This window comes from Xyrauchen texanus, chromosome 10, assembly GCF_025860055.1.
Source record: "Xyrauchen texanus isolate HMW12.3.18 chromosome 10, RBS_HiC_50CHRs, whole genome shotgun sequence".
Lineage (NCBI taxonomy): Eukaryota > Metazoa > Chordata > Actinopteri > Cypriniformes > Catostomidae > Xyrauchen > Xyrauchen texanus.
Window position 1 is genome coordinate 18,885,655 of NC_068285.1, and position 127,887 is coordinate 19,013,541.

Here is a 127,887-nt window from a genome sequence, read left to right on the forward strand (position 1 = left end):
TAGGGCCAAATTTAATGGGTTTAATGGCAGGAATGTGAAGCTTATAATTTTATAAAAGCACCTACGTTAATTCTTGTGTTTATACTTGTATATTAGTAGTGTATTATTGTACTAATACCATGTATTTCTTTTTAGCTTTAAAGTAAAGGGGGGGGTGATAAAATTATTTATCACACTTAAATAATTTTGTGGTTATACTTTTGAAATGGTGAGTCTTTTTTACATTTACATATTAACCCCAATCACTTTCATTGTAAGTACCTCACTGTAACCCAGACTTTTATTGTATTTTTTTAAAGAAAAGGAGAGATGTGTAAAAAAAAATTATTTTGGTTATCAGCTTTATGCCACAAATGCTGTCGACTGAGCTTTACTTGTATTGAATCCGGAACAGTCCTTAAAAACCAGCCAACCAGACCATTCTGACCAGGTTCTTTAAAAACAAAAAACAAAAAAAAAAAAAAAATCAGGCCTAATTGTGACTTTCTGGATCTTGACAACCTTAATCCTATGCCAATACACAACAAAATGACTTCACAAATTCTCCGGCAGTGGAGACCATTTAAAAATACAAGGAAATAAGGAAAACTTCTAAATGTACCTTCTGCTTAAAAGTCTAATCTCCTTGCCATGGAAACCCTTCTGAGGTCTTTAAAGCAACGTATGTATACTGCCCCTGGAGTCACCATGGTGCTGTGATTGTCAAGTATTAGGGAGGAACAGAAGAGAGTAAAAACAGACAAGAAAAATACTCACCTCCTAGTTTGCTTAAGCCAGGGGTTCTCAACTGGGGCCCAGGGGGGCATTCAAAGGATTGAATTTAGTGGAAAAGAAATTAGTGGGGTGGGTGGCGGGGATAGGTTACAAATGGCGGGCGTTTATCAGTCATGTTAATCAAGTCTATCATCAAGATCCTGTTTGCATTAAAATATTTATCTAGACTCCATTATACGGGCTGGTATGCATTTGTAGCCTACCATGGTTAATTTGATTTTGTAGTCTAGCAACGCATCTGAAGTATCTGGTTTAGCAGCGTCAAATAGACAGGTGAAGTCACAATCTCCGCTAATGTTCAATATGGCTCTGTAAGTGGATACGGACAGAGCAGCACGAGTGCAAAGCAGATGTGTTTTTTCTTACAGACCAGTCTTGAGCTATTAAATGCGCACCTCTGATCATTTCAGCACTGTGAGAATCAGTAAGAAGCACGGTGTGAGATGCAGAAATCCTTTGAATTCAGCACAGAATTCTACATCACCACCCTTGAATTTACTATGGTAGCACTTACTGTACTTTAGAGAGAAATCAGAATCAGCTTTATTGCCAAGTATGCTTACACATATAAGGAATTTGTCTTGGTGACAGGAGCTTCCAGTGTACAACAATACAAGCAATACAAAAACAGCAGCAAGACATAGATCATAAAAAAAAAGAGAAAAAAAAAGAAGAATAAAAATAAATAATTATACATATACGTACATACACTCACCTTCATACACACACACACGTAGTGCAAATCTATTACAAATCTGTTATATAAAGAACAAAAATACATTATATTATGTACAGTGCAATGTATGTAATGGCAGAAGTGGATATGTTAGATAATATAAATAGACATAAACTGTGTATTGCACATAATTATTGCTCAATGGGGCAGCTTTAACTGTTCATGAGATGGATCACCTGAGGGAAAAAACTGTTCCTGTGCCTGACGGTTCTGGTGCTCAGAGCTCTGAAGCGTCGGCCAGAAGGCAACAGTTCAAAAAGGCAGTGGGCAGGGTGAGTGGGGTCCAGAGTGATTTTACCAGCCTTTTTCCTCATTCTGGAAATGAAGGGTGGGGGCAGGGGACAACCAATAATCCGCTTAGCAGTCTGAACTGTCCTCTGTAGTCTTCTGATGTCTGATTTCGTAGCTGCACCAAACCAGACAGTTATTGAAGTGCAGAGGACAGGCTCAATGACTGCTGAGTAGAACTGTATCAACAGCGCCTGTAGCAAGTTGAACTTCCTCAGCTGGCGAAGGAAGTACAACCTCTGCTGGGCCTTCTTCACAATGGAGTCAATGTGTGTCTCCCACTTCAGGTCCTGTGAGATGGTAGTGCCAGGAACCTGAATGACTCCACTGCTGCCACAGTGCTGTTTAGAATGGTGAGGGGAGACAGTGTTGGGGTGTTCCTCCTAAAGTACACAATCATCTCCACTCTTTTGAGCGTGTTCAGCTCCAGGTTGTTTTGACTGCACCAGACAGCCAGCCGTTCAACCTCCTTTCTGTATGCAGACTCATCGTCATCTCAGATGAGGCCGATGACAGTGGTGTCGTCTGCAAACTTCAGGAGTTTGACAGAGGGATCCTTGGTGGTGCAGTCATTGGTGTACAGGGAGAAGAGTAGTGGGGAGAGCACAAATCCCTGGGGGGCACCAGTGCTGATGGTACAGGTGGTGGTAGTGAATTTTCCCTGCCTCACAAGCTGCTGCCTGTCCGTCAGAAAGCTGGTAATCCACTGACAGGTAGACATGGGAACAGGGAGTTGGTTTAACTTAGCACAGAGAATAGCTGGGATGATTGTGTTTAAAGCCGAGCTGAAGTCCACAAAAAGGATCCTTGTGTATGTCCCCGGTCTGTCCAGATGTTGCAGGACATGATGCAATCCCATGTTGACTGCATCATCCACAGACCTGTTTGCTCGATAAGCAAATTGAAGGGGATCCAGAAAGGGTCCAGTGATGTCCTTCAGGTGGGCCAACACCAGTCTCTCAAATGACTTCATGACCACAGATGTCAGGGCGACAGGTCTGTAGTCATTAAGTCCTGTGATTTTTGGTTTCTTAGGGACAGGGATAATAATTAAGCATTTGAACTTCACACTGCTCCAGTGATCTATTTAAGATCTGTGTGAAGATGGGGGCCAGTTGGTTAGCACAGGAATGAAGGCACGCTGGTGAGACGCTATCTGGGCCTGAAGCCTTCCTTGACTTCCGAAAGACACGGCACACATCGTCTTCACAGATCTTGAGTGCAGGTTGTGTAGCTGGAGGGGAGAGGAGGGGAGTTGCAGGAGGTGTTAATGTGAAGTGAAGGTCCGAGTGCGTGTGGGGTGTGAGATTGGGCCTTTCGAATCTGCAGTAAAACACATTCAGGTCGTCAGCCAGTCGTTGGTCCACCACAGGGTTGGGGGTAGCAGTCCTGTAATTAGTAAGTTGTTTTAGGCCACTCTACACTGATGCAGGGTCGTTAGCTGAAAACTTGTTTTTCAGCTTCTCAGAGTAACTTCTTTTAGCCCCTCTGATTTCCTTATTCAGTGCATTCCTGGCCTGATTATACAAGACTTTATCCCCACCCCTGTAAGCATCCTCTTTGGCATGACGAATCTGTCTGAATTTTCCTGTGAACCATGGTTTATCATTGTTGAATGATAAAAAATGTCCTAGTAGGGATGCACGTGTCCTCACAGAAACTGATGTATGATGTAACAGTATCTGTGAGCTCGTCCAGGTCTGTAGCTGCAGCTTCAAAAATAGATACATAATACATATTATCATATCACTATTTGCTCTATTAAATTTGTCACATGCTACAATAGGGGAGTGAGGGAATATAATACATTTTTGTTACAACTTTTAAATGTTTATATTTTGTGTTTAATGTTTTTACATGTGTTTAGAGTAGGCCTACTGAATGTAATTGCAAAAATGCCATTATTTGTTTTATAGAAATCATGTTACATATAACCACAGAAGTGAAGAAGATCCATGTGCTTGCTATGGTCTTGTTACAAATACCACTATATAATAAATAAATAAATACATGACAATTTTCACAAGGGCAAATACAAAATAGACTATTTTTTTATAGATTAAATAGAAATGCATAAATCCTTAAAAAATAATTGCTCAAATATTTTTGTTTGAGTTTAAGAAAATACAACTGATTTTGTTTGCCTTCAGAAATTCCAAGAGATGACTCATTTGAAACAATAAGAACCTGATGAAGGGAGTTATGCAAAGTTATAACTCGCATACAACATGGAAAGGGCAGCTGCCAATCAATTATATATTTCAAGAAGTGGGGGTTTCAATTATGCTTTATTAGTTTTATCTAAACTGGTACTTTAATAAGTCGTGACAAGACCTATACTTGCTGTAGAAATTGTATAGATACTCAACAAAAATCACAAGGCACTCCACCTTATGTCTAGACTCATGAATAGTCTGTTTATATTATACTGAATCATATTGAAGCCCCGTAAAGTGCCTTAAGAGCTTCTCTTTTCGGTCTCCTATGAGGCTGGCAGATTGTGACACAATTGTCAGAGTCTATGACTTTGTGTGATGTTGAAAAGAACAACATCAATTACCATGAATGAAAACAGCGAGACCTAAAAGCAAGACAAGACAATTACTTTTTCAATTTCTTTGTTAAAAAGCTTGAAAATCAAAGCTGAATCTGTGTTGTGGTTGTGACTTGAGGTGCTACCTCTCATTGCCAATCCTTTATTCTGCTCAGTGGTGCTTTGAAGATTTGGAAGAGGAGGAGGAGGAGGAGGAGAAGAAGTGAGGGAACAGAGATCAAGAATGTCGGATTGGTGTTGTTATTTATTCAAACCGAGCCCATGATTATGAGAAAGGAGACAAAAGCAAGTGTGAAATCATGCAGCTGTGCAAAATCAATACAAGTTCCCTTGACAGTAATAAAAGATGATCTCTGTCATTTGTGCTTCAAAGCACTCCAATTCTTCCTCATACTGCATCCGCACTCTCTCAAATACTCTACGACACACAGCGATGCATGCACTTTGAAGACTGACCACCATGACTCAGTTGCAGGAATGGACAGTTGAATAACAATTATGAAGAGAGCGGAGACTGTTTCATTAAAACAAAAGTTTCATGCTTTTTATGGATTAATAAGACATTGTAAAACTGTTCAGAGACAGAGAGTGATAAAGAGAGAGAGGGAGAGAGATAGAGGTGGAAGAAGACAGAAAAGAGACAATTGATGTTTGAGTGGAGGGAAATTAGTTTGACGTTCTTATCTCAGGACTTGTATTCAGCTTTTCTTTAATGCATTCCTTTAACATAAAGGCTTTTATGTAACGTGTTGAAGAACTCCGATACAGAGAGTAGGAGAAGAAACAAGAACAGTAATTGCACATGAGTCACAGAATTGTGTGAGTAAATGAGTGTGTGCATGTGTTTCTGAGTGTAACTGCTTTTAGCAGCCTCTAGGCTTTGAAAGAAACTTATGGCACTTCATTGGCGCTGATTAACTAATTTTGACACAAGCCACAAATGTACACACACATATGCTATTAGCATATATAAGAATGTTTATGTGTGTGAGTGGCATTAGATTTAGCCCTATGCTTTTTCTGTCGAAATGATACACTGACTACCATGCAAGAGATATAATCCAATTGTAAACTGTCAACACATTTATTTATATACAAATATAAATGTAGTTCCCTCTATTTGGCAATGCCCAATATGTTTGGCTGTTTTTTGTTGTTTTAGGTTTTTGTTGTATGCAATAATGATTAGGCTCGCAATGGATATAAGGATAATGAACTGTATAGAGAGACCAACAGGTGATGGTACATTTACATTTATTCATTTGGCAGACACTTTTATCCAAAAGCGACTTACAAAAGAGGAAAACATAAGCGAATCACCTTAAGGAGACATTTGTACGAAAAGTGCCATACTGCTAAGTTTCACTAGCATCAGAATAGTATTCAAAACAGATTTAAGTGCAACAATTTGAAGACAGAGAGTGAGTCAGCTTCACGTATGGAGTTGGGAAGGTCATTCCACCAACGTGGTAAGATGAAACTGAGAGTTCGGGAAAGTGTATTGATGCTTCTTTGTGTTGGTACAACAAGGTGACGTTCTTGAGCCGACCGCAGGCTTCTGGTGGGAACATAGCTCTGCATAAATGATTTTAGGTATGCTGGAGCAGACCCAGTGACTTTTTTGTATGCCAGCATCAGAGCCTTGAATTTAATGTGTGCATCATCCGGCAGCCAGTGGAGAGAGAGACAAAGAGTGGTGTAACATGTGCTCTCTTTGGTTCATTAAAGACCAGACATGCTGTGGCATTCTGGATCATTTGCAGAGGTCTAGTTGCACATGCAGGAAGGCCTGCAATGAGAGCGTTACAGTAGTCCAGTCTAGTTATGACAAGTGACTGAACAAGCAGTTGGTGGCATGTTCAGAGAGGAAAGGTCTTATTTTCCTGATATTGTAGAGTGTAAATCTACATGATCTTGCAGTCTTTGAGATGTGGTCTGTGAAATTTAGCTTGTTATCGGTGGTAAATGTTATGTCCCCAGTTTTACCTGGTTTCTTGATAGACATTATTGGTTTGTCAGCAGCAAGACATGAGCTTGTTGGTCAGACAGAGACGCAGGAGGTTTTATTGATATTATATATCACCTTTGTGCCTAACCTCTGGCTGGCATTAGTCTGCAGGCAAAACGCTGCAGGAGACAGGTGTCACCACAGCACCAGTATTTCTGTGATTTATTCCCCTCCTTTATTTTCTTTTTCTTGAAAAGATTGGTTCATAAGATATACTCTTACACACACTTATCACTTTAAAGAATGGGGACTTTTTTTTTTTATCAATGGTTGATTAAGCCTATAAAACAATAATCAGACACATTATTTCTTGGAAATATGTTCTGGAATATTGTGGCCATTTACTTTTAGTTGCAGATATAAATAGCAAATTCAATGCACATGCTTCATGCAATTATCTCAACACAATAAGGTAGACAAAACATTTATTTTGTTATTGATAAACTTCGTTGTTATGTTTTTAAAGCTTGTAGTAATATTTTGTGAATAAAGGGAAGGCAAATAGAACTTTGAAGCATTGGCAAACATACTATAAGATTAAACCAATAAAAAAAAACATATCTATCGACCACTAATCTGAATATTGGACATTGGGGTGGGGGTCAATTTCATAATTACAGCTCTGCTAGGGCCATACTAGGCCTACTGTTAATAGTTGGTGTTAGTAGCAGTTCTATAAAACCAATTGATTGCTGCTGATGTAGTGTAAAAAAGCATTAGCATTAGTTTGAAGTAGCATGAGGACAAGATGACAGCAGCAGTGGGGCTAGATGAAATAGCTCACAGCCTCAGATGGATATCTCCAATTTTACTGTGATTAACTGGCTTCTAACAAGAAACAAAATCGTGTTATACTGTAAGTTCCCAGGTTGCTACAATGAGCACTTCTGCAGAAGAAAGAGATGCTGGATTTGCTCAATTTTGCGAGGTTCATAGAATCAAATATATTCTATAATTTTGTTCAGGATATTTAGTAGCAACACTATGCTTTGCCTCTGAGTTCAGAATAAATGGCACATAATTGGTCAACAGTGTCAGAAATTCACTTTTCCATGCAATATTTGTGCATATTTTGAATTTCAAAACCATTTTAAAAAGTGTTGACACAAGACAAACAATATGCACGTTAACATGATTTTAGTGTGATAACATCACTTACCAACCTTTTCTGTGTGTTATAGCCAATTTTACAATTTTGTTGCCATGATGATTTAATGTCAACATACCCTCAAACGACTAAAACATTATGATTTAAACAACCTTTCAGCTTAAATAACACACAAGTTTTAACAGAAGAATTAATGTAAGTGCTTTTATAAAATTTTAAGTTTCACATTTCTGCCTTTAAACCCTCCAAAATGTGTCCCCATTCACCTCCATTGTAAGTGCCTCACTGTAACCCAGATATTTGCTTTTATTAATGAAAAGGAGGGATGATACGAAATTAGTTTTTGTGGTCATCAACATTATGCCACAAATACTGTTGATTGAGCTTAACTTGTGCTAAACCTGGAATATTCCTTTTAAGCGATTTTGTCTGATATGTTCCAACTAAAAGTCATAAGGAGAAATAAAAAACAGAAATGAATGTGATAGCTGTTCATTTTAAAGCTCTATACTTAATATTAGTAGCGTAGCACAGTCTCTGAAGCATTTGCTAAGAAATTCTTGAGTTGACATTTTATTGCAGACTTTATTGGGTTTGGCAAATCTGAACACAAATTGTGACATTGTTGAAATCTTTGTGACGCTCTTCTGAAAGTCTAGAGGTGAATCTCTGCACAGCAGCCAATACACATTATAACTACAATATAAAATGAACTAAAAAGATTTTACAGAATAAAACAGCATGAGTGATGTATGATGATGCTTGGAGAACACACAAAAGCCAGCCATGGTATGATTGGATGCATGCAATGCTATTGACACTGCAGTTATACTGCTGAATAATCCATGCAAAGTTCTGTGACTCACCGTGCTCTCAACACACACACACACACACACACACACACACACACACACACACACACACACATTGGTGCGGCTATCCTTATGCAGACTCTCCATAGACATAATTATTTTTATACTGTACGAACTACAGATTCTATCCCCTAACCCTACCCCTAAACGTAACAATCTCAAATAACTTTCTGCAATTTTACATTTTCAAAAAAAACATAATTTAGTATGTTTTTATTTTTAAAGTGATTTCAATTATGGGGACACAAGAAATGTCCACATAAACCACATTTATAGCATAATACCCTTGTAATTACCAGTTTGTAACCTAAAATAATGTCCTCATAAACTACCAAATTATTTGGGAGCATCGGCACGAGTAACAGCTTTATCTAACTCCCAAAGTTATGGACTTATTATTGCAGCCTACCATCAGAATTAAAACTCCCTAATGTATCTTCCCTCACGTACCAAATACTTTGAAAAGAGGCGCATTACTTATTTTGTGAAAATGGTGGAGTTTCTTGCTTGTTTTTTTTTATGTCAAAATTATGTACAGCGCTTTGAATTAAGACAGATTAATCTAGCACTCACATGCAAGATTCTGAGAAACATAGCGAGTCAAATTAAAATGTGCGAATCCGTGTGGGCCTGGGTAGCTCAGCGAGTATTGACACTGACTACCACCCCTGGAGTGGCGAGTTTGAATCCAGGGCATGCTGAGTGACTCCAGCAAGGTCTCCTAAGCAACCAAAATTGGCCCGGTTGCTAGGGAGTGTAGAGTCACATGGGGTGACCTCCTTGTGGTCGTGATTAGTGGTTCTCGCTCTCAATGGGGCGCATGGTAAATTATGCGTGAATCGCAGAGAGTAGCATGAGCCTCCACGTGCTGTGAGTCTCTGCGGTGCCATGCACAACGAGCCACTTGATAAGATGCGCAGATTGACTGTCTCAGAATTGAAGGCAACTGAGACTTGTCCTCCGCCACCCGGATTGAGGTGAGTAACAGCGCCACCACAAGGGCCTACCAAGTAGTGGGAATTGGGCATTCCAAATTGGGGAGAAAAAGGAGATAAAAAAGTGTGAATCCATAATATGCGTGAAATGTCATGTCAGCATGTCTGCGCCCTCATCTAACTCAACATGATAAGCAAAATCTCAAAAATAAAAAATAGAGGAAAAAAACATGAAATGTCTCTACCAACAACAGACTCTCTGCACAAATGCGTGAGGATGACGTGTACCAAATTTACTGTATTCTGCTTCTAACGCAGGTGCTTTCATCATATTGCACTTCTCATGGCCATAGTTGATAGTGCTCTCTTGCACGCGCACACGAGCAAACACATAGAGCGCGAGGAGAGAGAGCGTGCATCCATGGCATAAGTATCCATCATTGTATTATAATACAATGATTTTTAAGAATGTGCATTGCATAACCTTTGCATATGCTGTGTAGACATGCAGTATATAAGTAGAGGGGGCTTCAAGGTAAAACGTTTCATAACCACTGGTCTGGCTCATATTTTCATAGAAAAACAATTAAAAAAAAACAACATATACAGATGCATAATTTACATTTACATTTATGCATTTGGCAGACGCTTTTATCCAAAGCGACTTACAGTGCACTTGTTACAGGGACAATTCCCCGGAGCAACCTGGAGTTAAGTGCCTTGCTCAAGGACACAATGGTGGTGGCTGTGGGGCTCAAACCAGCGTCCTTCTGATTACCAGATTACCAGTTATGTGCTTAGACCACTACTCCACCACCACTCCTGCGTCTTTCTGGTAGTTTATAAAATATATTATTACATTGTATTACTTTCAGGGGCCTAGATAGCTCTAAAGATGCTGACCACCACCCCTGGAGTTGCGAGTTGGAATCCAGGGCGGGCTGAGTGACTCCAGCCAGGTCTCCAAGCAACCAAATTGGCCCGGCTGACAGGATGGGTAGAGTCACATTGGGTTAACCTCTTTGTGGTCGCTATAATGTGGTTCACTCTCAGTGGGACACGTGGTGAGTTGTGCGTGGATGCCATGGAGAATAGCGTGAAGCCTCTACACCTGCTAGGTCTCTGCGGTAATGCGCTCAACAAGCCACTTCCATGAATGTCCTGAAAGTTTGATTTGAAAAATGTAAATGTTGATGAACTAGCTACTAATCTGTTAATAATTAGTCATACCTTCAGTATATGTTTGTTAATGGCAAATGGAAGTATAAATTGTCATCAATATATTATTAGTTTATTAGTGGCTTAAGGAGATCCGTCAGGACTGATGTAGTTTGGTGCTACCTGTAAGGTTAATTGAAGAAACAATCATTTGAAAAAGATTTATCAGGAAGACGTATTTTGTTAATTGATTCTGTAATCATTTTAATGCATGCATGCTCTGTTTTGATACATTAGTTGTATTAACCTGAACACCGACTGTGCCCCTACATACCGCTCAAGGGGACCCCCTGGTAAGACTGGAATCAATTCAGGCAATGCTTGAAATGGAAGCGCAGTGTAGTTCTAGCGGGAAGACTAGCAGCTGTACATCATTAGCTGGGTAATTCCTAGCCAATTGCATGTAAGCCATTGCTTTATAAGTCCGCTCACAATCTATCACATTGCTGTTTCGGTGTGCTAACACGGCAACCTCCACCACTCCACCACCACCAGTTGAGCCCTGTCCCGCACGGGGGTAGGCTCCTTGCCCCTGCCTCCTAGCTCCGGCAGGACATCACGGTTCTGGGTACAACTCCCTCGGACCGCCGGACGGGGCCTACGCCAAAGAGGGAGACATTACTTTATGTTTTACATTTATCAAATAAATGGCATCTTAAACTTCACTCAAGCCTGCGTGTCTTCCCGATAGAAATAATCTTCTCTGTTTCCCAAATATCTTATTCCTGCTTCTCTGGCAGCTCTAATGCTTTTATCTTACATGGTTTGAACACATTGGAAATGTTTTCCAAGCTCTAGCAAAAACCTGTGCATTTTGACCCAGTTTCATGAATCAATATAGTGCCTTTCATTTCCTGTCCATTTCAATTTGTTTGTGTGTGTTTTTTATTTTATTTTATATAATTTAATTAGGGTTGACGATGGATGGATGGATGGATGGATGGATAATTTAATTAGCTGGACTCCAAAAGAAAATGTCATTGTGTAGGCTATGCATTGGGATTTGAGAGCATCCATTGTACTCCATGAGACACATGAGACTAAGCAGTTGACAATCATAACCCCTCTAATTATTTCTTCTATCTTTGTGCTAATAACAGTTTTAGAATTTATGAAGCAATCTGTTAAATAAAGCAGAGATAAAGAAAATTAGAACAACCCAAGAAGTTGTGTAAAATGTAAAGATTGGTTGATTCTCATCAACACATGATAATGGCTGGTGGAAACTAGTAGCCTAGCCTTCAATGGAGCAAAACCATTTCATCTCAATGACTGACAGATGTATATCAAGATTCTTAGTTTCTCTCGACACGACTGCAGTGTTTAGTGCAACGAATGTCCCTAAAACCTCCCACTCACTTTAAAATGAGGACCAAACAAGAATTGTGCGCGTTCTAAGGCGCTGATGACAGAGGATTTAATCCGTGACGCGGGCTCGCGCGCAACAAAAAGAGTCGCGATTACTGGCGCGTGGGCTCTGCTCTTTATAGCACGAGCCGTACAGGTATAAAAACCAGACGACGCGCGATTTAGCATTCAGGAAAATCGGAAAAGTCGACACCCAGCTGGCAAGAAGTGCAATCATCAAAGTCCTCGTCCAAGGTAGAGTTAGTATTTTGTTTATATTACCCTATCATACAATTTTTATAATTTAAAACCGTTTGACTAGTTCATGCCAGACGAAGTTTGATGTCTTAATACTTCTCAATACTCTTTTAAACAGTTTTTCTCTCTTAATTATTTCTAGACAGTAATATAACATGCAGATATGATTATTAAAATCCTACAAAATAGCTAATAGTACCTATACAATACAATACCGAGAAGTATTTTAGATATGTTATTAGAAATTATTTAGGAATGGCTTGATAGTTAGAAATGCATGTTTGAATTGAGTGGTTTACATAGGATTACGTGTTGGCACAAAAACGAATCTTTTGTTTTCTTTAATGCCAGATGCATTGCAACATTAATATGTGGATCGGTTGGGCAGCGTGCGCCTTCCTCTTGTTCTCCTGCTTGGGAACTCTTACGGAAGGCTACCCAACAAAACCCGACAACCCGGGCGAGGACGCACCTGCGGAAGAGCTGGCCAAGTATTATTCAGCATTAAGACACTACATCAACCTCATAACAAGGCAGAGGTAAATTATTCACCAACTTTTATAAACTTGTCAAAAGAATAATAGCCTATACAAACATTTATATCTCATCTCAAATCAACGTAGCCTACTTTGCACTTTGTTTTTATTTTGCTTTGGTAAAATTGTAGAAGTGTATTGTGTATTTTGGCTAAATCTGTCTGAGAAAGTGAGTTCATAATGACAGCAGTCGCTACTAAAATATCTACCTTAAGGCAACTAGAGCGAATAAAGCAGCATTTATTTCCAAAAGCTCGGTATTATTCCTCTGATAAACCCCGCTGATTCTGGAATTAACTGCACCCCACACAGCACTTTAAACGCGTTTCTTTGTTGTGTTAAAACAGCGGGTTGTGGATTTGTAGTACATTTTTTATTTGACCAAATATTATTATTATTATTATTATTATTATTATTATTACCAATAACTGTGTCGAAAAATACACTTTAAATGTTGTTTGTCAAATCAGCGATTTTCGTAAAATCACGAAAATCAACCGAAGATGTCAAATGTGGATTATTGGCATTGTCTACTTTTCCACCCCAACAACACTTATATATGTTAGCTGTATTCATTAAAATAACAAAAAAAAAAAAAAAAAAAAAAAAAAAAAATGTTTCTGTGTAACAAAGGGGGTCAAATAAAATGGTAACGTCAACAATTTTCGCAAAATCGTGGACGACTTCGCAATACCCCCTCAACAACTGTTACAAATGTAAGACATAACAAAACGATTTATTTTTCTCTAGATAAGAAAGTGGATAATCGGTCGCGAGAATCAGACACTTTCCCCCTCAACAACAGTTACAAAAAGCTTAGACACAACAGGGGATGAAATATATCACAAGTGAGCTGAAACGAGGCGTTCTTTCTGATGGGACAACTGGCAATAAGATAAACAGCTCTGCCTACAACTACCATTGAAATTGGAATCGATGTTTACTCTTTTGTATTGTCTCACAGGTATGGCAAAAGATCCAGTGCTGACACCTTAATTTCAGACCTTCTGCTTGGTGAAACAGAGTCCCACCCCCAGTCCAGGTAAGGTTTAGAAAATGAGTGTACGTAGCTCCATCCTTCCATTATTACACTGAGAAATGTGCACCCTAATTTGCACTTAGCATTGCACTGCTATTACAGCAATATTATAATTATCACTGACTTTGTTCCATTTAGCATTATTCAAGTGAACAATGATAACAATAATAAAAAAAGATTTTAGCTCATTTTAGTTGATGGCCACTGTTCAGCTGTGGAAAGTGCTCATTATGTACTGTAGAAACAATTATGTTCAACAATAAGCATTTATTGCCTGTTCATCCACAGATATGAGGACCATTTGGTGTGGTGATCTCAGCAATTGTGTGTTCATCCAGTTATGTCCACGTGTCATCATCTGTTCAACATTACTACACCAACCAGGTCTCATCAACTTTAAATCCTCTGTATCGTCAAGATCAGCAACTTCTTGTGAAGCTACCACTGCCCCAATAAGGATAGTGAACACATTGCAGAACATTCAAATAACTAACACATCAGATCATTGAACAGGAACTATGTCTGTACGAGTAAACGTCTGTGTGAAATGCTCCAACATATATAGTTCTGTTGAATATGGACTTGTAGAAATGTGTGCTCTCTTTCATCACAGATCAAAAAGGTGATTGTAAAAAGGCTTACTGTGTGTATGCCTATTGTGTCCATTGTAATCCTAAAGATCAAAGGAGAGTCATTACTTACTGTACAGTATAACAGTGATAATCAAATCCACTATATTTGAAAGAGTTGTCTGTGGTCTTCTCTCAATAATGATATGGATATGCCAGTCGTATTAAAGAATATGCTCTGGGCTTTGTCTTTAATGGCTTTTTAATACATATCCAACAGTTCTCTGAAAAAGAAAAATGGACGAGGACAATGAAGTTAACATACTTTGCAGCATGAAGCTATAATTAAGTACAACTCCCCCATCCCCCTGGCATCTACACCCTTGATTAATGCTGTCAAATTGCTTTTTGAAAAATGTTCAGATGTTTCTGCAAACAGGGTCAAATCATCTTAAATACAAATTCCTCCACAAATGAAGAGCAGAACGTCAAAAACTTCCAAAACTTATCAATTTAAACAAAAACATTATAAACCCGAAACTGTCCTTGCCAAAATGAGTGGCACGTTTTGGACATTAGGAAGATGGATAAAGAAACAGATACTGTAAACATAGAATGAAATGAATGATGTTAAGGGCATTTGCACTCATCATGCAGGTGACAAAAATGCGACGTCCAAAGTATTACAAATTTAAGAGCTGATCAACGTCATATGCACATTGTTGCTTTTCATTGCCGTTTTCAAACATGTGAAAGCACGCAAGTTTAAAATCCAATATAAGGTAATCATTTCTATAGAGAAAAGTTGAATCAACCTGTACAGATGTTAAAAGAGGAATCTACAGAAAACCAACAACGTAATATCAGTTAATAGCAGATAATGAAAACTTTTCCAGTTTTTCCAGATTCTTCTCAAGGAGCTCCTGTGGCTTTCCCCAATGGCCCCTTGGTGGCACTGTGTGCTTTTGTAGGTTATGTGTTCTAGTTTCTATGTGATTGTTTGTTTTTGAACTCCTGTTTCCTGTCATATTAATAGTGCACCCCTGCCCTTTGTTTAGTCACTAGTCTTGGCTTTGTTCCTCCACAATTTGTAAAACATTTATTTGACTCATTACTCAGTTATTCAGTGTAAACTGCACAGTATGCAGCAAGCATTGTGCTATTCCATTCCTAGGCTACGTTCAGAATGGAATACTACTGTGTTGCTTACAGCATACTGCAGTGAATACTGCCTAATAGCTTTCGAAAGTAGTATGTAAAACAGTGTGCATTATGCAACAGTAAACTTTTCAAACAGCAGTACCTCTATGCTACATTGTTCTCATTGTTGTCCAGTGGTTAATTTGCCAAATTCAAAATCCTTTTAATTTGATATTGGCTGTGTCTCAATGTGCATACTGTCGTGTTCTTATGTTCTCGTGGACACGTTCTACATCATCATCCACTGCTGAAGTTCAATTCCAATCCTAAAGAAGCAAGAGAACACAGGAAATACCCGGATGTGTCCTTGAAATCGAGGATGCAGCGGATGGTGACTTGTAGGAAAGAACTCCGTACTACGGTGGCAGACGAAGGATATTTATCGTTTATTAAGCGTTTCCCACTGTAAGCTTGCGGAAGTCTGACGTCTTTTGAGAGTCGTTATTCTCAATTAACATTTGTTGTTTTTTTGGGCATAATTGATACAGTAATAAACATGGAGAAAACTAATGTTTACAGACTTTATTATTTTAATGAGTCAGTCTTGGGAAACCTCACTGGTGTGAACAGTAACATGCACAGAGGCTCTGTAAGTACATGGCAGGGCAGGACTGGAAATCTGGCGTACTGGGCATTTTCCCGGTGGGCCGATGCACTTTGGGGCCAATCAGGGGAGGACTGACCATTGGGAGAACCGAGGGGTCCAGTGGGTTGGCCGCGATAAGCTAAAATGAGCCGCTTGTTTATGCAAAACGGACCACAAAAACGGCGCCACGATATGCATAAAAGGACGTGATCGGGTGATCCGATCACATGTGGTCAGGCGAGACACATCGCTGTTGGTCGCACAAATGGATCTCCTGTGAGCACTTGTGATCGTTTTTTGAGGGGAGGGTTTCATGATGGCGTATACCGTATCATCACTACATCATAAATTAATAAACCAGAAAAATGTCATAAAAGACATAGAAGCATGGAAACTGGTGCACCAGGTACAGCTCAAATACTGTAAGTGCACAGGAAGACACTGAAAAAGTTCTGTATAAGACAGATCAGTAGTGGCACATCGCTGCATCCTGGATTGGCGTTTACAGCGTTTCAAATGCGTCTTTGACTCCCTCCAAATGTGGTTTTGCACCTATAGTGCTGATCATTTGTCATCGGATCGTCCAAATCATATTCTAATACCAGCTGAAAACGGGGTCTAAATGACCGCTGCAGACATTAGCGAATGCTACATAACGACTCCCGGCGGATGTTCATCCCATATCCGTTTCCTCGGTAAGACGCACAGGAATAAGATGGAGAGCGAATGTTCACCTTTAAACAAGACTTGTTTAAACGAGATGGCCTTCATAGGACAAATGGAAACAGAATTTATCATGGTTATGACAGCCACTCTTTAAAAAGCAAAAGTGCTTTGAGAAGGGAACAAAGTCCCTTTGGAAGAAGTCCATTTTAGAATGCACTAAAGAAAATATATTTTACATGTGTACTTTTAGTCTATAATACTTTTAATTATATTACTATAATTATGCAAACAGGCATCCCTCTACTGAGGTACTTCAGCTTGGGAATTAACATTACTATTCCCAAGTAACATTAGAAAAACTGTTGCCCTTTTCCAGGTCCTTAAGGAGACATCTTCTCCATTGATGCCTTTACTAGCTCCACAGTTGCAAGCACATACACTAGATGCCTTCAACTTGCACTAGACTGTAGTGACTATGGCACCCTTGCCTTGCCAACAGATAAAAGTAACAAAGGTAGAAATATGAAGAGATCCCCACTATTTATCTCTTGTTCTAGAAACAGTGGTTACCCTACTGAGAGGCAAAAAGATGGCGCTAACCCTACTTACTTTGCCTGTTAAATACAATGCAAATTATATGAGAAAAGACTTGCCTTGCCTCGATTTGCCTGTACAACCCATTGATTATTAGATATTAGTAGGCTATATTTATCCACAACACTCACTTTATTCATCATTAATTGTACTGAATAAGGCGCATACACTTAAAGCATTTACACGCACACACATAGTTCGACTCGACCACGTCATACCATTGTTAAAAGGCATTTATAATCACAGCATAATCTGCCACAAGAGGGAGAGGTGAGTAACCTAGAGCGTCTTCTGATTGGTCCATTTTCATAGACGTCACCAGAAAACCGTGGTTTAGCGTTTGATTGGCATTGTGTGTGTCCGAATAGTTAGCCACGGGACCTACGCCTACTGAAAGCTTTTGGATATCTGACCGGGACGACTCGGATTAACCTAGCAAATACAAGGTGAGTGCAGAGAGCAAATTATTTGCGAAGTGAGAATGAGGGCAAGTTGTGCTTCAGTTAAATGTCACACTATATGTGCGGAGAGAGACACTTTTGTGAGAAATTACTTTGACTTAGTTCGGATGTCCAGCCCTCCAAGCACTCCTCTTTTGGTGTGTTGTGTGTGCACGCGCAATGTGTGTGTGTGTGTGTACTGCATCAGGCTCGGTCTTTTATGAATGATCTCTCTGTGCGTGACATGAGTCTCTCCCCATCTATCCAGTGTCCTGTCATGGTTCAGGTGGAACAGGTTAAGTCTCCGTGCTTTGAATAAATAACAAAAATGGCGAGGCAAAATTTATATACAAAAAATATAGGCCTATATATATTTTGGATATTTTTTGCAGTCAAATTTGCTTCTATTGTGTTGGTTATATGAATCTCTTTCTGTTGGAATGGCACATTGATTAAACGTCCTCGTGAGTTGAGCGTTTGTCGGCCCCTATTGTGTGTTTTAAAGCGGGCTGTCAATTAAAAAAAAATGTCCTAGTGTGCAAATAAGTCACACATTTGCTCATGTGAATGGTTGGACAAATATAGGGTATAAAATATATATTTTAGTTCACAATTAGACCGTGGGCATTGGACATCTGCCTGTGAAAACAACACATTTCCTGGGAAGAGACCGGGGAATCCCTGTACGTAATGACGGGGCAGACTTGGGGTTCCAAAGGGGCGGGGCTTCAATTACCTGGCAATGACAGAAATCTTTAGAGCAAGACATCTCTAGTTTCTACAGTACATGTGAATGTTTGTTAAGTATGAAACAGCTTTGGTAATCTATAACCTTTGCCCTCCCCCTACCCACCTGACAAAAATGGGCATCATTATATAATAAAACAATTTCATTAATTATGAAACTGCAATTAATCGATGTTGTTCATATTTAATAGAAAGACCTAGATTCAAAATGAGAATTAGGAAGAGGAGAATGAATATTATTGTTGCTTTATGCTTTTGTTTAGCTGTAACACATGGCTCAATCAATGTAATCCTCTTATTTGCAGAGCACATCACCATGCAAACTGACCTATATATTTGTGTGTGTGTGTGTGTGTGTGTGTGTGTGTGTGTGGTGGTGGTGCTGGGGGGGTTGTCTGCAGGGTAATGTGCAGTACACATTGTTGAGAGATGAGCTGTGTGTGCAGTCCATCAAGTTCACTAATTATCAAGCATTTCTTCAGACCTCAGCAGCAGTGCATGCTGTGGAAAGGACATTAGGCTTTTGGCAGATCCAGGTTACCAGCCCCCTTTTCTTAGTTCAGCTTTACTAAGAGATTCGTAATGACTATTATACAAACTTTAATGGCTGTCTCTAAGTACATTTTGCTCTTTGTTTTATCAATTGTGGTTTTTGGTGCTCTTGTTTTGGCACTCAGAATATTTTTGTCTTGAGATTTTTGTAAAACATGTGCCTTTAATAATAGTAACTTGTTCATGTAAAGAGAATTTCTAGTAATAGCACGGGTATTTACTGAAGCTACAAGCTAAATTCAACATATATGTTGTGTATCTATGTTTATATATCTTGTAAAATGCCTAATATACAATGTGACATCATCTGTGCTTGAAGAGAAAACTCTTTGTCTTATGATCCTCTGTAATAGTTGCATACTAAATGATTTGCATATTACAGTATTAAAAATGAATAAATAAATGTGTGTGATATACAATAGTGGACATATAACATGTACATGGAGTTTTTTCAATAAACAAATATTTTAGGTTAAAATGTAAATAAATATATTTAAGGAATGTTTAAATCCTTAAGTTCTGTGACTGTCACCATTTTTTCACCATGTTTAATCTAATTTAGCCTTTAGTAGTTAATTTCAAATGGTCCTGTGCTGTGAGAAATTCAATTTTAAAAGTACAAATATTCTGTATAGTCTCTCAATTAATATCAGGTCATAATTATAAAAAACAAAATAGCAAAATGCTGTTTAAAATGGTTTTAAATGGAGGAACCAGGATTACTTTCTTTCCTTCATGGACACACACAAATAAAAAATCTCAGTCTCTGTTCCTTTCACTTTAATTTTATCGAAAAAAAAAAAAAAAAATAAAATAGAATGACAGTCAATGGTGACTGAGACAACCATACTGCCTAATATATTGTGTGTTCCACAAAAAAAAAGAAAGTTTTAAATGTCAATATTATGACGATACATTTTTTTTTATGAACTATGCCTTTAACGCAACAAACCAGCCAACTGCCTCCTGAACTCGAATGACAGCTCCAACAATGACCTCACTGTGTCTGGCAGTGACTGTCTCCGTTCTGACCCAACATGAGAACTGTGTGTAAGTCTGTGTGATCAATGTTAAATGGTCTTTCTCTCTCAATAGTTTTGGCACTCTCCTGGAGCAGTGGATGAGAAGTGTATAGCAGCTCGAGGAGGGAGAGGGAACAACATCAGCCACAAGTGAGTTGTGTGTAAATGTATGTGTGCTTCTTGTGTATGGTGAATGTTTATCTCAGTCACTTACATCGACAGTATTAGTGAATGTGGCATTGTCTTCGCAGCCGGAGTCCCATTGATTGGCAGTCATGATCACAGGTAGAGCTGGTGAAGTGAGCAGGAGAGAGACTGAGTGTACTTATCTGACCTACAGTTATGTTACCATATATAAGACTGCAAGTGATTTAGAGTTGTCTTAGAAGCCAGTGATTTAGAATTTCAATGGCATTAAATATTTGTAGACAGAAAAAAATATAATAATTTATAAGGCTGGTTAATTTCAACCTTGTTTCATCAGTCTGGGTGATCAGGTTATAAGACAGACCAACATGCATTCATTTTTCGGTGCTGGGGGTATGCAGCGATGACTGAATTTACAAATTCTCAGGACTAATACAATCTGGTATTATTTACAAGTGTTTTGCTCTCATTTTTATAGCCATTGGAATCCTGAATCACTGCAACCTGAAATATCTTTACTGCAGTAGTACTTACTGCTGTCGGTAGTTCAATTGGCTTGGCAGTACTTAAACTATTGCATTGTGTACATACACATTTGGAAGAGTTCTTAGAGTTTATTTGTTGGTCCGATATGTCCACATGGTTTCTCTTCATATATTAAAGGCTACTAAAACATAAGCTAAACTGTTAGACATTTCAAATGGTTTTTACAGTAACGTACTGGCAACACTGTTGACAGTACGTTACTGTAATTGATATTTACAGTACCATAAACTTATTTCAGTTTTACAGTAACTAAATGCTACTGTAATTATGTAATACAGTGCTGTTACTGTAAAAAGCTTATTAATCCTTATTAACTTTATTAATTTAATTATTCATTCATTCATAATTAATATTAAAATTACACTAGATTTTTTTAGTTTTTTATAAAGACACAAGTAGTACTGGCATTCAATCCATACAGACACAATTTTTACTAAATATCAAAATCTTTATTTAAAACATACCAAATGTGTATAAACTTTGAGGACCCAAGTGCAGAGTGTGAACAAAAGTTAATTAATGAATCAAACAAAAACCTCAAGCCAAAAAACTTGGGAGAACAGGAAGAATATCCGCAGAAAAACCAGAAGGGCTCAGGCCAGTGGGGATTTCTTTAAGACTGCAAGGGAAGCTCAGCTTCCCTATAATGTCAAAAAAATAATGGTCAAATATGTACTATTGTGTAAACAATTTATTGACTAAAAATGCGTTGGAACACGTTCATCTCGAAGACGAGTTCGTTCAGAATCAGCTACATTACATATAGCAGGTCGGCTGACTCGATTTACTTCTCATACATTCCCGTAGCGTCAGTGCATTTCCCTGTTGAAGCCGAGCGTCCATTGACTTCAATGGGGCTGCTCTGAACAGTTTTTTCAGTGCTCCGAAAATAGACGGTCATTGGATAAATGCTGCGATTATGTCCCGCCCACGGACGCTCAGCGTCTCTGGGGGTGAATGAGGAGTGGGCTGGCCCGGACTCCGGGCTTCCGCGTGATGATTGGAGGATCTGTCGAAAGACTGCATCTCCTTTTGATTGACAGCGAATCTGTACTATAAGAAGTCACTGAAGCGATTTCTCAAGTGTAGTCAAAAGACAAACTGCTGCAACCTATTTCTTTATATTTGTTTGGCGAAATTGCTAGTCAATTTGCATAATACATTTCACACAATTATACACCACATTCCTTGTTTCAGTTTTACCAAGTTTAATATATTAGAAAATGAGCTTCCCCTCTTTGAAAGACCAGCAGCCGCCACTGGCTCAGGCATATGGAGATTGAGACAGGAAGAGGTCGGTAACTGTAGAACAGTCCTTATCTTCACAGCCAGGGAATGAGCAAACACAGAATCAGAGGCAGACTAGGGTCAAAACCAGGAGGGCAGTCCAACACCGTCGGTGCTGTGGAAAAATTAAACCAACAGTGACTGGAGCAAACTGGAATAAATAGAAAGCAAAGCTATTAACGTAAAAAGGAAAGCAGCACAGCAAGACAGGAATGCACAGCACAAAAACTTATAGGCAAGGACAGAGAAACAGAAAGGAAAATATAAAGGACGTACAATCAGAAAAGTGAAGCCACCGAAAGTGTTCCAGCAGCCATCATTTTATGCCTAAACCCAAGAGGGCGTAAATGACTGACAGGTGATATTTATGTATGTAATTATGCATGACATATTAAAAATGATCATACATATATATGCATAGGAATTAACTGTTATTTTTATATTAAATGTTAATTTTACCAACGTTTGTTGAATCATGTAAATTAAGTTACTGTACTGATAAAAACAGTATTATCTAACACATAACAATTACATAACCACAGTGAATAACTGTACAAGGTGAATTAAGTTGTATGCACAGACCTTACGATGTATATAAATTTGTATTCAGAATGAACATTTTTATATTTATAATTCATATGTTGAGGTGTCTTGTACGTCAGCTGATCTGATATTATTTTCTGTAATGAAGGTGAACAGTTTGGCGCGAGCCTCTGCTCACAGCGCGCGCATCAGAGCGTTTCACGCCGTCTTCAGGACAAGAGCTGGTTGACCTCAGTGGTGCAGCTCAGTGATGCTCGGACGCAGAGTTCAACTAAATGACACACAATCGTGCCGTTCATGGCCTTTAGACAGTATATTAGCTTAAATTCCCTTATTTGGGCATTAAAATGTTACTGGAATTTGAATGCCCAATAATCACGGTTAGATCAGATAACCGTTTATATAATAATCGCGACAGGCCTACGGTATTGATTTTTGTTTGTTGATTAGAAATATAGAAACAATATAGTTGACATTTATTGTGAAATATTTCAATATACACAGATATACAAGCAGTTTGTGAGTGCAGAGAGACCGACCCATCTGTGTCATTCAGATTGCATTATGGGAATGTGCGCTGGCTTCTGGGCTGATTTCGTGGGCTTCGTTGCCTGCAATTCTCTGATTAGTGAAGCTTTCTCTGCTGCACCATGGGTAATTTAGATGTTCATTGTGAATTCAGCTATTAAAGGGATAGTTCACCCAAAAATTTTAATATTAACATTATTTACTCACCTTAGTGATATCCCAGGTGTGTATGTCTTTCTTTCTTCAGTTTGAAGAAAATGTGAAAATATCTTAGCTCAGTAGGGGCTTAAAATGCAAGTGGATGAGGATCAGATTTTTGAAGCTCCAAAAATCACAGACAGTCAACCATAAACATAATTGATATGACTCCAGCAGTACTGTATTTTATTTAACTCTAAATCATTGCTTCCGGTAAACTTCATGAGAGAGTGGAAATCACGTGGTCTCTCGTGTGACGTTTTCGCGTTGCCATGATATGGACGTCCTCCTCACGGTTGAGACATCCAGGATAAGCACACAAATGCACCATTTTGAGTAAAGAAACCAATAAAAACAGATCTAAACCAAAACCAACCTAGCTTCTGTACTTACCGGTATATATTTTTTTATATTTTTCTTCAAATTTTTCATAGTGAAGAAAGAAAGTCATACACATCTGGGATATCATGAGACTGAGTAGATTTTTCATTCTTTAAAAACAGTTTTTTAAACAATGGAATAATGAGTTGAAACAATGCAGAATGATGGCTTCAGCGGAAGCAAATACCAGTGATGAACAACCTTGGAACTTATGGTTGGTCTGTCTTTAAAGGTTTATAAGTTAGCGTTCAAAACCTTTAGTCTATGGAAGTCTACCGGAACCAGAATGTTGCGCTCTATAGTGCAGAAGTGTGCAGTTTGGGACACGCCTATACATTGAAGTAACACTAACATTGAGCAAAAAGTTTACTTACCTTTGTTGGGAAATCAAAGCCTTCACTTGGGTTTGATTGGTTATGTTTTTATGGTGTATGTAGGGTATAGTACTAAATAGATTCTAAACTACTAAATAAATTCTCTAATTTTTTAGCTGTACATTCTGTGGTTGCTAAAAAATTATAACAAAGTTGCAAAGATAATGCCTCTATGATAACTTTGCCCATGACGTGTATTCAAACTTGAGGTATTGAGTTTGTCTTAGAGCCTAATACCTTAAAAGACAATGGGCTTTTTCAGCGACTGCAGATTGTACCCGAAAGCCAGTGATGGTTTGTGTGTTTATGGTCCATTAAAACTAATTTGCTAAGACAGTGTCTCCTGATTGACTTGTTTGTTCATATTTTTTGTTCTGAAAGTTAAAGAGAAGTACATAATTGACAAAACTGCTAATGCTAGAAAAAAAGCTTTAGTTTTAAATTCAACATCAGTTTCTAAACTTACTACTGTCCTTCTTCAAAGTTGTGATAAACAGAACATGTTAAAAACATGTACTATCGGGGGGGCCTGGGTAGCTCAGCGAGTATTGACGCTGACTACCACCCCTGGAGTTGCAAGTTGGAATCCAGGGTGTGCTGAGTGACTCCAGCAAGGTCTCCTAAGCAACCAAATTGGCCCGGTTGCTAGGGAGTGTAGAGTCACATGGGGTAAACTCCTTGTGGTCACATTTAGCGGCTCTCGCTCTCAATGGGGTGCATGGTAAATTGTGCATGGATCACAGAGAGTAGCATGAGCCTCCACATGCTGTGAGTCTCTGTGGTGCCATGTACAATGTGCCATGTGATAAGATGCGCAGATTGACTGTCTCAGAAGCGGAGGCAACTGAGACTTGTCCTCTGCTACTCGGTTTGAGGTGAGTAACCGAGCCACCACAAGCCCTACTAAGTAGTGGGAATTGGGCATATCAAAATATGGACCATTACTGGAAATATCTCAGCCCTCTGGCATTATTCATCACCACCTCTTTATTTCCCGCTTCTACAAAGAGTCATTTACACACCTGATGCTTGGAATTTTTAGTCTTTCCTCAACAAACTCATAATGGATTCCCTAATCCACTGTGGTTGTATTGAGATTAAAATCCATCTCAGATTTACAGAAGGCACTGGCATGAGTTGGGGGAGGTACAGAGAGAGAGAGAGAGAGATGTGGGGGCAGGGCGACTGGATTAGGGACATATCGTATCCTTTTACGGCACAGCTGTGCAGGAGAGTGACTACCATCGCTGGATGCCCCTACAAACTGACCTGAGAACAGACGAGATAACTGGATCATTATTAAACATGGCCTTCATATGGACTTGCATCAGACCAGCCCTTTGTTTGTGCTCTGAATGCTTATATATATATATATATATATATATATATATATGCATTCTCTGGATATCTGTCTTTCTTAATCTGGATAGTGCATGATAAACTTTGTTTTGTATAAGATTGTTGTTCTTTCCTTCATTGTTACGGATACAGTCATTAGGGAATTAAAATGAGTGGATTGATACAAACGAAAATCTTTACATTATTGGATGTCAAATATAAAATAAATCATGCAAATAAATGCCCAGTTTCTAGATTTAGCTCAGAAAAGCATTCATTTCCAAATATGTATACACATTCCAGATAGCATAAATATTTATAAGATGCATGTTAAATAGAAATCTGCATTTTGAACATAAATTGAAATGTTTCTGTTGCGCAACTAATAGAACATGACAATAGCATTGTCAAGATCAAGGGTTCGATTCCTAGGGAACGGGCATGCTGATAAAATTCATACATAGGTTATGAAAGCATTTGAATGAAAGCATCAGCAAGATGTATAAATGTGAATGTATTTAGTGCTAGTGGTTGATAATGGTCCCTCAAGAAACCTACCTGACTCATTCCTAGGTTAGACATACATTTTCATTCCTACTCCACTGTCAATCAATAGATCATGAGATTGATTGGAATTCTGAGTCTTGTTGACTCTTATGGTCATGGAATGAGAAATGTAAATCGAAAGGTACAAACATACATACAGTACATTACCTGTACATTTACTGTATGCATTTAGCAGATGCTTTTATCCAAAGCGACTTACAGTACTTTCAAGGTAAACATTTGATCTGTTTGTGTGTTCCCTGGAAATCAAACCCATGATCTTGCCATTGCTAGCACCACGACTACCAGTTGAGCTACAGGAACCCCTTACATACACGATGAATGGATGGATAGACAGACATGCTTTGCACAATTTTCAAATGCACAGTAAACTCAATGTAGATGTAGACAGTATACATACTAGTACACTGTGCAGACCAAGACAAAGAAAGTGAGTTGCAACTGCAGAAAGTTGTGCAATAAGTGTGGGTGATATCTATATCTTAGATATCTTATATCTATATCTCTGGCCCACCAGTCCCCCTGTTACAGAGCTTATACAAGAACACTTATGTAAGATGCAGTGGGGGGCTTAACTGGGTGATGGGCAGTCTCTGATGTAAGGGGCGGAGTCTAAAACAGCAGGAGAGGATTGTGGGATTAGGTGTTTGGAGGGAGGAATGTTACAGTGAAGTGCTAGAAAAGAGGATCTATGTGTATGTATGTATGTATGTATGTGTCCACATCTGTGTTTTGCAGGCATGTGGAAGGCTCTCCTTTCTTCCTTTGAATCTCTCTTCGCCTCTTTTTCTGTCTTTTTTTCGCTTTTGTACTTGCCAGCTTAAACTACCCAAGTAGAGAGTAGTTTCTGTCCACGTATTTCTCTATCTATTAGTCACTGTATTTATTGGCTGAGGGCAAGCCAGTATTTGCGTAGCTTTCATTGAGTTCAGCTGTGCGGAGGTCATAGTTACGACAGGAATGATTTTAACAGTAGACGAAACATTCTCAAATGGAGCTAGTTCTAACTCGGATGCCAGGGGGATTGGAGAAACTGGGGAGGGGGTGCCAGAGGTCCCTGAGGGAGCAGACTCTTCCGGAGGTTAGACATACATTTTCATAAATTTACAGACTTCTTATTCTGTAATTATACTGTGTGTTCAAATTTGCATTTCACACAACATTGAGGAGATTTCATACCTCTTAGTGATGAGGGTGTGAAACAATCTGAACAAATCAAGGGGTTATTTGTGTGCTGCCAAGTAGTGGCACATTTTATTTAGATCCAAACATGTTGAGTTGTAGCTGGTAGGATTGGTTTGAGAGGTGTGTTTTTTTTTATGTCATGTTTGTTCCATTTTGATGGCAAATGTTTAGAAAGTAGTCCTCAAATCATTCAGAGTTTGAATGCAAAGCAGGAGTAGCAACCGAGTCATGGTTTATAAAAAAAGAGAGCAAAGAATCAGAGTAAAAGACTTAATTGGAGAGAAAGAGATAAATTGACTGTGGACAAATTAAATGGAACTTACACTCAAGATTCATTCAACACTCAGATACTAATTTGTTGCTCAATAAACTTAGACTTCTGATGTTTTTAAAACGTTATCCATTATTAAAATGTACATTGTTCATTCATGGTTATTTACCTTCTGGGCTTGAAGAAGCTGTACTATTATAAATCTGAGACATACATTCATGTGATATTTAATTTTTTATTATTATAACTTTATTAATCCCTGCAGGGCAATTAATGTAGGGCTACAGCAGTGCTTCACACAATAACTAAACAAGAATACAGCATACCAGATCACACGTTGAGAATAAATATTAAAGATAAATAAAGACATACATAAAAATACTATAATAATGAAAATAAACTTTGATATCACCCATTACATAGTCCAATAGCCACAGGCATAAAGGAAAATTTACATCGATTTGTAAGGCACCTTACACCACGTAGACACCTCCCAAAGGGCAAAAGCTTGAACTGAGAGTGCAAGGGATGTGTTTCATCTCCCATGATATAAGCCCTTCTTCACCTGTTGCTCATAAAATACAGTTAAACTACATAAAGGTACACCAGTCATTTTTGAGCATAGTTTAACAATGGCTTGAAGGCTGTTTTTGTCTTTTTAAGCAGGATAAAAAACGTTTACATTTATGTCTGTGTAAAGCCAGCATAAAAATCAGAACAGAATTCACAAAAAACTGCCAACCGCACTCCGTTCGCGCGCTGTGTGTGTGTGTGTGTGTGTGTGTTATGCGGGATGGTTTCCTAGTAAGATTTTTCTCTCACCATGTGCATGGAATTTAGTTCATTAAATCAGCTGTGTAATTAAACACAATGTGTAACAACAATATGTGCCAAAGCTGTAATTTAACTGTCAAACACAGTAATGCCTCTAATAAGGTCTTCAACCTATACCAAATAAAAGTGCAGTTTACAGAATGTGATAAATTTGACAGTATGCTTTTATTACAGGGAGTTCAGAGTTAGTTAATTTGCTTTCACTTTTATTTATTCCTAGATTATCTATAACTCTGTTTGTTCATCTATTATGTTCTCTGTTCAGCTAAATAAGGGATGCCCCAGGGTACATTGCACTCTGTGACATATTAGCAATAGAACAGCAGTAAAATGTCCAAGCTTGCTGATGCTATTGCTATTGCTATTGGACTGCTTGAGTGTCTGACCTAAATTAAGTGAGTGGAATTGAACCACTGAACTCAGGTTAAATATTGATCTGTTGTCTCGCCTATTGTTTCCTGATGGAGATTAAATGTGTGCGTGCACACACACACACACACACACACACACACACACACACACACACACACACACACACTCTGCTCTGTTATACTGTCACAGATGGATTACACTACTGCAGGCTATGACTTGTGTAGTCACATGACTCAATGAGCGCTTGGCCTCGCAAAATGGTTGTGTGTGGAGTAGAGATGAGGGAGATTTGTCAATTACTGTGTTAAAGTGTGGTCTTACCATCCCTATGAATAAACAAAATAAAATCTATTTATTATGTTGGCTTGACAAACTCAACATACTGTTATTCTATAGACAAGGTTTAGGGTTTTTCCAAAATCCCTAAACCAAGGCCAAAATTACTAGTTAACAACTCCTCCCAGAGCTTTCAAGCTACATCCACCAAATGCAGCTCAGACCTTAAGATTGTTCTGTATATGCAGACTGTTCTATAACTTTTCCAACTGATCAGAATAGTGTGCAACAGTCTGGTTCTGGAAGTCAAAATGCCATACATTTTTTCCATAGACTAACTGATTTTACAGATAACTTTTAAACCTTTAAAGACCAGCTTACCATGAGCTCATGTTTAATTGCAACATTTCTGGTGAATGCGGACATGGGTAGCTCAGCAAGGAAAGATGCTGAGTGACTCCAGCCAGGCTTCCTCAGTAAATAATTGTCCTGGTTGCTAGGGTGGGTAGAGTCATGTGGGATTACCTTCTTGATTGTCACAATATGGTGGTTCTCACTCTCAATGGGGCAAGTGGTGAATTGTGCATGGACTGCAATGTTAACAGTAATGATATGTTAATAATAATGGCTGTCTCAGAAGCGGAGGCAACTGATATCCGTCCTCCGCCTCCCAGATTGAGGCGAGTAACTGGCCACCACAAGGAAGCATTGGGAATTGGGCATGCCAAATTGGGGAGAAAAGCAGAGAGAAAAATAAGTTCCTGGTGAACAACTACACTTCCCGTGGTCCAGCAGAGAAAGATCCACCAATCAGTGAACTGCTGCCAAACAAGTCTGGTAGCGACCGCCCACTCACATGACTCACTTTGAAAGATGATTCTCCCTTCACTCTCAATCTTCTTATATACTGTATTTGTGTATATCAAAATATTTATCAAAAAACATTAACTGTATTGTGTCTATACTTGTAATCAACAATCTGAAGTCAATAGTTTTATATATGTCCTTAGTTTTATATTAGATTACATAATTCGTAATGCTTCATGGGAATGTAGATTGTGTAGGTAATGCCCCCATGAAAGACAGTAAGTACACAGTCTTGTTGCTTTCTCTTTTTGTCAGATTTTCAAATACTTTGTTGCTTCAAAACTAAGTTTGCAGTGTTGTGATTCACCTCAGAGCTGGTTGGTTTGGTTCATGGCTTTAGCAATATAAATTTGTTATTATTTTTTAAGGATTTAATGAAGTCTATGGAAAAAATTATTGAGAAAAATACTTGGAGAACCTTGCGCTCTAACAGTTTATGAACAGCGGGCAATCAAATCTTAGAATTATTCCATAGACTTACAATGGCGGAGTGTTCAAACGGGTCAAACTTTAAATGGAATCTTTTGACAATTCAAACTCCATCTGTCAAAACATTCAAATTCAAAAACCCCTGAAATAAAACTTTGCATTTTTTGGATAAAAAACAAAACAAAACAGTATTTTCTTTATTTATGAATAGCTTTTTCAACTGAGGAAGTCCCAGAATGTCCCCAAATGAAGGTTTTGTCAGATTTAGCTCACTTGTGGGGACAAATTTGTCCCCAAACTATAGCAAAGTAAACCCACAAATGGACAAACTCAGACAACTTAGATCTACGTGTTTCAATGTATTAGTTTATTTGTTTATTTGTTTATTTTAGGATCCCATTAGCTGAAAGTCTGTGCCATCAGCTAGTCTTCCTGGGTTCCATTCTAAAAAATTACATTACAACAACAACAACAACACATTTAATCATCACAGTAAACAATATATACATTTTATATATGTACATACATACACAAACACACACTCATACCTACATACAATCTAGTTTCGATTCATAAAACTAAATATAAATACCATGTTATTTACAATTACCTTAATCATAACATATAAAAACCTACATCGACACATAACACCTTAGACTTCTTTTAAATGCCAGCTTATTACAAAGCTGACGAACTTCAATGGGAATGTTATTCCAGATGACTATTGCTCTATACAGAACGGTTTTCTTCATAAAATTTGTTTTTGGATAGGGGGTCATTATATGACCATTATTTCCCTTACAATACACTATTTGATTAAACAGAGAAATAGGCATTTTCATTGTCAATGTGTTATATATCATACTGCTTAAAGTAACTGTTATTCTTTGGTTTAAAGTGAGCCATGAAAGAGTAGAATACATCTGATCTCTACTTGTTTTAATTGAACAGGCTAGAACCACTCTTGCTGCTTTATTTTGCGCAACCTGAATTTTTGACAAGTCCTTTTTAGTTGCAGAAGACCACACCTCAGTGCACACACTCAGGACATGAGCTCAGTGGAACAAATGAACACAGAACACAAAAGAATAGATAAACACATATGATGATATATGATACTATCTTCTATACTGCTACCAGGGAGGGAGGAATCATATTTTAGCCATGTGATATTCTGATTTGTTTAATCCTACAGGTGAATCTTTTGCCAGCTTTTACCCTGGTGTATCGCTTGTTGGTTTGCAGGTGTGTTTATGGCATGTCATAACAATCCTCTCTATCTGTACATGTGTAGCAATGCAGCAGGTGTTGGAAAACCTGGGTGAGTTGCCCTCCACCACCGGGGCTAAAGACCTTGACCTCATCTTCCTCAAAGGCATCATGGAGAGCCCTATCGTACGCTCACTGGCCAAGGTAAAACACTCATTTTATTCTATGTTTTACTATAGTTTTATAGGTAAATAGCTAATGAGGTTCAGACTGAATAAAACTATGTGAATGTTGTCATGTTTTAATAACTATTCACAGTTGTGTCATGACAATTGTTTTAAACATTTTCAGAAAGAAGTCACTAAACACACATATCAATTTATTGATTACCCTATTGATGAACTAATTGAGAAATGATCATGAATGTCTTCAGGCTCATGAACGTTTGGAGGATGTGAAGTTGGAGGCAGTACAAGAGAATAATGTTGAGCTTGTGACTGAGATTCTGGGTGACATCAGCGGACTGAGTGTACGAGATGATAGCGCAGCAGAACTCTCTAAAATCCTGCAGGAACCTCACTTTCAGGTACATTCTTGTCTCTTCTCGACTTTCAGACCTTCTCTTTTTGTACATTCTTTTTACTCTTCGTACCTTGCCTTCACTTTTCTTGTCATCTCGTACCTACTTGTCTCATCTCATCTCAAACATTCTTTTTTTTCTCTTCTTTTCTCGTACCTTCTCTTCTCATCTCATCCCTTCTCTACTCAAACCTTGTCTCTTCTTATCATGTATCTTTATGTCTCTTCTCTTTCCTTCTCTTCGCTTTTCTTCTAATCTAGTACCTTCTCATCTCGTATCTTCTCTTCTTGGCTCGCACCTTCATTTCTTGTCTTATCTAGTCTCGTACCTTCTCTCACTTCTTTTGTCTTCTAGTCCCATACCTTCTGTCCTTGTTTAATCTATTCTCATCTTCTCTCGTATCATCTCATCTTATACTATCTCGTCTCTTCTCTTTTTGTTATTCCTGACATCCTCTTCATACCTTATCTTTCCATCTCATCTCCTACTTTTATTTCTAATCTGGCCTTGTAACGTCTTTCACTTATGGCCTTCTCCTTTTGTCTATTTTCTTCTCTTCTTGTCTCATCTTGTCTTCTCATCTCATCTTGTCTCATACATTCTTTCACTTTTTCTTCTCAACTCTTAACTTCTCTTTTCTTTCCTCTCGTCTCATCTGATCTCATACTGTCTCTTCTCTTCTCCTCTTGTCTCGTCTCATCTTGTAACTTCTCTTCTTATACATTTTCATCTTGTACTTTAACTTCTCTTGTCTTCTCGTCTCATACCTTCTCTTCTCATCTCCTCTTCTTGTCTTTTCCCTTCTAATCTCTTTTCTTCTCATCTCATCTTGTGCCTTCTCTTCTCATACCTTGTCCTCTCATATTGTCTTGTACCTTTGTTTGATCTCTTCTCTTACCGTCTCTCATTTCTTGTCCCATGCCTTCTCTTTCTTATCTCATCTTGTCTCCTCTTCTTTTTTTCTTTCCTTCTCATCTCTTCTCATCTTGTAACATCTCTTCTCATACCTTCTCATCTCATCTTTTCTTCTATCTTTGTCTTATCTCGTCTCATACCATCTCTCACTTCTCATCTCTCTTCTCGTCTCATCTTGACTTCTCATCTTGTCTCTTCAACTATCTCTTCTCATTTTGTCTCTTTTCCTCTCTTCTTGATTTGTCTCATCTCATCTTTTTTTCTTAATGTTTCTGTTTCAGTCTCTTCTGGAGGCCCATGACATTGTGGCATCTAAATGCTATGAGACCCCACCCCCTCCTGAAGTAACCAACGATGCGGCAGTGAACAATGCTCTCTTGCAGGCTGATGCAGTCAGGATGATTGGTATCCGCAAGAAAGCAGGAGAACCACTGGTGTGTGTGTGAACTTTTATGACAATACATACATTTGTATTAGGTTTGGCCATGTAACATCAATCACTACTTATAATCTCATTCAATCATAATTTCAGTCAGCATCTAATCCATAAACTCTGATAAACACACAGGATAATGTGTTAATATTATGTATTCTAGGTGCGTCAAAGAGTGTCTGTATTCATGTCATTACTCATGTTATCGGTTTGCCCAGGGTGTGACCTTCCGAATGGACAAGGGGGACCTGGTTATTGCTCGGATTCTTCATGGAGGGCTGATTGACCGGCAGGGGCTGCTACATGTGGGAGATGTCATAAAGGAGGTGAATGGGAAGGATGTTGGCAATAATCCTACTGAGCTTCAGGAGATGCTGAAAGATTGTAGTGGAGGAATAACACTGAAAATACTGCCCAGCTATAGAGATGCTCCAGCACCACCACAGGTACACACATACGTGCACACACACACACACACACACACACACACACATGCACACACACTCCTATGCATGCAAGCAAATATGTGTAAAATTACACTGCAAAAACAAATATATGCATTTGTAGACATTAATTCTGATATTCATGCAGACCATTTAAACCAGATAATTTCACCAGTTTTTTCTCTCTGTCCATCTCCCTTTGTGAAATTGTGCCCAGTGTCAAATGTACACATGCAAATTTTTGCACTTGTGTGCATACCAACACATTTGACTTTCATCCTCAGGGCTCCACAAATTTGTCCATTTGTGAAATCCCATGATGCTTTGTGATAAAAGATCCCTAAGAGCCCTATTAATAACACTCCACATGCTATCTGGGGCAAGACACACACACACGCAATATTCAATCTCATTACATGGCTTCTGATATTTTTTTATCTGACACACGTCTCTCTCTCTCTCTCTTTCTGTGAATGTGTGTAGTTATAATTTATATAATGCTTTTATTAGGGAATTCACATATGAACAAATGATCACATATAAAGAAGTAAATGAAACTAGGTCACACTTTTAAATATCAAAGACTTTGAGAGGTAGGTATAGATATTTGATTCAGAGTGTTTAAAAGAATAGTTAACCCGAACAGGAAAATATATCATGTTGTTCCAAGCCTGTATGACTTTTTTTCTGTTGAAGACAAAAGGAGATGTTTTGCACAAATTTCACGCTGCTCTTTTCCATATATTGAAAGCATATTATGGCTAAAGACAATCTTGTGAAATAAGTAAATGCAACTTGTGGGGTATACTATATTAATAGCTATATAATAGGTTTGAGTGAGGAACAACCAAAATGTGAGTTTTTTATGAATAATAATATTAAGGCCCTCTAAGGATCTCTAATCTCTTTCACACTTCCGTATATTCAAACTTTATGTAATAAGAGGATCTGTTTGTACTGGTTATCTCTATTAAAGGATAAGGTCACCCAAAAATACAAATTCTCTCATTATTTACTCATCCTCATGACATCCCAGGTGTGCATGTCTTTCTTTCTTCATCGGAACATATTTGAAGAAAAATAGAAGAATATCTCCACTCAGTAGGTCCTTAAAATGCAAGTGAATGGAGATTTCTCTTTTGAAGCTCCAAAAATCACAAACAGTCAGAATAAACGTCATCGCTACGAGTGTAAAATGTATGTCTTTTAAAGTAATAAAAGATAAATATTTAAGTACTTTTTAACTATTAAATCATCACTTCCGTTAGGCTACACAAGAGGATGGAGTCCAGGTGGTCTCTCTGTGATGTAATCTGTTGCCATGGATACAGATGTAATCACACGTTCTCCTCTCTGTAGAGACATCCAGGATAAGCACACAAACTCATAATTGTGAGTAAAGAACAGATAAATACAGATCTAAACCAAAATCAACAAAGCAGGGTTCCTCCTACACAGTTGTAAACAGCGCTGCTCTTCCGGCTGTGTTGCACGTGTGTCAGTTCTCGCGTATTTCAAATGCCAATACGATTACGTCACACGTGCATACCACTGCAGAATGGAAGCATGATTTAGAGTAAAAAAGTACTTAAAAAGTTATTTTTTTAAAGTTAGCATTTGTGTTGCTTTAGAAGACTTCATTTTATATTTATATTTAACAGCTGGTGTCGTATGGATGGCGTTTATCTTGACTCTCTGTGATTTTTGGAGCTTCAAAAGAGAAATCTCCATTCACTTGCATTTTAAGGACCGAGCTGAGATGATTATCTATTTTTCTTCAGATGTGTTCTGGTGAAGAAAGAAAGTGACACACCTTGGATATCATGAGGGTGGATATCACAAGCCGTGCCCCTTTCGTTCACAAATCTAAAGGTGCCCTTTTAGTCCAGTCGTCCAGAAAAAGGGGAGACATTTTTATAATTACATTAAAATTGTTAAATATATATATTTTTTAATATCCTCATAATCTCACAATAACAGTAATAATGTGTTATTATCAGACTTCTTGGTAAATCGCAGGTGTATTAAACCAAAATAAGCGGAGGTACCTTTAAGAGCGCGCGATCAGAGGTGGAGACCAATCGCATGTGATCCTCCCTATGCCCTATACAGGTGAAACTCGAAAAATTAGAATATCGTGCAAAAGTTCATTAATTTCAGTAATTCAACTTAAAAGGTGAAACTAATATATTATATAGACTCATTACAAGCAAAGTAAGATATTTCAAGCCTTCATTTGATATAATTTTGATGATTATGGCTTACAGCTTATGAAAACCCCAAATTCAGAATCTCAGAAAATTAGAATATTACATGAAATCAATAAAAAAAGGATTTTAAATACAGAAATGTCGGCCCTCTGAAAAGTATAATCATGCATATGTACTCAGTACTTGGTTTGGGCCCCTTTTGCATTAATTACTGCCTCAATGCGGCGTGGCATGGATGCTATCAGCCTGTGGCACTGCTGAGGTGTTATGGAAGACCAAGATGCTTCAATAGCGGCCTTCAGCTCTTCTGCATTGTTTGGTCTCATGTCTCTCATCTTTCTCTTGGCAATGCCCCATAGATTCTCTATGAGGTTCAGGTCAGGCGAGTTTGCTGGCCAATCAAGCACAGTAATACCATGGTCATTGAACCAGGTTTTGGTACTTTTGGCAGTGTGGGCAGGTGCCAAGTCCTGCTGGAAAATGAAGTCAGCATCTCCATAAAGCTTGTCTGCTGAAGGAAGCATGAAGTGCTCTAAAATGTCCCGGTAGGCGGCTGCGTTGACTCTGGACTTAATAAAGCACAGTGGACCAACACCAGCCGATGACATGGCTCCCCAAACCAACACAGACTGTGGAAACTTCACACTGGACTTCAAGCATCTTGGATTGTGTGCCTCTCCATTCTTCCTCCAGACTCTGGAACCTTGGTTTCCAAATGAGATGCAAAATTTGCTCTCATCAGAAAAGAGGACTTTGGACCACTGAGCAACAGACCAGTTCTTTTTTCTTTAGCCCAGGTAAGGCGTTTGACATTTGAAGCCCATGTCCAGGACCCGTCTGTGTGTGGTGGCTCTTGATGCAGTAGCTCCAGCCTCAGTCCACTCCTTGTGAAGCTCCCCCACACATTTGAATGGCCTTTTCCTGACAATCCTCTCCAGGCTACGGTCATCCCTGCTGCTTGTGCACCTTTTTCTTCCACACTTTTCCCTTCCACTTAACTTTCTATTAATGTGCTTTGATACAGCACTTTGAGAACATCAAACTTCTTTTGCAGTTACCTTTTGAGGCTTTCCCTCCTTGTGGAGGGTGTCAATGATGGTTTTCTGCACAACTGTCAGGTCAGCAGTCTTCCCCATGATTGTGAATTCAACTGAACCAGACTGAGAGACCATTTAAAGGCTCAGGAACCCTTTGCAGGTGTTTAGCTGATTAGAGTGTGACACTTTGAGCCTACAATACTGAACCTTTTCACAATATTCGAATTTTCTGAGATTCTGAATTTGGGGTTTTCATAAGCTGTAAGCCATAATCATCAAAATTATATCAAATAAAGGCTTGAAATATCTTACTTTGCTTGTAATGAGTCTATATAATATATTAGTTTCACCTTTTAAGTTGAATTACTGAAATTAATGAACTTTTGCACGATATTCTAATTTTTTGAGTTTCACCTGTACTCACTCCAAACTGCAAAGCCTTGTAGGGGGTACTCCTGTAGGAAACATGGCATTACCGTTTGAATGTACCCTTCGCTAACAGTCTTATCTTTAAAAGATTTATCTTCTTACTTTTGTTTTGAACGAGCTTTCAAGTGGGGTCCCCTCCCGCAGCAGTGCTCGTCAAGGAAGCAGAAAATGCAATGCAGTTTTGATTTCACCCCGGAGCGTCGAAGTGCCGTTAACTCAGACGAGTAACAGGTCAAATAAAAAGTAAACTCCTTTTATTGTGCTGTAAATTCATCAAAAGAATAAAACTCTACTGTTACCGCATTTCCGATATTGTGCACCTGCAGTTTAGACAGATTTATTAATTATAGGGGTGCGGTCGCGTCGCTTTCAGTGATAGACATTAAATTAGTCTTATATAGAATATTGACATAAACTGAAGCTGTCAGGTTCAGCCAAAGCCATATATATATATATATATATATATACAATAATGGTTAAATACTCACAAAGCAAATAAATTGGTTAAGTATTCATAAATACTACTCATTATATATATATATTAAAAAAAAAAACAGTGCCTTTTTTTTATTTATCCTTCTGCACCTGCCCCTGCTTAGGTCTGTGTACATCACTGATGGTGAGTAAATAATGAGAGATTATTTTTGGGTGAACTCTCCCTTTAAAAATAAACTTTTTGCAAGTGATCTTAAATGAAGTTATTCCTAATTTTCTTTATCCAGTAGGCTTTTATCATTTTCTCTGTAATCCCATCAGCTTGAGTTTAAACTTTCCTGAGAGACAGAGTGTGTATTGGTTGTGCAATTGTAATTTTTCTTCAGAAGTCATTTGCTGATTGGTAAATAATTGGAAATGTAATACGTCAGTGAATATAATAATCATGCTAAGTGCTTTTTGGAGTTTAGACAAATCTGACCTGTTTTGTGTCTCACAGGTGTTCGTGCAACCACATTTTGACTACAATCCATCCAATGACAATCTAATACCATGCAGAGAGGCGGGGCTTGCTTTCAAAAGGGGTGATATCCTGCAGATTGTCAACCGGGAAGACCCAAACTGGTGGCAGGTGTGATATATTTCGTGGTCTTTACTGGCCTCTTCTGAACTGATTTGCATTGGTCTGTTTGCTGGGATGAGGATATTGTATTTGATTGAGGATTTTGTTTTGACTGTTAGGCATGTCATTTGATGGAAGGAGCTACCGGGCTGATTCCTAGTCAGTTCCTGGAAGAAAAGAGAAAAGCATTTGTTCCTAGAGACTTGGATGGAACAGGTGACACACTGGAATACTCAGAAACACTCACCAGAAGTAGCATATACAGTTCTACACAAGTAAACACACTTTAAACAAAGTCCCTAACAAAAACATACCACAGTGTCACAAAAATATTATATTTACTGCAGCCACCACTGTCATCAAAACAAAATGTCAGAAAGGTTCTGAAGGCTTCTTAAAGGGATAGTTCACCCAAAAATGATTCTTTCATAATTTACTCACTCTCATGCCATCCCACATGTGTGTTACTTTCTTTCGCAGAACACAAATTACATTTTTAGAAGAATATCTCAGCTCTGTAGGTCCGTAAAATCAAGTGAATGTTACCAAAACTTTAAATCTCCTCAAAGATTTATAATAAAAAAGGAGTTGCATTTTGGAGTATTCTCACCCAAAGCTAATTGGATCACTTCAGAAGGCAAGGATTGAAGGGGTAGTTCACCCAAATATGTTAATTCTCTCATTATTTACTCACCCTCACGATATCCAAGTTGTGTACGACTTTCCTTCTTCATCAGAACACGTGAATAAAATTAGTCAAATATCTTAGCTCAGTTGGTCCATAAAAGTGGATGGTGATCTGATTTTTTTGAAGCCCCAAAAATCACAATGTCATCATAAACGTCATCCATATGTCACCAGCTGTAAAATTAATGTCTTCTAAAGCGATACGATCACATTTGAACTCCCTGAGCAAAGATATTTTTCACATTTTCTTCAAATATGTTCTGGTAAAGAAAGAAGGTCAAACACTCATGGGATATCATGAGGGTGAGCAAATAAATAGAGAATTTTAATTTTTGGGTGAACTATCCCTTTAAACCACTTCAGTCATATGGATTCATTTTAAGCTGCCTCTACATGCTTTTTGGAGCTTCAAATTTTTGGTCACCATTCACTTGTATTGTATGGACCTAGAGAGCTGAGATATTCTTTTAAATACCTTAATTGTGTTCTGCAGAAGAAAGAAAGACATACACATCTGGGATGGGATGAGGGTGAGTAAATAATGGGAGAATGTTCATTTTTGGGAGGGCTATCCCTTTAAATTGTTTGAAAGGGATCCCATATTAATTTAATATACTGTTACAGTAACAATATCTATAGTAACTATAGTTTTTTTTTGGCAATAACTGTGGTTACCATGGAAATTTCATACCAAACCATTTATTTAATAACATTGCCACAACCCAACAGACAATACAGATGAAATCCCCTCTAGTGGCCAAATATAGTATTACATAACATAATTTCTCTCTTGCTCTGTCTTGCCTTTTAGGAATCCTGTGTGGAACAATGACTGGGAAAAAGAAGAAGAAGATGATGTATCTTACAGCTAAAAATGCTGGTAAGCCCCTGATACATTTTCCAGATGTTTAGTTATATGAACTTTAAATAAAGTTTCTCAAAGTCTCGTTTGAATTTTGATTATTAAAATATGTCTCATCTTGCGTTTTGACTTGACTGATTTAATCCACCAATCCATGTCTGTTTAAACACATTTTTCTCCCTCTCTTGATTGATTTTGTTGAAGAATTTGACCGACATGAACTTCAAATCTATGAAGAGGTAGCACATATGCCACCATTTCAGAGAAAAACCCTCGTTCTGATTGGAGCACAAGGAGTGGGCCGTCGTAGCTTAAAAAACAGACTAGTTGTATTACATCCCACCCGCTTTGGTACCACTGTACCACGTAAGTACTCTGTGAATCTCCCTCCCAGAAAATATCACCAATAACTGAGTGTCTACTGTATATATTAACCCATTTCTCTTTTTAACATTCTCTCTTTTTGCCTCTGTCTCAAAATCTCAGACACATCTCGGCGGCCCCGTGATGATGAGCTAGATGGTCTGTCGTATAGATTTGAAACACAGTTAGAGATGGAGATGGACATTAAGGCTGGCCGTTACCTGGAACACGGAGAATATGATGGCAACCTCTATGGCACTAAAATCGATTCCATCCACGAGGTGGTCAGTACCGGGCGCACCTGTATTCTAGATGTCAATCCTCAGGTGAGTGATTTAACAAACTTCTACTCAAGTTCTTGACATTTAATGCCACATACAATTCATTTATTGAATAAAATGAAAACTTTTTTGGTGCCACTAGTCAATCAGAAATGACAAACTTCACCTTAAAAGCTTCTATGTGCAAACGAAGCCCTTAATAATTATGTATATATCTGGTTTATATTCATATTACAAAAGCATTCTCCTGATCTCTCCTCAGGCTCTGAAGGTGTTGAAAACAGCAGAGTTTATGCCATATGTTGTGTTCATCGCAGCACCAGAGTTTGACACACTGAAGGCAATGCACAAAGCTGTGGTTGATGCTGGAATCACTACCAAACAGCTCGGAGTGAGTTTTCTCGAAATGATTAGTGGTGCTTGTTTAGGCAAGCTTCTTTATTACTGTTGCTCATACTTTGAGTTAGTACTAAGTTTTGTCTTGGAACTCGTGCCGTACTGCTTGTCCTACGGAACCTGAATTAGTGCACATTTTCGAAGAGAGGATTGCTAGTATTTTCTAAGCCATTGGACTTAAGATTTTCACCTAGCGGATGATAAAACTGGTGAAAAAATTCCATGTTTCTTGGGACTATATCGAAAATATCATAGGGACTGGGACGTGGGCTGTTTTGTCTTTTGGGCTATTAAGCAATCTCCTAGCAACACCCCAGCAACCACATCGAACAGTGTAGCAACCTTTTAGCAGCACACTTAATACCACTCAGAAGAAGTTAGCAATTGCGTAGTAACATAATAACACCCTAGAAACTGCCTAGCAACCACCTGCAACACCCTAGTGTAGCAAAAATGGCTTTTGCACGAGCAAGCACCATTCACATTGTCTTTAGAATGTAAAATCTAAAATATAGTTTTACAAACAGAATTGATTATCCAGTTCTGTGTTGCACTGGATATCTGGCTTATCTGAGGCCATGTCCACACTAATATGCTTTTGTTTGAAAACGCATTGATTTTGCTGTGTGATTATCCACACTGGAATATTGTTTTCCTCCACTGAAAACTTTTGAAACTTTCAAAAATGCTCTCTAGTACTTTAAAATTTACAGTATATAGGTCTTCAGATGTGCTTGAGGAATTTGTAAAATTGAAAGGAATATTCCGGGTTCAACACAAGTTAAGCTCAATCAACAGCATTTGTGGCATAATGTTGATTAACACAAATTAATTTAGACTTCTCCCTACTTTTCTTAAAAAATAAATAAATAGCAGAAACATTGGTTACAGTGAGGAACTTACATTAATTCTTCTGTTAAAACTCATGTATTATTTGAGCTGTAAAAATTTTTAAATTGTAGTTTTTACAGTCATTTTATGGTTTTAAGGTTTTTAGATATTAAATCAGCCTGGCAACAATGTTGTAAATTGGCTATAACTTTGCACAAAAAAAGGTTAGTAAGTGATTTTATCACACTAAAATCATGTTTACATGCATAATGTTTGGGTAGAGTCACTATGGACCCCACACACCCTGTCCACTCCCTCTTTGAACTGTTGTCCTCTGGCCGGCGCTACAGAGCACTGAACGCCAGTACATCCAGGCACAAGAACAGTTTTTACCGTCAGGCCATTTTCCACATGAACAATTAAACTGCATCAGGACTCCCCCACAGTGCAATAATATAAATACAAATCTCATATGCATAGGTAAATTCACATACTTAATTCAATAACTGTACATTCACCCACCTTGCACATATATTACCACTTGTACATGTACATATGCCATTCTGTTATATATCCTATTGCTTTGTATGTCTATTTATACTCTTACCTTGTTTTATATTCTGTGTCTCACTGTAATGTTCTGTATGCACTTGTTTCTCTCATCACCAAAACAAATTCCTTGTGTACGTAAGCACACTTAGCAATAAAGCTTAATTCTTGATCTTAACTTGTATTGAACCCAGAATATTCTTTAAGTTACTAGCCAGTACATTAGCAAAACTCAATTATTAAGAAACGATGCCATGACCCTCGCAAACTTTGGCAAATCTAGCAACAATTTTTTCTCATAATCACCTGTTTTAGCCTATTACAGCCTGCTTTATTTCTAAATTTAAAACACCTGACCAATCAGTAATACACTATTAAACTGTCAATTGTACGCAATGTGCATTGGACTACGGAATGCCTAAAGAGACAAAAATAGTGTTCATATTAAAATCACGTTTTGAATTACACTGTGTTATAAGCACACAACTTCTGATCTTCCAGCATACCCGAGGCTGAGAGGAAAGTTAGTGGGACCTTTTCGTTTGTTTCAGTAATATTTAAAAACACCACAGATGTAATGTTTAAACTTAAATTATAAAGTGTATTTAAGTCCTATATTACATTAAACGATGCCCCATATGTTGCCACAGAGGTCTGGGCTAAGCCCCGAATATCCACTTACCCCTTGAACTGCCCCTGAATCTGTTACCTAAAGATTCACTCTTCAAGAGATGCTGAAACTTGATGCATGAGTTGACTGGAATATGTTTCAAGTGTTGCATGGACTACTTTTTATGAAACTTTGGGATCCTTTTTAAGCTTAAAAGTGAGTCACTAACGTTTTTGTCAACAGCCATTCCATTGAAATCAGTGAACAGGACATCCTTTAAAATTGGAACAACACATGAGGATGTGTAAAGGATGACAGAATGTCTTTTATTTTGGGTGCACTATTGCTTTAAACCTTTTATTATTTAATTATTTAGAGTTTGAATTAGCATCAAACAATGTTGAACTTACTAAATCCTGTAGACTTTTAAGACCTTCTGAAGTGCAGAAATGTCCTAGCAGGTCCTGTCCAGCATCTGTCAGCTCTGAATAATAATAATAATAAAATAAATTAAATGTGATGGGTGTATGATGCAGATGAAAAGAATGTAAAGACTTTGCACACAAGATTGGTTTGCCTTTGAAGTTTAAGTACTAACCCTCAGTGGCGCTGATCAGCATATGCATAGCAATCAGATCTTTTGCATTTGAGGAACTTCCATTCTGATGGGATACGGCCGTGTGACACCCATTCTGTGACGATCCATACATTTCAGATGCCAAAGGAATACCATTGTTTTTGGCTGTTGATATCTGAGATCCATATGTAGCCACTGAGCTAAGCCCCGAATATCCACTGACCCCTAGAACCGCCTCTGAATCCATTACCTAAAGATTCTCGCTTAATTCAAGACATGCTGAAACTACTCTCTCTCTTTCCCTCAGGACGTGGACCTGAAGAAGACTGTGGATGAAAGTGCTCGTATTCTGCGGGCTTACAGACACTACTTTGATCTCATCATTGTCAATGACAACCTAGACTTTGCATTTGAGACACTGCAGTCGGCTGTGGACAAACTTTGCAATGAACCGCAGTGGGTTCCAGTGAGCTGGGTCTACTGAGGACACCTTTAAAAGATCACCGTACAAGAGGGTATGAGCGTGTATGAATGTGTGTGTGTGTGTGTGTGTGTGTGAGTGATATCTGTGAGGTGATGGATGTGGGGAAGTGAAGTTACACGTTTGGATTGACCAACCAAATGAGCGTTATCTCCTTTAACATCACCAATAGCCCCAACCTCTCTTTTGTGCACACAATGCAATGTTTTTTTCTACTCAAACTGAAAGGGAAGAGTACTTATTTATTTTAGTATGTGTATGTTTTTAAAGGATATCTTTCTAATCGTAACATCTTGGGAGATTGGAGAAAAGAGAAAATAAGGAAAATTAAAGCTGGCGTTGATGAATCCGAGGCCAAATTTTTTAATTTATTGTTTTAGTCATTTTTTAGTGTTTCTGTTTTTCGTTTTGTAGTCCCTAAACTGTGACTTTGATTTATGTCTGACTAACCTGACAGTGTAGCAGGCAAAGGGCTCATATAGAACATTCTAGAACACAATCTAGATCCCAAAACCAAGAACCATAAAACTGTTTACATACAGTACCCTCATCTCTTAACCCTTTTTCAGCCACATAACTTGAACTGTATCATGTGCTTGTCTTCGTATCCAAAAGAGATGTATTGAATCTCTTTTCTGCATAAGTCCATATCAGTGTGTGCAGCTTATTGGATAAATTAGTCTGTTTTGTAACTTTACATACACTGAATTTTTATCTGTTTTGTAAAATGTTTGGATGCACATTGTGTCTGTCTAATGATCCTCAGTTGTTTTCTTTAGTGTCCTTTAAGGAACCGAACAAATAGTCCTGTTGCTTTCAGTCATACCTTTTCTGAGCAACCTCATTCTCTGCATTAAATCATCTGCATGTTTTTCGTGTTTGTAACAAAGATTCTGTCTCAGAATCACATGACCTGCCTGCCAAAGTTTCTGTTAATGTGTTTTTGTCACTGTCTATATGTCATCATGACCTCTACAACAAGGCAATAAATAAATTGAACATTTTTACTCTGGGTTCCTCTTTTATATTTAATAATTATGTACATACATGATCCCATCAAACACAGAAGCTTTTGGATAAAGATTGTCAATATTAAGATTTTATTGAAAATACATACATAAACACATCATAGATAATATGATGAATGTATATGTGTGTGTATATATATATATATATACACACAATTATACATATACACACACACACACATTTCATTATAAAATCAGATTTAGTTTCCAAGTAAAATATCTGAAAAATGAACAAAAGCTAGTTCCAGATGGCTTCAGTCAAATGGTTTCAATGGAGAACTTTGTAAATTTATAACACAAATACTCTATGTGAGGTGACAAAAGCTTATTACTCAATATACATGTGGATATACATGAACACAAAAATCTTTATATTATTCTTAAAAGTATTATGAAGAGACCTGATAGACGGTAGCATCCTTAATGTTATATAAAGAAAGAATAAATGCTATAAAATCGAATCTAAACCTCAATTTTCCCCTGAGGGATGAATAAAGTATATATTTATATTTATATATTTATGCATTTGGCAGACGCTTTTATCCAAAGCGACTTACAGAGCCCTTATTACAGGGACAGTCCCCCTGGAGCAACCTGGAGTTAAGTGCCTTGCTCAGGACACAATGGTGGTGGCTGTGGGGATTGAACCAGCGACCTTCTGATTACCAGTTACGTGCTTTAGACCACTACACCACCACCACTCCAGTACCCCATCCTAAACTAAACCAAGGAATTGAAACGCTCTCAGGTAAGCAAAGCCAAAGTTTGCTTTTTTAAAACTAAAGTTTTAATTGTAGGCCTATACTTTAAGATTTGAATGTAAATAACAACAACATCAATCCTTTTATAATATAACTGGTAAAAGTTCAGATTCAGATTTTTTTTTAAATCTTTGCACATGCATAAAAACATTGTATAGTAGTGGGAAAAATAAATAACTTGTATTATGTATATATGACTTATGAGAAATTATATATAAAAATGTATTAAATGCACTTTGTTGGAGAAATATTTGCTGTTAGATAAACTGATATAAAAGGAACAAGGATAAAAAAGACAAACAAGTACAAACCATCTTTAACATTTCTGTCTAGTTTTAGGGTGTTGTCAGTCAGTATTGAGAACACAAGAAACATTTCATACATTACCCATTTTGACACATCAGCCATCACCAAATCTTACTAGCTAAGGATGCAAGGCCATGGATGGCTATACATAATACCAGCGGAAGGAATCCCTCCCCAGAGCTAATTTCAGCGGACAATATGTTATCCTTTTTCCTTAACAAAACATTGCATGATTGAAAAAGTTTCTGCACTCTGTGAAATTCATCCTCCTTTTGTAAGAAAACAGGGATGGTATCCTTGGAGATCGGCAAGCAGTTAGAAGTCAGAAGATTTGCCTAGGTTTACAGAAAACAAAAATAAAACAATAAAAAAAATGCTAGTTTTAATTTTTCTTACTACCTGTCTTTAGTACACATTAATCCAAAGTTTCCAAACATTTACCAAAGTTCAAGTGTTATGTGAAAATACCTGTTTTCAGACACTTTTCCAGTATTAGAACCAATAAATAACCACATTAAAGGGATAGTTCACCCAAAAATTTTAAATCTGTCGACTTTCTTTTTTTTGCAGAACACAAAAGGGGGAATTTTAAAGGATGTCTCATTTGCTAATTTCAATATAATGGTATTTGATAGTGACACTTTAAAGCTTAGAAATGTACCCAAAAGTGTCATAAAATTAATACATACAACTCATACGTTGTATTCTAAGTTTTATGAAAGCATACGAAAGCTTTTGGTAAGATTATTGAAATTTAAGTTATTAAATATACAGTGAAACTATATACAGTGAAGTATTTACAGGGAAAATCCTGACTTAAGCCATGATTCTTTTCAACACATTCATGATTGAATGCAAAGCTTGTTCACATTTTCATGTGTTCCCGCAAGAATCTGCACACAACATGAGTAAATGATGACAGAATGTCTTTTATTTTGGGTGCACTATTGCTTTAAACCTTTTATTATTTAATTATTTAGAGTTTGAATTAGCATCCAACAATGTTGAACTTACTAAATCCTGTAGACTTTTAAGACCTTCTGAAGTGCAGAAATGTCCTAGCAGGTCCTGTCCAGCATCTGTCAGCTCTGAATAATAATAATAATAAAATAAATTAAATGTGATGGGTGTATGATGCAGATGAAAAGAATGTAAAGACTTTGCACACAAGATTGGTTTGCCTTTGAAGTTTAAGTACTAACCCTCAGTGGCGCTGATCAGCATATGCATAGCAATCAGAACTTTTGCATTTGAGGAACTTCCATTCTGATGGGATACGGCCGTGTGACACCCATTCTGTGATGAGCCGTACATTTCAGATGCCAAAGGAATACCACTGTTTTTGGCTGTTGATACCTGAGATCCATTCTGATTGGACAATTCAATTGATGTTGTGGTGAGACCACACTTTTCAAATGGTTCGCACTTCAGCAAGTCTAAAAATGCACCAATGACCTGGCTCTGTTCATCAGACAACTCATTATTGAAGAAGCATGGTGATTCGCCACTGCTTAGCACCTCGAGCTGAGAAAGACAGAAAGATAAACAAATAAAGTGATATGAGGAGGAACAAACTCTTTAAGAAACAGTGGGGCTACAAAGTTCATCTGTGGGAATGCTTTCAAGCTATCGCTCACCTTATCTGTCAAAGCTGATAGGATGCATCGATCCAACAGAATTTGGCTGAACAATCGGAGTAAGCAGGAACAGCACTCAGCAGACAGATCAGCCAGTGAACAAAACCTCATCTGAACATCTGCTAGTGCTGCAAAGAGACCACAAGCACACATACATCCTTCATAAAACGAAAAACAAAACAAATCAATGGTTTTATATCCTATATGAAAAATATAACAAGGTATTTCTAACCAGCCAAATTGTTTTGGGAACTGAAAGGGGAAGTGGGAGAAAAAGGACAATCTAACTTCTGCTCCTGCAAATATTGTGCACTCAAACACATACCTTTCTTCAGGGTACTAAGTGGAGACCCCTCCTTGAACTCTTGTGGTGCCCACAGACCATCCACCTCAGAGTAACCAGAAAAGGTATTTTGAGAAATGTCATTTGCCTCAATCCCACTAGGCTCAACGCACAAATCTACACTCCAACAGTCACAAAAAACAACAACCTTCAAACAGAGACAGTCCTAATACATATACAGCATGTCCACTTTTTTATTATTATTATAAAAAGTAGTTCAAATCAGTTATTCTTAACCAGGAGTTACTTAAGCCATTTCCAGGGGGTACTTGGAACAATTTCGCTTTGTTAAACCAACAAAATGGGAACATAATATTTAAGTATTGGTGGGAAGAGTCCAGGTAATAAGACAGAAGCAATCATCCAAATATCTCTTCCAAATCAACACGTTAGAACCATATTCATGCTGTGAATAGATGACATTTTCTTAAAAACACCCATATTAATAATAAGTTTGCAAAAAAGGGTGCAAATGGCCACACCCCTATGTTGGATAAAGAAATCATTGTATCAGAGAGAACAATTTCAGATAATGTGTTAATACACTAATTAGAGGAAGCTGAATCAACATTACGTTTTGATAATAAATAAGTCATGGACTCAGGAGTCATGCCATCCATATGTGGTATATTTGTGAATGAACATCAAAAGATACGAGAAGAATATCATTAGGGACAGGATTGATTGAATCAGTAAAGGGCAGTATCTGGCTAGTGTCCTTCAGAAAAGATGGCATTTGTTTGCAAAATGGTCTAATAAAAAAGTCGACAAAGGTAGATGGTTGGTAATGTTGACCATGTTGGTAATAAAGTAAACTTGTAAGTGTGTGCAGTTATATTTTTCTTTAGAATTCTTTTGTCCTAAATGCACCTCCAAACTTAAGATTTGCTCCAGTGTCTCTCTAATTGGAGTGACATAAATAACATTGAAATCTGTGCATTTCAAGGGGTACTTGAGACCTATTGATGTGGCTTTGGCATACTTGGGGTTGAAAAAAGCGGTTGGGACACACTGTATGAATAATATGTAAATGACACTAGAATATTCATGAATTAATAATGCATTTAAATAGTTGAAACAAATTAATATAATAAAAAAATAAAAGAAAGCCACGTAAACATCACTGACCAAAGTAGCCATCACTGCTGATGTTCATTTCGATGACACTGTAAGCCATTACAGTGTCTGGTGGGATCTCTATAGCAATCTCAGAGTCGTATTGTAGCTTACCGGTCTCTTTCATGAATATCTGAAAAACCATAGACACCCTCAGATAAACAGACATTCATTCATGCAATGGCGTAAATTCAGTTAATCCCTGAACATGCATGCAATTCTTACAAACCTCTGCACAACATGCTCCCAAAATGGCATGGCAGCTGCTTTTCTCCAGTCCGGTATAGGAGATGAAACATTCACAGGTGGTAAAGATTCGCTCTTTCAGGAGGGTAAAAACCTTCTTCCTTTTCAGTGACTGCTGAATCAAGGAGTGATGGGTGTCTAAGGTACTACAGGGACCATCAATACAAACAGGTCAAATCAAAACCAGAACAAATCACTACATTATAACAAATACATACAGCCTATCTCTTGTGCCTTGTATTTAGTAGTCTGCTCAGTCATGTCAAATTTCTAACTTGCCAGCTTATTCACATTATTGTAAATGTTAAGAGATAAGATTCAAATTTAGGTCCAAAGTGAAGAAATTACCTCTGAAATATATTACTATTTTATAATACTTTTCTAATAATAATAATAAAAAATGTATTGCATAATACACTATTGTTGTGATCCGGGTTCCAAAAAACCACAGTGTGAATGAAAAGTGGACTAAAAGCTGGTCAAAAGTGAAATGAACCAAATCTGAGCCCACTTTCATGAGAACTGGGTTCCTTTAATTTTGTTAACTTTTTGGTTCACAAAGTTTGGTTCTTTTAACCTCATGCAACACCACGTCCACATGTGTGGACAGTGTATTTTGGCTTTGCTATATGCAATGGATAATTTAAATAAATTAAAACCGACTGAATACTGTTCACAAGACTCTACACTGTCGTTTAAGGGTTAAACTTCGGGTGCACCGCGTCACGTGACACAACAGCGTGACGTTGATATACGTGCTGCAACTGGCACAGTGCCAAAGTGCCTCTGGTAAGAAATCTATTTCTAAATGTAATCTATTATCTAAGTTTTTTGATTGAAACCTGTTTGGTTGTAAAGAGTAGCATCTATAGTTTCATTTGATATGCGGTTTTAAAAAATCTGTTCATTTTCGCGCGTCAGCATGCCGATCAACTTGATGTCTACATATGTTAAAATTAGGACCACGTTCCCACAAAAGTAAAAAAAAACAAAACATGTTAGTTATTTATTAAATTTTGTTTCTCCCCTTTTTGTCCCCAATTTGGAAAGCCCAATTCCCAATGCGCTCTAAGTCCTCATGGTGGTGTAGTGACTGGCCTCCGTGACTGAGACCGTCACTCCATGCATCTTATCAAGTGGCTTGTTGAGCGCGTTACCGCGGAGACATAGCGTGTGTGAAGGCTTCACGATATTCTCCGCAGCATCCACGCACAACTCACCACGCGCACCACCAAAAGCGAACCCCATTATAGCGACCACGAGGAGGTTACCCCATGTGACTCTACCCTCCCTAGCAACCGGGCCAATTTGGTTGCTTAGGAGACCTGGCTGGAGTCACTCAGCACACCCTGAACTTGTGACTCCAGTGGTGGTAGTCAGCGTCTTTACTCACGGAGCTACCCAGGTCCCCCATGTTAATTATTTTTAATATTTTTCAACAAGAACACATCTGTGGGTCAATTTGTTTCATTTTAATATAAATGTTGATCACGTGGGGGTCTCAGGAGGTTAAAGCAGACATTCTACAATGTTAGTAGTTCTTGTCAATTTAAAGGGATAGTTCACCCAAAAATGAAACCTAAAAATCTTAATTTGCGTTCTGCAGGGGAGGGTAGAGTCACATGGGGTAAAGTCATACACATCTGGAATGGCACGAGGGTGAGTAAATTATGAGAGAATTTTAATTTTGGGGGGAACTATCCCTTTAAGTATATTGACATTGCATACACGTTGCATGAGTGTTTTTCTCTAACCTGCCTCTGGAGTCCTTCAGAAGTTGTGGAATATTTACTTCCTCCTTGCGAAGTGTCCCGAGAGATAAGCAGAGTTTAGATGTTCCCCGTCCACTTGCATTTAGGGTGACATTACCACCTACAACCTCCAAAGATCCACTCACAATGTTTGTGTATATTCCCTGATATTTCACAAGGTCTGTCTCCTCACACACTGATAAATCCAAAGAGGGATATTCAGCTTAACAAGGACAGGAGCAGTCAAGCACGTTTATTCATTTTTATAGCTCATGAACAGTCTTGCCGTCACATTACAATAACACTTACATTTCCATTGGAGCAGTTTTGTACACATTGAAATCAACTTGTACATGCTGAACATATTGAAACTCATACCACTGTCATGTTTCCCAACAAAAACTAATGAACCAGCCTGCAAGATCTGTGCAAATTGAGGTCTGAAAAGCATGTGGGTCTATGAGCTCTCACACAGGATCATTACCTGGTTTTATTGCATTCCCCAGCAGCAGGTCTTGAAGAGTGAAGGGTGTAGGTATGTACTTAGTTTGCTGCCAGAACCAAACTTTCTGTCTTTTCAGCACCACCCCAAGTGGCTGGAGTTTTTTTGAATCATTCAGACTGGAAGAAGCAATCAGAGAACCATTAGGATCAATCTGCCGGACCAGCTTTTTTGTCGCTTTCTCAAACATCCCCTGCACATACACAAACATGACAACATTTATACATGCATTAAAGGGATAGTTCCAGTGTCAGAAAGTCACTTTTACATTGAGGGGCAATATTTGCCCCCTGGATTTGATTTTCAGGGGCATTTGTTTTTACCTTTCTGAGGACATATTAGTCATGTCAAATACATCAATTTTATCAATGTATTAATAGAAATTCTCAGGATTGATAATTTAATAATCTCCTACTCCAAGAATTAAATCATTATCAGCTCATGTTTTATGCCATAATATGTATAACTATGATTAAAATAGAATATTAAGAACTATGTCAGAAAAATCCAAAATAATTCATTACTAGGTTATTTTTTTTATTTTTTATTTTTGCCCCATCCATTTTGAATTTTGAGGGCATTTATGTCATTTTTTCTAGCATTTTTGCCCTAAACCTCCCTTAATTTCTGACCCTGGATATTTAAAGAACTTTCCAACATTCGTCTGATGTGTTTTGGTGTTAGTTATGTTTCTCATCTTAAAGGGATAGTACGCCCTAAAATGTAAATTCTCTCATCATTCACTCACCATCATGCCATCCAAGATGTATATGACTTTCTTTCTTCTGAAGAACACAAAGAAAGATTACTAGAAGAATATTTCAGCACTGTTGATCCTCACAATGTGAATGAATGGTGATCAGAACTTTGAAGGACCAAAAGGGACATAAAGTCAGAGTTCTGGCCACCATTCACTTGCATTGTGAGGACCAGCAGAGCTGAGATATTCTTCTAAAAATCTTCATTTGTGCAGTCATGTCTGGGATGGCATGAGGGTGAGTAAAAGATGAGAGAATTTTTGGGTGAACTATCCCTTTAAATACTGCTGGCATCACATTACATATCCCATTCCCCAATCAAGTGAAATAAAAGCATGTAAGATAATTTAATATAGGAAGCGATGATCATTAATCCCTTAATCCTCTACACTACAAAAACTGTCCAACCAGTCAATGATCAGTCAGGTTTTTATTTTTTTCAATGGCTGATTCTTAACCTTTATTTCCATACATCCTTAAAGGAATGTTCTAAAAAAAAAAAAAAACAGTAAATGAGCACAGTTGATCTTTTTTGTGACCTGATTTTTCCAAATGCTTCATTGGTATGTCTTCCTAATTTATGACCAAGATGGGGCAACTGGGCAATGTGCTCATGGTGTTCCTCAGAAAGGCTAGAGAGGATGTTCACGGTAGAGTATATAAATAGCATTCATCTCCACCACTAGATTCTCTTGAAACTCCATGAAACAATCTAAACCAGGGGTCTTCAGCCATTTTCAGGACAAGGACCCCTTGGTGGGTAGAGAGATGGGACCCCCGCTACAAATTGTATGAAATTGAGTGTTGCGTTTTATGATTACAAAAACATGGATGGTAGGCTACCATATGTACATACTTCATGATGTTTACATGGCAAAGCCATTGAAATAATCATAAAATGCTGCCTTGCTGAAAAGACCAGCTAAAACCAGCACAAGAGCTGGTAGGCTGGTTTTAGTTAGCCTTAGCTGGTCATGCTGATCTTAGCTGATCAGGGTGGTCTTAGTTGGTCAGGTTGGTCTTAGCTGGTCGGGGTGGTTTTAGCTGATCAGGGTGGTCTTAGTTGGTCATGCTGATCTTAGCTGATCAGAGTGGTCTTAGTTGGTCAGGTTGGTCTTAGCTGGTCGGGGTGGTTTTAGCTGATCAGTGTGGTCTTAGCTGGTCATGCTGATCTTAGCTGATCAGGCTGGTCTTAGATGGTCAGGTTGGTCTTAGCTGGTCAGGGTGGTTTTAGCTGATCAGGGTGGTCTTAGTTGGTCAGGTTGGTCTTAGCTGGTCGGGGTGGTTTTAGCTGTTCAGGGTGGTCTTAGCTGTTCATGCTGATCTTAGCTGATCAGGGTGGTCTTAGTTGGTCAGGTTGGTCTTAGCTGGTCGGGGTGGTTTTAGCTGATCAGGGTGGTCTTAGCTGGTCATGCTGATCTTAGTTGATCAGGGTGGTCTTAGTTGGTCAGGTTGGTCTTAGCTGGTCGGGGTGGCTTTAGCTGATCAGGATGGTCTTAGCTGGTCATGCTGATCTTAGATGATCAGGGTAGTCTTAGTTGGTCAGGTTGGTCTTAGAAGGTTTCCAAGACTGACCAGCTAAAAAGTGTTCAAACCCCCTCTGAAACCAGCGAACTGACAAGCCTGGCAAGGCTGGGAGAACAGCTAAAACCAGCCAACAAGCTTAAGCTGGTTTTAGCTGGTCTTTTCAGTGGGAATGTACAGCAGGGGTCTGCAACATTTTTTACATGAACAGACATTTTTAAATCCCCCTATAAATCCCTGTGCCAAACCTCCTCCAAAAAGAAAGAAAGAGACAGACAGACCATGCAGAATAAAACATCTGGATCAAACATTACTTTGCGGACCCCCTGTTGAAGACCCGATTTTCCTTTTGAAATGACATATGCACAAGAGCAATTTTTTGTTTACTGTCTACTATTAGCCTACATTACATATATTATTAATTCAGTCAAGTATGAAATCAGGAGATCAAGCGTCAGAGTAGTATATTATAAGTGATTTATAAATAGTTTATAACTACACACCTGTTATTGTTAGTCTTCAGCTGATGCGCTGCAGAACAGCCAAACAAACGGAGATCGCGATGTGTTGTGAAGAAACTCTTCTTATCGCCGCTATATTTCACAAAACAACAGCTCTGTGACAGACAAAACCGTACAGTGCTTCTCTTGCGGGAAAATGCGACTGTTGAAGAATTTAACCGAAATTTAAATGCCTCCTCCACTTCTGAAAAGTCCCAACGCCCCCGTACAGTGACGGCGTCGGCGTGAAAAGGGGCGGTATGAACTGTTTTTAATTATTTAAAAATGGATGGGTCCTGGCTAAAATTTGGAATCATGTGAACAGAAACATAAACAATTGTGGGACAAGAACAGACTTGCCTCTTTCAGTGACTTCTACTGTTCACTGTGTCTAAACGAGTGATTAGACTTTAACATTGATAATATCGAGATAAATATACTGCAGTGTCCACTGGTTAAGGGGTTTTCAAACTTTTTAATGCAAAGGACCCCCAAATGATATTATAAAGACATGTTGTTTGCTAAATTACAATAACTGGCTTTAATAGTGCCATTGTACTAAAGTAAAATGATTTATTCAAATTGTATAAATGCATTTGTATAGTGCAATCGGCCCTGAACGACTTGATCCGAGCGGGATTCGAACCGGTGTCTCTGGCATGGGAGGCAGGCGTGCTAATGAGGAGGCTAAAAGCTACAGCCCCTAGTGTCAGTCGCTAGTGCGCCTCTTGAGGCTAGCGGGGTGAGGTTTACACACACTACACAGCTATTACGTATCAGCTGGCTCCCGTTACAATAGCACTTTTCACAATATTGTTTCAAAGTAGCTTCAAAGGATTAGTTATATCAAAAAATTTAAATTCTCTAATTTACTCACCCTCATGCCATCCCAGATGTGTATGACTTTCTTTCTTCTGCTGAACACAAATTAAGATTTTTAGAAGAATATTTCAGCTCTGTAGGTCCACACGATGCGAGTGAATATGTGACCAATATTTTGAAGATCCATCAGCACAAAGGGAGCATAAAAGTAATCCATAAAACTCCAGAGGTTAAATCCATGTCTTTAGAAGTACTATGATAGGTGTGGGTGAGAAACAGATCAATATTCAAGTACTTTTTAACTATCAATCTCCACTTTCACATTCTTTTTCTTTTGTTAATGGCGATTCACATTCTTTGTGCATATCACCACCTACTGGGCAGGGAAGAAAATGTATAATAAAAAAGTACTTGTATATGGATCTGTTTCTCACTCACACCTACCGTATAGCTTCTGATAATATAGTTTTAAGCACTGGATTCTTATGGATTACTTCTACGCCTGCATTTTAGGGCTTGAACATTTTGTTACACATTCACTTGTATTCTGAGGACCAACAGAGATAAAATTGTGTTCAGCAAAAGAAAGTCATCCACACCTGGGATGGCATTTTTGGGTGAACTATTCATTTAAAGGGAATTGTGAAGTTCACCCCTTAATTCTTACAAATACAAATATTAATAATTCATATTATATACAGATTTGTTTTTATTTCTTGTTGTAAAATTATTACTGTCAATATTATAAAATAATCTTGATTAATCCCATGGTTTAGAACGAAATGATAAGAATTTCAATTATATCTATATTTTAATTTTATTTTTATACTCATTTATACTTTTTTTCTCTCTAAACAATTATCTTGGACCACCACAGCACCCCCTGCGGACACCAGTTTGAAAAACCCCTGCATCTGTTTATAATGGGTGAACCATAAACCAACCAACCAAACACAGAGATACACAAAACTGAAATAATGGTAATGATTATGTTTTAAAGGATACATTTAAAATGGCAATTATCGACATTTACAGCTTGAAATGAAAAAATGCACACAGAGGCACAATTCTGCCAGATGAGTGAAGATGCTCTGAGAGATTTTGTTATTGTAACGAACCCCGCTCCTCTAGTTCGCTCCGCTTCCTCGAGCTCACACGCTCGCTCCCAATCACCCCCCTCTGGCTCTCACGCTCGCTTCCAATCACCAGAGTATTAGTTTCACCCGCACTCGTCCCAATCACTCGATTATTAGTTTCACCTGCACTGTTCGTTTTCCTCTATTTATACGCTGCCCTTTCGTCTCACTCGTGTTGGTTATTGTTTAGTTACCCCTTCGCTTTGTCAGCTCTAGTGATCCCCTAGCTCCCCTGTCTATTCGACTCGATTGTCTTGTTATACTGATTCTGCTTTCCCCGGCTTCGACCTTACGCTTTCCACGACCACTCTTTTGTAGATTTCCCACGTTGCCATATCCTGATTCCCCGGCTTCGACCTTACGCTCCCCTCGACCACTCTCTTCTGGATTTGCCCTATTTGTACTTTTGCTTTGCCTGCAATAAACGCAGTTTGACTATACATTGTGACTGTCTCTTCTTGTGCGGGTTACAGTTATACACTCTCTTACCAAAAAAATGGCCACAAATCACATTCATGCTTATGTTGGAAAAAAACTACTACATAGCCATATACAGAAAAGCATTTGTAGTAGCAAGTAAAACAAGTGTGAGAATTTTCTTAGTGAAATGAGTGTCAGATCTAAAGTACATTAGAGTGTCTTGCTTTGAAACTTTTTAGGATGACGTTGTAAAGTTAGCAGAAGAACTAGTGGGACATGTATCCACAAATGATAAGCAAGGATGGACAAGCTTTTAACACCTGGAAGTATCAGCAATGCGACCTCTGACAAAAACAGAGAGAAATATTGTGAAATAGATTTAGGAATTTTCTTTAACTGGAATGAACACTCTTGAAGTCTGATAAAGGAAGCTGCGGTCATACTGATATACTCTCATGTTTTCATGTCAACCCCACATTTTCCCCAATTGCGTCATCTGAACACACATTCACTTCTCTATTTACATTTATCTACAAAATATATTACACACTTGTACACATTTCTGCACAACACCACTACCAGCAAGTAAAGCATTTATGTGTGTCAATGTTTCAAACAGAAAGAAAAGAATCATGTTTTTTAATTTTCTTATGCTAACAAAGAAAGCTTTAGGTCTGTCTCTTTCACATTCAGCCATTTGTAATACAGAAGTGCCTTCTGTTCCAGTTTCATAGTTTAGATTGGAGAGCACATTTACATAGTAAAGCAATGACTCTTCAGGAAAGCACCGTGACCTTCAATGTATGAATGATGTTTATGAAATGACCCGCTATGGAAAGGGGATCTTCCTATTGTTACACAACCCCACTAGCCATACATAAATCAAAGCAACCTGTAATGGGGTGCCCTGCCAGTAATATCCAGAAAGTTAATTATGATACCTAGTTAAATTATACCCCGTCAGAAATAAAATATCTTCCTAATTGATTAAAGATTGTAGCTAAATAAAAAGCAGAAACTAACAACTGACATCAGAGTTAAGCAATAGGAGAACATCTACAAGCATCCCTCTAATGAAAACAGGGAAAGTTTCTTGGATTTGACCTAGTATATATATTGCCCAAACCAAACATTTGGTCAGACGTCATGCGCTGATGCAATCTGTTCTCTCTGAAAGCAACAGTCCAAGATCTGTTTAGATCCTTGTAAATGTCACAGTCAAAAGAAAAAAAAATAGTTGATCACATCTAAAACACATCCACACCTCACAGAAACAGGACAACAGTTATCAAGTGTAACAGGCATACCTCATGAGTACATATAGACTATTGCATCAGTTTCATAAAAAAACAAAAAAGAAGCCCAGGTATGTACACAACACAGAATTAATAGAGTACACAATCAAAATGAATTTAAACAATATTTTCTTTTTAACATATATTTGATATAATGCTATATTTTTCTATTTCCCTTACATAATCATAAGTGCAGAATGTGCATGAAATTATACAGACTAAGCTTAATCTCGAAATAACTCTCTGATAATATCTGAGTGGATTGTTTGAGTCACTTAATATTTCTTAATGTGGCTTTCAAACTTTTCATGGAGTAAAAGCTCATTTGGGGTGAATCTCACAAAAATATTCAGTCTAGGTCAAAGTTTGCCCCAAAATCAAAGGAAAATAATAAATGACATTTTATAATATTTTAAAGAAAATTAAGCCTATTTGTAGTGCCATTAAGATTTTTTGGATCAAAATAATCAATCATCTTAAAAATCATGATGCATAATATATTTTAAATCAGCAAAAATGAAAGGAAATATAAAAATACTACATTGCTGTATAAATACATCCATTCATTTTTTGCATTACAGTAATAGGAATGAGATTTTTTTTTGTTGCTTTATATTAAATGAATAAGAGGGGATCTTCATAGTCCTAAATATTGTTTTAATTTTCTTTAAGCAAATTATCTATTTTTATTTTGGGGTGAAATAGGACTTTGTTTTCATGAGATAAACCCTCTGTAGTTATCAGTGTTGTAAGTGTTTATTCTTGAAGTTTACACCTCTGCATTCCAGTCATAATATTAAATAACCTATTGAATTTATTAATATGATTATTCTTCAATTATTGAATATATATGAACTAAATATATTGAATATAAATAACCTAAATATAGCCAGGCACTTGCAAGGGTAATTTGTCAGTGCATTTAAATCCAGACAACAGCCAGGCAGTTTGCCAAGGCAAAAATGTTTATCGAAAGGAACATGGCACCATCAGGCATTAAAAGTCCATACTGAGAATAATGATTAAGGCTTTTGTTTTGTATAACAAAATAGTAGTGTTCCATACAGCCAGAGCAGAAACTAAAAAAAAAACAAAGAAACATTTCCATTGGTGGTCACCAAAGAACAGGAAAATCCAATTTGCTGAATCCTGGGTCCTTCCTGAGTTCCCAGTATGTGCCATTGCTCTTCCAGGAGTCATCTTCAGAACGCCTGATTGAATTAACGAAACAGCATTATGGACAGAAACTCGTGACACGCCCAACACAACTAAAGCTCTGTGCTTGGACCAGCCACTTACTTGAAGAATCGGGGTGAGTGTGTCATGTTGTTTTCTTGTAGAACTTTTCTCCTCTCTCTTTGGAGCACTTCAATCCTTTCTTTCTGTTCTTCTGCTCCAGCAACATCACCCTCTTCCAGTAATCTAACATGAAAGAGACACTAATTAGCCCACAGCAAAACACCAGTCTTTGTAAAGGAAAGTCTTCACTTTGGGCAGCAGTTGTGCAATTCATGCTAAATTCATGGTTCAAATGTCACCAAAAGTACCTTTGGTCTGGTCTAAAGCGTGTGTCTGTTGGGGGTAAAAGGGGACTTAGACTCTCCTCCAATTCATTCAACTCAATTGCAAACTGGGAGAACCCATAGAACTCCTCATAGTCCTCAGGCATGGGATCTGCATGCAACACATACACATGCATATACTGTAATTGACAATAATTGTGCAGTGTTAGCACCCCTCTATTGTCATTTCAACAAAACAATCTGAAATGACTACCTTATAAATTTGTTTGAATACATTAAAGGATAAGTTCACCCAAAAATGAAAATTCTCTCATTATTTACTCACCCTCATGATATCCCAGGTGTGTATGACTTTCTTTCTTCACCAGAAAACATCTGAAGAAAAATATCTTTGCTTATTTGGTCCTTCAAATGCAAGTAAATGGAGATTTCTCTTTTGAAGCTCTCAAAAAAAACAAATCCCAGACAGACAGCATAAACATCATCGATATGACTCCAGCGGTTAAATCAATGTCTTCTAAAGTGACACAATCTCTTTTGGTGCGAACAAGATATCAGTATTTAAGTACTTTTTAACTATAATCCAATGCTTCACGAGAGGGTGGAGCCCAAGCGGTCTCTCGTGTGACGTATTTGCGTTGCCATGGATACAGATGTAATCTCACGTTCTTCACTTGTTTGAGACATCCAGGATGAGCACACAAACTCAACATTGTAAGTAAATAAACAGATCAATACCGATCTAAACTAAAACCAACCAAGCGTTCCTCCTCCTCACTTGTAAACAGTGCTGCTCTTCCGACTGTGGCGCAAGTGCATCAGTTCTTGCAAATTTCAAATGCCAATGCAATTAAGACACACATGCGTACTGCTCACCGGAAGCATGATTTAGAGTAAAAAAAATTGTATTTTACTTTTTCACACCAAAAGCAATCGTGTTGCTTTAGAAGACATTTCATTTAACAGCTGGTGTCGTATGGATGGCGTTTATGTTGACTGTCTGTGATTTTTGAAGCTTCAAAAGAGAAATCTCCATTCATTTGCATTTTAAGGACCTAATAAGCCAAGATATATTTATATTATTCTTCAAATGTGTTCTGGTGAAAAAAGAAAGTCATACACACCTGGGATATCATGAGGATGAGTATATGATTAGAGAATTTTCATTTTTGGATGAACTATCCCTTTAGATATAGTCCTGAACAGGTCTCTAACTCACTTGCTCTCCAGATGCAGGTAGCTGAAGGTGGTTTGCCCAAAAACAATGCCTCATTCCATTTGCCAAACAGCGAGTGAATGACACGCCCCTCTGAGTCAGTGACCACACCCTCCACCTCATTAGCATTCAAACCTCCAGATCTTGCCTGAACATGAAAAATAATAATAATAAAAGGGGGAAAAATCATTCAGTGTAATAAAATGTATATGAGGTTAATTGTGTAAATTCCAGGTGAATATTCTGGCTGAATTTAATAAGAAGGCAGATGTGGGCAAGACAAACACAGATGTACACATATATGTTTAATGAAAGCTTTGGGTACCAAGCTGAATGCCTGATTTCACATTTAGTTCAGAGTTTTTGATGGTCCCACCTTAAAGAAAGTAACTTTGCAATGACTGATTTCTCCCATGGTGGTGGTGTGCTTGACTGACATTTCCCCATAGTGCTCTATCCAGCGCTGACCACTCAGAATGTTATGAATGCAGGAAGTGACCTTACTCCACTCATAATGATCCTCAAAACTGAGAATGAGTGAGTGAGTGAGAGAAAGGGAGATAGGAAATGACATTGGAGTGGGGAATACAGTGGGATGAAATGATAAATAAAAACGAATGGAATGTAAAATGATACAAAAATAAATAAAGAGGAATTACCCTGGCAACTCTAAATGAGTGATTCCCATGGGAACGATCTCCATAGATTTCCCCCAAAACTTATTCTTCCATCGGACATCTGACAAATACAAAGCATGGACAGTTTACCCAATCAAAACTATACTAAAATGTTAGAAAGTGTCTAAGTCTGGCACTTGCACACACCAAGTGTGTGTGTTTTACTCACCTTGCCAAAGTGTGAAGTTCTTGGACTCGCAGTGACAAGCAGACACAGGTGGGTGGTGACTGACCTAAAAGACAAAGCTTGTGAGTGTGTATGTGAATGAAAAGGTGAATATGAAGCCTGAAAATTCAAAATATACCAATATATTTAACAATGGAGAGTCAACACTTTCTCTTTATAAGTTTATGCAAATTTGAGTAAATATTGCATAAAATGAAAGTTTTTTCAGTTTACACAAATTTGCTGTTGTTAAATTTAATCATGTTTACCGGCATTTGTATCCTGCTCTCTAGATATCAGTATCGCATTGGCGATTGAAAAACTACCTCTTGAAAATCACTACCTCTGATGCATGAATTATTAAATCATATACAGTTGAAGTCAGAAGTTTACATCCACCTTGGCCAAATACATATAAACGCCTGACATTTAATCGTAGAAACATTCCCTGTCTTAGGTCAGTTAGGATAACTACTTTATTTTAAGAATGTGAAATGTCAGATTAGCAGTAGAGAGAATGATCTATTTCAGCTTTTATTTCTTTCATCACATTCCCAGTGGGTCAGACGTTTACATACACTTTGTTAATATTTGGTATCATTGCCTTTAAATTGTTTAACTTGGGTCAAATGTTTTGGGCAGCCTTCTACAATCTCCTCACAATAAGTTGCTGTAGTTTTGGCCCATTCCTCCAGACAGAACTGGTGTAACAGAGTCAGGTTTGTAGGCCTCCTTGCTCGCACATGCTTTTTCTGTCCTGCCTATTGGACTGAGGTCAGGGCTTTGTGATGGCCACTCCAATACCTTGACTTTGTTGTCCTTAAGCCATTTTTGCCACAACTTTGGAGGCATGTTTGGGTTCATTGTCCATTTGGAAGACCCATTTGCATCAGAGCTTTAACTTCCTGACTGATGTCTTGAGATGTTGCTTCAACATATCCATATACATCGATATAGGGGTCGTTTTACTGTGGATATAGGTACATCTCCAATTCAGTACACCTCCTATCAGAAGCTAGTTGTCTAAAGGCTTGACATAATTTTCTGGAATTTTGCAAGCTGCTTAAAGGCACAGTTAACTAGAATTGTGATTTAATGAATTAAAAGTGAAACAATCTGTCTGTAAACAATTGTTGGAAAAATTACCTAAACGACTTGCCAAAACTAGTTTGCTAATAGTAAATCAACCTAAGTGTATGTAAACTTCTGACTTCAAAAGTATCAAATGAAAAAAAAAAAAAAAACTACTGAATGTTTCTTTTTATTTCACTTGTGGCAGTTTTGGTTTGTTTTTGATACATTTTTGTATCTGAATAAATTCCTTGTTTTTTTAATCTCTGCGCTTGGGTCCTGAGCCTCTTTCATTCTCTGCATTCCTGACACTGTGCTCAAAGAAATAATCCAATTAATGTGTTGTTGGGTCTCGCTTTTAAAGCTTAAAAGCTAGACTTTATGATGCAAACATGCAATACAACTAACTCTTAAAAGGTGTCTTTTAATTTGCTGACAAATTAGAAGCGTTCTGTTTTCATAACTTAAGATATATGATTGTTTACTGTACACCATACCATCAAACATATGATCAAAACATCATTAAGACAAATATTGTTTTCCTCACATACCAAATATAAAGCATATCGAGTAAAAGCCCAGAGAAAAGCACAGTTTATAAATTGTAAAAAGGCTTTTGTCGCATTTTTGCTTGTAACATTTTGAAATAAACTGAATATAAAAACACCAGAAGCTTCCAAAGAATGATGCAAGAAAATGTGCTGCTACCAAAGCGGACCAATCACAGCTGTAGTGGTCTGCGTCGATGCAACGCGTAGTTACATATTTAAAGAGGTGCACCTCAGGAGTCACGTGACGCCATGCGAGGTTCGGACATGTGACTTTCTATAGTAACACTATTAAATGTCATAAACCGGTGAGATTCGATACACTCTGCTCCATAACAGTACTGGGAAGACAATATGTTAAAGAATTCAAAATCCTCAGGATCTGAAGACATAAAAAGATCCTTTCATGCTCAAGCTGACAACCCCGAGGAGGCTTCGAGCCGGGAGTTGATTGGGTCTGAGAATTGAGGGAAATTTGGCAAGAAATGTTGAACATGTCAGCAATGCTAACGAAGGTCATTGCTGACTTGAAAGATTTTGCTGTAATATGTCGATCGATCACTGCCACGGAGAGGAACTTCACTGAGGTGGTTACAAGAGTGGAGTGCCCTCCTTTCAGGGGTTTCTTTGTTTAATGTATGAATCAATAACAAATGTTAATTACAAAAAAGAAAGAAAAAAAAAGAGGTGCACATCTGGCTATGGCATAGGTTCAATATAAATCAATAAGTTGAAGAATAAATCAATCTAAAGAGTCCAAGTATGAGTGGTGGTTCTGAGGTGGGTAAATAAAAAGGGGGTGTTTACCTGTTCAGAAATGAAGCGGAAGCCTTTATCTAGTCGGACACACTCATACGTCTCTCCTAGTATAGGATTAAAGGGTTTTCCTCCTGCTCTAGTGAATGAACATGCATATGCAGACACAGCAAATGCTGCTATATACACCTACAAACAAACACACACATGAAAGAATAGAATATAAGTTTAATTGCAAAATACTCTAAAAATGCATTAGAAATAGTAAGAATAAAAGAGGTCATGTGTTTATTAAAATGTACATGATTTGACGAGGATATGGACAAGATTTTTGACAGTATTTTGGGAGTGTTGCCATAGAAAGATACAGTATACAGAGAACATATACATTTTATTTTCAGATTTCAGGTATGGGAAGCTTGATTGAGATGGTGTGTGTGATCTCACCATGCGCATGTGTGGATCATGTGTGTTTGCAGCAGTGTCCAGCAGGTGGCAGTATTCAAATTCCTCGCACAGTCTCTGCAGGGTGTTGATTGGCTCGTTGAGTTGGACAGGCATGGCCACTTTGGATAGGTCTTTACCTATGTTACTGCGCAGAATACTCCACAGATTCACACTCTCGGTCATACGTGAACTTGGCAACCGCTCTCGCCGTATCACGACATTCTCTTTGCCATTGCCTGAAATACAAACAAAAACACAAACACAAAAATATAGGAAAGCCATAACTATAATAACTACAACTATAGTAGCAAAAAGTGAAAAGTGAATGTTTTACCAAACTGTTCGGTCGAACTGTATAAATAAACGTATAAGTGCAAGCTTAAAGGATTAGTTCACCAAAAATAAAAATTCCTCATTATTTACAGCTGTGTATGACTTTCTTTCTTCTGCAGAACACAAAAGATTTTTTAAAGAATCTTTCAGCTCTGTAGGTCCATACAATGCAAGCAAATGGGTGCCAACATTTTGAAGCTCCAAAATCACACATAAAAGGGAGCATAAAAGTAATCCATAAGACTCTGATGGTTAAATCCATGTGTTCAGACATGATATGATAGGTGTGGGTGTGAAACAGATCCATGTATAAGTCATATTTTTATCATAAATTCTTCACCCTGTCCAGCAGGGGTTGCCTGAAGAAAGTAAATCACCAAAAACAAAAGAAGAAGAATGAGAACATGAAAGTAAAGTGGAGATTGCTTGAGCAGGGAGGAGAATTTATAGTCAAAAAGGACTTAAAAATGTATATATTTCTCAACCACACCCATAATATCGCATATGGATTTAACCACTTAAGTTATCTGGAGTATTTTTATGTTGCCCTTATGTGGATTTTGGAACTTAAAAATGTTGGTACCCATTCACTTGCATTGTATGGACCTTCAGAGCAGATGAAAAAAAGTCATCCACATCTGGGATAGCACAAGGGTGAGTAAATTATGAGAGAATTTTAATTTTTGGGTGAACTAACCCTTTAAAGTGAGCAATTTCATCACCAATAGGGGCACCAAAAGGAATTGCAAAAATAACTTTTTTTCAAACAATTTCCCTGAAAACACTATCCCTGTCTTCCATTGGTTATTCAAACAAAGAGGCCAGCCCCAAATTCATGCCATTGGTTCAGCCAATGGTTCTGTCTTGGACTTGTCGGGATGCTCAAACAAACAGAGCCATGCATCAATATTAACTCAGTTTTTACACTTTCAGGGAAATTAACCTACAAATTGCATACTTGTAGTTGTCTCTGCATATTAAGCTGGGAAATACGAATGTACTAGCACATCCAAAAAATTACATTTGTCTCCTTTAAATTTGTGTTCAAAAGTGTGGGTTTATGTGTGCTTCACCTAATTTCTCATGCACGATGCGATTCTCATTCCTGCAAAACTCCACTGATGTGCTGTCACTGATATCACTGATGTTCGAGTCATCATCCGACACCTGGTTGCACACAAACTCAAGTTCATGAATCACATTCTGAGAACACTGACAACATGCTGCAATGTAGCCCACACTGTCTCACGTTTTCTTCTTATTTCATACATAAATGTATTTTCATTATAGATTAGCAAAAATTCAAAGACAAATGAATCATCTGCACTGCAGGACTCTGAAATTTGACCTCTTGACTCTATGATCTGACCTCATTCTCAGATGAGCTGCCAGACAGCAGATACTCTTTAGCATCAAAGAACTCTGAGGATTGAAGGGATTCTGGGATTGACCCTCGACTTTCACTGGACACCTGCTGTAGTAGTGGGCGTGGCCCATCAAAGACATCCTGATTGGTGGGAAAGAACGAAAAGGAAAAGTCAGAAATGGCTTTGTTGATGTTGAGTGTTTATTAATAGATATTTACAAAAATATTTCTATAACATGATGGCAACTGCAATATGATAAAAGACAAATCTGATTATTATTAATGATCAAAATAAGCAATTATTTTGGCAAATAATAATGTTCTTATTTTTAACTATAGGCTGTTAACACACACACACACACACTCATACCATCTCACTGATATTGTCCAATGTATTTCTGACTCGGTCTCTCTCTGCCAAAACAGACGTGTATGCTGACCGAAGAGTGGAATGAACTAATAAGAGAGAGAATGACAAGAGTGAGCAACAAAAACAAAACTACATTTCTTCACATTGAACCTAATAATGCATTTCTTTTCCACAGCATTCTCAAAAAAGAATGAGATAGTTAATTTCAAAGAATACATATTCTCTCATGGGAAGTGACAGTTTCCTTGATATTTTATATTCTCTTATATTTGGCATACAGTTAAACCATAGATGTAGGACAGGTCCTACAATACTCTATTACTGTAAAAACATACTATAATAACACCTTATTACTGTAGTAACTCCATGGTAAATTGCATTAAAACGTCATGGTTACTGTTGTAACCTCCGTTCCCTGATGGAAGGAATGAGACATTGTGTCGACTGTAGTGACACAAGGGGTCTCTTCTGAGAGCCTTGCGTACCTCTGAACTTGAACTTGAGAAAAGGCCAATGTCAAGTTGGCAGACAGAATTTGCATCCTTGCCCCAGACATACGGGAATAAAGGGACTTGGCGAGCGAATGCCAGACAGATTTTTTCTTCGGAGCCGAAGAACTACTATTGTAAAACCATAGCTACATTTCAAAATGGTTAGTTTATTCGAGATTTTCACTTTGTCTTGTTCCCTTTTTTCTAATGAAGGAAGACCTTAGAGATTCTGATTCTTCATTTTTTACATATCTGCAGAAATGTCTCTGCATGTCATTAATACTTGCATGTATGAATGAACCCAAAACAACCATGAACATTTTGCCATTGGGTAGCTTGCACTCAATATCAAAGTTTATATTTTTTAGGTTTATACTTTGTTTATATTTTCGCTGGGGTTTGGCACGAGCCTCCGCAGATGGCGCTCGCATAAGAGGCGGTTAATCTTCACACACTGTCACGCTCTTAAGGAGCCGCTCTGGGTGACGTCCACAGTTAAGTCCAAGTCATTAGTGTTCAAGTCCGAGACGAGTCACGAATATCGGGACTCAAGTCTGACTTACGTCTGAGTCTTGGACTCGAGTACTACAACTCTGTTGTTTACATAGCTGTCTGAATTCTCTATATAAGAATGATGGAGTGTGAATTTTTTCAGCTTTGAGATACTCACCAGTGCCGGCAAGCCTACAAAACTCCTCCTGCATTTGAGAAGCTTCTGTAGGTGAGTCTGGACAGTCCAGGCATGGCTCTGCAGAAACTGGCTCTGAATACACCAGGTTTGGATGCGACACGTGGAGACGAGAAGATGAAGTGTCAGCAATCTTTGAGAAAAATAGCACAGATCAGATTGCAAGTGGATAAGAGAGTGCATAAGAGTGTTGTTCTGTGTGAGAGAACAGTATCTATATGGAAACAGATCTATATGCATTGTACATGTAATGTGTTTTTCGAATCCTTGTGATGATTTTTGGATCGCCATTTTCTGTGTCCTCGTTTCTCTTTTTTGGAGCCTTCAGTCTGGGGTCACACAAAGCACACAAAAAATGTTGATGAAGACAATACAGATTCTTACACAACATAAAAATGCATGCAATCACAAACATACATATGCCAATACCTGTAGTGAGTTGATGGCAGGTGCTGAGAATGCTCTGTGCAGAACTTCCATATTTTTCAGCAGCAGATTTAATTCTAGCAATGAGGACTCGCACTCTGTCAGATCTAACAAAAGAAAGTTACAAAAACTAATCAAAGCTCAATCTCCCATTCTATATTTCCACTCAGTGAGGGCTTAGTAAACATGTTCTTCTTTTCTAAAAACATTCTCTGCATGTTCTCGTGTAGGGTTGAGAACAGAGAACCGGTTGTTATTCAGAATTGGTTCCATATAAAAAAATAACAGAACTGAATGTTTTTCATGACTTTTGGTTTTGTTAACAGTTAACGAACGCGCATTCTTCTGCCAATGCGGACGGAACGTAGTGCTAAAATACTCTGACAGGGTTTCCTGCGCTACCATTCATCAGTACAGCAAAACCATTTATCAATCAGCAGTGAGAAACATATGGTGACCTGTGTAGTCCAATTCCCAAACTAACTGGAATGGTGGTGGTGTAGTGGGCTAAAGCACATAACTGTTAATCAGAAGGTCGCTGGTTCGATCCCTACAGCCACCACCATTGTGTCCTTGAGCAAGGCACTTAACTCCAGGTTGCTCCGGGGGGATTGTCCCTGTAATAAGTGCACTGTAAGTTGCTTTGGATAAAAGCGTCTGCCAAATGCATAAATATAAATGTACATTTAAATGTAATGACCCTCATGAGCTGGCTCTTTTGAATATACTGTACACCACAAAACTTACAGCATGACCAGAGTAGAACTTTCACAAATCAATTACACTTTTGAGCCTTTTTTTTTAATCTACACTGTAAAACATACAACGTCACCAGTGTAGTCCAACTCCCGAACGAATGGTTCTTTTAACCTTTAAAAGGACCTTCTGGGTCAATTTGACCTGTTTTAGATTTACATCAACTGAACATTAACTTTTCAGCCTGAAACTTCATGACATCCTCTAAAGAGTAATCTGAACCTGATTATATAAAAATTACTCATTTTATTTCTTTTAAAAGGAAGTTATAAAAAAAGTGCCTTTGTAGACCCTACAGGTCAATTTGACCAGGATAATACAAAGACTTTGCAAGATAGCTGCAAAACAGTACTACAGTTCCAAAAAGTACACTCATACTCATAACGCACAAACCTTCTCCCCCTGCAAATCTTTTTTACTTACTATACATAAAATGACAGAAATATGCACTAGGAAATTTGTAGCTTAATGAGTTATAATCAATTGTATGTGGAAAACTGATAAATTCGGATGTTGAGTTGTAAATAATAATGGCGGGTCAGTTTGACCCAGTGAGGTCAATGGTGGAACCTGACTGTCAGCACCAAGGAAGGCTTAAATCTACAGCACAAAACATACAGCGCAACCAATGTAGTCCGATTCCCAAACAAATTAATTATGAGCCGGTTCTTTCTAATCTACACCATGAAAACATACAGCGTTACCTCACGAACTAATAACTCTTATCAGTGGGTTCTTCTTAGTGAATGAAAAATGTACTGAAACGCAAGTCTTTTATTTTGTAATGTCCAACTAAAAATCAATCAAGAACTTTTGCTATGTTATGTGTACTTAAGGCTTGTGAAACTTAAATCAGAGTAACTGCTGGATGGTTGTTAATATGGCAATGTGTACTTAAAGACCTACACAGTATGAGTTTTGTTATAATTCGTGATATTTTAAGCTAATTAATGAATGGATAAAATATCTTTATTAAAAAGTCTGCGTCAACACCTTTTGCAAAACATTTGTTCAAATCTGAAATTATCTCATCATTTGGTAACATGCTGCTGAAGGCAGTATATTAAATAAGAATTGCATTTCTTATTTCCAAATATTTCTCTCAAAAGTAACTAGAATCATTAAGAAGGATCAATACCAGAATAATAAATGTTTTAAGATTACCATCACTATCTCTGAGACATGAACTTGATTATTACAGGTGATAGTGATGCAGCAGACAGCTTTCCAATAAACATCATGATACATCATTCACTAATACAATGACCCCTCGAAAATCTTTATGAGGCAGACACTATTCAATCAGACAAATCAAACCAGAGCAAGGAATCAGAGAATGCTGTGTGTTGGTCAGTGCAGACTTTTTCAGCTACCTTTACAGCACTTTTCCATGTCTTGTGAGTTTTGGCGGTAGCCGTTTCTCAGTAGGGTTAAAGGCTGCTTGGAGAGAAAGGAGCGCTAAAAATAAAAAGACATAGGGAGAGAAACAGCTAAATGTATGATATGTTCATACAGTATTTACAGCATTTCTTTGTTAATATTGCTATTATTGGGATTAATACTATTGCTGATATTTGGATTATTAATATTTGTTAAATACATGGATTATTTCTTCAAATTCAAACAGTACACTCTTTTAAACCACTGCTAGGTTTCAAAAGTACTAAACAGTTTTTCATCTTTTATACTGTACATTTAAACATATAATATATATGTTTGATATAACTTATAAGGCATGTGAATTTGCAGATTAGAGCTGTAATGTTAATGCTGTTTAAAAACAGGCACAAAAGTATACATTTACAATATCAGCCATCATATCTATCATAACAATATGAAGTAAAGATCAGGTGCATCCCACGTTATTATTGTTGCTTTCTTAACAGCTTTTCTGTTTTTTATTCTAAAATCTATTGGCTGTTTCAAAATCTGTTGATTGAATGTGGGGTCTAAAAGGCTGATTATTAGGAAATATTGTGATTGTTTTTCTAAATACAGAGGGTAAATACTCTTCTGATGGAGGTGTGGTCAGATTGCAGCTGTCGCTCGTGTGGTTCCATGGCGATCTCGTTTTGACGGAATGTTCGATGATGACGAAGCTGCATCACCCACAGTTCAAACAGATCCAGAGACTTCACCTGTGAATGTAATGGCAAAATACAGCAAATGAGTGTGTGTGTGTGTGTGTGTGTGAGACTGTGTTGTTTCAATATGATTGTAAGTATACAATTTGTGGCCCAGCAGATGTACTACAGGTGTGCAGGAGTAAGCAGACAAAATTGTGAAAATATGTAGATATTGTAAATACCTTGAGGTGATAGATACTGTCCTCTGTGTCCAAGTCAATGCACATTGACTTCTTCTTCATGGCCATGACAGAGAGACCAACATCAATGCGACCTCGTAACCTTCCCTTCTTCAGCTGAGAAATCAATTACACAGTAAAGGATGAAAAAGCAAACTCTGACAGTGTCTCATCTGATCTAAGCAAGTTTTTGCCAGACCACATAAGCATCAAAGAAAGTGTGTGTGTAGTCTGTGCACTCACATCAGTCCCTGTCTTGGCATATGTAAGGATGCCCCTTTCAAGCAAGAAATATCGCTGTTAAACAAACACATGAAGTGTTAAAAGATGAGAAAAATCGTTCACCTTTAAAGAGCAACATGCAGGTTGGACACCCCTATATAGCATAGTGTATGTTGATGATAAAACAACTAGATTTTCTGAACTGGAGTAATATATATTTAGCCATTAACGATATTTTGAGATAAATTGTGATAAAATAACTTCGCGTCTATAAAGCATTAACCGGAAGTGACGATGGGCGAGGAGTCTGGTCAAGTTCAAGCTCAGGTTACAATGGATGCTGAATGAAGAAACAGAGTTCTCCGGTGTGGACGAACATGCCTATGATGGCCCACAGGCCTATAATTATGAGCAAATTAAGAGTTAAAATAATTAAAAGTAAGACTTACTCTGCTAAGTCCTCGTTTTAGATTGCACAGAATGTCTGCTAACGTTAGCACTTTGTCCTCCAGTCCAGCCCGCGCCAAAATCCGGTGTACACTTTGACGGTGGACTTGATTCCATCGAGTGCACCGAGGGAACAGCATCAGTAATCAGCCTCACGTGGTCCTTACTCCGAAATCCCATCCGAGACTCCAACAAATCTCCAGGTCGATAATTCTCCGGAGTGAAATGTGCGCCACAAACGACCGAGTGTGTGGTAACAGACGCGGCAGTGAAGTCTGCTCTCTTCACCTGCACAAAACGCACTCAAGACCGAAAAGCCTTGTTTTTTCTTGAAGGAAAATGATGGACACGATGTCCTGACAGGCTGGAATTCGTGCAACAAACACAATAATTTACCATTATGGCTTCTCTAAAACTTTCTGTACTGCTCTAACTACATCAACACCCACAATGAGAGCTGACCGCGAGCTCTTTTGTTTGCCTCGCCCTACGTCATATGACGCGTTGATAGCGGGAAAGGCGTATTCCAGAGCCTAGCACATTTTCATCAAAATCTCTACATCAAATGAGATTTCATTAGTAATTTCTACATATGTGTTTTTAAAAGACCTCTGCAGACAATATAAAGTATTAATTCAGTTATAAATTCAACCTGCATGTTGCTCTTTAAGTGAAATATTTATTAAAGTGTCATTATACTAGGGATAGTGAAAATGTTGTCATCATTTCCTCACCTTGTTCCTACCCCGTATGACCATCTATGGAGATAGAATGTAGAATGTTAGTCTCAGTCACCATCCACTTTCATTGCAATTTTTTTATTAATGGAATGAAAGTGAATGGTGACTGAGTGTGAATGATCTCCTTTTGTGTTCCATGGAAGAGAGAAAGTCATCCAGGTTTAGAACAACATGAGGGTACATTAAAGATGACAGAATTTTCATTTTTGGGAAGCTATCTCTTTAAAGGAAAATATCGTTCATATTGGCTTGACAGTATTACAGAAAGTCAAACGCAAATATCCAAAGCAACAAATAAACAAACAAATAACAGATTTTGAATGCTTCTGTCATGTGATCACCTTATGCCAGCCTTTCATTGGCCACTTCCTCTTTTTCAGCAGCAAACCCTCTTGCTTCTCAGGTTTCTGAATATTTCCTGTCAAGGCCCGTAAGTCCTCAACCAACTCCCAGTTGTCCTAAAGAAATTAAGTGAGGGTATGTAGCTGATGTAGATGTTTAATCAGTGCAAACAGAGAAAGGATAACACCAGCAACTGTGTCCAATTTATTTAGTAAAATATTCAACAGCATGCACAACCATATTTGTATCACCCATCAATAAAGTTCTCTTAGGTCACTTTAAAGAAGATTTGATGCAGTTTGTCTTACCTGTTTATTGTCTTCACCTGAGGAGTTACTCTCTTTTCTTTGAGGTAATGATGTCATGGTTGGTGAGGTGGGCATGGGTGATGTCATCCTTGGAGAAACCGGTCCATTTTGCTCTTTTGAACTCATATTGCAATTAACTTACTGTGGAGAGAAAAACAGGCAAATCACTTAACACAATATTACCAAAGAACCCACATTATTGTACATCAGATGGCCAGCAGAGGGCGAAAGAGACCCAGATAAAAAAGTGCAAAAGAGCTTTAAGGCAGACAAAACAGGAGAAAAGTATAGGCTGCACTTGAAATCTTAAAGCATTGCATTACATAATACTAAAATAATAATACTATGTAATGCAATACTTGCTTTGCCTCATCCTATAAATGAAAAAGAGCTTTCATCATTTTTTTTTTCAGTTCAAAAACATTATTTTAGTCAAGTAATTTTTATTCGTATAGCGCTTTTCACAACACAACATTTCAAAGCAGCTTTACAGAAAATCATGTTTTGACAAAAAACAAAGTTGTAATATCTGTCATTTTTAAAGATTGTGCTGCTTGATAAAAATGTGATTGCAAATTAGTCCTTAAAATAAATAATTCAATAAGTAAATAGTAATTGTATTTAGAACACTGAGCAAGCCGAAGGCAACTGTGGCAAAGAACACACGTGTAGTTCAAGTCACGATTTAAAATTAGTAAACTAAGTAAGTGTTAAGGACGAGTGTTTAAACAAAAGATTTTCTATGATCTGTAAGATTAATGTCCTATTCACTCATGCATGGGTCAAGTTCTGCCTACACTTTAAATTTACAAGATTGTTACAAGATTTCTATTAGGGTAAGGGATTGGGTTAGTCTATAATAATTAGAATGAATTAACAAAAAAAAGGAGCCTTTTGTGTGAACGCAAGCCACATTTGAGTGTTAAATCTGTCAGAGTGCAACAGAACAGAGAGCGAGAGAGAGAGAGAGAGAGAGAGAGAGAGAGAGAGAGAGAGAGAGAGAGAGAGTGTGTGTGTGTGTGTGTTCAGAACACAATGTTTTGACTGAACAGGCAAGCATGTCCTAAAGTTGGGACATGCTGTTCTTTTATTCTTACCCATTTTTGTGTACCATGTTATGCTCACACTCATATCTGTACACATGCATGCTTGTTTAAAAGTAAACGGTTTACTTTTCTTTGCCTCGTCTCTCTATTAATCTTAACTCAATGTGCTCCATTAAATTGGCAACATCCAAAACTGTAGAAGTACCAAAGTCTGAATGTAAAAAAAGGTTGCTAAAACCCTAAAACAAAAAGAGAGCTATGAATCCTGAAGAGCATGTGAGTCAACACGTGAGCCAGAAGAACCGAAGTAAAGATTTTTATAGGCAGATTTCAGCTCAGTTGGTCCATAAAATCCATGTAAATGGGTGCCAGTTTGATGGTCCAAAAGGCATATTTAGGCAGCATAAAAGTAATCTGCATGACTCCAGTCGATAAATTAATGTCCTCTGTAGCAAACAGGTTGGTGTAGAAACAAATTGATAATTACATTTGTTTTACTTTAAATCGTTGCTTCCGCCCAGCACTGAATTTCTGTTTGAAATGACATAACTCTCACGTGACATTCGTTTCTCTGTTGTATATGTGGATTACTTTTATGCTGCCTAAATATGCCTTTTGGACCATCAAAGAGTCAGCAACTGGCACCCATTTACATGGATTTTATGGACAAACTGAGCTAAAATCTGCTTATAAACATCTTCACTTCGGTTCTACTGAAGACAGAAAGTAATACACATCTGGGAAGGCTTAAAGGTAAGTAAATCTTGAAGGTAAGTAAAGGTAAGTAAATCCCTTTGAAATCTCTTCAGGTGAACATTTAACTAGCACCACACTGGACATTTCACATTGGAACTGCCGCGTTACGTGTAATAAAACATATTGCCACATTCACTTAATTTTCATTAGATCAGGCTGGGTTTCTTGCAATGGTGTCTGCCCTTCAGACTGAGGAGGCACTAGGCAAAGTGATGCTCACTTTTGAATGGAATTCGCTCATAGATAGATGGAAGGAGAGAGACATTCTAGAGCCACCAGGGCAAACTTATGGTGAATGGACATACTGCATACACAAAAGCTCCAATTGTATATGTGAGCTGCTCTAGCTTGAGGATAAACATGTTGTTATTCCATACATATACACACACCACACACACACATGCTGTTTCCAAACATTCAAGGTCATTTGCTGGCTTCTCTTTAATTTGTGTGTTTGAGTACATATTTGTGTAAATACCAGTAGAACTCCAACCAGCTCATGGTTTCCAAACTCCAGTGTGATTTTTGTTTAGTTTGCATTGCCAGACTTTTCCAACGTTGGACTGAGGTATGTGGGCGTGTGTGGGAGTGCAAGTTGGTGTTCAGGGAAAATTGAATTCCTGTGGTTTTGCATCCCCCAATTTGTACACACTACAAACATTCCACCAGGAACTCTCCTGCATACTAGGCTGTGAATATATACTTAAGTTTATTTACATTTCCTCTGTTCAGTTGAAATGAGCTGCTAGAACCCAGGTGTAAAACTCAGTCATACAATAATCACTTCAGCAATATACTAAAAATGTCTAGGGAAGCTCTACCAAAATAAGTGCTTTGTCCCATACACTCCCAGGGTCTCTTTCAGTGAAGCATTTTTTTTTAAAAGAAAGGCAGGAAGATATGAAAATGCACAAAGGCAGGGTTTCCCTTTAACCCTTTTCTTTCCTAACTTATAGACAGTCACAGAACACGTCACATGTCATTATTTTGCCTGTGGATGGGTACTGGACATTAAACGTTTACTGGTAGGAAAGAATAATCGAGAGGACTGCATTATTGCTCCTTTTATTGTTATCCAGCAGTTATTCAAGTGTAAAAGAGATACAAATATTTTATTAAAGGGCAAAGACAGCAACAAAAGAACACTTGCAAACAGGAGAAACAGAAAGATAAACTTTAGTCTGCCATTAGACATTAGCCTTTAAAGAGAAAAGGGGCGTTACGATAGTGGGTGGGGTTTGTGTGACGTCGCCCTGTAAATGCAGATAAAATGGCTAGATTGTGTTTAGATTACACTGATATCCAATCACAATTCATCCCCGACTACCTTGAGATCAGGACAAGCAGATCAGAACACATTTCAATCACAAATGCGCTTACACTTCAATCCATTTGTGGACAACAGCAGATACATGTGAAATTTAATGCCAAAAGTCTTTTGATGTTTTAAGATTGCACTGAGTGAGGAATGGGGTGAAAAGTAAGTGTTTACTAACTGAAAATCTGCTGTTTTACACGTGATTTCACCATGAAACTGCTGTGATATACACAACGAGCCACGTAAATAATGTAGGTGTAATAACGTCATTTTATGAGACCAGGTTGCTAAAATCATTGTAACGCACAGTCTTGAGTGTCTTGTTGCTTTATAAAACAGCGACAAAAGAACTATGATAAAATACACAGATATTTAAGATATAATTACATTTGTTGATGACAATAATAATCACTAGGTTTTTAATGGTTTCTATCAACTTGGCTCATTAATGTAGAATGCAATGGATGTATGGTCACAGTGTATGTATCAATAGCTTTGAATGGGCTTATCCAATCAGATTTTAGAGTTGGAACTATCTGTCTAAAAATGCTAGTTGAAGCAAGGTTTCTGTTATAGAATGGTAAACTGTTAATGTTTGACATTGAGCACAAATTGTCTTGTCTGATGAGGGTGAGTAACCTATAATGTAAACAGGTTGAAGGTTAACACAGTATGACCAGAATTAGTTGTAATGGCAAACAAAGAGAATGGAACCTGCTCACTTCAATGAAAACTGATATTTCTGACCCTGACTTTTATGTGAAAACACACATAGAATGTGGGTGTATGTATGCACAAAATATCAGAACTGGCCCTACATAATGCCTGTCAATCATTAACGCCACATAACTTAGTCATAAGTAAATGAGCTGTAGGTGTACAGTGGGACCAAGAGCACCAACGCTTTAAAGAAGTAACAGTAATAACAAATAAAACCTCATCGGAGGTGTCCCCCGAACTGATGTCACTTTGCTTAAATTAGTTAACATTTACTATATAGTCTAGTAAAAAAAAAGTTAATAATGTTGACAAATTATGACAATTCTGAATAGCACACTATATAGCAAATGTAAACACATTTAAGCAAAGTAAAGTCAGGCCCATGGGTGGGGTCAATGAGCATCAACGGGTTTTAACTTGTCCCTTGATGCATAATGAACAGTTTATTGTAGAGGATGTTCTTTTTTCAGTTCTTATAGAGGAAGTCAATAACTTCATATATCTACGTAACCCTTGAGGTCTTCGATAGACGCTTTATGTCAGTGGAACCTTAAACCACATTATCTGATTTAGGAAGCATTATCTCACAGGGGCAATTTAAGCTAAAAAGTAAACAAGTGTATTGGTTAGATAGGGACTGCTCGACCTCATGTGTCATAGTACCATCAGAATCAACATGAAAATGTGGGAAAGCAAAAACACCCCCCCCCCCCCGAAAGTAAAGGTTCACCCAAAAATGAATAATATTCTGTCATCATTTTCTCACCCTCATGTCATTCCAAAGGCATATGACTTTCTTATGTGGAACACAAAGGGGAATCCTTTTTATAAATACCTACAAAAAAAAGTATATGCGGCTTGTGCGTCATATTTCAAGTCTTCTGAAGGCATATGATAGATTTGAGAAACAACCAATGTACCGTAATTTCCGGACTATTGAGCGCACCTGAATATAAGCCGCACCCACTGAATTTTTAAAAAATTATTATTTTGAACATAAATAAGCCGCACCTGTCTATAAGCCGCAGGTGCCTACCGGTACATAGAAACAAATGAACTTTACACAGGCTTTAATGAAACACGGCTTGAAACAAAAATAAATAGGCTTTAACGAAACACGGTGTGGCAGGGGAGGCGTGGTCAAGCGCCCGTCCGGGAGAGAAAAGCGGTAAGGGCGCGTACATCAAGTGCTGAAAACTGTCACACTGGTGCCAGTGTGACAGTTTTCCCAAGAAGGACACGTGAAGCAGGGCACTTGACGTTCCAGGTAAGGCTTTTAATGGCTACAGCAATGTTTACAATCAATTTTATAAAGTTTCTCAATTCTTGGTCTTCTATGCGCCAACAGTAAACAGTAGCCTAGCAAGAAAGTCATTGGTCACTATCTTCCTCCTCTTGTGCACATGAAACCACTGAAGTCATCTCCTTCGGTGTCGGAGTTGAATAGCCTCAGCTTTAGTTGTCTTTTTGCACTGAGTCAATTCATCACGCTGCTGTTTCCAACGTCTCCCGTGCAGCAGCTCTATTTCCTTTTCCAACCGCCAGATCAATCGCCTACAACGTGAAAGCTGCATCATATGCATTTCTCCGTGTCTTGAGGGTGACAAAATGACTACCCTAATCAGAATGATGGGAAGTTTGAGCGCGCTCGATTTAATCTAAACAGTAAACAAAAAAGTTGTTTGACCTTAACCCGTTCGGCAATTTTATTGGTCTAATGAAAGCTTCATGCCGCCAAAAAACTGAGCACGTCACAGAATGTTTTTTTTTTTTTTTTTAAATAAAATTTGAAAGCTGGAAAAATCCATACATTAGCCGCGTCGTTGTTAAAGCCGCGAGGTTCAAATAGCACAGATATGCTAAAAAAAGACGTATCTTTTGTTAATAAATAAAACGGAACACCTGTACCTGTAAGTCTGTGAGATACATACTGAATTCTTAAAGTGACAGTACGGAGTGGTGGTGGCATAGTGGGCTAAAGCACTTGTCAGTTTGATCCCCACAGCCACCACCATTGTGTCATTGAGCAAGGCACTTAACTCCAGGTTGATTTGGGATTGTCCGTGTAATAAGGGCTCTGTATGTCGCTTTGGATAAAAGCGTCTGCCAAATGCATAAATGTAAATGTAGTACCATTTTAGCACATGTATTAAAAATGAATCTAAACTCAATAAAATTACTTAATACATTTCTTATTAAATTATTTTAAACATTGACAGCTCATATCATTATTATTAAAACATTTTCCTGATATCGTATTAATTGATAGAATGTAGAATTTGTATATTTATTTGTATTATTGTAAAATGTGTTTACAATAATGATGACAAACAAATTATTAATAAATAAATAATGCTCTTGATCAGCGTAAATGTAGCCCACTATTTTTGAAGGTTAATTTGTTTGTGATCTTATCTTAAAGAAAAATGTATATGAGAAATTATTTTTTGAATTTGAGTATTTATATTGTGTATTAAAGAACATTATTTTGATGGGATGTTAAAATGTGCATTTTGCATGAACATTTTTCCACATAAACAAAATTTTCTGTGATACTGTGTTATTATAAAGAATCAAGATTATATTGAATCGTGAGCCTCATATGGCAAACCGCATCACGAGATAACATATCATCCCATCCCTTGGGCTAAGCAATTCAAGTGACTGAAAATGCTCCTCTCAGAGTGCTCATGAACACACAACGGACCAGTGTTATTGGACCAGATAGTCTTTTTTTACGAACTTGGACTTACACTGACACCTAGGGGCATGGATGCAGCATCATACAAACAGTTTTCAGTTACCAATGTCATTGCAGAAATTCCCTATTCACACCACAGTCAGAAATGATTACTTTAAAAGTTAAAGTCTCCAATAACAGGGCGGTAACTAAGATTAAGCCAGTAGTATTCATCTAGTCATGTGATCCCAACATGGCAGCCCCCATGAGGGGGGCCTCTCCGTGTAGAATAAAACTGCTTTTTTAAGGTTACTGATACAACTGGAGTCTTCCTCTACATGTGAGTGTAGGGCTGGGCGAAAGTACGTCATAATCAGATATCGACGATATCTTACAAATATCTTGATGCCGATTGAGACACTCTTTGACAGTCGTGATTCTACACACCCGGTCCCTTATCAGGCTAATCAAGCATCCGAGACGGATAAAGCCTGACTGCGGAGGATGGTGCAGGAGAGAGAGATCGTTTACGGACATGTCCGTCATGTGTGTGTGTTTGTCTTTTGTTTAAGTTGATCATTAAAATATTATTTATATTGACAAGCCGGTTCTCGCCTCCTCCTTTCCATTGAACTGCGTTACACTCACAAATACACACTTGAAGAAACACACTTTATTATATTTTTAAGAACAGACAAAATAAAAGCTGTCAATGCCTGTGTTCACTGTTTGTTCAGAGGCATGCAGCGCTACCTGTCTCATGGAACACATGCATGTAAAAAGTTATCACCCGAAAGTGATTAAATCATAAAATAATACAAGACATGTTTACTATAAGCTAAAATTGTGTTCAATTTCCTTTTCTTTAGGCAGCATTAACTGTATTACCAAAACGCAATAAAAACACAAATGCGATAAGAACAAACACATTTGTCAGCATCATTTTGAGAACACAAGATAATTTATTAGGTTTGTTTATTATGATTATTATTACTATCTTTACATTTGTAATTGTTTTTAGTTCCCCCCTTGTCTCCCCAATTTGGAATGCCCAAACCTTGTGGTAGCGTAGTGGCTCGCCTCAATCCAGATGGTGGATTGGTCTTAATTGACTCCATGTCTGAGACCGTCAATCTGAGCATCTTATCACGTGGCTTGTTGAGTACGCTACCACCTAGCGCGTATGGAGGCTTCACGCTATTCTCCACAGCATCCACGCACAACTCACCACGTGCCCAACCGAGAGCGAGAACCACATTATAGCAACCAGGAGGAGGTTAACTCAACGGGACCCTACCCACCCTAGCAACCAGGCCAATTGGTTGCATAGGAAGCCTTACTGGAGCGCAGTCATCTCAGCACACCCTGGATTCGGACTTGCGCATCTAGGTGTGGTAGTCAGCGTCTTTACTTGCTGAGCTACCAGGCCCCTGTTTTATTTCTTAATTTGTAGGCTATTAGTAATTTTCCACCTGTTGTCATTGACGGATACTTTCTTGATGACAAATGGGGCTGTTGGAGACTGTAAATGTTTGGATGTGGGGAGGTGGTTATATAGGATTTTTTGATCACTTTATTTTAATAGCTTTTTAGTTTTATTTAAAGTGCAATTTGAATTTAGAAATGTCTAAGAAAGGAAAATCAATAAAGGAAAAATATTCAATGACCCTCGGCTGGGGATTTGACGATTGTTACGTGACTGGAAAGGACGAGATGAGAGTGTGTGGATCCAATAGCAGAACTATTTATTAAGGAACTAAGATGAAACTAAAACACTGGAGCAAACGGGAAAACAAACATAACAGCAGATTGCTGGCTAAAATATCATAAATATGCTAACAGGCTAACAAATAAACAACTTAAGAACTGACAAAGACTAAGGGAAACATGAGGGCTATATACAAATGAAAACTAAAGACATAACAAGGATCAGCTGGATCCTGGATAGGGAACAGGTGTGAGATAAAAGAGGTGCATCATGGGAAGTGTAGTGCAAGTCAAAGCATAACGGGAAGGTGATGGGACAAACACAAAGGAGTTTGTGACAACGATATAATCGGATATTGCAATATTTTTAAGGCGATTATCGCTAAAATGTCACGACACATACGACACATACATTTCATAAGTTGGTACCGATACCATTTTTTTTTTTTACCAAACATTTACAACAGTACAAAAGCACTCTTGCTTGTTATATATGCTTAATTATTATTATTATTATTTGTATTACTATTACACTTATTAGTCATTATTATTACTACATTGAATATTACATTTTACTATGCGGTTGTAATCTCTTGTATTTCTGTTGCAATTTCTTCAATTAAAGGCATTTAGCTTTTAGTTTAATTGCTGTGATTTAATGATATTATATTATAAGTTTGCGTGTGATGTGCGCTTCACAGTGGCTGAGTGCTCTGCTCCGTCATCTCAAATCACACACAGCGTGGATGTTTCTGTGGAGTTTGGAGTTATGAGAGTACAGAGCACCTGCTCAAATAAACGTGTGAGCATTCGAGAGCAGTCGTGTATCAGTCATACAGCACTCTGGGCCCAAATTAAGTCAGTGCTCGGTACTACCGGTGCTGCAAAAATGCTGGTAAAGTTTCAACGTTCTTATTTTAGTACCAACTTGTTACCGAAGTACCGGTATTTTTGACATCACAAGAGTGCACCTTTAGTGACGCACTATCCACGGCATTGAGAAGACAGACCTCGATATTCGTTAACTTTTTTTACTTCTGTGTTCCGCTACTATATTAAGGTTGGAACAACACGAGGGTGAGTAAATTATGACAGATTTTTTTTTTTTTTTTTTTTTGGTCTGTTCCTTTAAGTCTCCTTCAAACAGATTATCTTCATGTGACACTGACAAACTCTGGGCACAGTTGCACACAAGGGCACGTTGACACACACGCACACGCATACACTAAAACGTAAACTTTGTCTGTTAGACATTAAGCACTTATTTGTATTAGCCTATATTTGTAGATGAGAACATGGCATTTGTGCATTTGGGGAAAAACCTGTTAAAACAGCTCATAAGCCACTTCAGTCATTTCAAACCCATTTAAACCCCCCAAAAGTCTTAAGCTTCATACAATGAAGGTCCCACTAAAGTAAACCACAAAAAGTGGTTTACTTTATGATTCAGAGGGGAATTCCCCACTTTTTAAAAATAGTAAAAAAACTACAAACGCTACTAATGTTGTAACAAAACAAAATCGATTATGCATGAAAATGCAACACATCAATATTTGCATTTGTGGCGCGATATGAAAGTCTGCTGGTGCTCCGAATAATTTCCGTTTCCACAGCAACGCGATGCGCCAAACACTCTGACCACACTGATCAGCAGCACCTTATTTGACACCACACAACACAAAACATTCAACCTCTTCAAACAGACAAAATGCAAAGCCAACTGGAAACAATCACACAAGAAACAGATTTAGTAAAGGAAAATCAGCGTATAGAGAAACAATGAGTCCATCCTGTAGTAGACAGTGGAAGAAAATTATTTATTTAAGGTTTCTAAGGAGACAAAGTACTCAGTGGAATTTAAACAGACAACAAACTCTGACCGGGCTTGGAAATTATGCACAAAACACACACTTTCATATATGTTATAATGAGAATGTCTTAAGAAGGTTTTCCTTGATTAAGGGGCAAAGTAACAGTGACTATGAATTACAGTTACAATACGACCATCCTAATCTTATGACCTTCCCTTAAAATACAACATGCTAGCGCTTTTTGATCCGTAAAGGCATATTTTTATTATTTCGTGCGTAAAATGAACACAAACTCAGTGCCTACCACAACAGTCAAGACAAGTTCAGAGTTATAGCATGGCGAGCCTGGTCTGTCGTCGTGTCACTGACTTCGTCTGCTTATTAAAAAAACGCCTTATCAGCACATATATACTTTGTACCTAGTGACTGTCACCGGACTCACCATCCCTCTTCCTCTACCTGCCGAGGCCAGATATTCGGTAGCTTCGCTGCGAGGAAATGTTACCAAGACCTAAACATCCGTGACGAAACACTGTAATCCGAGAGTGACACGGAAGGTGGAAGTGGATAAAGGTTTTAAGTCTACAGAAGCCTCTCGTGCAGTGTTTTGAGTTCCGCGGTGAGGTGAGCACGGTCAGGGCGGGGACTAACATTGATTGACGTTTAGAAAGCCAATGAAAATGCAGCGAAGGGTGACATGTAGCCTATCGAGAGACGAATTTTACACGCAAAAGAAAGACCACACAATGTTACGTAATCCAGGTAAATCCCGGTAAAGGTATTATTTTAACATAATTAATGCATGTTAATGTTTTTGAATCTATCTATCTATCTATCTATCTATGCTTCCATGTGAAGGACAATTTCCATCATTTACTATATAGTAGTAGTGAAGTAGTTGCAATTATCCACTCTTGTGTGCATATTTGTGAGCATGTTTTATTCATTTGCTGCATTATTTTCTTTGAATGGATATGTTGAGGACTTTAAAGAATGCTGAATTACATTAAATTATCTGACATTAAAATAACCTAATGGGGGCTATTTGTTGTAAACTCTATATGACAGCACAGGAGAAGGTAATGCATTCTTCAGGAGTTTGCTTTTGTCCAAAAGATGTCTCACTTTTGGTGTTTTTTAGATGGCGAACTTGAACTCTGAGTGGATTCGACACATTTCTCTGAATGCAAACATGCAGTGAACCGGATAGCTATTATTTAAAGGTGGGGTATGTGATTTGCAAAACGGCCGGCAGATTTTGAAAATACACAACTCTAAGGTCCTACCTTCTCTCCTCCAACGCTGGCCCTGACTCCACCCATTCGAAAAACATGGACGCGCAATCATGCACGAGCGAAAACTCAGATGCGCAGTGTTCTAGACTCACTAGTCAAACAGTGCATTCACCTGTCAGACAATTTTTCAGAGCAAATTGTTGACACAGCAGGAGGAGGGGGTCGCATACCACTCTTGAAAGGTGTAGAGCTGATTTTCTCATAACTGTAAAAAAAAAAAGAACATCGCCAGCCCTGGCGTCTGTACAGCGGTCTTCTATTCAAAACAGGATTCATAGAAATGTGGAACAACCCCACTAGCACTATAAAAGCTCTATTCTCCATACATAAATACAATCGCTTCCTGTTACTGGGTCACGAGCTTTGAGTATGCGCACGAACGGGACACGCGCGCCAGGGTGGTGGGGGGGGGGGCATGGTACGACCGTTTGATTGACACATTTTCTGTCCAATGATTCTAGATGGTCTTGAAAATGATTGGCTGGAGTTTTTCGAGTCCTGCCCGTTCCACAGATGATTAAATTGCTTAATTTTCATTTCAGTGCTTCTAATTTACAGCCAGTAAGTGGGTTAGGAATAGGATTTCAAGTTATTTTGAAAAAATGGTCAAAAAAGAAAATCACATACCCCACCTTTAATTTTCATTGTGTTGCTCCTATAAACTTGAACACAGACAAAAAGGATATGTTTCTAACTGAGAAATGTGGCCAAATTGTAAGTGTTATTTAAATACTACAAATAAAAATCAATTCATATGAATTCAGATATTTAGTCACGATTGTTGTCTTGCTTTGTTCTTTATTCTGTTTTGTGCATTTGAACTTTATAAACTGTCAAATGAATGCCTGTAACTTAACTAATGGTAGATTTTGGTGGAAAACCCTTGATCATCTATATAGTTTCATACCTATTTCTTAGTGACTTAAGGTTGTATGTGTTCGGTTCAGGTTGCCAAAAGAGGCTATAGGCAAAAAGGCCCCAGGGTCATAAAATTATAAAGATAACTTGAATGCGGAATTAGGATCTGGTTAGTACATTTGCACTGCTTTTTAACTTAAAAATATATAGATGTTCATAGACTGCAGCTGCAGATGTTTTTACACAGATGCATTGTGACTGAGGACAACCGAAGTTTAAGGAATAGAACAGGGAATCCATCTCCCATTCAATCCACATCAGCATGATTTAGTTATGTTGCAAGACAAATCTGCTCCTTTGCATGTCATACCAGTGTTGCCCTAACAACAGAGGCTTTAGTTTATTGCCAACACCCTTCTATGCTAGATAGGGAATCCTCCCATCCGTGGAATGCACCTAACCACAGAGCCTGACTAAAGTATGTTTTAAAAGGGAGTCTCATAGGCAGATTCATGCACCAATGCACCAAAGGGCAGCACTTTAAACACAGTAGTGGTGCTGCTTTGCATGATGAAGGTTATGTCATATTGTCAGCTTTGGGGGAAGTCTCAAAGGCTATAATAAAGAATAATGCAATAGGTTTTTTTTTTTTGGCTGAAACCAGTGTTTTCCATTAACAATGGGCAATACGTACAGCATGTTTACAATATGCCAAGGGTCAAATCCCTAGAAATAGAATTTCATATGCCATTTTCCCCGTGACTAAAATAATGAGTCTTGTCATTACTGTTAAAGATTGTCTAAAAGATATATTATAAGCAGGGGCGTAGATTCCGGTGGACCCTCCAGTAATCAAAACAAGCAAGTACAACCCCCACCCACCCCCACCCCCCAGGATTGCAGAAGCTATTGTGTATAGCTAGTGAGCAGAATCTCAAACAGCTTAGAAACAGACATGTAGGTCTCTATAAATGCGACTTACTCACTTATGAGATAAATATGAAGAATACAAATAAAAACACTGGTCTTAATTGTCTTTGTTCTAAAATGCCCCAAATAATAATAAAACTAAAATTCCCCATTGAATTTATTTAATTCAATTGAGTTGGCATAAGAGTTGTATTTCTTAAAAGAAATGCACCAGTAACGTAGTGATAGCAGCCTGTTTTACATAAGCAAATTAGTGGCATCCTGCATGTCTTTTCAGTATGCTACGTATAATAACACAAAAGCTGGGGTTGGAAACTTAAAGTTTATTATTATTATTTAGAAATATACAAAGCATGCAATAGAAAGTTCAAAAATTTAATAAGCATGACAACAATTGGAAACATCTACTTACCTGATCTGAACATGTGACTAGGCAAACAAGCATTGAACAGGTGTCACCTGGCTGTAACCATGGAGATGAATTATTACTAAGGAGACAGTGAACTCTGGTGGTGAAATGGAGAACTGTTAGGAGCACAGGCGTCTCTATGTGTTTAATTCTATCTATCTATCTATCTATCTATCTGTCTGTCTATCTATCTGTCTGTCTATCTGTCTGTCTGTCCGTCCGTCCGTCCGTCCGTCCGTCCGATTGTGTGGATAAGGGTGTCCGTGTCCTGAGGCTGATTATTGTTAGTTGTGTTAGTCTGTTTGTGGAGCCTCTCTCTCTGTCTGTCTTGCTTTCTCCATCACTCACTTTCTCTACTGCACATACTCATCCTTCTCCATGTTGGCTGTGTGTAGGAGTAACCAGATGCTTGACCAGTCTTGCAACCAAATAGCATGTGTAAGCCAACTTTGTGCTTGCCACCAGCCTCAACCCCAAAAAGAGAGGATATTTCATTGGGCAACAGATACTATATTTAGTAGATGGAAAGTGTAGGATCTTAAACACTCACATAATTTAAACTTAGTCCATTAATAATAATAAAAAGAATACCATGAACACCTTTTTGACAGTAATTAAAAGCCTACATAACTATTAGCATATGTTTTTCTCTTAAATTTCCTCTATTAAAAGTTAAGACATTAAATACATGCTGACATGAACACTCAAAGGTGCGAAAATGTAAGATGCGAAAATGCATGATTCGGGAATAGCCTATGAGGTTTTGTTTGAAAGTATAGTATATTAACTTTTCAAAGGATTCCATCACTTTTGCATTTACATTATATAATAGCGCCCCCTAGAGGTAATGTGGTAAAAATATTAACATGAATACCAAAAAAAAAAGTTCCTGTGGCAGGACCATTGTATTGTGATGGTATTAATACGATGGTTTGTCGTATTAGATGGTACTGCGGTTTATTGATACATTGCACACCATGGTATTTAGTAGGGGCCTAGTCTAATGTAGCCTACATGTAAAACAAAACATGCCATTTTAGTTTTTGATACCTGTTTGGTTGGAAAAATGGCAAAACCTTCAGTTGTTCAAAAGCTGCACACGCAGGCATTGAACTTAAAAAAAATATTTTTCATCGCTGTCAAACGAAGTATGCACTTGCAGGTTCTGATCCAAAATACTGTATCGCCGTCACCTTATGAACAGGGAGAGCAGTAAACGGACACCTACATGTCGCAAAATAGTCCGTGACTTCTCTTAAAGGTGGGGTATGTGATTTGCAAAACGGCCGGCAGATTTTGAAAATACACAACTCATAAGGTCCTACCTTCTCTCCTCCAACGCTGGCCCTGACTCCACCCATTCGAAAAACATGGACGCGCAATCATGCACGAGCGAAAACTCAGATGCGCAGTGTTCTAGCAGTGTTCTAGACTCACTAGTCAAACAGTGCATTCACCTGTCAGACAATTTTTCAGAGCAAATTGTTGACACAGCAGGAGGAGGGGTCGCATACCACTCTTGAAAGGTGTAGAGCTGATTTTCTCATAACTGTAAAAAAAAAAGAACATCGCCAGCCCTGGCGTCTGTACAGCGGTCTTCTATTCAAAACAGGATTCATAGAAATGTGGAACAACCCCACTAGCACTATAAAAGCTCTATTCTCCATACATAAATACAATCGCTTCCTGTTACTGGGTCACGAGCTTTGAGTATGCGCACGAACGGGACACGCGCGCCAGGGTGGTGGGGGAGGGGGCATGGTACGACCGTTTGATTGACACATTTTCTGTCCAATGATTCTAGATGGTCTTGAAAATGATTGGCTGGAGTTTTTCGAGTCCTGCCCGTTCCACAGATGATTAAATTGCTTAATTTTCATTTCAGTGCTTCTAATTTACAGCCAGTAAGTGGGTTAGGAATAGGATTTCAAGTTATTTTGAAAAAATGGTCAAAAAAGAAAATCACATACCCCACCTTTAAACAGCTATTTTTGCTGTTGTAAACTGAACTCCACACATTGTTCATTCCAATCGACCTTTTCCCTGAGCAATTACTGCGTGGAGCCATGATAATTCTAATTGCCTGTTTTCTGTTTCTGGTCTCGAGATGCGCTTTAAAAACGATCAAAACGAGCGATCCAGATGGAGAGCAACAACCATTGAAGTTTTTTTTGGAGTAAAAATGTATTTGTGCTGTTGTTTGTTGTCATTACAACTCAAAGTAGTTAATGGTATCAACTTAACTAACCTCAGATCATCCCTTCATGACATCTACACACTCAGGTGAGGCACTGTCAATAAAAATGGTCATCTCGACTGTGTAAAGTATCAGCAGCACTATACAGCCACATGTTTTATGTAATACCTTAACCATTACAGTACCACTAAGAATATATGCCGCTGCAAGTGATAACTCTGGAGACTGGAAATTAAAAACAGTTGAATCGTGGAACACTTCCACATTCAGGAAAATGTTGGATAGGATTGATTGTAAAACATGTTGCTGATTAGTGGACAGCTGGCCAGTTCATTAAGTTATGTGCTGTTTCTTCACAAAAGCATTTTTTATTCTTGTCTCTTGACTCCTCGTCAGTGAACCGCCATAAGCAAATTTTTTTGCTAACTTTGCAGTTGAACCTTGGTAGAAGGGCTTGGGGTCTGGGGGTCTGGGGGTCTGGTGGTTGCTAGGTTACGGGGGCTGCTCCACCATTACTGAGAGTTGAGACATGCAGTTGGAGTGCACTTAATAAAGTTTCAACAGTTAAGTTTACATCCTCATCTGCTCTGTCTATCATGACAGTAAATATTCCACTTAACTGTTTTCTATTCTATTTTTGATATCCTGCCAAAGGATATTCTGGTCAGTTTGCTGTTTTATTCAGTACTGTAAGTGCACTGTAAGTCGCTTTGGATAAAAGCGTCTGCCAAATGCATAAATGTTATTCAGCCTGCAAGCTTTATGGCTGCCCACCTTTCCTCATTGCCATTTTCCCTGCAATTTGGGATAACCGCCTGTTTATTTCTCAAGAGTTTTTATTTACATTGTTCATTCTAAACCCTTGTCACCTGCCTATGCCAGTATCCAGCAGTCGCGAGCATGCCCTGCTACCTGCGGAGCGCAGCAAGAGATTACCGTCCTTTCTGTGTTGTATGGATGGGTTTCAAACACGCGGAGGAGGCTCTCTCCTTCCCGGAAAATTGCAGCCTTTGCATGCCCTTGCCAAGGAAACTCCTGCGCCATTGGCTCAAAGTAGATGCTACCTAAGGCAGCGAACTCGAGTATGAAGACATGTGATGTGGGAAATGGCGATGACGTTGCAACTCTGGAGGCCCCCTGGATTTTGCCTTCACTCACTTAGGCTTACCAAACTGAGGCTGCTTTACTCAAAGTATCATCTCACTCCTGTGTTTCTTCATTTGAGTATGAGACTCCTGGCTCTGGGGATGATGACAATGCTGTGCTGGGGTGCTCGGAGGACGAGGAGGCCGTCCTGTCGGCACAGGCTCAATCAGTCAGCGGTTCGGCGGTGTTACCGCATACCATCCTCCTCGAGGTGTGTGAGCAAGCGGCTCAACATCAAATGGCCAGCCTTCAAAATGCAGCCGATCAGGAGAGAGATGTTTATGATGGGAAACTGTTTTGGCCACCACTTGTCCTGAGAAAACAGCTCCTGCCTGTCCTTCCCGTGTGAGCAAAGCATATGAAGCACTAATGGAGAGACCTGCTTGATCTTCAGCACGGCCTCTCGGTTTTGGAGGTGAAGGATATGGCCATGCTCAGTATGGGTGACCCCTCCCCAATATCGTCAATAGCCAGACACCTTAACCCCTCGCAAGGAGCTTTACTTGCCCCCCCAAGCCCAACCTACCTAACAAGATGGACCGTTTCTCTCCCTGCGCTATTTTTCAAGGCTCATACAACGGCTCTCGCCGTTTGAGCTCTGACAGTTTCCTCCCTTCTTTCAGCCAACCAGGCTGAACTCATGGAAGACATTTATAGAAGGGCTTTCCTTCGCCCAAGTGGTAGAAGAAAATTGTCACGATCAGTGACATCCTTCTTCAAAATGCCCGCCAATCTGTCCAAGTCTCCAGCCTCCATCTTTCATAGGTGAACGCATGCTGTGGCTGAATATCTCGGGTCTGCCCGACAGTTAGAAGGGACGCATTGCGGGAGCCCCATTGGAAACTGGACAATCTCTATTTGGTCCGGATGTCACCCTCATGCAGCAGCACTGTGATGACAAAAAGAAGGAGGATGAAGCTGCACCTTAAATTGTGCCTTTCTAGAAAATCCACATCCCACCTGGCTCCCACACGAAACCCCAACATTTCAGTGGTGTAATTTTCTCACAGACGAATGAGAGATCTGCTCATATTCTGGAATAGGAAATTTCTTCTCTTCTGGAGAAAGAGGCAATTTGGGTAGTCCCCTCCTCTGTTCTCTCTCTCCTGCTTCCTTCCGTCCTGTTCTGTTTCCCAGAACATTCCCCCAAGACCGTCTCCCAGGTCTTGGGGGTTCACTGCTTCCACAAACCTGTCTCTCTCCACTCATCGTCCCAGGTGAAGTAGTCCGCTGCCAAGAGTGTGAGCAGGAGGCTTGGGCCGGTATGCTGGAGTTGTAGGGAGCCAGGTCATGTTCGAGAGCAGTGCCTGGTAATGGAGTCTGTATCCCAGACACTCCACAGACCGCCCCTGATCGGGCAGGGACGTACCAAATACCTGTGAGTATTAAGGGGATAAAATACCAAGCCTTGGTGGATTCAGGTTGTAATCAAACCTCAATTCATGCTTGATACAAAACGGGGCATTGGAGGCAAATAATCGGGTGAAGGTTAGGTGTATGCATGGGTATATTCATGATTATCATATAGTGACTGTCACGGTATAATTCCAGGGACAAAAGCATAATATTGAGGTGATGGTTAGTCCTCGCCTCACCCATCCACTAATTTTAGGAACTAATTGGCTGGGTTTTCAATCATTATTTGAAGGGGTTTTGTGTGGATGGGTCCTGTGATAAAGTAAGTCGGTGTTGGATGTGCAAAGCACTGCCTGGGAAGGCATAGCCCCCCTTAGGGAATGACCAGTTGGTAAATTCCCGCTAGAGCAGTCGTAAGACGAAACCCTGAAGCACGCATTTGACCAAGTTAAAGTGATTGAAAGTCAATTTCTCCAGCCGGGCATCGCACTCACATATAATTTTTTTCAGTTATAAAAGATTGGTTGTATAGAGTGAGACAGGACACTTGGACAAATTAAAATGCAACCCACTTGTGTATACCAAAGAGCCGTTGGGATATGTTATTCCATGTGGCTCATCATAATCCGATGGCAGGTCACTTGGGATAGGGGAAAACACGAAGCCATCTCATGGGCCATTTCTATTAGCCGGGCATTCAGAGGAATGTTTGCTGGTGGTGTGAGGTATGCTGTAAAAGTCAGCTAGTGAATCCGCCAGCCACTCCGCCCTTCCATTGATCGTGGTTCCTTTCAAACTAATTGGTATGGACCTCCTCAGGCCATTAGAATGAACAGCATGCAGACATTACTTTGCGTTAGTCCTGGTGCATTACGCAACACAATATCCGGAAGCTGTGTGACTGCGCAACATCTCAGTACGTAGTGTTGTGGTCGCACTCTTTAAAATTATCTCCCGAGTGTGGATTCCGAAATAAATCCTCACTGATAAGGGCATGGCTTTTAAGTCACGTACACTACGTGAGCTGTATGAATTATTGGGTATTAAAATGTTTTGGACAAGCATGTTCCATCCACAAATGGACAGCTTGGTTGAACGATTTAATAAAACCTTAAAGAATATGATTTGTACATTTTTGCATGAAGATGCTCGGAACTGGGATAAGTGGCTCGAACCCCTGTTATTTGCAGTGCGAGAGGTCCCGCAAGCCTCCACCAGGTTTTCCCCATTTGAATTGTTATATGGGCGTTATATGATTTCGACCTGCCCGAGACCCAAGGCCAAAAAAGAGGTGAGATAGTTCCTGGCACTGGCTGGCTATTTTCAAAGGTTTGTGCCAAATTATTGATCTCACTAAAAAGGGAGCTGTGGGGATATGTGAAGGTGAGGGCGTGTTCGAGTGTGTGTCTGGGGAGAGAGGAAGCGGTAAGGGTTTCACCTGAGATTAATTGCTGGTAATTGCCGTTTCTTTGTTTGCAGTGAGAGACAGGGGGGAAAATAAGGGCCAGACCTCAGAGTGAGGCGGAGAGATCAGCTGAAACTACGAGTGTGTTGACCATGGCCAGTCCTTTATATATAGCATTTGTGTGTTTGTGCGAAGCTTTACCATTACGCAGTCAAGCGAATGTGTTTTTGTATGAAGAATAAATTTACATTTGAGTTGGATTCTCCGTCTCCCGCTTCCTCGTTCCTTGAACTTTGTTACACGCGTCTTTCTATTTTTTCATATTATTATATTATTCACACATATATAATTTTATTTAATAATTTTTTACTCATTTTTCATATTGTTATTTGTCATATTGTTTTATTTTAAGTTGTGTGCTATATTGTCTCACATGTTGGAGATTAAGAGCTTCAATTTCAAGGTCTTCAATGTCATGGGACGAAGTTGTAAATTAATTGTCCGTTGACTTTGCATGGTATAGTAACACTTGTTGAATTTGTACTGGTCAGACTAAGCATTGAGAAAGACACAGTTAAGATTATTCAATAAACTTTACCATCACTTCGTCTCCTGCCTTCTGCTGTATTCCCCCTGCTGACTCTTGGGCTTGTAGGAGAGTGAGTTAACACAACAAACTCTTGATGTTAACTGGTTTTGGATATCAGACAAAGGATCTTCTGACGGAGAGAGAGGTCTTGTGTACACTGGATCTAACATGCATTTTCACTGCGTATCATGTTTTCATATTCTAAGCATATAATTGAATACTGTACATGACATCACATCTCTGTCTTTAGGCTAATATACATGGGTGAAAGAATTGCAGGGTAAGGGTACATCAAATAAAATAAATAAATAACATTTAAAATACAAATGCATTTTTCCTATCTGAATCCATACATACATTTCAAGATTTTCAAAACTGAGGGTACTGCCTACTGTACAATGATCACACTCCATACAAAACACTCCAAATGAATACATTGTTGATTATTGTTATGTTATTCATATTGATAATAATGCATCTCAAATAAATGCCTATCAATCCATCATTCTTTATATATTCAGTCTCTTTATTAGGGCTGGGTATCGCCAAGTACCTTAACTATAACATACGTGTTACCATGCATATGTCATGATTCGATATGTCATGATACATCACAATATCGTGATTCAGTTCAGTTATGATTCACAAGCTCTTGATTAAATTCCAATTAATTTGGGTATATTTCAGTTATAATGTGACGGGGATGACCACCCGGTCCCGTATTAGGCTAATCAAGCCTTCGAGAGGGTTAAAGGTCGATTTATGGATCAAAATGAAACAGTGATTAGATCCTAATTGATCCTTCTCAGAGGCTCAGTCTTGTTCAGCATTGTAGTGCTGAGTGCATTTGCAGGTGAAAGCTAGTGGCCTTGTGATCATTCTTGTTGGTTGATGGTCAACTCTCCTGTTACTGGCAGTCAGAGCTGTAGCTAGTGTGATGAAAGATGGTAATGACTCTAGGGGCCCAAATTCTAAACTGTATTTTTTTAATAAGAAAGGGGCCCAGAGCAATATACAGTCAGGAGGCCCAGAATGCCTTGCTACGGCCCTGCTAGCAGTAGCAGGTCGCAAATAGTAGGGGACAATGAGAGATTAGTTTGAATAGCATTTTTATTATTTGCCTCAATGCTGATTTACTCTTTCAGCCCTTGGTTAATGCATTCATGTCTGCAACATTGTAGAAGAGGGTCAGTGCCATGTATAAATGTTTTTTATTTGAATGTAATTGACAGTAAGGAAAGACAATAGAAATTTATGAAGAAAAGGGATAGAAAAAACAAACAAATCTGATGTATAGATTTTGGGTTCTTCCAACAATATTTTGCCTGTAGCTTTCTTATCCATGGTGCTGGTAGACACACACGCTAAGACCCCCTCGCTCAGTCAGCAATCAGGAGGCATATGAGGTTAATTCATACTTTATTCAATCCATTTACAAGCAGGCAAGTACAGATGCACACATCAATTTATGACAACAAACAAAACATCTCCCATCAACCGCTGGGCTCCATTAGTCAAGAGCCGTGTATTCTGTGCTCTTTGAAGTTTCTTCTGAGTCTTCTGTTTCAAGCAGGTAGTCGTGGACTTGAGTCCTGTGAAAAAATAACAAAGATTACTGACGTTCAGGTGCAGGCTTTTGATATTTCTTATGTAATTTGCCAAAAAAGGGTCCATTCACACCGAACGCATTTTTGCGTCAGTCTGCACGTTTTCACGATTCATAAAAATAAATAGTTAGTAACAATTTAATTAGGGTTATTCTGGTATTACCAAATTAATTGTCATTGTATTGTTATACTTATTAATTCCATTAATTTGCCATGTTTTATTACAAATTAATTTAAAATCTTTACCTTTCTTTTGGGAATGGTGCTTCAGGTGTCCGTGTGTACAAAGTCAAGGCACGAAAGGGGTTTACAGTGAATACATTCCTCCTCCCGAACCTTTGCGGTAGGGTTGCTGAGGGTCCGGTCCCTGAGCGCGCACACATAGTGCAGGACCGGCCGAACCGCTGAGGGAGGTTGATGGTGGACTTGGGCGCGCGGTCACCTGCACCCGTCTGCGTATCCCGTCCGAAGCGAAGTGGTAGATTGGCGTGCAGGTGCTGTGCTGGTTTTGCAGTTATCGGATGAAGTCGAAGGATGGTGGGTGAGCTCACACGACCACTGGTTGGGGCTACATCAAGAGTAAAGTCCTCGATCTCTAGGCTCTGTGGAATCTCTTGAGGGTTCTTTGAAAACAAAACAAAAAACTGCTCTGTAAATAGTGTGAAGGAAAATTTGTTACCCATAAGGAGCTACATTTCTACCTGATCTGATCCTTAATATTGACTTTGGTTTGTGTGACCTTATCGAGTCAGGTCGATTTAGTTCTACAACATATTGTCTGGGACCCCCCATAAGAAATAAAAAAATAGATAAGGGGGTAAAAAAAATATTTTTATTTTAGTAAATATAATAATAACAAATACAGTTTAATTTAACAGACATATCACCCTGTAGCTCAAGACCGGTTGCCCACTGAAGCTAAGCAGGGTTGAGCCTGGCCAGTACATCCAGGAGACCTCCTGGGGAAAACAAAGGTTGCTGTTTGAAGAGGTATTAGGGAGGCCAGCAGGGGGTGCTCACCCTGCGGTCTGTGTGGGTCCTAATGCCCCAGGATCGTGACCAGGGCTGAATTGGTAATCTAGCACACCAGGCCTTTTCCCGGTGGGCTGACACACTTTTGGGGTTTTTTCCATGCTATAAGTTGGATAGAGGGCATTGTTCCCTGCTCTGTTTGAATGGCAGGCTATTAATGAGCATGAATAAAGTATTTATTAAAAAATGACATCATTTGAAATCTGACACTAAAATCGTGTCTCTCCAAAAAAACTACATCTGACTCAAATGATGGAGCGTGTCACAATTTTTGCCCGGCAAGCCTTTCTGGACATCATATGTTTCAAAATAAAAGTCCCATATTACATAAAATAATTTTTACATTAATATTTTATATTAATATAATATTTATAATATGAATTACAATGTAAAAATAAAATATTTTTCATCAAAGATTATTTTAGGATATCCTACAAAAGTTAAAATAACATTATATTCATATGCTTTACAATAAATACAAATAATTAAAGATGAATTTGAATATCTGCTAATAGTAAAACTGTACATATCAAACACAGTCTGTTTGCAATTTAATAAATGACAACTATGTTTGTGATATCTGGACAACATAGGCTATATCTGATATCTGTTGGAAGCGCTTTCCACCTGGGTGGAACAGAGAAGAGGTCTTCAAAAGGGTATTTAAAAGTATTGAATTGGATATGCTGATACCTGCAGATACCCTGATTATTTAGTGTATATAGAAGGAAAATCAGCACAGTTTCAGTCAGTATTTCAGTCAAGCGTTTCAATCAATATTTCCTTAAAATGTATCCAAAAAGTCCCTCTTTTTCCTTTAGACAACCCACTTAAATTGTGATGACAGCACTGACCCAACAATTGTTCACATTTCTATTAATTTTGCTTTACATTTTATGCCTTGTACCTATAATTTGGCACATCTGTGTATTCCCACACCAAATTTCCTGAATGGACAGTAGAGAACTGTTGTCAGAAAAAAAGAAAGAGTAAAACACTTACCACTGGAAACTCCCCCCATGTAAATCTATTAGGATCTCTGTCACCTGTAAGGGGTAATTTGAGAGCAGTAACCTCCCTCAGCATCAAGCTGCTCAGGATGCCAAGGGCTAAAGAGAGCAGAGTAGAGTAGGACATCTTACAATCTTTCACTGAAGTCCACATGCATTACAGGGTTTTTATACATTTTGGACATGTGCAAATAAACATGCTCACAATAACATTCCACATAATGCACTCACAGCATTTCATACTTAATAACACAAACAGCACCCACATTCATTCATTCATTCATTCATTATATATTCACTAATGACCTTCTTTAGGGTTTCATAGCAACACAGTGGCACGTCCAACTGAAAGGGGAGTAAAATTGTTACCAAAGATGCCTCGGGTCTCTCTATATTGTCCAGGAGATTAAAATACAGAACATATTTATATAAAGTTAATTTAATTAGTGATTTAACAGTTTTACCCTTCTGGATAAAACATACATTTTCTTAATTTCTGCTGGTTGTTTATGCTGCCCATGCCTTTTGCAGTAACTATTCCATTTTGAATATGAGTGCTCACAAATTCAGAGGAGAAGGGAAATGGACAACGAATGAGGATGTAAAAAAGTCTCACAGAAAAGTACACATAATGCTAAAATATGGGTAACATTAAAAAACATAGAGTTAACAACATTTGTAAACATAAGTACTTTTACATAAGGTCTATTCCACTCTGTATGACTAGTCCATAATGTGCATTCACATGGAAACTAAACCTTGGGGCTCGCTCCAAATTAGCTGAAGAAGATTCCATGCAACAGTAGTTTAGATCAGTTTATTGTGAAACTCATTATGACCTCAATTTCCACTCAGACATTTGTTGCAGTAGGCTAAGTGAGCAAGGTGTGGTGCTTTCCACGTTAAAGATGTTTGACGCGTTAGCTTGAATAAGACACTGACACGTAAGAAATGTCTAGATGAGCTGTTAGGCCACATAGCCGTCCTCATCATTGGTTTGGTATTTTACATTTCATCAAAGACTATTTTAATTGTCATAACTGTCATGCAGATGACATCCGTGGTAGTGAGGGGTGGGATATTTTAGTTATATAATTAGCACTTTTAGAAATTATGTATGCGCCATTTACTAGATATGTTATAATAAAATAGAATATAATATTAATAGTTCATAATCAAAAATGTTATTTTTAAATATTCATATATATTATGATACACTGTGTTGGATGAGGATGTAGAAAAATGGACATTCTATGTATACTGTTTAAAAACAGTGTTTTAGGGTGTTTCTGAGATGCCACATTATGACTAACATATTGTATTGCACCAGACCATCAGAAACCACTTTAAAGGAAGAAAAATAACTATTGTAGGTCATAATTAGCAGCATTTCATCATATAACACATAATATAACAAGTTTAATGCCATACTCTATGCTCAGCTGCATACTTGGCTTAAAGTGTAGCATGATCTTCAGCCATTTGTCATATAGTTGATTGTATAATTTGAGAGATATTTACATAATATATAATTTAGCACACGCTTTAGTAAAACATATTGTAGAGAAAATTAATTATATATTGGTACAGAAAGAAAATGCAATATACTTATTCAAAGAGCTTTTAAACTTCTTTTTATTTTAAAATTTTATGATAATTATTATACAATTATTTTAACTGTAAAAGTAATAATCTGCATTTTTTACCTTAATGAGTCATTTCTAATTGATCTAACCCTAAAAATGTTGTTGGTGCAACTTAATGTATCCAGGTTGATTAAGTGATGTTCAGTGATTCAACCAGTTAATTTTGGTATTACAATATGAAGCACAGCTTATATGCAGTGCACTGAAAAAGTGGTAACCTGCAATTGTTACCTCAAGGATCTATTTCTGTTTGATCTAACCCATAAAATTGCTTTGCTTTTTGTAACCTATATTTGCCAGGTAAATTTAGCCAGATTACTCTAAATACATTTTTTAAATGAAATTAAACCAGTTAATTTAGATGTTGCACATTAAGCATATTTTTATGTTCCCTGACAATTTTTTTTACAGTGCAGAAAATGTGAAATCTTACAAATACCAACATACAGAATGAACAGCAGAGCAAAATATAAAATGTAGCAAATAAATATAAAGCATATAGGAATAGGTAGTTCAGTCATTTTGATAATACAAATAAATTAACTCAATTCACACTTGACAATGTCACTTGACATGTTTGCGAGATGGTGAGGTCACTACATGTGCCTTTCCTACCCACCAGAGGGCAATGCAACATCTCAACGCTCTCCTGCAAAACTACTTCAATAATTGTGTCATCAAGGCTGAATATGAGATATGTGATAAAATAAGTTAAATTAAGGGTAATTATTTGTGTGTTTATGAAACTTTAAATTAAAAGTGTGAGACGCAGAAAGCACAGACCACAGACAAAGTGATCATATCTAAGGGCAAAACAGGAGAAAAAGTCAGTGATGGCTATTTGCAAATTAATATCATTATTTGTCATTATTGTGGTGCTGTTATACCTCTGGGCTTGACTAATGACATCACCTAGAAGCTAACCTTGTCTGAGCTACTAGACCATTTATCATTTTTATACTATACATGTGAATGAATGGAGAGCTTACCTATTGCAAAAAAGCTTTTACATTCATAACACTCACGCAATGTTGATATAGGTTCCAGTAGTTTCTTTTTCACTTCAATGTGCCTCAGTGTATATTGAAATGCCCCATACACAGTGTTAAACATGGTACTATGGATGGTTTTATGCCTTTTATGTAGATTGTCAAAGGATGTAGGACAAAGTGTGGTTAATGTGCAGTTTATCCAATCCTTCATTCCAACTGTTGACTATTCAGACCCATTGTACTATTTCGTCCATCCTGTCAGCCCCAGCTGATCAAAGACCTGAACAGATAACCAAACTACACACTCAGACAAGAGGTGGAGACAAGACCTTACCTCTGCTGCAAGAGCTTAAGAGTCATCCATCTCCGCAGAGGTCAACTTGTTTCTGCCAATCAGGAGTAAAGCGGAAGGCAATGATGAAGGAGCAGGAAGTCTAGGAAATGGCTTTAATGACAGAGAAGGGGTGTGTTCACACATGTGCTTTAGCATATTACTATTTATGTACATGTTATATGCTCTGTCTTTTCCAGGAAATTGCATCTGTAGCTTTGAACTTGGTTCAGGCTTCTGTAATCATGCAGGAGTGAAATGGACATGAGAAACATTAGATGATGAGAAGTATAAAAGACAGACAGACAGACAGACAGACAGACAGACAGATAGATAGATAGATAGATAGATAGATCAAATGTGATCGGTAGGTAGGTGTAGAGAGAGAGAGAGAGAGAGGTGGATTAAAGGAACAGAAAATAGACAAACCCTCGCAGGGTCTTGAACTTTGATATCTAGTCTCCTCGCTCTGCAGATTCCTCAGTTGTGGCTGACAGTGATGATGGGGTCGAAGTTGGGCGGGATGGCCATTCAAAGAAAAGTGCAGTGAGTTTGGGGTGAGTGAGTGACCTTTAACCTCACTATAAAACTGAACTAGACCCCTGCACTTAACCTGAGGGGCAGTGGCCGAGCAACCTCCACTGTTAAAACTGGACCTAAATATCCTGTTGTCAGAATTCCCCGCCTCCTTATAACTATATCTTGTCTCTCATAGCTCCTAAATCCCACATATTTCTTTCAAACCGTAAATAATCTTAACATTACTATATAGTGGTATCATAAAAGTGACAGACACCATCCATCCTTTCTACATATTTTTTATGTTTCCTATATTCCATATTTATTTTTTTTGCTTTCTGTCCTCCCTTTCTCTCTGTGTCTTTATTCAAGTCAAACATATTATTTAACATCACTGAATCAACCTAAATATTGTTTGTGTAGCTTAGGCTACACCAACAAAACGAATTTTAAGGGCGAGGTAAACAAAGCCCCTACGGTAACAATTGCAGGTTACCACTTTTTACAGTGTACCACTTCACAAGGGTGAAGATACACAGTACACAAAGCACCAAGATGTGATAGCTTCATTATGATCAGCAATCACATGCTATGCTTAGTGCCAACAGATATAAAAACAGAAGGTGCGTCAGAGCATGAGAAAGACAATGAGAGACAGACAGCGAGAGACACTTGACAATGGAGATGCAAACTAGCCATGAACTTGAGCTGACAGTAGAGCTCATGTTGACTGATGACAGATATGTAAGAACAGCTGAGAAACCGGGATGGATGAGACAGAATTAGTTTGAATGTTAGGCATAATATTTATCTTTTGACAAAAATGTCCTTTAAATTTTGTCAGTATTTCATCATGTCATATTCATTACTTTTTGTCAATTTTAGTCTGGCATGTAATTTTAGTTGACAAAAAATTTTTATAAAAATATATATTTTAGCTGACGAGACGACAATGTACAAAATGACAAAAACATGCATCAAACTGTAACAGGACAAACTTTAAACAAATATTAAAATATTTTGAAAAATTTATTAAACTTATTATTACTAACTACTTATTAGTCATTTAAACATGATAAATCTTGCATTATTTTTTCTCAATTTGTCTTGTGATATTTTTGCCAACAGCATATTTTAATTTAAAACGTTTGATTATCATCATGATGCATTTTTTTTGTCTCATCGTCGTTGGCAAAATCAAAAAAGCCTTCATCAACTAAACTTTTTGTCAGTAATTACTTTGACAGATTTGTATAGAGGTCTATTTATTGTACTGTCTATTACTGTATTACTTTAACCTGATCTATGTGTTTTATCCACGTGTAGTATTGTATTTAAGCCAATCTTGAATACTGTAGCACAATTGTTGTCTTTCATACCCAGAGGAATGTTTTTGCAAAATGCAGTTCCCATGTCTCATTGACTTATCGAATTTGTCTTTGAAGTTTCTCCTAATATCTTTAGGAGAAATAAAATCACACATACACAAGACACTGGTTAACAGACAGTAATATTATAGATCTATAATATCAATATGGATAGCACATCCAGAAACTTTGGTCTTGAAAGAATTTGAAAATGTGTATGTACATTTTGAAACCTCTGTTGTGTGTGTGTATGTGTGTGTGTGTGTGTGTGTGTGTGTGTGTGTGTGTGTGTGTGTGTGTGTGTGTGTGTGTGTGTGTTTTGTGTTTTTTTTTTCAGACTTTTGTATCTTTACAAATCTTCTCTTTCTCTTTCTCTCTCTCTCTCTCTCTCTCTCTCTCTCTCTGTCTTTCTCTCTCTTTCTCCAACATACATATATTTTTTTGAAGGAATGTTCCCCACTTGAGAAATTAATTCTAATTATTTGATCTCCTAAATCTCAAATGCCAAATCCCCACTGTTATTACATTCCAATCTTGTCAGCCTGATTTTCCATCATCAATCCTGCACACACATCATACACCTACACACAGCACCCATACTATCTGGGCCTCTGAATCAAATCCCATGGATCCCTGTTTGCTCCTGTAGAGGAATGGTTTTTGTTTGGGCTGTGCAGTCAACTGAATGTGGCATTTTCCCACTCTGTGTAGTGATAACATCAAGGTGTTGAAAGGTACAATCTCAACTCTTGGCACCTGCCAAATGGTCCAATAGAAATTGCTCTGCTACTGTTTTTAAAATGATTGGGAGTGAGGGAAGCAAAGAAACCAATTAAAAAAACAGCTGGGACCAAAACACTAATGCTGATTGACATTTCAGAGCAGCTTAGACAAATAAAATCAGTAAAAGAAAACACTTGCATGTTTTAAATTTTATGGATGGATTCAATATTTCAAGCAACAGCACCGAAACAAGCCAATACATGTAAACCAGAGAGGCAAACCATGAAATGTCTGGGTAAGTCTAGCTATGCATAACTGTGTTTACATTGGTAAATTGCAGTGCACAATGTTTTTTCTATGTCAGTTAGTTGGTGTTCATCCGAAAGCTGGTGGCAAAAAAGTTTAATGTCAATCATGCTGACAATTTCTCTCTCAGCACACCTGGAGCTGACAAACACATGAGGGTTTAGCAGACAGATCTTTTAAAAAGTAAAATGAATGGCTGGCATAACAGAGGTTATATGGTTATGGAAGAAAAGTTTTTGTAATGTAATTTGTATGTTTCTCAAAATGGGAAAAATTTATTTGTATTTCAAATTTGCTAAAACGCGACTAGGGTCGAGAAAACCAACTCAAGTCATTTTTTCTTCGCCTGTTCCACTGAAATCAGGGGGAGCACAAATGTACAATAACAAATGTATGATAGGAACTGTTACCATTTTATTGAAGCATTGTAGACATGCCATTTATTCACTGTTGTCCAAAGGTAAGAAATTAGAGAGAAAACACAGAGGAACGTATTTACAGAGCATTTACTGTGCAAGAGAATGCTCTTGGTGTGTGTGTGTGTGTGTGTGTGTGTGTGTGTGTGTGTGTGTGTGTGTGTGTGTTTAAGTGGGAAGGATAGAAATAAGAGAGAGACAGTGCGAGTGAGAGAGAGAGAGAGAACGGGAGGGATTTAGTGGCTGACAGCTATGACTGATGATATGTTGGGTCTACAGTCTGAAACAGTAGATAGTATCAAGGAAACCCAAGATTAAATCAGCTAGAACACACACACACACACACACACACACACACACACACACACACACACACACACACATTTTCCATTTACTGACTTTGACTGCTTCGCTTTAGTGTTGACTGCATCTACAAAAAAATCAAACGCTCAAAACTCCAAAGTCTTGTAGATTTACATTCAGGTACTCTGTACCAGCTGTTTAGGGCATTCATTATCACACAGACACACACATACACTTGCAATTTCCCCTACAGACTCGTTGGGATTCTCACACATTCTACTAATTGGTCGTTTTGAACACAGATGTCATTGTGCAGAGAATGAGGTCACAATGATTGGTCTCTGAGAGAGGGCAAGAGAGAGAAACAAAGTGAAAGATGGAGTCAGAGGGAGAAAGACAGACAGATGGGGCTGGGAGAGAAAGACAGACAGGGGGAGAAAGGCAGACAAAAACTGGACAATGTGTCTAGTGCTGTGCAGTACTTGCTAATATGCTAGGGTGTTGTGGTTGGTTGCCAGGGCGTTTTGCAGTTGCTAAGGTGTTCTGAGTGATTGTAAGTGCAAACATATTGAAAACACGACTAATTTGTTCCCAGCCCATGTTTACACTTTGGCCCCTGTTTCCTGTTTCATAACCTTTACTCTCTAAACTCATTCTCTTCTGCCACCTTTGTGAGAAATAATATGACATAGCCTATTATGTGCATTTTTTTCTGAAGTTGCTTTCTCCTGAGTGTCTGTGGTTGGTCTTTGAGAGAACCTGGAAGCTACACGCAAACACACAAGCACATATTATCCACCCACTTCAGTCTTTCTTCTCCATCACGCATCATTCTTTTTTCTCTTGCTCTCTCTTTCTCTTTTTCTCTCTCTCTCTTAGCATATATTGACCGATAAGCTGATGCAAACTAAAGACAGGAGGAATCCTATTCTTCCTTTTAACAAATCTTCTGTTTGCACTGTCAGCAATGGAAACACTCACACTACACTGACCCCTCTCTCTCTCTCGTTCTCTCTCTTTTTCTATTCATGCACACATTAACACTGAAATCACATCCATACATACAACCAACATGTGCAATGTGGAGTATATATCTAAATGAGGACAGACTGTGTAACATACTTATATTATTTTGATGTAAATAAAATGACTTAAGAATAACCTTAAACCCAAACCCCTTCCCCTAAAAGAAAACATTTAGCATTTTTATCATGTAAAAAAACAATTTGCGATACTTTATACTTGATATTTATTTTCTCCAAATTAAGGATGTTCCTAAAGTTTCAAAAGTGCCTAAATCCGTCCCTTTTGTCACATGTAGCTGTTACGTCTGAGGAAAAGAACCTAGCTAAATAATACTTTTGTATTTGTGCTCTTTAGAAATGCATATGCATTCAAACACCAAATCCAAGTCCTTTTTTTTTTTTTTTAAATACCGTTTGTTTGATCATGTCTTACAGTTTCTGATTATTTTATCCATTTTCATTTCTGTGTTGTTTCTAGCACGATTACAAAACTAATTCCTTTTCACCGGTATTGCGGGCAGCCAGAAGAGGAGACTTCTGGGAAAACAGACAAAACACAACAATATATCGCTATTGCTCACTGTCACTCTCACAAAAAACCATGTGTGGGGAAGATTGTGTGATTTTGTTTGTGCATGCGTACCAAAGGGAAACTGCTGTCACAATCCCCAAACCCCATGGTCTCATTTTAACAAAGACCAGGTGACTCGTACCAGCTTATGTGTGACTGCTAATTTGCTGCCCCACTTTGAATGCTTGCGTATGTATACACACTCGTCCGAGTGGAAATGGCAGCTCTCCCTCTGAAACATGGCGGCTATCGATGGGAGGGTTATGAGTGAAATCAATCGGAGTTGTTGCTAATTGAGTCCACCAACGAGACATACACATACATGCGTCTCATTACACAAAATGAAACTTTCACCTGGGAACCATCAAACCCAAACTGAGGGGGTTATGAACAAATTGCTTCCAGACTACCTTTGTGCAGTGTAATTGAAATGGTCACATTAGCTCTTATTCAGGCATTTTGTTGGCAGACCCTCTGAAGGACCCCAGTTGTTGTACAGCCCTCATCGCCAATATAAACTTTATTTGAGAACAAATCCCTCCTATTCTTGCTGAATAAATAAAGGAAGAAAGAATGAGAGAAAAGAAAGATGCTATAGATACGAAATGAGCTGGACAAAGAAGGAAAGCAGTGAGTGATGTCATGGCTCATTTTTCTGTTGCTCTCAGTGGCTGGAGCCCAGGAGTCACGATTTGATCTTCATCGTCTTCATTCATTCTTTTTTATTTCACATTGATGACAAAACTGCTTAGTGTGAAATTGAAGTGCTAGAATGTAAGAATGGTGCACAAATGTTCAGCCTCAAATCGTGAGCATCTGTGTGTGCTCCTGCATGGTTGGCAGTGAATGTTGAATGGATATTGTGCGAGCCAGCGGGAAGTCTTCTGGGTAATTTAAACATTCTACGACACTAAAATGGCCTGTCAAAAAATTAAAAGGAGGGGGGCTGGATTGAAGTAGAGCAGTGAGAAAGGTGTTCTGCTTCTTTTCAGTCGTTTACATTTGGGGCATATATTTCATGTAGAGTGTCATGGTGTCATTTGGAACAATCTGGAAAATCTTTTACTTTCATGTAGATTTTTATTCAAAGGAAAATATTTCAACTTTTTTTCTTTTTGTTACATGAAAGCCACATTAAAACTGATGTGGAATCTTTTTACCAAGCCTTAGTTATTTATTTATAAAATACTTTGTTACATAATGACAAATACTGTGTTGTGTGTTGTCTATACAAATGTATCTCTTGCATTTGTGTATAGAAAAATTCCATTAGACCGTTTTTTTGGTTGTAGCATACAGTTTCATACAGTGTATTTTTATCCATTTTCATTTCTGTGTTGTTTCTAGCATGATTAGAAACCTAATTTGGCAACTGTAATTTTGCCAAATGACACAAAAAAGTTTTTTTAAACATTAAAAATGTAATTTCCATCGCTATAATTTCTACCTTGAATTCTATTAACTACAGATTTTGAGATGTGACGGAAATTACACTGTTGTGAGAATTCAATGACAAAAAAACTTTTGGATATTGTCAGTAGTCAAATTATAAAAAATGGTGGGTGTGAAAATGTTTCTGTCTAGAAGTTCACTGTGCCAAAAGTGCCCGAAGTTGACCCTTATATAGGCCAATGTGTCTGTGTGTGTGTTTGTGTGTGTGTGTGTGTGTGTGTGTGTGTGTGTGTGTGTGTGTGTGTGTGTGTGTGTGTGTGTGTGTGTGTGTGTGTGTGTGTGTGTGTGTGTGTGTGTGTGTGTGTGTGTGTGTGTGTGTGTGTGTGTGTGTGTGTGTGTGTGTGTGTGTGTGTGTGTGTGTGTGTGTGTGTGTGTGTGTGTGTGTGTGTGTGTGTGTGTGTGTGTGTGTGTGTGTGTGTGTGTGTGTGTGTGTGTGGTCATGCATGTTGCATTTGATTGTTAACAGTGTATGTGACTGACTTTCCAATGCTGAAGAAAAAAAGCAGGAAATCAGAATGATATTTAGACATGCATGCTGCTGTCTGTCACATTGTATGAATCAGTGTGTGTCTCAGACTGTAAATCAATGTATATGTATTTTATTTGATATTTTCTCACTGTCAAATCAATTAGGCTTCTCAAATGGGAGAAATGAGGCTTGGCATTGCCATCATGGTAACCAGGGCCAACTGTTGTTGCTGGGGTAATGTTATGTGCCACCTGTGCCAAATGGATGATGTTGATATATGTTGAGGTTTTTGAATAGGAAAAGCTTGGGAAATTTTGGAATCAAAGAGATTTTGGGATTCTCAAGGCCTACGATGGAAGACTTCCAATGTTTGTGTGTGCGTTTTTGTGTTTGCGTGTCGGTTTACTTGCCGACAAGAGATTACGTCTAAATCTTGTTCTAAAGTGCTCATTATTTAACCTTGAAAGGTTACATCTTAAAGTATTTTTGATGGTGGAAAACGTTGATCCATATCTGGGTTACATCTGTTTTTCTGTATCTTGGTATACACAGTATGTTTATGCATCTGCATGTGTATTTATGAGTTCTGTAAATGTAACCCAGCCCATATAGTTTAGGCTTGATCAGATATTTTCTGTGTATATTCCTGCACTTGATTTGGGACTAGTTTTACACATGCATGTGTTTGAGTGCATGTGTATACAGTGTGTGTGTGTATTCCTGTCGTCTCTGATTGCTGTTTGTTTTATTTGCTTTGCTCCTTTAATCAGTGCTAAGGCCCCTGCAGCCAGCGGAAGGAAACTCTATCAGACAAGCCTAGTCTCCCAGGGAATAACAAAGGGAACTCAACTGAATCTGTGGCTGTATATGTGAAACACAAGCATTAACGTCATATGTTATTCTGTTATCCTAAGTTATATCTGTTAGAACATGATAATTACTAGTTATGATGTCATTAGTTAAATTATATAAATCTGTGATAATTAAAAACTTTTAATGAGGAAAATGCCCTCAAAATATTTTTGACCAAAATGTATAGACATTTCTGTGTAACATTAACCAAAATCTAAACTCAATTAGCTGGGGCTAGGGCTGTTCACACAATATGTGTTCTTGCATTCAAAATAGCTAGATGAAGCACAAAATGCATTTATATCAGGTTTTGCTTTTATCTTGACACAGCTGCACTCTGCTCATGGCGTGAGAAGCTAAAAAACAGCTAAATGTGTCAGGACGGTCAAAGATGTCCACCTATTATGTTTACATAAAATAAAAACAATAAAACAAATAGCTCAGATGGAGGCAAGAACACACCCTGTGTGAACGGCCCCTTAGTCTAGTCTGAACCATATTACTTGTTGAATCTAAGTTCCTTAGGATTGTCATAATTGTTCCCACCTGCAAGATCAAGAGAGGGCAAAAAAAGGTGAGTGGATGAAATCCCTCCTCTTGTCACATCAAATGAAGTTTCTAATGACTCCCACTTTCTCCAGCTGCTCTGTGATGATCAGGAAGGATTTCTGAGCAGCTTTATGCCCTAATGGCCAGTGCATCAGGAGGTCAAATCAAGTCCACTCACTATAGCTTAAATGTACTTCATGTACAGTGCAATACGTTATCTGATGTCCATGATTCAGTGCACTGGCAGATTTCTTATCCCTGACATCTGAACTGTGTTCTCGGGCCTTCTCAAAGTCTGCAACGTCTCACCTCATCTAAGTGTGCGTTTCTAAATCTGACAAATCCTCCCTGTGGGAACATTTGGAGGTGTTTTCAATTATTAATATATATATATATATATATATATATATATATATATATATATATATATATATATATATATATATATACACACATATAAACAATTGAAGTCTACAGTACATCTCCCATTTTGTAAGAGTGTGTATTCTGTGTCAGAACCCGTGGAACTATTTCACCACAAGAGAGCTGTAGTTTCTTATCTGTTTTAAAGATTATCTCCCAAACATAAATTTAACACAATTAAAATAATTTTACTTATTTAAAGTCCATTAGAGCAGTTTAGTGTTTGAGTGTTTAGTGTTTAGTTTGTTTGATGTTTGACACTTTTTCTTTCTTTCTTTCTTTCTAAAAATATACATGCTATGTGTATGAAAATATGAGTATGTGGTCTGTATCCCCACAGAAATTATTTTTTTCAATCAGAGCCATAGTAAAGAAATCTATATGTAGAATGATGCGTGTGCCAGAATAAATATATATATTTCCAACATAGAAAGACATAGACAGACGCACATGTATATATAGGCACAGTCTAAGCCTTTCAGATCTGAAGAGACATTGTGTGCTACACGGTATATGTATTTTGGACTGACTGATGTTATTCTATAAAACCACAGAGCTGTCCATCAACCTCTCACTTGGGCGGCCAGTCAACTGTCCCACCTTTAACCTCTCACTGTTGCCCTAACATTCTTATCAAAGTAACTATTATATTTTCTAGCATATCTCTGTCATCAGCAGAAATTACCAGTGTTTTTCTTTGAGTAATAAGCAAACAAGTCTTATTTTATTCTTTTATGTGGGTGTTTTCGTGGAGCGAGCTGTATTTATGTTTGCATACATTTCTCTGCCAAAGTAAAGACAGATAGACACACACACACACACACACACACACACACACACACACACACACACACACACACACACACACACACACACAAAGCCTAAAATAGTCAAGCGAGAGGTCAGTGTCTTGTTTTTTATATATAAATATTGTAAATAAAATCATGGAATGAGCCTGCCACTGATTAGTGGTTTAGATTAAACAGTTCAAATGGTGAACTATAAATGAAGTAAAACAATGCTTACTAGTGCACAGGAATAACAGTGCCACTGATGGATGATGTTTAGTTGTGTTTCTTTTATGTTGCTTTCCACAGACAGCATTTCTCTATTTCTGCTCATTGATCCCTCTTCTTCATCTCTAAAGTGATCATTCAAAGATATCAACTGTCAGTAACAATGATTACAAGAAGATACTCAGTTGAAAAAGCCCCTATTTTAATGGTGAGGTAAAAAAGAAAAGAGAGAGGAGTGATGTCAGGAAATAAACTTGTAAATAAATCTGAGTGCCCAAACCTCTTAGCACCAGAAACCCTAAACCACCTTCCATCATTTACTCACGAACACACACAGATGCCCCTCGGCACTCACTCAAGCACACACATAACCAGGGGTGTCAAGTAGTTGAGTAAATATACTTAAGTATTATACTTAAGCAGTTTTATTTATAAATTTTTTGGGATTTGTACTTTACAGTACAATTCAAATGGAACGCTTGCACTTTACCTTAATTATATATCCAAAGGAAAAATTGTACTTTTTACAATTTTACTTAAACTTGAAAAGTACTCACTACATTTTTGTAGATAATTTTCTTTCGTCCTACTTGACTATCTGACAAACAACAGATGACAAACCAGAGGTCAGTCATTTCAAATTTCACACTATGGCTGTGTGGAGTTCTGACCATCTGCAGAGATGAAATTCGGATCTGATAAGAGCTTCGGTTATGTTGAAATATTTGTGCGACTAGACATAATGTGACAGCCCAACCGTATGTGATGATTTCTTTAAAAACTAAGAGCAAGACATGAGAAACACTGACGGTTTTTGTCCAAAACTTTATTCTAAACACCTGCTACTTCTACAGATTTGTCAGTTATGAAGTCAAAAATTATCATTCATGTTGCAAATACACACATATATATATATATATATATATATATATATATATATATATATATATATATATATATATATATATATATATATATAAACAAAAGGCTTTTGAAATTAAATGTTTATGTCATTTATTTCTTACCTTCATATTTGAATAATATCTATGAATTTCTACTCCTTATTTGCTGAATTTGTATTGTTTTATTAGGCAACTATTCATTATAATAATATTAACTATAAAACCAGTAATGATAATGAAAATAATAATTTGATTGAATTCCTCCATCTGCTCAATCACAAGGTTTGGAAGCAAACCTTAGAAAACCATTCACAAAACCAACAACATAACATTCTTAAAAGCTTATTTATTTTATTTTATTTAATCTTTCTCTATGTCTCAAGGGGCTGGGAGCTCTGACATCGCAATTTGTGAATGCCTTGTCACATACAAGGACATTGCGTGACTGTGGCAAAGTTTTTGCAAAATAAAATTATGTGGTTCATTACTCGTCTCAGGGCAGTTCCGAAGTGAAATGTTCACTGTGTGGCGCTAAAAGTGAGTGAAATGTTCTCCAGAACAGATGAGGTTTTAAAAGTTAATACTAAATCAACAAAACCGATCTCCAAACCCTAAACTTTAAACCTAAACCTAACCGATAGTGTCAGAAAAAGCAAATGTGACATGAAATTGCATCATTCTGTGGTGCTTCTATGATACTTTCGGCTGACGTATCGACTCGCGTGCTCTTCAGGTCTTGTACGCTGATCCTTTATACCGCATAAGCAACACTCTATCAGTTGAGCTATTGTGCAATTTGATCACACTTAAACAAGCTTGTAAATGTAGTTGAATATGTAATACAAACATTAAAATGAGTTGTGCGCTATAGTAAAATTCTTTAGATGTAATAAGAGGAACAGAATGTTTCAGAATGTACAGAAAGTAAATGTTTTTGAACTGTTAATCTGTTGCTTTACTTGTGATTTGTGTGAAAAGGGGATAAAAGTCATTGTTATTTTGGTGCCTCTGGTGTTCATTCCACCAGGAAATTGCTGTAATGTGCAACAGGCCACATACAAATAATTATAGTAAAAAATAGTAAAAAAGGATTTAAACATTGATCTGTTTCTCATCCACACCCCTTAAATCAATCAGCTGAACTGCATTGTGTTTTATGGAATATTGAAACATGCTGAGAAAAATAGAGTAAATGAGAGACAGACAGAAAGCATTACCCTCTGAAAAGACATTGGAAATAATCAAGTACGCCAAGAGGGTGAGGGAGAGCAAGAGATGGAAAAAGAGATTAAACTACTTGATGAGAGGTTAGTCACTCAGTCAGTCAGCAATCCTCAAACAGGAGAGGAATGGTGAACCCACATTGGTGTCACTCAGTCGTCAATCTAAGTGGCAGGCAAACCACAGGGGCCCATGTCGCCGGGCGGAACTTGTCTTTCAAACACCCAGCAGCTGCTAGAATATCACTACGAGAGATGGAACACAGTCTGGCTGCCCTGACACTTTTTCCCCTCTGGCACTTTCACACAAGGACACACACACGTCCAGCCTAACAATCTCACACAATCAAAAAATAAATACATACAGACACACCTATAGTCTTATGCCACAAAGTGAAAACAAAAATATTTCCTTTTAATTGTAGTCTATAAGAACATCAGATATGGTGTAAGAAAATATTTTCATCCATTTCATGCCCCACCGCACAGACATACAACTCTCTTAATGCATTTCAGATTCAGTTGCACACACATATACACACATTCAATTGCAAAATAAAAAACAGACAGATTATTGTGTGAAAAACACAAAGTCATGTTTACGAGAAATGGAACCCACTGATGCATAGCACAATGACAACAGAGATGACAGATGGCGGTATCTTCTAAAGAGAAACTGACACTTTCTTAAAAAAAACTGTACTGAGTATGTGGTGTGTTTCCCAGAAATGAATGTTTATCAATGCATCAATACAGAAATGTTTCTTTTTTTTGCTTCTAGAATAAGATAAGTGCAGTTTCGAGAGAATTAAGGATAAAATGTGAGAGAAAGAGTCCATATGGGTCTTTGAGATGTTTTGGAGGGTGGCTGGAGTTTGTGTGTGGGAGTGGGAACCAGAGGCCCCCTTTTCCAGCTGCTGTCCTCACTTTTCTTTTCTCCCTTTATTTGCCACTCTTTTGTGGTTCTTCCTTTTCTTTTCACCCATCTCATGGACTCTGATTTTGCAGACTGCTTGTCTTTCAAAGACTGCTCTCAATGAACCCCAGAGTAAGAAAGAAACAGACAAGAAAGTGATTGAGATGTTTATTTCAGTATGTGCCTAATTTCTAGGCATTTTCACTGTAATGTTGGGTTTAATGGTGATGGAAAATTTGCACAATTACTTAAACCAAATGCCAATAAAATCCACTTTTGAATGACCCAATGAAAGAACCTCATTCAGCTGAAGTGAATCTCAAGCATTCGGTACTGTTTGCTTTGGACCAATCATAATAACCACATATCCAACAAACCCACTTTCTTTGTAAAAGTGTCAGATACTGTCACATCAATCTAAACTTCAGAGAGCCGATATTGGAAAGTCTTAATTTGACCCAAAGAGCATTTTATTTGCCAATTCCCATGCATATCCACACACATGATGTATTATTTTAATTGGCACAATATTTTAAACTGTGAGTTTGTTTCCTTAGATTCTGGGTCAGCTTGAAATGACATGAGTGGTTTTACGGCATCTGGTTTTTCTCATGTGTGGTCAGAACGCTGACAGCTACTTGATGATGGCTTAAGTACCTATTTTCAAGTAAGTCATTTTATTAAAAGTTGATTTGAGGTAGAGAGTGTACGAGGCTTGTCAACATGGTTTATATGTGTAACAGCGCAAGATCGTCATGGCGGTCATTAAAGCTAAACCAAAAACACACATTTGCTTGTCTGGGCATTTAAAAAATAACAAAGTTGACACGATTGGTGTGCAGGACCGGCCGACATTTGAGAACGCTGGAATCCGGTGTGTGTGTTTGACAGAGGTCTACGTTTCAGTGTTTTAAGTAAAAAACATTAACACATCACAAATTCAACCCCCACCCCAAAAACATCTGTCAGCCATCACTTCCCCATCCTCCTCATCCCCCGAGGGCTCAAGAAACAACTTTTGAACTTTGACCCAAAGCATAAAGCTCCACTTAATGGTGCCCCTACTTCCTCCCCCATTCTCTCTCTCTCTCTCTCTCTCTCTCTCTCTCGCTCTCTCTTCCATCTCTCTTTGTCTTCCTCTCCTTGAACACAAAATGATCTATAAATTGCGCAAAGACAATGTGCATGCTATCTAAACAACCAAAACTGACACACTTTAAATGGATTAACAATCGTTGTTTTCATTCATGCAGATTTTTCTGTCCCCCTTTTAACCCAACAACAGCAGCCTCAAGCAAACATGATGGCCCAGCAACTTATTCTTTTGGGTTTATTTGATGATTTTGATAATTAATGCAGATACAATGTTATAACACATGAAAGAAAAAAAAAATCCATTAACAAGCAGGATTTCTTATGAGTGTGATGTAGGATCAACATTTTGTGGTTTTGAATGACTGTTATTGCTCATTTTGTTTTGGAATTTTGAACAATTTCTTTATTTAAAAATTTAGAGGCAACTTGGTCCTGTTTTAAACCACTTTAAACTGATTAATATACAAAGTCAGATATACATGAACCCATGACCCCCCCTTTAATTTCTCTCAGTTCTCTCATTTTCTCTTTTCATTTTGTTTTGATTTACCACCCTCCTCTTTTATCTGCCCTTCCACTCTCATCTTCTCCACCTTGACCTATTGTCAGTATATATCATCCTTACTCATTGTCTTTGAGTGTATATCTCTGTCTCTCTCGGCTCTTCCCTAAATCAATAGCAGACACATTAGCGTTTTGTTGAAGGGGAAGAATACATGTGATCCGGTATCAACCAGGGGTCAAAGACACACTTTGAAATGCTTACACACTCATCCAAACACAAACACTTAAAAACGTTTTAAGTATCATGAACACATTTAGAAAAGGATATGATAAACTTTGCAGACAAATTTCTGTTTAGACAACTTTCTGCTAAGAGTGTCAGCCATATTCCAACTTTTTCCATTAATCTATACACCTAAAAACATATTTTGGTTTCCAAAGAGAAATCTGCTAGTTTTAGAGGGCAAATACAGTTGTCGAGTGGGTCATCTAAACATCCGTCCCTTACTAAAACCCACAAAACCCAGTGTATGCTGAGAAATGACCTGACTAACATCTAATTATAGCCCCACACACACACACACACACTCACACACGCACTCACACAAAAGAGAGGGAGACTGTTTGTAATTGCACAAAATTCAGAAACAATAAACAATGACATTAAGTTTAAGATTAGCACACCTACATAATATACTGTATGGCAGTGGTGATTTCTCAAGGGCAGAAAGCCTTCTTTGATGGCGTAACATGCCGAATACATAAATATTTTTTCATCCTTTCATTCTCCTTGCCCATTTTTGCCTATATATTTTCAATCACATTCCACTCCTAATTAATCTACAAATGAATAGCAAAAATAAAAATGTATCCAATCAGAATTTATCCCTCGATGCTTACAAGCAAAGTGAGACGACTGTTTCGCAAATCACATGCCCGAAGCCACGCTCTTTAGCCGAAGCAGTGCGTGAGTCTGAGCTCCACCCTGTCAGGCCTTCAGAATTTCCACAGAATCCCTCAACAGGGTAAGTGAAGAGGCATCTAAAGTCAGATTGTCAGATTCATCAGCCAATCAGATTGATTTATTTGTTCTTGTGGGAGTGGTCTTTAGGATATGTCCCAGTCCAGGCCTTCTTGCTGGCCTTGAGTGACACAATCATGCTTTAAGTGATGTACGTAATTTGAAAGACAAGTCGGCTGTCATCTCTGCTGTTATTGCCATTGAGAAAGAGATGCTTATGGATTACAAAACCTAAGATATCCTGCATGATTGTGCGATTGATTAACTATAGGTGCAGTATGTAAGATTCAGAAACCCTTGTTAGCGCATGTACACACACTCCATAGGGACACGTGCAAGTGAGCATCGGCCAAAACAATGAAGTAATGTACAAAGAGACTGAGTGTGATTCACCGGCATCATGCTGACAGATGAGGTAGCATAATTAAAATTACACAGTTATGATTGTTTTACTACAAACTTTGAGAATAAACTTAAACTACTTATCAGTTAACATAGCATACACAGATACAGCGGCATACCACCGATCTATACCAGTTTACTGTTGTTGTTTTGAATGTTGTATTACGATCAAGAAACGAGCGCGTTTGCTTAGATTTATCCTGTATACCTGACTTTGAATATCGTTGAAATTATTTGAAAGTTATGAAGCAAGGTAGTTTGCAATTTGTCAGCATTAGCAGGCAAGATCAAGTTAGCTAAAATGACACAGATCAATCCTTATGGCACTATATGTCACATGCTTTGCAGTTTTGTAATCTTACCTGTCCAATAAGAACAATGCCAATTCAGGGTAGGTTTTGATCCCCAAAACCGAACGAAGGTCCTGCCAGGAATCAAATGACCTGCCGATGTTCACTCTAGTTTTCAGAGTGAACCACGATCACATTCCCGCTTTCCTAGACGGGATTCAATAAAAGGCTCTCGGGAGTGTGCATAAAGGTCACATCCTTTGGATTTTCCTGGCAAAACCGACCCTCCCCCTTTACATGAAAATCTGTCTAAATGCTTTAATAGGCAACCTAGGAAGTCTGGGAAGGGCTAATTTTTTAAGTTGCATTAGAAGCCGTTCACACATACATACAAAAAATATATACATGAATTTGTACATACTGCACCTTTAATTAAACAGGAAAGCAGGACTGATTTTCACTTGGTAAGTGCTTTTTGCATTGTTATAGCAACATCAGGACTTTTCTAAGTGTAAATTAGGCTGCTTGAGCATTCAGTGTTGGATCAAGTTGTGAAAAGTAACCCTGTACCCTGACGAAACAAACAAACAAAATTTAAATCACAAATATAATTAGAGAGCTTTTCTTGGTATTAGACCTGCTTGTTCTGGCTTTCGTGTGTGGACGTGCTTTCAAATGTCAAATGGTATAATTAGTTAACTGCCACGTAATGTATGATAGGCATATGGTGTCTTATTCATTGTGAAACTGTGTTTTCTTAATGGCACGAATTGCACTGAAGACCTAGACTTAAAATACACGAGCCACGGCTCCTGCATGGATTAGTGGCAGATTCTGTACACGGACCTCTATGGAACTTGGTTGAGAGCGACACTTTGTGGCAATGTACAATCCTCACATCAGTACAGATGACGCTTTAAAATTATTTTCATATGTGACCACAGCAAGGCGCTAAGGAGTTGGAAATGGTCTTGAAATGCGTCATATCCGGACATTTTGCCATTGGATATTTTGAGTGATGACGTCACCAACAACGGACAAATGAAATTGCGGTAAATAACACAGCGGCTCTGATTGGATAGGGCTGAAGTGTCAATCAAGGAGCACCAACGCAAAGAAACATTTGTAGGTCAGTTGGAAATGTGCAGGGCTACAAGCAACAACTCCGCGCTCTCAAACACAGGGCACAGATTTAGTCAGAGAAAGTTCTAATTTTACTTGCATGAATGAAATAGATTTTAATAATTTAATAATAATAACTGTTATTAGCATTATTGTTAATGACAATAAAATAATAATTATTAAGTAGTATTAGTATTGTATTATTATTATTATTATTATTATTATTATTGTATTATTGATTAAAATACAATAACAATTTATATTATATCACATTGTACTATTATATTATTTATAACATTCTATTATTACATTTTATTTTATTACTTTTTATTATTATATTTTAGTAGCAGCCATATAATTATGCTAAGAACTATATCACATTAATAATAATAATAATAATAATATACATTTAAATTTAATTATTGGTTGTAGTCGTTATAATTAACAGCAGCATTACTATAATAATTTCTGTTTTTCAACACTGTTATTGCTTTTATTCTATTTATTGTCAGAATTATGATCACTTTTGGTTTTGCCACAATTGCTTGATAGATAAATAAACATGATAAAATCATACAAATGGCTGTAGAAATTACAATATGATTAAGCATATTTGGCACATTTTGCATACACCTAAAAACATATTCTTTAATTAAATAAATTTTATTTAGCTTAGGTTTTTACCTTGAGAACTGCACTTTGTTCAGTAGGGCTTTTCTATAGGAATTCTGCAATTATTTACCTAACACATGGCATTATTTTCCCAATTTAATAAGTGAATAAATAAATATATAGCTTAAATTAATTAATTAATAATCTTATTAGATTAAGAATCGTAATCGGTGCGACTTCAGGCATATTCACATAAAATAAATAAAGATGAAAGGATGAGTTTAGCGGCCATGGAGGTTTTACAGTGTTGGATAATATATATATATATATATATATATATATATGTGTGTGTGTGTGTGTGTGTGTGTGTGTGTGTGTGTGTGTGTGTGTGTGTATGTGAGAGCGTGTATGTATCACTTTGTGGGGACCAAATATCCCCATAAGGATAGTAAAACCCGAAATTTTTGACCTTGTGGGGACATTTTGTCGGTCCCCATGAGGAAAACAGCTTATAAATCATACTAAATTATGTTTTTTGAAAATGTAAAAATGCAGAAAGTTTTCTGTGATGGTTAGGTTTAGGGGTAGGGTTAGGTTTAGGGGATAGAATATAAAGTTTGTACAGTATAAAAACCATTATGTCTATGGAAAGTCCCAATAAAACATGGAAACACAACATGTGTGTGTGTGTGTGTGTGTGTGTGTTTTCTTTCTTTTTTCTTTTCTGTTTATATCACTGTTGTGCTCACTTGTCACCAAGACTAACATACTTGACATGGCATCTGCTCATTTTGATAATGGATGTTCCTCTTTCCACGAATGCCAGCCCAGTGAAACTTCTTTGTTTTAGCACTTCAATGCTATTCCACAAAGCCTTACGTAGAAACGCATGATTATGCGCATGTCCAGTGTTGCCCAGTAGTTGGTTTGTGACGTCACATCGAACCCTCTCTCTCTCTCTCTCTCTCTCTCTCTCGAACATTCTTTTAAGGGAAAATAATTACTATTTAAACATTCTGCATTCACTATTGTTTGGCCAGTATGGTTCAGTATAATGTTTCCCATGCAAATATTTTCCATATATCTTCATGTTTACAAAACATCTATTTATTCTAACAGGGAAATGTTTTAGTTCAAATATATTTTACAGTTGTAAAATATATTATTTTTAAAATATATTTGTAAAATATATTTTACCCCCCCCACCCATAATTATTGTTTAATTATGGTTTAACTATTAGACTTTTATTTATATAAACCATAACCCACATTGCGAATCATTCAACGCCTTTTCTTATTTATTTTTTTTACATTGCATTTTGCTGAGGGTTATAACAACGTGTGCAATATCTTTTTAAACAGTAGATGGCAGAGAAGGTTTAACTAATTGCTTCCCTAGTAAAAAAAAAAAAAAAAAAAAGATCCTGTAACAAAATCACATGTAACAAATAGGCTACATATAAACTATGAATGTATACACTATCACGGGGAGCATAAAACAAACAAAACAAAAAAATCAAAGTTACAAGTTCTAACAGTTTTAATTGCCTTCTGATTTAAATAGGACCAAATTGAGTCGAAGATTTATTTTTATTTTTGCCTGAGCAATTAATATTTGAGAAAATAAAATTGACAATAAAAATTATTATCATATAAGCACGATTGTGCTTTTTTAAATAGACTTTCCAGGACACCAAATAATACATAAATTCTTAATAAACAAACTGTTCATCAAAAGTACTTGAAAATAAATTCACAGACACCTTCCCACAAAGATCTTACAAATAGGTTTCAGAGCAACTATTACAAAAGGTGCAGCTTACATCAATACTATCTCTATATTTGGCAAAATAATAAATCCCAAGGTAAATCCTGAGTAGGTGAACACACTCCGCTGAACATCGACGGCTTCTCTGTGGAGATCGTCAAAAGCACCACATTCCTTGGTGTTCACTTGGCGGAGAACCTCACCTGGTCCCTCAACACCAGCTCTATCACCAAGAAAGCCCAGCAGCGTCTCTACTTTCTTCGATGGCTGAGGAAAGCACATCTCCCAACCCCCATCCTCACTACATTCTATAGAGGGACTATTGAGAGCATCCTGAGCAGCTGCATCACTGCCTGGTTTGGGACTTGCACCGTTTCGGACCGCAAAGCCCTGCAGAGGATAGTGAGGACAGCTGAGAAAATCATTGGGGTCTCTCTTCCCTCCATCAAAGACGTTTACAAAAAGCACCGTATCCGCAAAGCAACCAGCATTGTGGACGACCCCACACACCACTCACACATACTCTTTACCCTCCTCCCGTCTGGCAAGAGGTACCGAAGCATTCGGGCCCTCACGGCCAGACTGTGTAACAGCTTCTTCCCCCAAGCCATCAGACTCCTCAATACTCAGAGACTGGTTTGACACACACGTGTCCTGAGTTGCACTTTAATAACTGTCACTTTATAACTGTCTGCTACCTCAATAACTGCTATGTGCATAGAACATTATCTCATAGTATGTTATGTTTACATTTTTAGAAACTGTCATCTTTTTGCACTACTGAGTACTGGTCGGTGCTGCACTGTCTATTGTCCTGTTCATTGTCAGTAATTTGTTGTACTATCCTGTACTTTTTGCACGTTTGCACGTGCACTTTATATAGGTAGTTTATATAGGTATTTTATTTCGTTGTGTAGTCTCATGTGGTCCTGTGTTGGTCCTTTGTTGTTTTTATGTAGCACCATGGTCCTGGAGGAACGTTGTCTCGTTTTGCTGTGTACTGTACTAACTGTATATGGATGAAACGACAATAAAAACCACTTGACTTGACTTGATGTTAAAAGATACTTCCTTGGTATAAACCAAACCTTTTTCCAAACAATATAATCTGCAAAATGATTCCAAAATTAAATTAAATATGACAGTTTACCTGGAACAAAGGATCTATTTGGAGAGCGAAAGGAAAAACTAATTTTACATAGAATTTTTATTACATTAAATGAGGACCAATGTTGGTTGTAAGTTGTTGTCTAAACAGCAAACAGACTCCAGGAGGTATTAAACTAAAAACATTTGCTTAATCACCAGGTGTAATTAGGATATTATAATCAGCCAAAGACTTGTCATAAATGAAGAGAAAGTAATTTAACTTAAATAATTGCTACACCAACATGCCATTATCAAACTAATATATATAAAAAAGTGTCTTATACAATGTCCTTATTGTTCCAGGCCTATGCAATTGTTGTCTTTCCTTAGTTGTTCCAGATCCAAATACAGTGATGTAAAAATGGAAAGTTTTACATAATCATAAAAACCTTTGCTGTGCTTGATTGTTCAGTTAGCATCTTTACTTTTAGCCATCTTTACACAGCCTCGGTGGCACAGAAGCTGCATTTAAACTGGCATTTAGATGCATTAACAAAGACTGTTTAATGCTGCTCAGAGCAGGCATTAATGCATTTACACAGAAATTACAATTGCATACATTATATGAGATTAATGTTTTAAATATAAAATTTTGAATATAGAAATATGAAATTAATGAAAATATATACCTTAACAATTAAACTAAATTATGAAATATAAGCTCTATCGTAACAAAAACAAAGTTTAAGGCTGCTCTGATGTGGGTCGGCGCAGGCTTAATTTATGCTGCATTGCGTCTTTACACAGAATTGTAAGCATGGCACAGAGCAGGATTAAGTCAGTTTAAATATGCAATTCCAGTGTAATAAATTTAGTATAAATATTTATATCTGTAATAAGATGGATGGATGGATGGATGGAAAAGAAAGTGATAGATGAATGGTAGAACAGTAGATAGATAGAAGGAAATCAAATCAAATCCCTTTATTGTCACTCAACCATATACACAAGTGCAACAGTGGGTGAAAGGCTTGGGTGCAGTTCCAAGCAACACAGCAGTATGACAATTACAATAAACATCTGATTTACACATAACACAGTTTACACATCTTGTTACACAACCCAATATACACCTAATAATACACAATATACAGTATACAAATTTTTTGACTGTATACAATAAAATATACAATATACAGTATACATGTAATCAGTGGAAATAAATATGAAGTGATAAATTGACATTCAGATGTATAGGTTGATAGTCAGTTGCCAGTGTGTTATTAAGAGAAGTATAAAATGTCTGAGTCCAGTCTGAGGCTAATAAAGTCCAGTGGTGATATATGTATTGTGTGCGATTAAGAGTTCAAAAGTCTGTTTGCTTGGGGAAAGAAGCTGTCATGTAGTCGGCTGGTGTGGGTCCTGATGCTGCGATACCACCTGCCTGATGATAGCAAGCTCGTGGCTTGGGAGGCTGGAGTCTCTGATGATCCTCCAAGCTTTATTCAAGAGAGAGAGAGAGAGATGGACGGACAGACAGACAGACAGACAGAAAAATAGATGGAAGGACGGACGGACAGATGGATCCATTAAAAAGACAGAAGGATAGATGGATGGATACATACAAAAGACAGACAGATGGATGGACAGGCAGATATAGATAAGAAAGAGTGATAGATGGATGGATACATAGAAAAGATAAACAGACAGACAGACGCATGGACAGTTGGATGGATTGATAAACAGAAATGATAGATTGATAGATGGACGGATACATAGGACAGACAGAGAGATGGACGGAAGGGCAGACAGATGGATACATTGAAAAGACAGATTGATAGATGGACGGATACATAGACAGAGAGATGGACGGATGGATAGACAAATAGACAGGTTGGGAGGGTTATTTTTGAAATGTATTCCACTACAGATTACAGAATACATGCTGTAAAATGTCATTTGTAACATATTCTGTAAGAATTACTCAAGGTCAGTAACGTATTGTAAATACTTTGGATTACTTCTTCAGCACTGGTAGATTTTTTAGTTTGTTTTGACTATAAAAACTCTGCCAGTACAGTGAGACAAAATACACATGTTAAAAATACATTATCTGAAAAACCTAAATATTAGCAGTGTTGTTTCTAAAACAAGATTAATCAAATTGATCTTGTTTTAAGGATTTTTAGATATTTTTGCAGTAAAACAATACAAAAATTATTATCAAGAATAAAATGTTTGCCCTAATATCAAAGGTCTTACTAGAAAAAAGAAATTATGATCCAACGTGAATTTTCTTGATAAAAAATATGATCGTGCCTGGTAGCATGTGCATGTAAAATGGCTAGAAATAGCATTTTAGCTTAGCCTAAAGCTGACAATTTACACAAGGTTTAATTCTTCTTCTGGAAGAAGTATTAGGGAGGCCAGCAGGGGGTGTTCACCCTGCTGTCTGTGTGGGTCCCAGTGCCCCAGTATACTGATGGGGACACTATAATGTAAAAAGCCACCGTCCTTCAGGTGAGACGTTAAGACGTGGTCCTGACTCTCTGTGGTCATTCAAAATTCTAGAGCACTTCTTGTAAAGAGTAGGGGTGCAACCCCGGTGTCCTGGCTAAATTCCCCCATTGACCCTTCTCAATCATGGCCTCCTAGTAATCCCCATCAACTAATTGGTTCTATAACTCTACTTTCTCCTATCCACCAATTGATGGTGTGTGGTGATCGTACTGGTGCACTATGGCTGCCATTGCATCATCCAAGTGGATGCTGTACACTGGTGGTGGTTGAGGAGAGTCCCCTCTTCACGGTGTATAGCGCTTTGAGTTTAGTATCAGAAAAGCATGATATAATTGAAGTAAATTTGGATCAGAATGATGAACGTTACAAACTTACTTCTCTGTCTGCTTGTATGAATGTAACACATCATAAGAAATTTTTTCACCGCTGTTCAAATGCACTTTGGATCGCATCATTACAGTTTTTCTCCATTGGTTTGGCTCATTTCTTGAAACCGAAACTACATTCTCAAAACAACATGAACAAACCTCCAAACCACTTGGCAATTGTTCACAACAGAATTTAATTTCTCATTCATTTCATCAAATTGCAAATGTCTAAGTACATGTCTCAATGTCTCAGTACATCTTTGCAAATGATTAAGTACAGGCAGCCTACATTTAGCAACATTTCCAAGTGAATAGATCTTTTTGATCTAAACTGATTGATTCTCAGTCTAATGGTTGTTCGCTCCAAAACGTGTCAGCGCCATTTCATTGTATAAGTCATCACATGCACAATAGTCTGTTCAATTGTCAAAATTAGTCAAGAACATAATACTATGAATACCATATATGAATCCCTTGGAACATTTGATAAATTTATTACAGCAATTGACAGTCAGGTGAAACTAGAACTTGACTAACGAAGGAGGAGTTTCACACATCTCAGATGACCAATTAAACAGTATGTTTAGTTACCTGACAGGTGCTGTCCATGACTGTGAATGCTGCCAAAAATGTAGCCTATGTAAAGAGCTTGACCATGCAGGACCAGTACAATTTCTGAACATGGAGGCACCTAAGAAAATTAACAAGGGCAACTGCCTGCTCGAGGAAGAGGAAGAAGAAGACGAGGAGGAGTAAGGGTGCGTGGTGGTGGAATAGGGGGAAGAGGCCGAGGAGTGGCCGAGGTGTGGCCACTCACATCCCCAGTCTTGGCCCATACAATACACAGAAGCTCCTCATCTTCTTGGACCGCCTTCATTTGGATTTGATTCCTGAAAATGAGAGGTCTCGTAGGGCCTCACCTACCACAATATGTCATTGTATGGGACAATGTGACTTTCCACCGTGGCCCGCTCATCAGGGCCTGGTTCACTACTCATCCAAGGATGGTCATGGTGTTCCTACCACCTTACTCTCCTTTCCTCAATCCTATTGAGGAGTACTTCTCCGCTTGGATGTGGAGAGTTTATGAGCATCGGACTCAAGATCAGAGGTCCCTGCTCCATGCAATGGACGCTGCGTGTGAGGATATTACAGGAGATCAGTGTAGGGGATGGTTGCAACATGCACGCCGTTTCTTCCCTCGTTGCATTGCAAGGGAGAATATACGCTGTAATGTGGATGAGAATCTGTGGTCAGACAGACAGCAGCGTGTGGATGGCCAGGAGGGTGAGGACGGTGGCCAGGAGAGGGAGGGTGAGGACAGCGACAATTGAAGAACTGTTAGTTGTGAAACTCCAGCTTTATTTACAGCACTGTAGGCTGCATATAATTTTCATTGTTTTTTTGTTTGTGCGTTTATATTACAGTATATCATGCTGTATACATTTTCTTTTTACTCTGATGTATGGAAGTTACTTTATGTGTGTGAATGATAATGGTTACAATTTCCTTGGCAGTATGAGTGCAATGTGTGATGTCAAAACTTGGAGGCTACTCACCCTAAAATCCTATTTCTTTTTTCAGTTTTATACACAATTGTATTCTGTTAGTTAGACAAAAAAACAGTACAGTAACCATTGTCAATGAAGGACAGGGCTAAGACTGAAAGGTGGACATGAGGGATATTTCAATGGTCCTCTGCCATAGTGACAAAACATCTAAACATTTTGACTTGCAGTGCTTACACAATGCCAAAGGGAAGAAGCATTCTGGGGCACTGACTTTTTAAATGAGAAGGAAATTTTGTTTTGAAGCATGAGTGAACAGTTTTGGGAGAGATATGAGCTTTTGCAAGTGAGCTATATTGTTGTGCTGAACTGTAAGACTGTTTTGCCAAATGATCTTAGAGGTTTGAGAATGTAATTTCTGTTTCAAGAAATGAGCCAAACCAATGGAGAAAAACTGTAATAAGTATAAATGTTTCCATCTGAAAGTACGAAATATTAAATGAAACAAATGACAATGAAATGCAAAGTAATTTCTTCATTAATCAAAATACTTTTTGAATGTAACTATTCTAATGACCAATTATTTAAATTGAAACTGTAGTGGAATACAGTTACTTATTTTGTATTTTAAATATGTAATCTCGTTACATGTATTCTGTTACTCCCCAACCCTGCAAATAGATAGGTAGAATAGGGCAAATGAATCCTAGATAGATAGATAGATAGATAGATAGATAGATAGATAGATAGATAGATAGATAGATAGATAGATAGATAGATAATTCACAGATTACCGATATGGTGACAAATATAGTTAATTTTTGAGATGGAATGAAAACAGACCATTTCTATGTGGATTGTTCACTGATTTTGCACCAATATGACTATGAAAAGGTACTCAAAAGGCTGCTTTATCAAAAATATTTTAAATTATTATACATTGTCAACAAATTCTAGAAATGAACACCGAGAAAATAAATAATAAAAATACAATAAATAGCTTAAACCAACATCAGTACTGTATGTTCAGTATCAGTCAGTTGCTGAACTTTAAATATAGAATAAATAAAAATACAATAAATAGCTAAATAAACATCAGTACTGTTTAGTATCAGTCAAATGCTGATCATTAAAAAATAAAGAATAAATAAAATACCAAAAAATAGCTTACCGGTAATAAACATCAGTATTACTGTTTAATATCAGTCAAATGCTGACTATTTTAATACTGCCAATCAATTATTGGCAAGTTGTAAAACAGAAGCATTTACACCTGCCGAGACAAGAGAAAAACAGCGGCAGCAGTGTTACACCGTATTCTGCTATACAAGTTCAGGGGAAACTTTCAACGGTGGAAAACCAGACTTTTAAATATTACATTTTGTAAATGCAATGACTGGAATTGTTCGGTTGAAGGGGGTACCAAACTGTGAATCCTGAACAAAACAGTTTGGTGAATACATGTTTACACATTAGCTTCCACTCAGCTGACAAGCAATGAAAGTAGCTACGTGGTTAGCTAGTTAGCTATAAGCTCATTGACACTTAGAGTAAAAGATGGTCGTTGTTTATTTACTTTCCAGCATTGTGTCTCACCAACTAGGTAACAGCCTAGCGTTAAATCAACACTCAAAAGACACAATCCAACACTGCAGCGTTGTCTGATGAGCTGCAAAAAGATGCTCTGATGTTTACTTTTCAATCTGCTACATTACTGACTGCACTGACGAACTATAACTGGCTAACAGCAAACAGACATGATTGACATGGTTGTCAGGGACAGGGTTAACATTATATAGTTATATTGAAAAGGGAAACTTATAGGGTCATTGTTTATTAACATTCCAGTATGTATATCACAAACTAGTTAGCAACTTACCACAAAGACACCGCCCAACTCCACACCACTTAACTCCGCCTTCTATCAGCTCAGAGTCAGCTCTGTAAACAATGGAGTCAGACAAACATGTAATGACACCAATTCCAGCATTGTTTTCAGCATTATACGTTCTGAAAAAAAAGTTTTCATATCTGCAGATATCGGTAAAATATATAAGCCGATATAAAAGATACGATATATCAGCAAAAGGCTAATATCGGCCGACCGATATATCGGTTGGGCACTATTGAAAATACTTACAAGACTGCAGCAGGTTAGTAGGCCAAACAGCAAAGGGAGCAACAGGATATTTTGACAGGACTGTGCAAAACACTTTGTTCTTCATTCTGCATG

General features: G+C 37.9%; 5 protein-coding genes across 16 annotated transcripts; 2 read left to right on the top strand and 3 right to left on the bottom strand.

The window, feature by feature from the left end:
• Nucleotides 1-11,982: 11,982 nt before the first annotated feature.
• Nucleotides 11,983-14,479, top strand: npy (neuropeptide Y). The gene is made up of 4 exons (XM_052136248.1): nucleotides 11,983-12,095; nucleotides 12,450-12,637; nucleotides 13,599-13,676; nucleotides 13,962-14,479. Exons 2-4 carry the CDS (start codon nucleotides 12,450-12,452, stop codon nucleotides 13,984-13,986), a joined length of 291 nt encoding a protein of 96 aa, XP_051992208.1. The 5' UTR covers nucleotides 11,983-12,095; the 3' UTR covers nucleotides 13,987-14,479.
• A 3,181-nt stretch (nucleotides 14,480-17,660) lies between these two features.
• On the top strand, nucleotides 17,661-45,149 carry LOC127650724 (protein PALS2-like). Of its 5 annotated transcripts, XM_052136323.1 has the most exons (14): nucleotides 17,673-17,734; nucleotides 20,123-20,199; nucleotides 20,301-20,334; nucleotides 31,487-31,605; nucleotides 31,835-31,987; nucleotides 33,178-33,330; nucleotides 33,548-33,775; nucleotides 38,383-38,514; nucleotides 38,625-38,721; nucleotides 40,004-40,072; nucleotides 40,259-40,420; nucleotides 40,541-40,743; nucleotides 40,961-41,089; nucleotides 43,969-45,149. In XM_052136323.1, exons 3-14 carry the CDS (start codon nucleotides 20,325-20,327, stop codon nucleotides 44,143-44,145), a joined length of 1,632 nt encoding a protein of 543 aa, XP_051992283.1. In that variant the 5' UTR covers nucleotides 17,673-17,734; nucleotides 20,123-20,199; nucleotides 20,301-20,324; the 3' UTR covers nucleotides 44,146-45,149. The 5 variants fall into 5 exon arrangements, with proteins under 5 accessions (XP_051992285.1, XP_051992283.1, XP_051992286.1 ...); XM_052136325.1 differs by lacking the exon at nucleotides 20,301-20,334 and having other exon boundaries at nucleotides 17,661-17,734; XM_052136326.1 differs by lacking the exons at nucleotides 17,673-17,734; nucleotides 20,123-20,199; nucleotides 20,301-20,334 and adding an exon at nucleotides 22,261-22,387.
• Nucleotides 45,150-45,232: 83 nt separating this feature from the next.
• Nucleotides 45,233-54,765, bottom strand: LOC127650726 (gasdermin-E-like). The gene is made up of 10 exons (XM_052136327.1): nucleotides 54,618-54,765; nucleotides 51,815-52,025; nucleotides 51,334-51,526; nucleotides 49,563-49,725; nucleotides 49,346-49,466; nucleotides 48,200-48,334; nucleotides 47,875-48,002; nucleotides 47,440-47,761; nucleotides 47,252-47,325; nucleotides 45,233-46,572 (listed from the first exon to the last, which is right to left on the bottom strand). Exons 2-10 carry the CDS (start codon nucleotides 52,020-52,022, stop codon nucleotides 46,339-46,341), a joined length of 1,578 nt encoding a protein of 525 aa, XP_051992287.1. The 5' UTR covers nucleotides 52,023-52,025; nucleotides 54,618-54,765; the 3' UTR covers nucleotides 45,233-46,338.
• A 1,468-nt stretch (nucleotides 54,766-56,233) lies between these two features.
• LOC127650617 (oxysterol-binding protein-related protein 3-like) lies at nucleotides 56,234-88,501 on the bottom strand. 6 transcript variants are annotated; one of them, XM_052136137.1, is made up of 22 exons: nucleotides 88,341-88,501; nucleotides 73,486-73,626; nucleotides 73,177-73,293; nucleotides 71,670-71,723; nucleotides 71,430-71,543; nucleotides 71,131-71,259; nucleotides 70,495-70,579; nucleotides 68,369-68,472; nucleotides 68,185-68,268; nucleotides 67,922-68,072; nucleotides 66,761-66,846; nucleotides 66,394-66,531; nucleotides 66,098-66,191; nucleotides 64,692-64,927; nucleotides 64,296-64,433; nucleotides 61,873-61,936; nucleotides 61,686-61,764; nucleotides 61,403-61,553; nucleotides 61,030-61,174; nucleotides 59,835-59,961; nucleotides 59,587-59,709; nucleotides 56,234-59,498 (listed from the first exon to the last, which is right to left on the bottom strand). In XM_052136137.1, the coding sequence occupies exons 2-22, from the start codon at nucleotides 73,609-73,611 to the stop codon at nucleotides 59,402-59,404; spliced, it is 2,442 nt and encodes an 813-aa protein (XP_051992097.1). In that variant the 5' UTR covers nucleotides 73,612-73,626; nucleotides 88,341-88,501; the 3' UTR covers nucleotides 56,234-59,401. The 6 variants fall into 6 exon arrangements, with proteins under 6 accessions (XP_051992097.1, XP_051992096.1, XP_051992093.1 ...); XM_052136136.1 differs by lacking the exon at nucleotides 88,341-88,501 and adding an exon at nucleotides 84,810-84,897; XM_052136133.1 differs by lacking the exon at nucleotides 88,341-88,501 and adding an exon at nucleotides 83,966-84,126.
• Nucleotides 88,502-95,047: 6,546 nt separating this feature from the next.
• LOC127650892 (uncharacterized) lies at nucleotides 95,048-116,884 on the bottom strand. 3 transcript variants are annotated; one of them, XM_052136532.1, is made up of 5 exons: nucleotides 116,740-116,884; nucleotides 100,330-100,440; nucleotides 97,350-97,456; nucleotides 95,562-95,938; nucleotides 95,048-95,300 (listed from the first exon to the last, which is right to left on the bottom strand). In XM_052136532.1, the coding sequence occupies exons 3-5, from the start codon at nucleotides 97,431-97,433 to the stop codon at nucleotides 95,219-95,221; spliced, it is 543 nt and encodes a 180-aa protein (XP_051992492.1). In that variant the 5' UTR covers nucleotides 97,434-97,456; nucleotides 100,330-100,440; nucleotides 116,740-116,884; the 3' UTR covers nucleotides 95,048-95,218. The 3 variants fall into 3 exon arrangements, with proteins under 3 accessions (XP_051992492.1, XP_051992493.1, XP_051992491.1); XM_052136533.1 differs by lacking the exon at nucleotides 100,330-100,440 and adding an exon at nucleotides 110,328-110,442; XM_052136531.1 differs by lacking the exons at nucleotides 100,330-100,440; nucleotides 116,740-116,884 and having other exon boundaries at nucleotides 97,350-99,679.
• Between the last annotated feature and the right edge of the window lie 11,003 nt (nucleotides 116,885-127,887).

Excerpts from the sequence above, each read along its gene's own strand:
- npy (XM_052136248.1), top strand. The coding sequence starts at position 12,450 with ATGCATTGCAACATTAATATGTGGATCGGTTGGGCAGCGTGCGCCTTC. Across the intron at positions 12,638-13,598 it reads AACCTCATAACAAGGCAGAG|GTATGGCAAAAGATCCAGTG; the intron begins GTAAATTATTCA and ends ATTGTCTCACAG. Across the intron at positions 13,677-13,961 it reads GAGTCCCACCCCCAGTCCAG|ATATGAGGACCATTTGGTGT; the intron begins GTAAGGTTTAGA and ends GTTCATCCACAG.
- LOC127650724 (XM_052136322.1), top strand. The coding sequence starts at position 26,919 with ATGATTTTAACAGTAGACGAAACATTCTCAAATGGAGCTAGTTCTAAC. Across the intron at positions 27,040-31,486 it reads GGGAGCAGACTCTTCCGGAG|CAATGCAGCAGGTGTTGGAA; the intron begins GTTAGACATACA and ends GTACATGTGTAG. Across the intron at positions 33,776-38,382 it reads ATGCTCCAGCACCACCACAG|GTGTTCGTGCAACCACATTT; the intron begins GTACACACATAC and ends TGTGTCTCACAG.
- LOC127650726 (XM_052136327.1), bottom strand. The coding sequence starts at position 52,022 with ATGTTTGAGAAAGCGACAAAAAAGCTGGTCCGGCAGATTGATCCTAAT. Across the intron at positions 49,726-51,333 it reads CTGAAGGACTCCAGAGGCAG|TACCTTAGACACCCATCACT; the intron begins GTTAGAGAAAAA and ends TGGTCCCTGTAG. Across the intron at positions 47,326-47,439 it reads GCTGATCAGCGCCACTGAGG|AGCTGACAGATGCTGGACAG; the intron begins GTTAGTACTTAA and ends ATTATTATTCAG.
- LOC127650617 (XM_052136137.1), bottom strand. The coding sequence starts at position 73,611 with ATGAGTTCAAAAGAGCAAAATGGACCGGTTTCTCCAAGGATGACATCA. Across the intron at positions 71,544-71,669 it reads ATGCCAAGACAGGGACTGAT|CTGAAGAAGGGAAGGTTACG; the intron begins GTGAGTGCACAG and ends TTGATTTCTCAG. Across the intron at positions 64,928-66,097 it reads CATCGTGCATGAGAAATTAG|GCAATGGCAAAGAGAATGTC; the intron begins GTGAAGCACACA and ends TTTGTATTTCAG.
- LOC127650892 (XM_052136531.1), bottom strand. The coding sequence starts at position 97,511 with ATGTGGACTTCAGTGAAAGATTGTAAGATGTCCTACTCTACTCTGCTC. Across the intron at positions 95,939-97,349 it reads CATGGGGGGAGTTTCCAGTG|AACCCTCAAGAGATTCCACA; the intron begins GTAAGTGTTTTA and ends TTGTTTTCAAAG. Across the intron at positions 95,301-95,561 it reads GCACCATTCCCAAAAGAAAG|GACTCAAGTCCACGACTACC; the intron begins GTAAAGATTTTA and ends ATTTTTTCACAG.